The sequence below is a fragment of the Pteropus vampyrus genome, unplaced genomic scaffold (assembly GCF_000151845.1).
Source record: "Pteropus vampyrus isolate Shadow unplaced genomic scaffold, Pvam_2.0 Scaffold116, whole genome shotgun sequence".
NCBI classification, from domain to species: domain Eukaryota; kingdom Metazoa; phylum Chordata; class Mammalia; order Chiroptera; family Pteropodidae; genus Pteropus; species Pteropus vampyrus.
Window position 1 is genome coordinate 1,994,739 of NW_011888897.1, and position 137,147 is coordinate 2,131,885.

The 137,147-nt window shown below is 46.1% G+C and overlaps 9 protein-coding genes, 1 long non-coding RNA gene, 1 other non-coding gene and 5 pseudogenes across 51 annotated transcripts in view; 12 read left to right on the forward strand and 4 right to left on the reverse strand.

Annotated features, from left to right (window-relative positions):
* The first annotated feature begins 9,210 nt into the window (after nt 1-9,210).
* On the forward strand, nt 9,211-13,770 carry MLF2 (myeloid leukemia factor 2). The gene is made up of 9 exons (XM_011365831.2): nt 9,211-9,443; nt 9,962-10,040; nt 10,293-10,419; nt 10,674-10,709; nt 11,279-11,332; nt 11,735-11,863; nt 12,033-12,192; nt 12,750-12,962; nt 13,226-13,770. The coding sequence occupies exons 2-8, from the start codon at nt 9,991-9,993 to the stop codon at nt 12,935-12,937; spliced, it is 744 nt and encodes a 247-aa protein (XP_011364133.1). The 5' UTR covers nt 9,211-9,443; nt 9,962-9,990; the 3' UTR covers nt 12,938-12,962; nt 13,226-13,770.
* Nucleotides 13,771-16,191: 2,421 nt separating this feature from the next.
* On the forward strand, nt 16,192-16,310 carry LOC111743596 (annotated as a pseudogene).
* A 6,493-nt stretch (nt 16,311-22,803) lies between these two features.
* Nucleotides 22,804-22,922, reverse strand: LOC111743574 (annotated as a pseudogene).
* A 2,114-nt stretch (nt 22,923-25,036) lies between these two features.
* Nucleotides 25,037-31,220, reverse strand: COPS7A (COP9 signalosome subunit 7A). Of its 3 annotated transcripts, none has more exons than XM_011365834.2 (8): nt 31,063-31,220; nt 30,377-30,581; nt 28,669-28,744; nt 28,350-28,438; nt 27,138-27,340; nt 26,387-26,492; nt 26,079-26,230; nt 25,037-25,911 (listed from the first exon to the last, which is right to left on the reverse strand). In XM_011365834.2, exons 2-8 carry the CDS (start codon nt 30,536-30,538, stop codon nt 25,872-25,874), a joined length of 828 nt encoding a protein of 275 aa, XP_011364136.1. In that variant the 5' UTR covers nt 30,539-30,581; nt 31,063-31,220; the 3' UTR covers nt 25,037-25,871. The 3 variants fall into 3 exon arrangements, with proteins under 3 accessions (XP_011364136.1, XP_011364137.1, XP_011364138.1); XM_011365835.2 differs by lacking the exon at nt 31,063-31,220 and adding an exon at nt 30,953-31,030; XM_011365836.2 differs by lacking the exon at nt 31,063-31,220 and adding an exon at nt 30,903-31,016.
* A 5,791-nt stretch (nt 31,221-37,011) lies between these two features.
* LOC111743582 lies at nt 37,012-37,130 on the forward strand (annotated as a pseudogene).
* A 5,126-nt stretch (nt 37,131-42,256) lies between these two features.
* PIANP (PILR alpha associated neural protein) lies at nt 42,257-48,922 on the forward strand. 2 transcript variants are annotated; one of them, XM_011365838.2, is made up of 6 exons: nt 42,257-42,461; nt 44,648-44,707; nt 44,972-45,480; nt 46,224-46,305; nt 47,073-47,294; nt 47,649-48,922. In XM_011365838.2, the coding sequence occupies exons 2-6, from the start codon at nt 44,691-44,693 to the stop codon at nt 47,668-47,670; spliced, it is 852 nt and encodes a 283-aa protein (XP_011364140.1). In that variant the 5' UTR covers nt 42,257-42,461; nt 44,648-44,690; the 3' UTR covers nt 47,671-48,922. The 2 variants fall into 2 exon arrangements, with proteins under 2 accessions (XP_011364140.1, XP_023389797.1); XM_023534029.1 differs by lacking the exon at nt 42,257-42,461 and adding an exon at nt 42,605-42,941.
* A 2,616-nt stretch (nt 48,923-51,538) lies between these two features.
* On the reverse strand, nt 51,539-53,184 carry LOC111743546. The gene is made up of 2 exons (XR_002781754.1): nt 52,584-53,184; nt 51,539-51,645 (listed from the first exon to the last, which is right to left on the reverse strand). It is a non-coding gene; the product is annotated as an uncharacterized LOC111743546 (long non-coding RNA).
* A 148-nt stretch (nt 53,185-53,332) lies between these two features.
* On the forward strand, nt 53,333-72,013 carry ZNF384 (zinc finger protein 384). Of its 17 annotated transcripts, XM_011365845.2 has the most exons (13): nt 53,333-53,457; nt 53,662-53,711; nt 54,588-54,647; nt 60,157-60,227; nt 60,775-61,012; nt 61,248-61,295; nt 61,499-61,832; nt 62,663-62,755; nt 66,400-66,624; nt 67,318-67,500; nt 69,036-69,114; nt 69,886-70,044; nt 70,636-72,011. In XM_011365845.2, the coding sequence occupies exons 4-13, from the start codon at nt 60,162-60,164 to the stop codon at nt 71,041-71,043; spliced, it is 1,833 nt and encodes a 610-aa protein (XP_011364147.1). In that variant the 5' UTR covers nt 53,333-53,457; nt 53,662-53,711; nt 54,588-54,647; nt 60,157-60,161; the 3' UTR covers nt 71,044-72,011. The 17 variants fall into 17 exon arrangements, with proteins under 17 accessions (XP_011364147.1, XP_011364150.1, XP_011364149.1 ...); XM_011365848.2 differs by lacking the exon at nt 67,318-67,500; XM_011365847.2 differs by lacking the exon at nt 62,663-62,755.
* Nucleotides 72,014-74,251: 2,238 nt separating this feature from the next.
* Nucleotides 74,252-81,429, forward strand: ING4 (inhibitor of growth family member 4). 12 transcript variants are annotated; one of them, XR_002781752.1, is made up of 9 exons: nt 74,297-74,456; nt 77,115-77,186; nt 78,907-79,073; nt 79,250-79,364; nt 79,530-79,638; nt 79,893-80,040; nt 80,303-80,364; nt 80,482-81,111; nt 81,226-81,408. XR_002781752.1 is itself a non-coding variant. In XM_011365852.2 (8 exons), the coding sequence occupies exons 1-8, from the start codon at nt 74,420-74,422 to the stop codon at nt 80,519-80,521; spliced, it is 750 nt and encodes a 249-aa protein (XP_011364154.1). In that variant the 5' UTR covers nt 74,297-74,419; the 3' UTR covers nt 80,522-81,429. The 12 variants fall into 12 exon arrangements, 8 of the variants coding, with proteins under 8 accessions (XP_023389728.1, XP_023389727.1, XP_023389729.1 ...); XR_896213.2 differs by having other exon boundaries at nt 80,482-80,723; nt 81,226-81,355; XR_896214.2 differs by having other exon boundaries at nt 80,482-80,695; nt 81,226-81,340.
* A 365-nt stretch (nt 81,430-81,794) lies between these two features.
* ACRBP (acrosin binding protein) lies at nt 81,795-89,784 on the forward strand. Its single transcript, XM_011365941.1, has 10 exons — nt 81,795-81,835; nt 82,264-82,658; nt 82,837-82,931; nt 83,419-83,539; nt 84,161-84,629; nt 85,110-85,242; nt 87,182-87,361; nt 87,486-87,653; nt 88,818-88,901; nt 89,488-89,784. Exons 1-10 carry the CDS (start codon nt 81,795-81,797, stop codon nt 89,608-89,610), a joined length of 1,809 nt encoding a protein of 602 aa, XP_011364243.1. The 3' UTR covers nt 89,611-89,784.
* A 1,486-nt stretch (nt 89,785-91,270) lies between these two features.
* LPAR5 (lysophosphatidic acid receptor 5) lies at nt 91,271-100,716 on the forward strand. Its single transcript, XM_011365850.2, has 2 exons — nt 91,271-91,400; nt 98,698-100,716. Exon 2 carries the CDS (start codon nt 98,907-98,909, stop codon nt 100,023-100,025), a length of 1,119 nt encoding a protein of 372 aa, XP_011364152.1. The 5' UTR covers nt 91,271-91,400; nt 98,698-98,906; the 3' UTR covers nt 100,026-100,716.
* LOC105295962 lies at nt 96,882-97,461 on the forward strand (annotated as a pseudogene).
* A 9,328-nt stretch (nt 100,717-110,044) lies between the features above and the next one.
* CHD4 (chromodomain helicase DNA binding protein 4) lies at nt 110,045-135,697 on the forward strand. Of its 10 annotated transcripts, none has more exons than XM_011365858.2 (40): nt 110,045-110,197; nt 111,074-111,251; nt 114,755-114,876; nt 115,079-115,294; nt 115,513-115,631; nt 115,749-115,990; nt 116,245-116,372; nt 116,617-116,752; nt 116,903-117,081; nt 117,287-117,526; nt 118,160-118,363; nt 118,482-118,687; nt 119,064-119,195; nt 119,276-119,372; nt 119,885-120,076; nt 120,561-120,761; nt 120,924-121,061; nt 121,323-121,444; nt 121,566-121,739; nt 122,079-122,220; nt 122,313-122,444; nt 122,559-122,676; nt 124,013-124,137; nt 124,467-124,704; nt 124,870-125,045; nt 127,319-127,499; nt 127,584-127,670; nt 127,762-127,850; nt 127,953-128,086; nt 128,414-128,558; nt 128,671-128,836; nt 129,101-129,198; nt 129,303-129,432; nt 129,698-129,769; nt 130,087-130,224; nt 130,484-130,592; nt 130,706-130,838; nt 133,881-134,079; nt 134,801-134,964; nt 135,134-135,697. In XM_011365858.2, the coding sequence occupies exons 2-40, from the start codon at nt 111,152-111,154 to the stop codon at nt 135,149-135,151; spliced, it is 5,742 nt and encodes a 1,913-aa protein (XP_011364160.1). In that variant the 5' UTR covers nt 110,045-110,197; nt 111,074-111,151; the 3' UTR covers nt 135,152-135,697. The 10 variants fall into 10 exon arrangements, with proteins under 10 accessions (XP_011364160.1, XP_011364161.1, XP_011364162.1 ...); XM_011365859.2 differs by having other exon boundaries at nt 133,881-134,076; XM_011365860.2 differs by having other exon boundaries at nt 127,322-127,499.
* Nucleotides 122,877-122,995, reverse strand: LOC111743605 (annotated as a pseudogene).
* LOC111743568 lies at nt 128,875-129,014 on the forward strand. Its single transcript, XR_002781786.1, has one exon.
* An 887-nt stretch (nt 135,698-136,584) lies between the features above and the next one.
* Nucleotides 136,585-137,147, forward strand: part of NOP2 (NOP2 nucleolar protein) — a 9,010-nt gene continuing 8,447 nt past the window's right edge. For both annotated transcript variants that reach the window (XM_011365867.2, XM_011365868.2), the window contains exons 1-2: nt 136,585-136,751; nt 137,028-137,137. In XM_011365867.2, coding sequence (XP_011364169.1) covers nt 137,032-137,137 — 106 coding nt within the window. In that variant the 5' untranslated portion in view covers nt 136,585-136,751; nt 137,028-137,031. The remainder of the gene's footprint in view (nt 136,752-137,027; nt 137,138-137,147) is intronic.

Consider the following 137,147-nt stretch of genomic DNA (forward strand, 5'->3'; position numbering starts at 1 on the left):
TTCCTCAATTCCTCTTCAGGTCCTATTTTCCACATTTCTCCTCTCTTTCTTTTCCTCTGCTGCCATCTTCCCCAGCCTTTCAAAATTATGTTTGCCTCCTTTGCAAGGGGTCCAGGTATGGAGTTCCAGCTCTACCCTACTCCAGACATCCTCAGTTCCTGGTCCTCAGTCTCAGTATTTTTGAGTCATTTCGAGAAACTTGGGATTTCAGGTGACAGGAACTGGAGTGTGTGTTAAAGGTCAAGAATGTGGATGAGGTAGAAGGCTAGGGTTTGGAAAAAGATATTTTTGGTGTGCACTGCTATATTTGTCAATCATTACCATTATTAGTCTTTTATCATTTTCGTAATAAGACACATTGATCGAGCATCACCATTTAGTATTTGAGTGCTTAAATATACCATCTGTTGGTCCCTTGATGTACACACCTCTCAATTTCTTTTTGACTCTTGTATCAGTTTCTCAGTCTCCATCACCTCAAAAATCTTGGAGCCCCACCCAGGTTTTTCTTTGCCGAACTCTGTCCATCTTTCTCTGAGATCTTTCCTTCTCTCTCAATCTGTTTCTCTGACTCACCCACTGATGTCTTTAACGATCTCTGACCCTCTCCATCTCTGTACTCTCTGGCTTCATTTCTCTCTCTCCCCCCTCTTTTGCCCCCCCTCCCTGTCTAGCTCCCACCCCGTCAGTCTCTTTCCTCTCCCTCCCACCCTCCTTTCCTCTCCCCCCACCCCCTTAGCCACCTCCCAGCCCCGCCTGCTGTCTCAGACACCCTGCTGGGCTCTTACCCTGTTGCCCTGGTAACCGCCCCCCACTTCGGTCACCTCCACTCCCCTCCCCCCTCCAATCCCCGCCACCAACAACCTCTATCCACCTTCCTCCTATTTTTCCTAAGAGCCAATAGAAACTCTGTTGCCAGGTGGAATGCTCATTTGAATCAGCCAATCCAGGAGCCTAACTGCTTGCCCTGCCTTATATGGGGATTTGAGGAGGGCCACTCCCCCCACTCCAGCCCCAGAGGGGACCAGCCCCTCTACTCTCCTTTCTCCCCGCTCTGGAAGGATCCTGGGATCCTCTCTCTCTCTCACCCTTCTGTAAAGGCCTGGCCTTCCATTTCTCTAACTGGAACCACCGGGGTTAGTGTGGGGTGTGGGCTGGACTGTGGGTGGGGCCTCAGGCCCGGGGGTGGGAATGAGGTGTGATTAGGGAAGGGAAGGCGGAGGGAACCGGGAATTTTGCCCAGGGAGGGGTGTCTGGGAGCGGAGGCAGCTGCAGTGGAAAATTCCAGGGAGATGGAGAAGCAGAGAATGGGAATCCTGCCCCAAGGCCCAGGGGAGCGCCTTGAGAATTTGGACACTAGAGTCCACAGGGACCACAGGAAAAAGACCTAGGAAGCAGGAGGCCTGGATCTAGAGCCGTAATTGCGTGGGGGAAGCATCCCTTAGCCTTTTCCTGTGTGGCTGGACAACAGACTAGTCTTATGAAGTCTTTGGCTTCGTGGGCAAGAAGCTAGAAGTGAGAATTGGGGTGAATTTGGAGCGGGTGGGAGGCTGAAAGCCAATCCCCATAATCCTTGGGGTTAGTCTCTGGGCCTCTGGAGCCAACAGTGTTAAGCATGCCAGCCTGTGTTCGCTTCATTCCAGAGAACTAATTCTGAGGCCTTGTGGAGGCTTGCCTATCACTATGATGCAGGACAGGGCACATTTCCCCCGAGTTAGTGGAGGGAGACCAAGCCCTGCACTGAGAGGAGAACAGGGTCCTTTGGCAGAGTGTAGAAAGGAATCAACACATGCGCCAAAGTTAGAGTCAAAATGAAAGTTTATTAGAAAAGGGGTAACACTCCAGACAGTGAGGTCTCCTCTCAGAGCCAGAGAGTGAGAGGGACCCAGAGTGTTCAGGGAATTCAGTTTATCATTCTTTAGTTCCCATTTCCTTTGATATGGACATACAGTGAGGAAGGGGAAGAGTATATAGAGTGAAAGGCCAGCTGGCAGTTCCCAGCCTTTAATCCATAGGTTCCCCATGGTTTTAGCCATAGGGAATGACTCTCTTGGTTCCTTTTTCCCCTTCAGGGGTGTGGGGAATGGATTGTTAGCAATCCCAGTAGAAATCTTCCTTTGTTCTGAAGGTGTCCTCCTGGCCTGGCTGCAGGGCTGATCAGCATGTTGCAGTCTCTGAATGTAGCTTGATCAACATTTTTAATTCTCTTGCCCCCTTCCTCCCTACATTACCTAGAATTATATTACTCCACAGTCCAACTGAGAATTTCTCACACTAGTTGAATGGGGAAACTTGTGCTTCTTACACATTTTCTGGAGGTGGGAAAAAGAAGACCAGGTGAGAACAACAGAGACATGAGCCCCTTGGACACTATGATTTCTGTCTAGCCTGACATCCTAGAAATTTACCTCAGTACTGTGTGTAAGGTGTTCAATTCTATTTCCGTCTCATTCATAAGTGAATTCTTCCCCCTCTCCAGCTTTCTGGTTTGTTTGTTTTTCAGTTCGCCTATTTATGATAAATTAAATGCTAAGGTAGGGCTAGCTATTCAAAGCATTAGAGAACAGAAACCTGAGAGTTTCTGTCCAGTCTCCCTCAGTCCTCACTGTACTTTTTTATCCCCATTCTGCTCCCAGTAACCTCATTTTCTAGTTCTCATTTTTTCTTTGCTTTTTTTTTTTTTAATCTTAAAAAACTCAAGTCAGTGGAGAGTTGAGAAGAAGATGGACTCCTAGAGAGAAATCTAAGCCAGCTTAACTTTGCTCCTGTTTGTTTTAAGTATGTTGCCCCAAGAGTGTTACTTGATTAATCTTAACAACACTAAGGCACACTCATCATGAACACTACCAGTCAAGTTGTGTCTATCATTACATTCTTCTCACAGTTGAGTTAAACTAAAAAAGTTCTAAGTTTTCTTTTTGCTCTCTATATTGAGCTTGAACTTTTGCACTACAGCAAACTTTTATTGAGGTCCTACTAGGTGTAGGCACTGTGCTATGAGAAACACAAAGCTGAATGAAAAAAGACAGTCCTTGCCATCAAGAATTAGACAAAGAGACTCAAAGTACAACTTGAAAAGGGGCATGTATCCAGCATTGTCTTTCCACCCATCAGACCAGACAGCACTCTGTCCTAGCGCCATGGATGCTCTTCAGGAATGCCTCCCTGATCTCTTCTGATTTTACAAATTTTTTATCCATCGTTCCCAACTCCAAACAGCCGACCTTAGCTCCTCCACCTTTACTGATTGTCGCCTTCTCCTAGCACAATACCTAGCACAATGCTAGGCCTCAAAGAGGAAGAACTCAATGAATTGATTTCCTAGCTCTGACACACCATTTTGGACTTAATCTCAGAGCCTTCTCAACCTTCTTTCTTTGACTAGGTGGGAAAAACACACAACATTCTACTAGGATACTGGCTTGCCTCCCTCTGACTTAGGATCGTCTCATTAACTACTTATGTCCTGGTGGTCACTGTCAGTCTTTTACGGTATCAACATCACAACCAAAGTTTTTGTGGCTTTGCTACTTCCCCGTGAACTTTCTCCTCAGCAAAAAGAATTGGTTTTGCCATCAGTACCTCTCCTCCAGATGGCTCGATTGGCTTTTCTTATTCTCCATGCCTTCTTCATGACCTTCACTTTTACACCTGGAGTAGTTTACTGTTGCCCAACCTTTCACTGCCTTCCTTTCAATTTCTTCCCCATGTGTATTCCTCAAAATCTTCGCAGGCCTTCAAAGAAGTCCAGAAGAAAGGTAACATTTATAGATGCTTTCTGGTTCTGTCCCACAACATTTTCTGTGATGATGGAAATGTTCTATATCTGCACTTTCCAATACAGTGGCCACTAGCCACGTGTGGCTAAAGAGCACTTGAAATGTGGCTAATGTAACTGAGGGACTAAGTTTTTGTTATTTAACTTTAATTAAATTTAAGTAGCCGCATGTGGGTAGTAGCTGCCATATTTACCAGCACAACTTTAGGCCTTGGCCCTAAGCTGGCTTTTCTTTATCCACCTTCTTTACCTTCTCCATCCCCAGTGTTCTGTACATAGAAAGTCAAGAGCAACTCTGGCTGCTGTGTTGAAGGTCATCTGGGCCACGGTTGTCATATACTTTAGCACAGGTGCATGTTTGTTCAGGGTTTTCAGATTTTCGGATTAAAAAGACTATGGTTGACCCAGAGAAAAAAGTAAAAATGAAAAGGATAGGGAAAATAGAACCAGGCGTGACAGCTAGAGACTTATCTTGCCCAGAATGTAAACTAAGGGAGGACTTAATAATCAAAAGAAGGCAATGAAATTGTTGGCTAAACCCTCCCAGGTGACTCCAGTCTCAGAAGTCCTGTTCTCACTCTTCCCAGTATCCCTAAGTGACTCCATTATGCTCTTCCATGGTTTTAAGTCCCACTGCCAACACATACCTCAAACACTGATGACTCTCAAATCTATATCTCTAGCACTGGCTTCTCTCCTAAGTGACAGCCATGACTCCAATTCCCTTCTATTTATCTCTCCCTGGATCCTGCACGGCTCCTCAAATCCCACATATTTCAACTGAAATTCTCTCATTTTCTATTTCAGTTAAAGGTAATGTCCTCCATTCATTCATTCGTGCCAAGGGGGTCATCTGAGATTTACCCTTCTTTCTCTCTTTCACATTTTACTTTTTAAAGATTCCTTGAATGCTTTCTTCTCTCTCCAAGCCCAGTCCTACCTCTACTCCAGGGATCAACATCACTTGCTGACTTGAAGCTTAATTAATTAGGGTTTTCGATTACTTTTTAAGAATTTTTGTATCTTCAGCACTTACTTCATAGCATATTGTAAAAACTCAAAAATATTTCCTGAAATAAACTGCCTTTCTACCTAAAATACAAATAGGCTGTTGTAATTTTTCTACATAAAACCCTTTGATAGCTTCCCCAGGCCTACTGAATTAAGTCCAGAAACAAACAGGGCCCTTCAAAGTCTGGTCCCTTTAACTTCCGTAGCCTTCTCTCACACCACTGTTCTGCCTCAAAAGTTCTGGTTCAGCCATTTCTAAAATAAATTCCACGTATTTCTTCCCAAATGGGGCATACCTTTGTGCCCTTGCATTGATCACATTTTCTCCCTGGAATGCTCTCTTGGCTCCCCTACACCCAAAGTCACTTACTCCCTCTCCCGAACCACTTTTGCTCTTTCAATACACATCGGTCTATTGCAGACTTCATCACTGAATCATAATGGATTCCGTGTTGCCCACCCTCTTGGGCAGAGCCCATGTCTTGTCTTTTCATCCCCAGCACCTAGCACTATGCCTGGCACATAGTAGGAGGTCAGTAAATATTTATCGACATGAACTACCATACAGGTAGTACAAAAATCAGTCCTTAATGCCCATATTGATCACAAGACATACTGCCTCCTTCAGGATATCTTCTTGAAATGATCAAAAGATCTTAAGACTTAAAACTCCAACGCTAATGCCAACCATTAACATTAGCATATCTATACAAGATAGTCTAATATCTAACATCTTATGGTCAAACTAGGTATTGAATTCATTTATTCCTGTTGTCTACATTTCCTCCTGCTTTAAGTGGCTAGCTTCTAAAGGTAGGACTGTCCAGGTCTGTTATCCTGTATAGCCACATAGTCAGGATCTTCTAGCCAGACCCAATTTCTATGTACTGTTCTATGTACTATTCAGTATGGTGTGACAAGCCAAATGGTAATTTATTTTTCATTCAGTTGCCCAGAGCAAAACCTTGAAGTCCTTCTCTCCTTCATATTCCATCCATCCATTCATCAGCAAATTCTGTTAGCTCCATCTTCAAAATATATCTAGAATCTGACCATTTCTCATCACCTCCACTGACTCTGATTTACTCACAGCCACCATCATATCTTAACTAGATTAAGGCCAACAGCATGCTAACAGGTCTGTTTCTACTGCTGTCCCCCAGTAGTCTTTTCTCTGTAAAACAGCCAGCACGATCCTTTCGTAGGTCTTACAAACTCCCAAATTATCTGCTTCCTTCTATCTCTGTGACCTTATCTCTTACTACTGCTCTTCCCTCATTCACATCAGTCTGGGCACATTGGCTTCTTTGTTGTTCCTTGAACACACTAAACATACTTCTGCCTCAGAGCCTTTGCACTTGCTATTTCCTCTGCTCAGGAAGATCTCACCCCAGCTATTCTTCATGTTCAGATCTCTGCTTAAACGTCACCTTATCAGTGAGGGCTTCCCTAGTCACCTGAGAAGCAACCACCTCCCAGCTGCCTGCCTGGTCCTCTATCCCCCTTCTACCTTGCTTTATATTTTTCTGTATCACTATTATATCTCCAGAGCCAGGAACAGTACCTGACATGTAGTAGGCATTCAATAAATGTTTGTTGAATGGATGTGGATATATAAACAAACTAAAAAGCTGATTTTAAAAAAATACTCCTGAGTCACTTTTCAATCTCTCTCTGATCTGGTGTCCACTGTACAACTCAATCTCTCTACCTGGGGCACCTTAGTGCTAATTTTCAGGGTTTATCTCCCTCCCCTAATAGATATGCACATATACTTACACACATACACTTGGTTACACCCATTCACTTTGGGTCAGGCAGGAAATCCAATCTTCTCTAACTCCCACATCATTGCCCCATCATCACTCCGTTCCAATATCCAACTGCCCTGGGATTGCTCCAGATCTGTGACCTTGCATCTAAAAAGGCCCCTTTTCTGGCCAAGCTCTGCTCTCTCTCAAGGACTTCCTGACTTTGGATCCATCAGATAAGGAAGTAAATATAGGAACTACTTTGTTTCTCTTCCTCCCAAAAAGTCTATTCTCCTTGTGTTAAGCCTCACCCCTAGCAGGATCCACTCTCCCTCCTACATCTTATCACCTACAAGACAATCCACTGACTGGGGAATTTCTGTTCATCAGAGTTCATTGGACAGAGATGGATGGAGGGAAGGAAGGAAGGAAGGAAGGAAGGAAGGAAGGAAGGAAGGAAGGAAGGAAGGAAGGAAGGAAGGAAGGAAAGAAGAGAAATGGTGGAAGAGCAGGAGGGTGGGAAGGTGAGAGAGAAGGGAAAGGAAGGCTATGAAGTAAGAGACACAAACTCTGGTTGTGGGGCACAGAAAGGTTACCTGTAAAATTACAGTCCTTCAATTCCTGGAGTGGATAGCTACTTATACATCTCTGGGGACTTAGGAAATGACTTCTTTTATCTCCTCCTTCATCCCTATCTGTTCGAAGATTCTTTTTTTAACCTGAGACAAAGCCCAGGTTTGGAGCTTTCTCTCATATTTAGAGGCTAAGTTGTAATTTGTATATACTATTTCGTTCTGCTCTGCAGTTGGACATGCACACGTGGGAAGGGCCGACTTAAGTTAAATGTGGATTTCCACTGCTGGTGGTCGGTGTGCTTAAACACGCTTGTTCAAGGGTCAGCTGTACTAATAGGGGACATAATACATTGAAATGAATATTTAAAATCACTTAAAGGTAAAAACAACTGATCACATTCTTAAGTTTGGAAGGAAGAAGAAAAAGGGCTCTAGGCACCTAATGGCAGTAGGTAGAGTACCAGGTAATAGAAAAAAGAAAAAAGGAGGCTAGAAGCTAAGTTGTATCTTCTCTCTCATCTTGAAGGTTTGGACATGGTGGTATGAGAAGGGAGCTGAAAGGTAAAGAACCATGGTTAAGTCTGGGCTGTGGAACTCTTTCTCACTGGGATAACTGTTGATCCGTGTCAAACTTTTGTTTGGGGCAAGAGAAAAAGGGGCCCTTACATGGTGGGATGTCCAGAGACAGAGCATCTGGAATATAAATGTAAGAGATTTTGTTTCTTTTCCAGAAATATCAATGAAAAACCAATTTTGTTTTATCCTGTCTTTGGTTTTCTTTGGCTTTGCCAGTCTGTCAAGTTCTAATTGATCTGTCTCTATACTTCTCTGTCTCCACTATTATTTTTTACTCTTTGAAAATGACCAAGTCCAAAGAAATCTGAGAAGCCCTGCTCCTAATACCTTTTCCTGAGTCACCAGGGACCCCTTCCTCCTTCTCCCCTAGGGAAGTACTGGGAACAAATCTTTCTCATTGTCAGGCTCCACAAAGCACTAATATGGCCAGCAGCCAGAGTAAAGAACTGGGGAGCGCTGGAGTTTTGATAAATCTGGTTTAAAGTCCATCCTACACAGTCCAAATCCCCTGACACACGGGGGGAGGGCCCTTCTCTTCAGTTGGGCCAATTTTATGCAAGACATTTACTATGTCAAAGTATCAGTCTTTGGCCTCGGAGTCAGGTCTCCGGGGTTTGTTTCCAGCTCCGCCCCCGAGTGATCCTCGTTAATGGAGCCCTCCATCCTTTTTCTTCCTCTCCCAACCTTTAGACCCTTGACCTACCTACCTGACTAGCAGCAAGTAAGATCAGTGTATGACTGGGAGCTCTTGAAAACACGGGAGTTAGATAAAAGAAAGAGTGAGGTTGGCACTAAACTAAATGATTTCAGAACTAGAGCCTTTTCTCAGTCTGACCCCTTACAGCAGATTAACAGAGGGGTCCAGGGGCCTTGCCAACTCCAGTTCCCTAGGGGCTGTAGTTCCAGCCTGGCCGAAGAACGCCATCTGGCGGCCGAACCCATCAACCTAGATACTCTGCCCCAGCCCGAGTTCTCGAAGCTAGAGCTAGACCTGGGCAGAACTGTCACCTCCTCTACTACGTCACTCTGAGGGCGACGCCCCTGCCTGGATCGCGCTTCCTCCTGCCTGGATCGCGCTTCCTCCTGAAAGGACTGGCCCTAGTGCTTCCCCCGCAGAAATGCCTCCCTTCGTCCTTCTAGGGCTGAACGCTCCGTGGATAGAAAAACTGCTCCAGGCTCCTCCCAGGAGCCCGCCCCTCCCCCATGGGAACCTGTCCCACGTCCTCTTCCTTCCCCTGAGTGAACGTGCCGCCCTGCCCCAGCCCCGTCCCTGGCGAGGCATGGACTCTTCTGCTCCCCTTGAAACCCTTACAGGGAGCCTCTGCCTGTCCGCAGACCCAAATCAGGTTACCAATTAGCCCCACCTTCTCCTCGCCCCGAGAGAACCCCACAACCTGCCCCCGCGCCCTGCCCCCCGCAACCCCGTCGCCCCAGGAAGGGGCCCTCGACTCCACCCCACGCCCGTCAGTGGGCGGAGCTCCGCGGCTCCGGCCCCGGAGTGGGCGGTCCCACCGTGACGTCACTTCCGTCCGGGCCTGGCCGCGGTTCGGGTTCCGTGGGCCGAGGGGTGGTACGGAGGTGGCAGCTGTGGGAGGAGGCGGCGCGGGAGGCTGTGGAGCTCAGGCCCGGACCAATCCCGCGTTCCGGCCCGCAAGCCCTGATCCTGCAGCGCATCGAGAGGCGAGACCGGCCGGATGGGCCGCTGAGCCCAAATCGGGGACCCGTGAGGCTCGAGCGGAGCGGGGCTGCACGGTATGCGAGTCTGAGATGCGGGGAGGGGAGAGTCAGGCCCGCCTCATCTGCTTGCCTGGCGGGGAGGCCGAGGCTAGGGGAGCCGCTGACAGTTGCAATGGGGACAACGAGGCCCGCCAGAGGAGGCCTGGCAGCGGCTGAGTGTAAGGAGGGGGCGGGGTGGTTGGGGTCATTAATGGGCGTAGGGCCAGCACTTGGGATTCGCATCCGGAACTGTGGCGTCGGGGGAGGGGAGTATGCTTCTGGCCAGGGCTTTGGGAAGAGGATGGCTCTGAGTGGGGGAAGCAGAAAACTGAGAGGCTTGGAAATTTTCCCATGGCCCTCCTTTGAGAGAGCGATGTTTGAAGAGCTCTTCTCTCCCTAAAGGGTGGTATTGAACACCTGGAGAAGGGTCTCACTGGAGTTTTTTGGGGGTCAGCTACAGTATTTGGAAGGGACAGTGCTCTGAGAGTCCCAACACTGAGTCCGTGTGCAAAGCCTGGCTCTCTCAAAGTATCTGAGCCTCCCCATCTTTACAGTGTTGAGCCCCTCTGGAGCTAAAATCAGGATGTTCCGCTTCATGAGGGACGTGGAGCCTGAGGATCCCATGTTCCTGATGTGAGTATTCCCTCCCCCGCATGCTCTAGAGCACTCATCCCACTCCACTTCAGGTCTCAGAGTAGTTCCAACAGACATCTGGGTTCCCACTGCTGGCACTGATTGAAACTGGTTGGATACTCAGCTCCAGCTCGGACTTAGAGGGGAAATAGGCATCTGTGCCACTGTTTCCCTAGGACTGTTTTCTTTTGCGGAGAGAAGCAGTCGACTACTTGGCCCTTCTGCCATCCACACTGTATACTCACTCCACAGGGACCCCTTTGCTATTCACCGTCAGCATATGAACCGAATGTTGTCTGGTGGCTTTGGATATAGCCCCTTTCTCAGCATCACAGATGGCAACATGCCAGGGACCAGGCCCGCCAGCCGCAGGATGCAGGTAATGGTGCTGCAATATACCTGAAACCCAAAGAAAAGTTGGAGGGTGGTTAGTAAAGCCCTTGACTTTTCTTGTATTACAGCCACCTCAGCAAGTGGGATGAACTGGAAGTGGGGGAAGGGGTCTGGAAAAAGGGCTTAGTGATCTTTTGAGAGAAGGATGGGAAAGAAGTCGAAGCCATAGGTTTGGTTTGGGATTCCAATAAGATAGGTAGGATGTGGTATCTAATTTCTGTGCTTTCTGTGTTCCTGTAGGCTGGGGCTGTCTCCCCCTTTGGGATGCTGGGAATGGTGAGTCCTAATCTCCTGTGTCCTTCCATCTCAGACACACTCTATACTCTTAATACTTCCAAATGCGCCTCTCTAGAATAGCCTTATGGGTAACCCTAGAATCTTTTTATAGTGGTCACAAAGCTCTAGGCCTGCTTGCTGTGTGCTATCAGTCCTGAGCCAAAGATAAAGATGCTAATTTATTGATTCCGGTCCTTCTAGGAGCGATACTCATTAGGAAATGTAATTGTCTAGCAGTTTGTCATTTTGAGGAGGGAGGGAGGTGTGGTCGAAGGGTCAACTAGATACAGTTGTTAGATTTTTTAAGTTTCATGCCCAACCCTTTGATAGGTTAGAATCCGATGCTTTCTGAAGACAGGAGGAAATAGGGCAGTTAGAGGAAAGAAAATTGGATCAGAGCAGCCATAGAGACTGAGGAGGTGGGCGGCAGTATATACAAGAAGAAAAACATTCACAAAGAATGAGAAAGAGCAATTGCTAGATAGGAAGGAAGAGAAAGGGACTGGATAGTTGTGTAGCTAGTGGGTCATCCCTGAGTACTGACTCTGCTTTCCGTCTCCATGCTGCAGTCAGGTGGCTTCATGGACATGTTTGGGATGATGAACGATATGATTGGGAACATGGTGAGACTCTTTCCCCATCCCCTTCCCTGGCCCTGTTCTCAGTGATGGCTGGCAACACCTTGAATCCTTGGAGGCAGGAGTGGGGAAGAGTGCTAGAGAAGGGGTCAAGCAGGATAAAAAATTGAGTCCAGGGAACCCTGGGTTCTTGTGTCTGCTCTTACGCCTGAGTGCGAAGCAGCAGTGGCATGCTTGTTACTATGCAGTTAAGGCTCAGTCTCTTAAGGTCCTTCTTGTTTATTGCTGGACTCAGAGGAATTTGGGGGTAATGGTGAGTCCTGACATTTTCTCAGTTCTCACATTTTGTAGGGAAGATATGAGCAAGGACAGGCAGCTGACATGCGGGATCCCGTGTCCAGAGGGGAGCCCCTCTCCTCCAGTCCAATTATACCCTTTCCTCCTCAGGAACACATGACTGCTGGAGGCAACTGCCAGACCTTTTCATCCTCCACTGTCATCTCCTACTCCAATACGGGTGATGGTGCCCCCAAGGTCTATCAGGAGACGTCAGAGATGCGCTCAGCCCCAGGCGGGGTGAGTTGGAGGGCTTCTCCTCTCCCAGAGAAAGCCAGATTGAATGGCAGCCACAGAAACCCTAGCTGCTTTTTTCAAGATTGGGTTGTGGGTGGTTTGTCTCTCCTGGGTTGGTGTTGCCAGGCTTTAAAAGGGGCAGCTGAGTGCTTCGTTTTCTGCCTCATCTTAGATCCGGGAGACTCGGAGGACCGTACGAGACTCAGACAGTGGACTAGAGCAGATGTCCATTGGGCATCACATCCGAGACCGGGCTCACATCCTTCAGCGCTCCCGAAACCACCGCACAGGGGACCAGGAGGAGCGGCAGGACTACATCAACCTGGATGAGAGTGAGTCTTCTTGCTCACCAGCCTTCCAGCTTCTTGGCTAGTAGCCCCTCGTCCAGTTCCTGTAAACTAGGATATACCAGCTTTCTCTCTCTACCTCCATAGATATTTCTTGGGCAAGGTTATGTGTGAGACCAAGATTACTTCACTTGGAGCCTTGTTGATTTAGGAGCTGAGTCAGGTGCTGGCACTGTCCTCACCAAGGAGAGGCAAACTTTGTCACCTAAGTCAGATATTGATAGTAATCTACCATTTTCCACCTGGATCCTTTTTTTCAAATCAACAAATGTTTATTAAATACTTATCACGTGCTTGGGATTATGCTCCTTAACCTAGTAATTATATCATTCCAGATTTCTTTGTCAAGTAGTCAAGCCTGCTATTGGCTCCCAGGAACCATGTTGAACCCAAAATTGCTAAATACAGAAGTTGTCCTCCCCCACACCGCCCCATTCACCTAGTTTCAGCCTTTGCTGAGATTTTTTCTGTGTTAGAAGCCTGTGGCTCACTCTTGGGTCTGTTTCCAGAAGCCATGTCATGTCTGGTCTCTGTGTCTACAGGTGAGGCTGCAGCATTTGATGATGAGTGGCGGAGGGAGACATCTCGATTCCGGCAGCAGCGCCCTCTGGAATTTCGACGACATGAGGCTTCAGGGGGTGGAGGACGAAGGGCTGAGGGGCCTCCCCGTCTGGCCATACAGGGACCTGAGGACTCCCCCTCCCGACAGTCCCGCCGCTATGACTGGTGAGGGCCCTAGGCCCTCAGTCTCTCTTGTAAGTATTAGAGGAGTGGGGATTGTAAGGTGTCAAGCGTGGGAGGATGCCTGGGGAGCGTACCTGTGCACATTCCTCTGCCAGGAGGCAGAAGCAGTCCAGGTGTCCAGCAAATACTGCCTTTGATGGCAGTCTTACTTGATACAGAGAGAGAGACAGAGAGAGAGAGAACAATGCTCTCACTGCCATAGGGGTTAAACCTCAATTCCTGGCTTTTATATTTTGTCTTCCTTTTGATTATTGCTCATCTCTTCCCCTTCTAGGTACAGACTGAGAGGCTGAGAGATCATCCCCTGAAATAATTTCTTCCTCTCCAACTCCTACTCCCACTTTAATATTAAATTAACAGGCAAGCTGGCCCCACTTCTCCCTGGGGGTCTCAGGGAGATCCTTCCACTGTCCTCTTTACCTACTTTTTCCTTCTTTAATCTCCTTACCACGATGACTCCACTTGTCCTGTATCTGCTAACTTGATTTTTCATTTTGCTGCTCCACCTTTGAACCTCCTCACCTGCCCCATTCTACCCCTGCCATGCATTGAAGGCTTTTGTGGGGAGCTCTGGGTTTAGGAGTCTCCTCCATTCCTCAGCTACCCTAGATCTTTGCCCACCTCCTCCTCAGACTCCCCACTTCAGGGGCCATAGCTCTCGTCCAGGACTGTATGGCGAGAGAGGACTAGTTCCCCAACTTTTCTCCCTTCCCACCGTCTACACATCACAAAAATCTTTCCTATGCCCTTCTCTGCCTTTATTTTTTGACTTGTGCAACTTGTAACTAGGTGTTTATGGAATAAAGGAGAATGGAAAAAGACCAAGTAGGTTTCTGGCTTTACTTTTGATCTTTTCCCTGTTCAGTTTCAACTCTCCTGTCTCCTTCTAGTCACCTTACCTTCCCTGTGTCCATGTGTGGCCTTCATCACTTGAGTTCAGGCCCAGTACCTCAATGGGAATGACATTGGGACTGTCAGGGCACTGGCAGATGAGAAGCAGCAGTGGAATTCAGCTGGGCGAGCCTAGGAGCATTAAATGTAAGCATCTGTATTACTGGCTCTCTCCCTTGCTTTTTCTGTAACTTCATTTGTCAGGGGGACTATCTGGCATACAGGTGCCTGAGGAATTTGCTGCCCCCTTGTCCCTTGGGTATAGTCTCTCCCCTGGGCTCAGGGTGGGAACACGTGGTACAGAGCAGGAAGGAGCCCAAATAACCCTATGCAAGCCTTCAAGGGGGAGGAACTCTGGGATCAGCAATGTTCTACCAAATATTCTTCAGACCCTTCATCCCCAGTTGTGGAGAATTTGAGCCCAGGGAAAGAGACCAGAGAAGAAAACTAATCTGGAACCTGAGCAGTACTAGAAGGACATGAGGGGCTCAAATTTCTCAAGACATTCACTCTTGCTCTACGTAGCTCAGCCAAATGGGTCACACTGTTCCTCTTGGGAACTTAATAATGATGGTAAATGCTTGTGAGAGTCTGATGATGGTTTCCTCTACAGAAATCTTTAGTTCTTTTCAGTTAGTAAATCAAAGGCAAACAAAACACAAAATCCAAGTTCAAGGCTGCGGGTCTTCTCTGCTAAGGGAGGTTTTTCCCCATGTTACTGATGGACAAATAGATTCAAGAGGATTTGTCCAATTGTTCAATGAGCAGAAAGATGAAGTTGAGCTCAACAATCAGGCACTGACTTCCTAGTCCAAGGCAGGTGTTAAATCTTACTAAATAGAACTGGTAAAGATGCATGGCCAGAGTTAAGGGAACCAACCCAGTGGCTAAGAATCCATCCAGGAATCCCAGAAGTCAGATGGGTATAAATAATCCATCTCCACCTGGGTGCTGAATTGTGGACAGTGGTACTCAGTGCCTACAGCCCTCAGCTTCAAATGTAATCTGTGCTCTGTCCTGACAGACACATGTTTACTTCCTCTGGGAGTGGGAGTAGCCCACATCAGTCTCCTGAGGAGGCAGCAGGTGAAAGCACTAGAGTTGTAGAAGGAGCCCAGAGGCTGGGTCCTCAGCTCAGCTCAGCTCAGCTCTCCACCAACCTAGCCATGTGGTCTTGGGCAGGTCATTCACTTCCCCTGGACCACAGCTGTATAGGTCCCTTCTAGCTACAAAGTCTAAGGCTACAGTTCAGCTCAACTTCTCAACCTGGGTTTCAGTTCCAGTGTCCATACTCATGGGTGTAGTTCTAAGTGGAGGCTGGAGCAGGGCAAGGGGTGCCCTTATTTTCATCTAGGTGAGTCACTAGTGTTTCACAAGCTTTCCCATTTGAGTTCTGGCTTTCAGACATACACATTTTCACCTCTGCTCTCTGCTCTTGGGTGAGGACTACACTTCAACTCAGTACTTATTCCTAGGGCCTGTGACTGTAGTTCTGTCCTGTTGTGGGAAATTTGTTAGCAACAGCCTCTCAGTGAGGTGCTCAAGGACCAGCCCCCGGCACTTTCTGACCTGTCTGCCATTGTAGGTTGAGGGCCAGGCAGCAGAGACAGGATGGGAACTCCTGGCAGGAATGCTAATGTTTTATTTCTGGTCAGCTCTCCAACTGGGCCCAGTCTCATTCACAAGGGCCAGCCCCTCGGCCCTCAGCCCAACATGTCCAGAGGACATGGTCAGACTGACTCAGGTTATTTCCCCCACCCCAGAAAATTATAGGTTGGAAGAGGCTAAAACTTGGTGAGAGACTATGAATTATGTAGAGGAGTGAAATGACTACAGACTGACATGAGCAAGACCTGGCTCTACCACTTAGCTATGAGTCTGGGGAAGATTCTTAATCTCTCAACATCAGTTTCTTGCTTTGTGAAATGGGCCTTTCTAGGAACTGGTGGCAGTAGGATCATGGATTCATACCTCAGAATTGTGAGAACTGAGTACAGAGAAAGAATTTCACAGTGCATGGGCTGTAAAAGACTGAGTTCTCCCCAATTACTCTGCCCCAGTCTTGCTCCTTCAGTTCTCTCTGTGGTCCTTATTCCTGGTTCCATCCTCAGGACTCCTAAAATACCTCCAGACACAACCTGCCTCCAGACCTCCATTCTCCCATCTACCAGTATCATCTTTCACCTTTCCATGCCTCAGCTTCACAGACCAACAAGCGGAAACAAATGTTTTGGGCCATTCTGACCCAGCCTTACTTGCAGCTCTGGATTTTCCCCCAGCTCCTGGGGTAACAAAGGGCTTCTCTCAGGCCATTCCAGTTGGGCTAAGGATAAGAAAAAAGTAGGCTTTGTCTACGGCCATGCCACCCTGAACAAGCCCAATCCTGTCTGATCTCGGAAGCTAAGCAGGGTCAGGCCTGGTTAGTACTTGGATGGGAGACCACCTAGGAAGACCAAGTGCTATAGGCGTAAAAAATAAAAAATAAGGGATTGTAAGCTGACAAGGTCCTTGAAATCTGTGAGGTCAACCAAGGGTTGCCTCACCTGAAAAAGAAAAAAAAAAGGAAAAAAAGTAGGCTTTACCTCTCTCCTGCTTAGACATCGCTGAGATCTTCAGATAAGAGAGGTGGGAGTCAGGTGAGGCTGCACTAGGGAAAGAGGACGGTAGGGACAATTAGGCCTAGGAGGTGCTGAGAGGTAAGAGACATAACCAAGGAGTCTGGGGGCACTGGGAGAGAAGACTTCATATAGCTAGTTTCCTTAAGGAGCTTCCCAGCTATCTTCCATCCCTGGGAAGAACCTATGAGGGGCATGGAGCTCATGTGACTTGAAGAAAGAGCACTTGCAGGGGCTGGGATGCAGAAGACTGGTATTGCTGCTCAAGGTGAGCCTGCAGCCCCCTATGCAGAATGCTGACAGCTCTGAGCTTTCCCAGCCTCAATGTCTGGCCTTAAATAGTATCTTGGGGGACAAGGAGAAGCAGGTAAGTACTTCCCCTTTTGGACTCAAGCCTTTCCATCTCTCTGGACTGTCCCTGAGATGAGATGACCAGGGTTAGTACAGTTCCTTGCCCTTTCTCTGTCCTTTATGGTTCATTTCTTCTTCTCTGAAGACCTTATCTCTTAAATAGGAGTAGGGTTCTGCCCCTGGTTTATGCCAGAATCCATTCTATCCTCTTCATCTCTGTCACCTATCGCCTGGAGAATTTGCAGGTTATGGACAATTATCCCCAAGACGTCAGTGCTCTCCAGCCAGGAGGCCAGCCAAGTATCTGAGGAGTCTGAGACTAGGACTTTTGGACACATGAAGCTAGAGGATGGGAGAGAAGGGGGCATGGGAAAGGGCTGTAGAGATGAGACTGAAAGGAAGAGAAATACCTTGGGAAAGGTCAAGGTGACAGTGAGGTGGCAAATGGTTTGATGAAAGTAAACAAAGCTAGGTTCTTAGAGAACTACTGGTGAACTTAGATAAAGATATCCTGGATTTTGGGAGGTAAGTGGGGAATTCCAATTTACAGGGAATGTGTCAGGGAAGAATAGAAGCTGATTCCCAATACAGCTAACCCTTGATTTAAGCAAACTAAGTATATGATGTAACTTTAGGGTTGAAAGAGATCTTAGAGATCACCTTTGGACTTTCCCAAACGTGACAGCAAATCAGAATCAGTACACCAGACCTACTAAAGCAGAATCTCAAGGTTGGAGAGGATTCCAAGGCAACTTAGCAACAAATTACACATATCATCCAAACCCTGGCTCCTATTTTACTGTGGAAGAAATAGGGGTGACTTGTGGAACATCATACAGCAACCTAGCAGCATGGCAAGAACCAGGACTCAAATCTAGATTGACACAAATGATACTAATGTGCTGTACAGAATGATTTATCATGGGGGTCCTTTAAATAGAAAGTTCCTTGATGACTTAAATTTAAATTTATATTAAAATTTACCCAAGTAATAACATAGTGTTTAAAATGACAGGCTGCTAGTAGCCCAATATGTCTGTTTTTAAAATATATATTTTTTAACATACAGTAAAATTGCTGTGTATAGTTTCTGTGAATTTTAACTCTTATAGATTAGTGTAAGTACTACAGTCATGATCAGAACAGTTCCATCCCCCCCAAACCCTCTCCTGCTGTTCCTTAACACCCTTCCTGCAATCCTAACCCTTGGATTTGTTCTCCATTGCTAGTTTTTCTATTTCCAGAATGTCATATAATGAAATCATACAGTAGGTAATCTTTTGAGAGTGGCTCTTCACTTGGCTTAATACTTTTGAGATTCATTCACGTTATGTGTATTAATAGTTTGCTACTTTTTATTGTTGAGTGGCATTCTACTATGTAGTCTGTTTATTTTTCACCGGTCAAAGACCATTCTAGTTGTTTCCAGCTTTTGGCAATTATGAAAAGAGCTGCTATATTTGTGTCCATGATTTCGTGTGAACACGTTTTAGTTTCTTTAGGAATGAAATGGAATGGGATTGCTAGATCATATGGTAAATGTATATTTAACTTAATAAGAAAATGCCAAACTTTTCCAGAATGGCTGCACCATTTTGCACTCCCAACAACAATATGAGAGAGCTCTAGTTGCTTTGCATCCTTGCCAGGACTTGGTATTGTTAGTTTTTATTTTATCTAGCCCGTTCTATTAGGTTTATAGGTTTTCTCCTATTCTAACAGATATCTTATCATGACTTTAATTTGTATTTCCCTAACGACTAATGATGATGAGCATCTTTTCGTGTGCTTATCTGCCACCATTATAGCTTTTTTGATGAAGACACTTTATCAAAGAAGGCACTTCATCAAAGAAGCTATAATGGTGGCAAATAAGCACACGAAAAGATTGTATTGTAGAAATTGTATTACTGTGTTGGGGGAGTGTTTAAGTCTTTTGGCCATTTTTGAAAATTGGGTGTTTTTTTTTTTTACTGTTGGGTTTTGAGAGCTCTTCATATATTCTGGTTAGAAGTCCATTGTTAGATAGGGATTTGCAAATATTTCTTCCCATTTTGTAGCTTCTCCTCCTCTTGATGTTGTCTTTTTCAAAGTGAAAGTTCTGAATTTTGATGAAGCTCAACTTACCACTTTTTTCTTTTATGAATCATATTTTTGGTGTCATAGCTAAGAATGCTTTGCCTAACGCCTAGTAACTAAGATTTTCTCCTATGCTATCTTCTAAAAGTTTTCTAGTTCTATATTTTATATTTACATCTCTCTTCTTAAGTTGGTTTATCTCATCTAAGTTGTTGAATGTGTGTAGAATTGTTTGTCATACTCCCTTACTAACTTTTTAATGTCTGTGGGGTATACAGCGGTATCTCCTCTTTTATTCCTGATATTGGTAATTTCTCTCTCTCTCTCTCATCAGTATGGCTAGAGGTTTATTAATTTTATCGATCAATTCAAAGAATCACTTTTGGTTTCATTGACCTTTTCTGTTTTTCTGTTTTCAATTTCACTTATTTTTGTTCTTATGGCTTTCTTCTGCTTGTTTCTTTTTGCTCTCCTTTATATACCTTCTCACGGTAGAAGTACAGATTGTTAGCGTCAGACCTTCTTTTCAATATAAGCATGTGATGCTATAATTTTTCCTCTAATCACTGTTAGCTGAATCTCATATATTTTAATATTTTTTATTTTTCTTTTTGTTAAGTTCACAATATTTTCTAATTTCTCTTTGAGCCCTAGGTTATTTAGAAATGGGTTGTTTAGTTTTCAAGTGTTTGGAGACCTCCCTGTTAGCATTGTTATTGACTTCTAGTTATAATCCCATTATGGCCAGAAAAATACTTTATATGATTTCAATTCTTTTAAATTTGTTGAAGTTTGTTTTATGACCCTGGACATAATCTATTTTGGTAAACGTTCCATGTACACTTGAAAATAGAAATTGTATTACTGTGTTGGGGGAGTGTTCTATAAATTTTAATTAGATCCTGTTGGTTGATGGCATCATTCAGTTCTATATACTTCTAGATATTTGCTGATTTTGTTTACTTGTTCTGTTGATTACTGGGAGAGGAGTTTTTAAATTTCCAACTCTAATTGTGGATCTGTCCATTTTTCCTTTGATATGTTTTTGCTCCATGTATTTGGAAAACTGAACTGTTTATCAATATGTAATAGTCTTCTTTACCCCTGGAATTTTCTTTCCTCTGAAGTTAATTTGTCTGATATTACTATATCCACTTCAGCTTTCTTCTGAGTAGTGTTTGCATGGTATTATCTTTTCCCATCCTTTTACATTTAATCCACCTATGTCACACTTAAAAATAGGTTTTTTGAAGAAAGCATATAGTTGGATCTTTTTTTAAATCTATTTTGATAATTTATCTTTCAATTGTTGCATTTAGGCTATTTATACTTAATGTAATTATTACTGTTTGGATTATTTCTCTCATTTTATTATTGGTTTCTGTTTGGTCTTTTGTTTATAATTTCACTAGCTTTACTTTCCAGCCTTCTTTTAGTTTATTTGGATATTACTTAGTATTCCACTTTGATTTTTTTCCGCTAAATTTATTTTTTTCTTAGTGGTTGCTCTAGGGCAGGATTGGCAAGTTTTGTTTTTTGTTTTTGTTTTTTTTTGCAAAGGATGAGATATTAAATACGTTGGACTTTGTAGGCCCATAATGTCTGTTGCAACATTCAACTCTGATGCCATAGGATGAAAGCACCCACAGACAAAATGTATGAATGAAGTATAACTATGTTCCAATAAAACATTATTTACAAAAACAAGTAGTGGACAGGATTTGGCCTATGGAATATGGTTTACTAATCCCTGTTCTAGGGATTATAAAATATATACTTTATATACTCCACTTGGAATTTGTATTTCACCACATCAAGTCAACTGGAGAAACTTTACCACTACGTAGGTCTCTTTGCTTTGTCTCTTTTATGTTGTAGTTGTCATATGTATTACACCTACAAATACTGAAAACCCTGAGTCTTATAATTTTTATTTTCAATGGTTATAAACATTTTAAAGAACTCAAGAGAAGAATAATCTGTTTACCATTTCTGTTGCTCTTCCTTCATCCTTGATGTCCCAAGTTTCTCCAGTTACCATTTCTCTTCTGTCTGAAGAACTTCCTTTAGCATTGCTTTTAGAGCTGATATGCTGGTAAAAATTCTTATACATTTTCTTCACCTAAGAATGTCTTTATTTCAAATTAATTCCTGAGTGATATTTTCATTGGGTATAAAATTTTGAGTTGACAGTTTTCTTTCAGCACTTTAATGTTACAGTTTCTTATGGCTTCGTTTCTCATGAGAAATATGCAGCCATGAGTCATTGTTCCTTTATATGAACCATTTTTCTCTGGATGCTCTTAGGATATTTTAAGTTTCTACAATTTGATTATGATGTGTCTGGTCATGGGTTTCTTTTGAATATATCCTGTTTGCTGTTCACCAAGCTTCTTGAATCTGTATGTTTGTCTTTTGCCAAATTTGGGACTTTTTTTTGCCATTTCTCCTAATAATTTTTCCATTCCATACTTTTTCTCACCTTCTACAACTCTGTTGTCACAAATTAGACCTTTTTGTATTGTCCCACAGGTTTTTTTTTCCCACACATATTTTTTGTTTGTTTAGAGTACATAATTTATATTAATCCATCTTCAAACTCTTTCCTCTGTCATTTCCTTTTTGATGTTAAATGTATACAGTGAATATTTTATTTTGGTTATTCCTGCTTTTCAGTTCTAATATTTCCATTCGGTTCTTTATATTTTTTCTTTGCTGAAACTTTCTAAATTTCCATTTCTTTCAAGAGCATTCTCCCTTCCTTCTTCCAGTATGGTTATATTAATTGCTTTGAAGTTTTTGTTTTAAATTCCAACACCTCTGTCATCTTGGGATTGGCTGTCTTTTCCCTAGAGAGTTTCTGGTATGCTGAGTAATTTTAGACTGTATACTGGATATTCTGATTATTTTGAGACTCTGGATCTTGTCAAAATCCTAGAGAATGGTTTTCTTTTTTTTTCTTTACTTTTTAAATGAGCAACCAACCAGGTTAGGTTCAGACAGCAACCTGTCTTCTTTGAATTGTGATTCCAATGTTGGTTTAATTTTCTGTGGTGCTATTTGGATCAGTCATGCATGTGTACCACACAGTAGCCAGTCAGACCTGGACAGCAGTCCACCCTGTAGCTCAGTTCACAAAGCTTTGGTAAGCTGTCTTGGGTCAGATCTATGCTTGTGCAACTTAAGAGATGAGCCCAGGAGTTGACACACGACTCTATGGGACTCGTCTCTTGATTTCCTTCCTCTCTGCCTGACATTTTCTGGTTCTTTGGGGCTTACCTTCCTAATTCTCTGGCCAGAAAGTTGGGGCTTTCGTTTCTCTACTCTGTTGGGCATTTCTCACTATGTATCTGGGCCAAGCATCAAGAGAAGAAAGGAAAAAGCAAAGGAAATTTGCCTCACACTTGTGGGACCACACTCCTGTGGTCAGATAACGGTTTTCCTCCCTCATAATTTTAAGTGCCTGTCCAGTCACTGTTGCTGTCATTGTGTTGCTTTTATTTTGGTTAAATAAAGAGAAAGAGAAAAAAAAAACAAAAAAAAACTAGGAAACTTTCCACCATCCCTGACCCGTAGGAGTCCCTTTCCTGTTCCTCAAACCTTCAGTACAGGGCTACAAGAGTTCTTTCAGTTCACACCTGATGTACATTTCTAGGTTTTAGGCTGCCTTTGAGTCCATTCTGGGCAATACTGGAGGAAAAGGGTGAACTCGCCATTGGTTTAGTGGAACTTTGAATTCTGGTTTCTTTCTCCTTGCTACCATTTGCTTCTCTGAGATCTGAGATGGCTATCCCATGCATTCCATCCAGGAACATGGGAAACACAGGGTGGGGTGTACTTTCTCCACATACAATTTGTGTGACCCTGAGCAAGTTACATAATCGCTCTATTAATTTTTTTTTTTTTTTTTTTTTTACACCTACAGCACTTGGTCTTCCTAGGTGGTCTCCCATCCAAGTACTAACCAGGCCCGACCCTGCTTAGCTTCCGAGATCAGATGAAATCGGGCGTGTTCAGGGTGGCGTTGTCGTAGACTATACCTCTTGTCATCTTTAGAAGAGGATAATAGTTGCATCAACCTCAGAAGTTTGTCGTATAAGTTAAATGAGTTTATAGATACAAAGTACTTAGAATAGTGCTTGAACACAGTAAGCACTTAATACTAATTGCTTTTATTATTAGCAATTATCATAGAACTATTAGAATATACAGACGGGAAAAAGACAAAAATCACCCAAAACCCCAATGCCCAGAAGTGTAACATACATTATGGTTTTATATTATCTCAGATTTATCAGTCAAGATATATTTACCAACTGATTGGACAAATGAATAAGTTAAAGTATAGGACTGTATTCCCTGCCCCATCCCCCAAATTATGCATATTAGGGAATAGGCAGTAGGTCACGGGATGAAACCTTTTTGCCTCCAGCCCTTCCTACCCACTATTTCTCCCACCCCAAATGCTCATCCTTTCTCCCTTTTATCTGGTCAACTAGTACTTAGGCTTCTAGTTTCACATCCTTGGAGAAGGCTTTCCTGACCCCAAGCAAGACATAGATGCCCTGGTTAAATGCTTTCATGTCACTCTATACTTCTTAGCACTTATCACACTTTTATATAACCATATACTTATGAACCTCAAAGGACAAGTCCTCTCTTGCCCTGTACTCAAAGTTTTGCCTTTGCTCATCCTTCTCCCTCATATAATGATCCCGGGCCTCCTTACCTGTCCTGCAAGACCCTGTGGAAGTCTTTTTAGCAATAATCTGGGCAAATCTAATTATATAAATGGAGCTTCACACAGAACTGAGTTGACGAGGGCAATGAAGGCACATTTCTACTCCACATCCCAGAAATTCTAATTCAGTAAGAACTGAGGTGAGAGTAGGGTCCAAGAACATGCATTTTCAAAAGCTCCCCTGATGATTCTGATGCTAGTAGTCCACAGAAACATTCTCTGTGGTCGGAAACTTCTGACATGGCTTCCAATGATCCCTGCTTTCTGACAGTCACTAGGCTGGACCTGGTGACTGGTAAAAATGATGAGATGTCTCTTCTGTGGTTAGACTACAAAAGGTTATTTCACCTTGCTGATGTGGTCTCTTGCTCTGACAGACAGGGCTACCTGGGTGGCCTGTGACCAACAGTTAGCCAAGAAATGAGTTCCTCAGTCCAACCACCTATGAGGTAGTGAATCCTGCTGACAATCGCTGAGAGTGCTTGGAACCTAGTCTTCTCACTGGAACCTTGAGACAATATGGACTTGGCTAACACTTTGATTGTGGCTTTGTGAAAGATCTTAAGCAGAAAACTCAGCAGTTAATAAATATGTATTGTTTTAAGCCACTAAGTTTTAGGGTAATTTGTCTACAGCAATAGATAATACACTGCCTAGACTTACCTCTTTAAACCCCTTTCTATCCATCCATTTTGGAAGACGTACCTAAGTGGAGAATTTCTGATCTCTCTTTAACAGGATTACATGAAATACACACGGTATACATTGTCTCTGCTCCTCATGTGCATAAAGATGTACACCAGTCCAACTGCCATTTTTAGAGACTTTGGCATAATTTTTTAAGTGTCATCTGTTTCATGTCCATGAACTCTGAATTCTCATGAAGAGAATTCCTCCTCTACTTACCCTAAGACCATCTAAGATTGCTGCATGGCAGGGATCAGCGTGTAAGAGTGTGTGCAAGCAGTGATAAGATTCTTGGTTGGGAAGATTTTCCTGGTACCCTGGGCTTGGTTACACATGGAATCCCTAAATTCTGAACCAAATTTCATGGTCAAAAACTGAGCTCAGAAATGAGAGTTCTGTGTGGTTCTGATACAAAAACTGAAGCTGTCAACTCTTTCCCCCTTAAAATTCTATAAAGTGAAAGGAATCAGGTTGAACTCTCAAGCTCCTTGAAAGCAGGGACAGTGATCATCATTTTGTATCTCCAGTGCCTATCGCGTTGGTGCTTAGTAAGCATCCACTGCTTCTGAATGAACGCTGAGATACTGAGCAATGTGTCCAAAGTCATACAGTCCAGGACTCAGCACATAGTATCTGGTTCTCTTCTTTTCCCAGTACTTTGCTTTAGAGTGGAATGAACTTTCTTCCCATCCACAAATATCAAAAACAGAAGATAACCCAGTTCAGGGCATGTTTGTAGATAGACTTCTCATAGATTTATTTCTGTGTTATGTTATATATAGATATATGTATATATACTTTTTTTTATACAATCTGTATCCCCTTCCCTTTTCCACCAAACTCACAAAAGGAAGTATAAATCCTTCTAGGATTGCCATCGGGCTTTCCAAGATAGCCAGCGCCAAGAAAGAAGCATCTCTCAACATCTCAAGAAACAGCTGCCTTTCTTAGGCTCTGGGGTCATTGAAGCAGCAGCGTCCCCAGGACCCAAGGGAAGGCAAGAGGAAAGGAAAACAACTGTAGTGTAACAGAATTCTAGGATGAAAGTGTCCAGTGACTCCTAGAATGGCAGACTGGCTCCCAAAACTCTCAGGGTGGGAATAAAGGTGGCTCTACAGATGGTGGCCAAATAGGCTGGGGACAGGGAGTTGGAACTGGGGATTAGGCATGCAAGTGTGGGGTGGTAGGACAAGAAACACATATGGATTATACTGGAGATATAGCAGCCCCACCTGCTCAGTGACATATAGTAAACCAAGACAGATGCTGGCTCTTAAAAATATAGGGGAGAGAGCATGGCAGGGAGGTGAGTGAGACAATGGGACACATAAGAAAGCCACATAAAACAAAAACTACCAACAAAAACATGACTTGTACTTGCCTCCTCCCTAGAGAAGGTGTAATCTATGCTTGGAGGTGAGGGAAAGAAGGGAGGTGAAGGGTTATGAACCTAGGATTATCAGCTGGCCAGGGGCACAGGAAGGCTCTTTGAGGATTCCTAAGGGGCAGGCAGGCAGCTGGGACCCCATATCCCCAGGGAAGAAACGACAGTCCCTTCAGTTCGACTTGGACCAAATCTTGGCGCTCCCTCGGAGCCTGGCAAAGGGAAGAGAGAGAGAGAGGCTGCAGGGAATTCCCTAACCCCCGAAGGCTTCCCCCGTTTCCTACCCCCATGCAACTGACTAAAGGGAGTGTGGCAGTCAGGTCTCTGAAGGAAAAGCAAGACACCCTGGAAGCGAACAGTTCCTGCCACATTGGCTCACCCCTTGCCCTTTGAGGCTTTCTTGCTGGGCTGGCGCTGGTTGGTGCCAGCAGCTGGTTCCCTTAGCTCAGTCAGGTGTTGCTCAGGGTCCTGAGATGTGGCTGCGGCTGCTGCTGCTGTTGTAACTTTAATGGTTTTTTTAAGGTTGGCGACCTACCAGGATGAAAGGAATGGGAGATAACAAGCTTCCAGAACCTGACAGTCCCTGCCCACCTTGTCTGTCTGCTACAGCCACTGTTCAAACCCCTCTGTATTAAACTGGCCCAGGCTGGAAGAGTTTGGGTCTGTCTTGCTCTCCTGCCAGCTCACCTCACTCTCAATCTGCTGCTTCAGGCCCAGCTGCTGCTCCTTGTGTTGGTTGGCACGGCTCACCTGCTCCTCAATGCCTGACAGCACTACCTCGCAGCCCACACACCTGCGGGAATCAGGAGAGAGAAGTGTCAGCAGAAGAGAGCTGTGATCACTGACTCACTAAAAACAGACTCAGAAAGAACTCTAGATTCTGGTAGCCAAAACCCTGAGTTAGAAACCCTCGCCAGGGCACCTGGAAATCACCTGCAACAATATTCCTAGGAGCCAGGAGGACATTCAGGTAGGATAAGAGAGGTATAAAGAAGTGTCTGAAGTGATGTGCAAGATGAGAGTAAGAACTAAAAAAATGGGATATGAGATGCTAAAGAGAAAAAAAAGGTGTGTTAATTAACTAAAGTTAGACAAGGACACAGAGAGAAAAGCAGAAGTGGAAGAGGCCTAGGGCCTATGGACAGTGCTGGTTATAGACCAATGGGTTGAATCCAGCCTAAGACAGGTGACCAACTTCCTGGCGAAGATTCTCTCAAAAGTAACACTCCCCTTTCCCTCCTCTAATTACTACACCAAGGACACCATCTCCTTGCCTCTCAAGCCTTCCTCCACTCCCTTCTTCCCTCTGAAGCCTCTGGAGGAATGAGCTCATTTCCCTTCATCCTCTTGGATTCCACCTCTGCAGCCCAGTCCACACCCCTCCAAAGCACCACTCCCTCTGAGGTGAGAAGGAAAAGTGCCAAGACACAGGTCTCACCATTCCTGTAGGGTTCGGGCAATGGCACTGAGGTCCTGGCGCTGGATGTCCCGCCCAATGCTGTAGTCAACCTCCAGCCGCTGATTGCGCTGGTCCAGGGAGCCGCGGAGCACGTCGGCATACACGGCCTCAATGACGAGGTCTTCTAGCTGCCGCACGTTGCGCAGGGCAAGGGCCTCCAGCAACACTGCATATGGGATACACTGGGGCCCGGGGAGGTCGGGCTGGGATTTGAGGTTCTGGCGCAGAGAAAGGCTTCCAACATTCTTCCCTCCTTTCCTCAGCCTAGGCTCACCTGCCTACTCTCCCCTCCTACAAAGTCATTCCCTCTAAAAGGCTGGTTCTAAAGCAAAATAAAGTATTCCCACCTGAAAAATAAGAGCATGAGGACAATCTAAATAAAATGTAAGACTTATGCTCTCCTACTATCCTTATCTCCCACACCAGAGAGGAAGAAAGCAACATTTGCCTGGGTATCAATCCTCTGACCACAGCTCAGGGTAACACACGACTTTGGTCAAGATCAGCTTGACATAATGGGAGCATGTGATGGAAGACATCTGGAGTTACTATTTATCATTTATACTCTGCCTACTTTCAAAGAGATTTCTCACAATAGAGAGTCTGATTTAAGTAAAATGAGAACAATGGGAGAGTCTAGTGACAATTGGAAGAGGGCAGATGGGTGGGAGAGGGATATTTAATAAAAAGTCTCAACCTAACAGGAAACAAGAGATACTTCTGGGTTACATATTCCTTATTCTAGCACACAGTAGCCTAGCACCTCACCAGAGAGAGCCTTGTTCCCAGCTCTGAGCACTAAGGCTGTTTGCATGGGACTTTCTATAGTGGGGAGGAGGTTGATCGTTGAATAACACAGTGATCACTGACTCACTAAAAACAGACTCAGAAAGAAACATTCAGTGTTCAGCATCCTAGTTGTTATTTGACCCAAAACACAAAAGATGTTTTACTTAGAACTTAGGCTGATTGAAAAATAAAAACAAAACTAAGAGAACAATATTTAGCCTAAAAGGCTGCAGATAATGGAGTTCAGATACAAACTTTAGACGGACATGGCAGGGGAAGGCAGGAAGAAACCACAATGTGGTTAAAGGCTGTCTGAGTGCAAATTCTCCTCAGATGGGCCCTTGTGAAGGTACACACAAAAGGGTGCTCTTTGGCTCAGGACTGAGGGGGACTGTCACTCACCTTGACTTTGGCAGCCAGGGTAACGACTGACAGGTGTCGAAGCTTATTCTTCTGAGCCTCTGTGAGTGGGGGAAGATTCCGGGCTTCAGCTAGGAAACAAGGACAAAGTGTAGGAAATCTTGATATCCCTACTGTGGAAAGGCCTAGCCTCCTTCCATTGTTTTTTTTGTTTTGAGTCTTCTATACTAATTCAAGTCTTGATCCTGACCCTGTGTACCTAAGGATCTAAGTAGAGTATCCCAGGAATTTCTTCTAAGTCCCTCCAGAAATTGCCCTTCTCCCATTTCCACTGCTCTGGAGCTCCAGCCCCTCTGGTTACCTAAGTAGTCAGCATACGTCCCGTAAGCAAACACCGTGAGCAGTCGAAATGTGGAAGCGAAGTCACTCTCAGCCAGCTGCAAGAATATGAGGAAAGAGATGACAGGAAAACCTCTCTGTTTACCCTTCTCCCAGCCTTACCCTGTTTCAAAACCCACTTTCTAATCCTATTTCCCCGCTCCATTAGCTCTCCCAGCTCACTGAAAGGAACTTTCTGCCTCTCTGATCACTCTCTGCATTGGAAGGTCTCCCTTCTACCTCCAGGCCTTTGTTTACACTACTTCCCCAATCCACAATGTCCTCTTCCTCCATATGCCTCCAATTTCTACCCTAAATTCAGAGTTGAAAACATTCAGTGTTCAGTACCTAACATACACACACTGCAAATAGTGTTTGGTCCTTAGAGTGCGTTTAATAATTGTGAATTTGACTATCTTTAGGCAGTTTGCTATATTCCCCAATTCACCAGACTCCTGCCTCAGCCTCATTCATCTGTGACAGCTGCATGGCCTAGGCAGCCACTGGAATTTGTGGCCTCTGCTTTAGACCTGCCTCACCCAGGGAGCTGTCATCTCCCAGGGCAGCCCACCCAGATCTCTCCACCTACCAATAATCATTCATTCTGGTACTTAATCAAACAAACCCTACCTAAGGTTGTTACCTAAGCATATCGTTCTTTTCAATAAGATTACAGACCCAGTCTTTGGTATCCCACTTAGGCCTAGCAGAGCAAAGCATGTAGTTAGCTCTCTCAATAACTACTCGCTAAATAAATATTTGTACATATATATCCACTCATCTGATCTCTGTAACTGGAATGTAAGTACTGTTGTCTTACTTTTCTGGCATTCCCAGACAACTAGAGGAAGGATAAACAGGGACCCAATCCAATAAATGCTTTTTCTTCACCTTGATTGACTCTTTAGTTCCACTGCAGAGGAAAGGGAATGAAGGCAGTTTTCTCCATACCACAGTGACCTCCAAAGGCTAAATCCACTGGCTCAATCAATGGCCCTCAACAACCTAACTCATAGTTTGCCCACATACCATTGTCATAGCATTTCTTGGTACTTGGGTTGGGGTCAGAAATCTTGGTGACTCACCCACTCTGGACTTTAAAACTCTTAACTCTGCCACTTCTGTGTGAGCAGTTTTCTCTGCTGTCTTCCTAGCACCTTGCCACATGTCTTGGGAAACAGACGCTTTCTACCTGATCTAACTTAAGTGAATCAGCATTGGTGCAAAGGGGGATGACAGAGCATGCCAATTTCACATCTATTCCTTTCATTTGTACCAGACTTTACACTTTCCCATAATCTCACCTGACTTCTACAGTAATGGGGAGAGGCCATATCAGCTCCTTTTTTAAAAGAGAAAACTGAGGCCCTAAAATAAAAGTGACCTGATGAAGGTGACATGATTAAGAGCTCCTAAATTGGTGGAAACAGGCTGAACTCAGGTCTCCTATTCTGAATCACATCACCTTTTGCTTAAAAATGAAAAATATCGAGTTTTACAGATCATTCATCCTCAATGAGAAACTCAGAGGTTTACTTGTGTACTTACTCTTGCAAGATGCCAGTTAAGCATCATCCTATTCTTGTTCAGCTGAATGGTTATGGGGTTGCAAAATGAGCCCTGCCCACCCATTCTCAAATTCAAACTTTAGTCCCAAGTTTCCTTGTGGGTTATCCAGGCCAGGAACCCACCTCTCTAACATTAGGCATATCCAGCAGTTCCCCAAACACGTAGACACCGGGGGCCTCCAGCACTTGGTGGATGAGTGTGGCCAGCGCGGCCCCCTTGGCTGACTTGGCCAGAAGCAGAAATTGCTCCTGGTTCTGCCCTGTCACCTTCACCTCGGCACTCATGGCTGCACTGAGCTGGGGGTACCTGGGCTCAGGATGTCTGGAGCTGCAAGGAAAGAGGACGTGAAGCTGGAGGTTCCTCAACATTGGAAGCATGGGAAGCACGGGGCCAGGAGCTGACTGCAAGAGGCTCCGAGTCACTTCCGCAACGAGGAATCAGAGATGGAGCAGTGTAAAACTCGGATCTAGGAATCCTAAAATCAGCCACTTTGAAGGAAATCTGTCTGAGACAGGGTTGCCACGCCCACCCTCCTCCCATCCCTGGGCCTAATCGCAAACTCCACCACATGCACCCCATTGAACCCCAAATCACAAGGTGCATGGGAGAAAGGCTGTCACATGGTGTCCAGACCAACGACGACGCTACCTCAAATCTCCACTTGTGCCCCCGCAGGTGCCCCAACCACGTGACCTCACCCTCACGATCCTTCCACGTGGCTCCACCCCCTCCCTTAAAGAGGCCACCCTGGGACCGTGGGCTCCCGCGACTGCTGCGTCGTAGCCTAGAATAGACTGCGGGTGACTACCTGGAAGCTTCGTATTCCAAAGCACCGGGAGGGGCCGCCGCCGTCACCTCCGGCAGCTGTTCGGAACCTTCCTGCCACCTCCCTGCGGGGTCGCTCTGGCCACTAAACTCTATGGTTGGCTTCCGGCTATACTTCCGTTCTTACTAGGCCAGTTTGGGGCGGAAAACGCCCCGCTCCCCGCCTTCCCACGGCTGAAGCTCCTGTGAGCGACACAGGTATTCTACCCTCTGATTGGCTGTTGAGAAAAGACTGACGAGCGCCTTTTTTTTTTTCCCCCCCGTGTCAAAAAAAAACTATAGCGGTCCAAAACGCGACACGAAAAACACAGAGAAAATCTAGGCTCACACACAGACAACAGAGGGCTCTATAACAGCAAAAAGCCCCCAAAAAACAAGAGACCCGCGCGGGAGATACGCGGGGCCCCAGAGAAAAGCAAAACGCTAAAAGAAAAAAAGAAAAAAAAAAGAAAAAAAAAAAAGAGGAGGAGAGGAGAAAAGAAGAAGAACATAATAAACAATAAAAGAAGAGCAGCAGAAAACATCAGAGGAGTACAACAACCAATCATTTTGAGAAGAAAAAGAAAAAAAAAGGAAAAAAGAAAAAAAAAAAAAGAAAAAAAAGAAAAAAGAGATAAAAAGAAAAGAGAACACAACACACAAAAAAGAGAAGAAGAAAAAAAAAACACGAAAAAATACAAAGTTTGAAGAAACCAATTTTGAAATTGGTTTGAAATCTTACCAATTTAAAGATGGAAAGAAAAATGAGGAAAGAATGAGAAAAGAGCCAATTATGTCCTGTCATGTGCCAGGACTTTATTTTTTTCAACTTTTAAAAAACTTTTTTTTAAAGCAGTTTTAGGTTTACAATAAAATTGAGAGGAAGGTAGAGATTTCCCATATACCCCCTGCTCTCACACATGCATAAACCTTCCTCATTATGAACATCACTTACCAGAATGGTACTTTTTTTTTCTAACTAAGCATGAACTTATAGTGATACATCATAATCACCCTAGTCCACAGTTTACCTAAAGGTTCACTCTTGATAGTGTACAATAAGTGGGTTTGTATAATGACATATATCCATCAATATGAGTATTTTCACAGCCCTAAAAATTCTCTGTGCCCTGCCTAGTCATCTCTCCTGAGCCCTCTACCCGCCAACATTTACTAACCTTTCTGTTGTCTCCATAGTATTGCCTTTTCCAGAATGTCATAGAGTGAGAATTGTACAGTATATAGCCTTCTCACATTGGCTTCTTTTACTTTGTTTCCTCCATCTTTTCCTGGCTTGATAGCTCATTACTTTTTAGAGCCAAATAGTATTACATCGTCTTTACGTACCACAATTTGTTTATCCATTCACCTACTGAAGGACATCTTGATTGCTTCCAAGTTTTGGCAATTATGAATAAAGCTGCTATAAACATCCATGTGCAATTATTTTTGTGTGTGGACATAAAGTTTTTACTTCTTTGGGTTAAGACCAAAGAACATGATTGCTGGATCATGAATAGGTGTTTAATTTTGTAAGAAACCATCAAACTGTTTTCCAAAGTGGCTGTACCATTTCGCATTCTCCCCCAGCAATGTATAAAAATTCCTACTGCTCCACATCCTGGCCAACTTTTGGTTTTGTTAGTGTTTTATATTTTGGTCATTCTAATAGGTGTGTAGTGATATTTCATTTTAATTTGCATTTCCCCAATGACATGATGTCGAACATCTTTTCATATGCTTACTTGCCATCTGTATATCGTCTTCGGTGAAATGTCAAGGTCTTTGGCTCATTTTGTAATCGAGTGGTCTGTTTTCTTATTGGGTTTTAAGAGTTCTTGGTATATTTTGGTTAACAGTCTTTTGTCAGATTTATCTTTTGCAAATATTTTCTTCCAGTCTGTGGCTTGTCTTCTATTTTTCTTGATATTATCTATCATAGAGAAGTTTTTAATGAAGTCTAGCTTATCAATAATTTCTTTCATGTATCGTGTCTTTGGTGTTGTATCTCAAGGCCGTCTAGGTTTGTTCTTATATTATCTTCTAGGAGTTTTATAGTTTTCAATTTTGCATTTAGGTCAGTGATCCATTTTGAGTTAATTTTTGTGAAGGATGTAAAGTCTGCATCTAGATTCATTTTTATTTTTTGCATGTAAATGTCCAGTTGTTCCAGCACCATTTGTTGAAGAGACTATCTTTGATCTGTTGTATTGCCTTTGCTCCTTTGTTAAAGACTAGTTGACTATATTTATGAGGTTCTACTTCTGGGCTCTCTGTTCTGTTCCATTTATCTATTTGTTCTTTTGGCAATACCACACTCTTGATCACTACAGCTTTCTAGTAAGTCTTAAAGTCAGGTAGTGTCAGTTTTCCAGCTTTGTTCTTCTCTTTTAATATTATATTGTCATTTCTGGGTCTTTTGCCTCTCCACATAAACTTTAGCATCAATTTATTGGCATTCGTAAAATAACTTGCTGGGATTGGAATTGAATCTATAGATCAAGTTGGGAAGAACTGCTACCTTGACAATTCTGTGTCTTCTTATCCATGAACATGGATTATCTCTCCATTTAGAAGTTCTTTAATTTTGTTCATCAGAGTTTTATGGTTTTCTTCATATAGACCTTATATATTTTTTTTATTAGATTCTCGCCTAGTATTTCAGTTTTGGGGGTGCTAATGTAAATGCTATCGTGTTTTTAATTTCAAATTCCACTTTGTATCCCGAAACTTGCTATAATTGCTTATTAGTTCCAGGAGGGTTTTTTTGGTTGGTTCATTTGGATTTTCTATATAAATGATTATGTTATCTGTGAACAAAGACAGTTTTATGTCTTCCTTCCCAATTTGTATACTTTTATTTCTTTTTCTTGCTTTATTGGATTAGCAAAGATTTCTAGTATGATGTTGAAAAGGAGTGGTGAGAGGGGACATTTTTGCCTCGTATCTGATCTTAGTGAGAAAGTTTTGAGTTTCTTGCCATTAAGCATGACATTAGGTGCACAGAGTTTTTGCTGTTTGGTGTTGTTCAACGTTTTATTCACTCTTTATGACAACCCTTTGAAGTGCATATTAATATCTCAGTTAACTTGTGAAAATACCAGGGATCACAGAAGTTAAATATTTTGTTGAAGGTCACCAGTATAAATGGTGGAACTAAGATCCAAATGCAAGTATGTCAAATTCCAGCACCATGTTAAGAAAGAGAAGAAAATGGAAAAAAAGAAAGAAGTAGAAGAAATAGATAACCTGAGATCTAGTCTTGATTCAGTCTTAAATTAGCTGTGACCTTAAAGCAAATTGTGTCATCTGTGGTACCTCATCTTCCATATTTGTAAAGTAAGAGATAAACAAAACTCTCCAAGGCCAATTCTGATTCTGATGTTTTACGGTTCTGTCTGTGATAAAAAGGAGTAAGACGATAAAATGAGAGAATAATTAATAAGTGAAAAAGGAGAATTTGGAGAAAGAAGGGAGAGAGGATGGACTAAAGTATGGTTAGAAAGAGCAGAGACAAGAGGAAGAAGAGTAGATGTGAGATAGAAAAGAAAGAAATAGAAATGAGGAAAGAAAAGGGGAAAGTGGGAAGAAAAATAAAGATGATCTTCAAGGGGAGGATGGGAGCTAATTAAACTTAAATATATCCTAGGATGTAACATTCATTCATTCATTTGTTACTAAGTGACAGTTATGTACAAGGCCATGTGCCAGGTGCTGTGTTTTTAATGCTAAGGTTAGAAAACAAGATGCCCTTACATAAAGCTAGAGAAGCTGACTGACATCCAAGGAGTCAGACACATAATAAAATATTTATCAGTGATTCAAAAGGTATATATTGAGCACCTCTTATTGCCAGGCATTGTTCTAGCTACTAGAGTTATAGACAAAATACCTGCCCTCTTGGTATTTACATTCTTGTGCTGAGACTCAGGCAATAAATACATATATGCACATATACATAAATAAAGTCAGGAGGTAATAAATATTATGTAGAAAATAAAACAAGAAGAGAGGGATAAAGAATGCAGGAAACATTTGCTATTTTATATATGGTAATAACGAAAGGCCTCTCTAATAAGGTAACAAATGAAGCAGAGACTTTAGAAAAAGAAAAAGGAGCAAGTCATATGGATTTCTGTGAGGACAGTGTTGTAGACAGAGCAAACTACAAGTGCAAAGGCTCTGAGATGAGAACATACTTGATATGTTTGGGGAACAGCAAGGGGGCCTGTGTGTCTGGAGATGAGTGAGCAATGGGAGAGAAGTAGTGGACGAGATCAGAGAGAAAACAAGTTGGCCAGATCATATCAGACCTTGTGGGGCATTGTATCTTACTCTGAATGAGATGAAGGATTTCAGCAGAGGAGTAACAGGATCTAATCCATATGTTTAAAATATCATGATGGCTGCATGGACAGAAGTAACAAGTCCAATTAGTAAGCTACTGCAATTATCTAGGGGAGACATGGTGGTGGTAACAATGGAAGTGAGAAGTAGTTGGTTCTGAATTTAATTTAAAGCTAGAGTGAACAAAATTTGCAAGTGAATGAGATGTGAAGTGTGAAAGGAAGAGAAAGAGCTAAGAATCACAGTCATAGAGGCAAATTTCATCAAACCTTAAAAGTGTAGATCATTTTAATCTTATATAAACTTTTTCAGAAAATAAGAAGAGAAAGGACACTCCTCAACCCATTCTATGGAGCCAGAATTACTTTGATAACCCAACCAGTAAAGGGCAATATTAGGAAGGAAAATTACAGGCCAAAGTCAGTTATTAACAAAGAAACAGAAATCTTCACTAAAACACCAGGAAACTGAATCTAGCAATATGCAAAAAGATCATAATCTAAGACTAACTTGAATTTATGTCAGGAACTTAAGGGTAGCTTAATATTAGAAAATACATTCATTTTATTCATCATATTAATAGATTAAAGAAATAAATCACAATCATCTTAATAAATATTTTTTAAAAAGCACATGATGAAATCAACATCCATTTGTGATCAAAAAATCTTTTAGAAAACTGGAAGGGAACTTGTTAATCTGATAAAGAAATGCCTGGTATCATCAATTCTATTTAGTCTGGTAATGAGCATCCTAGCCAGAGTAGTCAGACAAGGAAAAAAAAGTTAAAGGATTACATTAAAAGAGAAACAAAGCTGTTACCATGTACAGAGAATGTGGAGATGTTATAGCATATGTAGAAAATTCAAAAGAATCTACAAATAAATTATTAGAATAAGAGTTTAATAGGGTTGCTGGACAAAAAAATATACAAAATCAAATATATATCTATACATAAACAACAAACATTTAGACGATGAATAATTTTAAAAGTTACCACTTGCAATAGTATGAAAAATATCAAATACCAACATATAAATGTAACAAAATATGTGTAAAACCTGTATGCAGCAACTTACAATTTATTGTGAGACACTGAAGGAGACCTAACATAAATGGAGATTATCATGTTCATAGATTAAAAGTTTCAGTATCATGAAGAAGTCAATTCTCCCTACAGTGATTTATAGATTTGGTGCAATCCTGATCAAAATCCCAGGAGGCTTTTTTGTGAGTACGTGGAACTGACAAACTGATTCTAAAATTTATGTGGAAATGCAAAAGGACAAGGATAGCCTCTTGAAGATGAACAAGGTGGAAAGACTGACTTTACCAGATACCAGGCCATAATTTCAAAGCCATAATAAATAAGATAGTATAGTATTGTCACAAGATAGAGAAATTGACCACTGGAACATAATATAGAGCTCCAAAACATATTCACACATATTCACACAGACAATTGATTTGCACACACATTTTAATGTTGTGACAATCAAGTATCTATATGAAAACATAAAACTGAACCCCCACCTTAAACCATATACAAATATCATTCTTCACTATAAGACAGACTAAATGTAAAAGGCAAATTAAAAACCTTTTAATCTATGGCCACGCCACCCTGAATGTGCCCGATCTCTTCTGATCTCAGAAGCTAAGCAGAGTTGGGCCTGGTTAGTACTTGGATGGGAGACCACCTAGGAATAACAGGTGCTATAGGCATTAAAAAAAATTGTTAAGGACCTTTATTTTATAATGTACACCCAAAAATTATATAATTGTATTAACCAATGTTACCCCAATAAGCTTAATAAAAAAAAATTAGAAGATGATATAGAAATACATATAATTAATTCAGGGTAAGGAAGTATTTCTTAAGACTCAAAAACACTAATCATAATGGAAAAAATAGATAAATTCGACTACTACTGCTCATCAAAAGACAAGCCACAGAAAAGAAGGCAGCATTTGTGACATATATAACAGACAAAAGATGAGTCCAGGATGTATAAAAAACTCTTACAAATGAATAAGAAAAAAAATTGACAATAAAAATTATAAACGTGAACTAAAGATCTGAACTAGCACTTTACAAGAGGAAATCCACAAGATCAACAACCATACAAAAAGGTGCTCAACCTGATTAGTAATCAGAGAAATGCATAATATTAAATCCATAATAAAATATCATTGTATGCACCAGAATAGCTAAAATTAAAGTATGAAAATATTAGGTGTTGACAAGAATATGGAGCAACAGAAATATATACAATTAATGAGAGTAAAAGTGGTTAAACCACTTTGGAAAAGAGTTTAGCATTACCTAATAAAATGGAAGATCCCCTATGATGCAGCAATACCACTCCTACATATATGACAAATATTATTATTACATATATATCTTCAAAAGTAGACAATATTTTAAAAAACAATGGAATAATAAAATAATATTGGGGAGGTAGTGATTATAAGGAGAAGGTGGGGCAATGAGAGGATGGGGGATGCAAGTTATTGGCAACTTTCTAATTCTTGAGTTGGGTGGTAGGTTCACAGATATTCATTTTACTTTCCTACTTTATAACTAACATATATATTAGTATCTTGTGCATCAAATTATGTATACATATAATTATATTTATCTATAATATAAATACATATTATATTTGTTTATGTATAGTTAAAGATAATAAAGTGAGATAAAAGAAAATACTAACCAGCTATACAGACATTTAAAAAAAAGGATGACTCCAGGGTTTTTATCCTGATCAACTAGAATAATGGCGATGCCATTTCTTAAAAGAGGAAGTACTAAGGGAGGGGCAGGTTTGCAAGTGTGAGGGAAGGGAAGGAGCCAGGCTGGAGATAAAAGTTTAGGAGTCTTTAGTAAAAAACGATATTTAAAGCCCAGAGACTGAATGAGAACCCCTGGGGTGTGACCACAGAGAAGAGAGCCAAGATATGGCAGTCAGAGAGATGAAGAACTGGTAAAGGAGAAGGAGAACCAGTGTGGGAGGACAAAAATTAGGACAGTGTCGTATCATAAGTCAAATAAGAGGGTGTTTCTAGAAGGAGACGTGATCACCTGTATCAAAGGCTGCTGATCGGCAAGTAAAATGACACTGACAATTGACCTTTGAATTCTGAAGCATGGTGGTCAGAGGTAGCCTTGACGGGAGGAATTTCAGTGTGGTAGTTTGCGCAGGAGCCCGAAGCGGTGTGTTCAAGAGAGATTGGGAGCACATCCATAAGTCAGAATACTATGAGGATGTGTGAAAGAATGACAAAGTTCCCTCTTCATTGATAGGGGATGATAGCAAAGATACATCATTAAGTCAAAAAATATATATAGAACAGTGTACATGGTATGCCAACTCTTATGTAAAATAATGGGGAAGTAAGAATGTATATTACTATTGCTTATATAGGCATAAAGAAATTCTGGAAGAATACTTAGAAATTAGTCACACTGAAGGCAGAGATGGAAATTAGAAAGATGGCGGACGGGGGGCGGTTTAGATTAAGAACTTTCATTATATGCCTTTTTTCATATTGAAAACTTTTTTTGCACATGTAAATGTATTACCCATTCAAAATAATGAGTTACAAAAATTAAATGTTTAAGTTAATAAAAGAGAAAGAGAACGGGAGAAGTGGAAGAGATGGTGAATGGAGACAACCTACTGCGACGCTTTGCTTTGTAAAGGGAAACAGAAGGGCAGATGCTGGTGGGGGTCGTGGAGCTAAAGGGTTTGTTTTAAGCTGCCAGAAATTACAGTGTGCTTACATGCCCTTGGGAATAATCAAGTAGAGAGGAGGAGTGACACTGCAGGAGAGGGAGGGAGAGTCACTGCAGTGGAGACTTTGGTGGCTGAAAAGACCTGGGATTCTCCCCAGGAGAGGTAGGGCTGGAATGTGGTAGAGGAAGTAGAGAAATTCTCTTCTGTCTGCTTCTATATTCTCAGAAAAGAAGGAAGCAAGGTCATCAGCTGAGAGTGAGAAGAGTTCAGAAGGACATAGGACATTGTAGGACGGGAAACAGACAGAAATTTACCCTGACACATATCGGGATCCATCAACAAGCCCAGGGATAAAGATAAAGAGACCAGCAAAGCTAGACATAGGAAGAGAATTTATAGACTGTGGAATGTGAAAAGGTCCTCAAATTATCTGAAGACACATTTATCACTCTGTATTTCATTGTTTCCCTCACTAGAGTCTAAGTTCCAGGAAGACAGTGGTGGCTTTGTTCTTGCTTTCTACTGTATCTCCAGCCTGTAGTAGGTGTTCAAAAAAGAGTTGTTGAAATGAATGAATGAATCAAGAATACTAGAAATAATTGATAATGTCCCAAAGTCCTCAGTGTAAAAGGCACTTACACTGGACATGAAAAATCACTTGATAAATCTGACTCACACCCAGCACATAATGAGTCCTCTTACAGAACATCCTCAGGATGCACTGGGGCTCTTCGGGGCCCAGGATATGGCATGATTTATGCACCCTGCCTCACATGGCCTGGTTTATATCCAATGTGCACTGTCTTTTCCCTGCCACTGGGAGACACTAGGAAGACAGTTCACTCACTGCTGTTCTGACCTCAGAATGAAGGGCTGTCAGGAACTGACAAGCAGGAGGACAGCTGCTGTAGATACTGGTCAGAACAGTAAGCTTCCATCCAGGAGGCGGGAGTGCTAGGCTAATGATAGTAATAGCACAGGAGATGAAGGGTGATTGTCTGGAAGGGCGTGGATGTGGGCAGAGACTCAGCTGAGAGCATTGTGCACAGATCAGACCGCAGAGATCAGAGATCAGAGAGAGCAGGCAGATAGAGAGGAAAGGCAGGTAGAGGGCAGAGGAGAGAATCAAGAGTTTCAAGTGGGCGTGGGCCCCAGGGTAAGTTCACTAAGCAATAAATATTGAGCATCTACTATATGCCAAGTGCTGAGGTAGGTTACAGGGGGAACAAAACAAATGAGATCTTTGCTTTATAGTGTATGTGGGAGGTGGGGGTAGACAATAAACAGTAAACAAATATAAGACCATTTCAGAGAGTGATGAGTTAGAAAGACAATGAAATATATTGATGAAATAAGAGTGGGTGGCTGAATGACAAGAGGGAGGCACCAGGTGAAGATGAGAGTCAGCGGGGCACAAAAGATTCCAATAAGAGGGAATCAAAAGTGCAGGGGTGCTAAGAGAATAATTTCAGTTGTTCTAGGACATTAAGAAGTCTAACCTGGCAGGAACACTGTTTGAACATTGAGAAGTACAAGTTGGAGGGCTTCTCCCTAACATGGAGTTCAGATTTTTTCCAAGTACGATGGAAAGTCACTTAAATATTTGAAGCAGGAAAGAGCATAATATGATTCAGATTTTCAAAATATTACCAGATATTGGTGAATACTAGTTTGTGATGGGCAAAGGCAGAAGCAAGGGATCAGCTAGGGAGCTATTGCACTATTCCAGATGAGAGATGATGGTTTGGACCAGGATGATAGCAACAAAGATGGAGAGAAGAGGATGGACTCAGGATATATTTTTGATGCAAAGCTCACAGGACTTGCTGGTGAATTAGACGGAGGGTGGGAATTAGTGAGAAAGGGGAAAGGGAGGAAGGATGTTTCCTATGTTTTTATCCTGAATAAGCAGGATGGGGAACAAACACTGGGAGAGAAATGGATTGGCTAGAAGAGAATTCAAGACATGTATTCTAGCTACATTAGCTTCACATAGGCTATTAGACATCCAAGTGGAGATGTCAAGTAGGCTGTTGGATAAATGAGTCTGGAGCTCTGGATATAAATTTAAGACTCATTGACATTTACATAGTATTTCAGCCCTGGGACTGGATGACATCACTGGACAGATAATGTGGAAATAGAAGAAGGGCAAGGACTAAGCCCTAGGAAACTAACATTTTGAAGCTGAGCAGAAGAAAACTGAGAAGGAAAAGCCAGTGAAGCTGGAGGGAGAACAGGAGAGTGTGGTGTCCTAGAAGCGCAATCCCAATAAAATGAGAATGCGATAGAGATGAGTGGGGTGGGGTGGGATGCGGTTGGGGGCGGGGGCAGCGGAAGCTACTTTTGATAAAGAGGTTAGGGAAAGCCTCCCAAAAGAGGTGACATTGGATCTAAGTGAAATATTAATGAAAAGAGTGAGTCGTTGTGAAAAGCCAGAGAAAAACGTTGCAGGCAGAGGGGACAGCAAGTGCAAAGGCCCTGTGGTTCCTCCAGTTCTAGGAACATAGATCAGGTCCAGTGTAGCTGGGCATAAGGAGTGTTGTTAGGAGAGGAAATCAGAGAGCTCCTAGAGGCTGGTCTTATAGGGCCTTATAAGTCATGGTAAGGAGTTTGGATATTCTGAGTGCTAGAAAAGCCGAGTAATGCGACTAAATCTACTTATTTTAAAGATCATCTGAGTTGTTTTCAAGAGAATGTATTGTAGCAGGGCCAAAATAGAATTAGGGGTTCAAGTTATTGGGATAAAACAGGATAGTGTAAGTATTTCACTGCCACCTCCACCTTGATCTCCGGGTACTCGGCACTCTCGACCAGGAGCGAAACTGTTGCGGACGTAGAGCGTTGGGTGACTCAGAATCTTAGAAACTGACTTAGGTGACCATGGGTGTCCATAGAGTTGGGGTGAAGAGAGGAGAAGCCCGCCATCAGAACCCGGGGAATCAGACGGTCGCTCATCTTGCGCTGCCCTCTCCAGCCCTCCACCTGGGACATAGCCGGGTGTGACTCTCAAGCCGCGGCAGCGGCAGGGTTAAACCGTGCGTGGCCTGCAGGCGGGAGGGGGAGAGGCGGGGACCGAGCGCTATGAGATGCCGCGCCGAACCCAGCCGAGCCGAGCCGAGTAGAGCCGAGCCGAGCATCTCCCGCCGCCGCCGCCGCCGCCCCGCGCCCCGGGCGCCCGCCCCCTACCCTCTCCAGCACCCCGCGGCCGGCCAAACCCCCGACCATGCCTGGTGCCCCACCTGCTCCAGCAACCCGTCAGCTCCGCGAAGCCCTGAGCGCCCGCAGCTGTCGCGCCGCCGCGCCAGGCATGCAGGTGAGTGATAGGGACCCCCACGCCCCCACCCAAGGGAGCCCGACCCTGCTCTTCCCGACTCTCCGCTTTTCGCCCCCGCTTCTCTCCGCTGGGTCCCTCGCCCGGGCTCCAGCCTTAAAGCCTTGAAGCGCTCCTTCCCCGCGGTGCTTTCCATCCCTCCTCCGGTTCCGGCTCCATCCTCCTCTCCTAGCGCAACATCCACTGTCCCCGCGGCTGCCTCCATTCTGCCTTTGGCTCAGGCTCTTTGCATCCTCCTGCTTCGGGTTCCTTGCCTGCTCGAGGCGCTCCCTCCCTCGGAGTCCCTTCACCGACCTCCTGGTCCTCTTCCCCCGCAAGCCCCCACTCTCGCCGCTTTCCAGCCCTGTGCCGGGAGCGCGTGCCTGTGGGAGGGCCGAGCTCCGGGCTGCGCTGGAGATGGGGCTGGGATCCCCTACCCCATGTCTCCCGCCCCACCCCCAGCTCGTCTCCTGCGCACAACAGGTCGGTGAGGCGCGAGGAGAGGGGTGGGGGTGGCGCGCCAGCCTGGGGACTGCGGGCTTCCTGGAAGGGGTGGCTAAAGGAGGTGCGGGTCCAAGGACTGGAGTTGACGTCGGTTGGGCGGGGGGTGCACAAGGCTGAGAGGCAAGTGAGTCCTGGAGTCAGCTGGCCACGGATGTTCCTGCGAGCCTTTTTCCACTTCACTGGTTCGCTCCTACACTCCTTATTCCCTCCCTCCAGCTTCGTTCTCTTCCCGGCACCCTCTCCCTTCTTCCCACCATGCCCCCATCCCTTTCTCTTCCCATAGCTTCATATCCCTTTATATCGGTAGAAGCAATTTCCAACTCCTCCATCTTTGCAGTTCCCGTCTTGGGTCCCCAACCCTTCCTCTTCTCATTTTGTTCTCAGTCTTATGCTCTCTCCTTTCCCATTTCCTTTCTCTCCAACCTTGCTCTTCTCTACCCCTTTCTCCCTTCTCTGTCCACGGTCTCCACTTCCCTTCCTACCTGGACCTTTCCTTCCTTCTCCTCCTGCCATTCCCGCTTCTTCCCCTGCTTCTGTGACCCCTTTACCCTCAGTTTCCCTCCCTGACCTTTAACTTATCCTGTTCTCCCTTCAGCATCCTCCAAGCTTCCAGTCTTCTGTACCCACCCCGCTTCCCAGGTCATTCTTTTTCAGGACTGACTCCTATCCCTCACCTGGTGCTCCATGCCTGCTTCCTCTTCACCCTTCTCCTCCCTCCTCTCTCCTAACCCATCTTCCCTTTCTGGGTCTTTCACCCCTTCACATCTCTTCCCCACTGCCCACTTCTCCATTCCTTTCCCCGGATTTTTCCATCTTATTTCCTGTTATTCTCTGAGAGTACTTAATGTACAGATTTAGACCCAGAATCCAGAGGACACAGGGTATCACATCCTCATTTACTCTGGGGAGCTTGGCCCCCCTGGATCCACTATCCTCAACCCTCAGAACGTTTTTCCTCTTTCAAAACCAACCATCCCAATTCTCCCAGAACTCCTTACCCAAGAGACCTACATTTGAGGAGGTGGCCTCTCCCCAACTCCACCTCCCTTCAGAAGGCACCATACATTTGGATGATTAAACATTGAGCAAAAATTATATTCTATAGTTTTTCTTACACCCATCTGTTTCTTTTCTTCCATCTCTTCATCTCCTATGCCCTCTCTCCTGAAGATGCAGATTCCTGGGGCCAGTCATTAAAGAAATGCCTTGGACTACAAGTGGGGTGGGCAGGCTGGGATGCTCCCCCTGTGCACATGCCACACACATTCACAGACTCGCACACTCAGATTGACTTCCTTTTCCCTCCCCCACTCTCAGACTCCTTCCCTAGCGGTAGGTGCTCAAGGAATCACAAGGTTCTTGGCTCTAAATTAAGATCCAAGAAAAGCTAGGAGCTGTGGGCAGAGGAAGTGAGAAGGAAGCCAGTCCTAGAAGTGAGAGTAGACCCTGGAGTGGGGAGGTAACAGGGACCTGGGAGTTGTAGAGAGGGGCTGGGGGCTAGACAGGGAGCCACTCTGGGACGTCTTTCCCCCAGAGGATGTTCAGCAGCAGGGGATCCTGGGTAGCAGCAGCATAGCTGGCAGCTGACAGCCTGGGAGGGGAGATGGGGGTAGAATTGGTTGATGAATGCGCTGGGGAAGTACACAGGGCGGGGTGGGGATGTGACAACCCCTTTTCTCCCCCAGTAAAGGCTGAAAATCTGGGTCACAGCTGAGGAAGATCTCGGACATGGAGTCTAGGATGTGGTAAGTTTGGCAGAGCAGAGGGACCTTGGAGTTCACTTTCCCTGAGGACTTGGCCCTTTCCCCCCTAGGCCCACCCAGGGCCTTCTGTCTTGAGGGCTGGACCCTAGGGAAACAGGAAGTGAGGCTGAGTTTTCCCAAGGCCCACCTGCTTTTGCAGAGAGGCCTGGACGGGGACAGCTGGGGATCTCTTGTATGAGTCTGTGCTCCCCGCACATAGGCCCAAGATGGGCTTCTGTCTCACCCTCTTTTTCTCCCTTCTTGCAGGCCTGCACTGCTGCTGTCCCACCTCCTCCCTCTCTGGCCACTGCTATTGCTGCCCCTCCCACCACCTGCTCAAGGCTCCTCCTCCCCTCGATCCCCACCAGCCCCAGCCCGTCCCCCCTGTGCCCGGGGAGGCCCCTCAGCCCCACGCCATGTGTGTGTGTGGGAGCGGGCACCCCCGCCAAGCCGATCCCCCCGGGTCCCAAGATCAAGGCGGCAAGTCCTGCCAGGCACTGCGCCCCCTGCCACCCCATCAGGCTTTGAGGAGGGGCCACCCTCATCCCAGTACCCCTGGGCTATTGTATGGGGCCCTACAGTGTCTCGAGAGGATGGGGGGGACCCCAACTCTGCAAATCCTGGATTTCTGCCTCTGGACTATGGTTTTGCAGCCCCCCATGGGCTGGCTACCCCACACCCCAACTCAGACTCCATGCGGGGTGATGGAGATGGGATCATCCTTAGAGAAGCGCCTGCCACCCTGCGGCCATTCTTGTTTGGGGGCCGTGGGGAAGGTGAGTGGGAATGGGAGAGGCTGGTAGGAATATGAGAGTGGGGAGGCTGGTCAAGGACTCAAAGGGCAGCAACAGAGGCCTTGTCTGTTATCTTCTACAAATGTGTCAGGCACTATGCTGGCACTGGAGGCAGAGATGAAGATATGTCTCAGTCCTTGAGGAGCTCATGTCCACTGGAGAAGACACTGGAGATGTCAATGTAATAAGTGCTGTACTAGAGGCACACACAGCATGTTTTTAAGAAAAGGGAGAGACTGCTTCTCCCTGGGGATCAGGACACCTTCCAAGAATTGACGTTTGAGCTGGACCTTGAAAACAGAGTGGGTGTATTCTGTGCAGAACACCATGGATGAAAGGATCTCCAAGGTGACATCTAGGCTCAGGGAGTGCAGAGACAGGGCCAGTGGTTTAGGGGTAAGGCCAGGGCAGAGATGGACATTTCCATCCCCTGTACAGAGAGAGGGGTTCTCTTTTACCTTGGAGCCCCCTCCTCATCACATGTATACAGAAGGTTTGGGAAAGTGGAAAAAGGATTTGGGAGGAAAAGGGCCAAAAACTCCAGGGGAAGTTGATGAATAGAATAAAGGGAGGGGGATGCTCCAGAAAGAATTGGGATTCGAATGTGAATTTAAATGGCAGCCCTCCTCAAGCTTAACGAACCTGAAGCCTAGCCCCACTCCAACCCCCTCTCCTACTACCTCAAGCCTCAAGCCTCCCTAAAACCTTCTTCCCACCCCAATCAGGTGTGGACCCCCAGCTCTATGTCACAATTACCATCTCTATCATCATTGTTCTCGTGGCCACTGGCATCATCTTCAAGTTCTGGTAAGCTGGGGGAGGAGGGTATTGGTGGATTGGGACTGAATGAACTTTTTGGCTGGAAGGAAGGAAAGAGCAAAGGCAGCAATTTTGCTGTGGTGGGATAGGAAGTGGTAGATTAAGTCAAGACCTGGGGAAAGGTCTTGGGTCAGGGAGACAGTGAGAAATCAAAGCAGATTCATTCTCCCAGGGAAATACAAATAAAATGGGAGAGATAGGGGATTATTTATGTTGGGGGAGGGGGGCTTTGGTGGGCATCCCTTGTCCCCATTTCCTCCAAGACAGAGAAAACTGACCCAGTCTGCAGAATCCCTTCTTCGGGCTGCCTGGGGAGCAGGGAGCAAATCTGGAGGGGTTTTTTGCATACATTTAATAACAGGTCACTCAGTCCTTCACACTTTACTGAGAGAATCATTAGATTAAGGTGTCCAGGTCATTAGCTGACTTTGAACTAGAACTAAACCTGCCAAGATACCTGCTGAGAGAAATGGTTCTTCTGCGTATGCATGGGGGAGGATGCAATTCTACCTATTGGTGGGGAGGAGGTACTAATTCTAGGGATCTGAACCAGGTTGGGAGGATGGGGCTGGGTAGGGGAAGCGGTTTTATGGACACATGGTCTCAGGAGATTTGGTGTAGGTAACTGTTAGAGGCCAGTTTTTCTGCTGTAGGATGTTAGGGGTTCCTGAGGGAGGCTGGGGGTGACCAGCCCTGCAGGCCCAGGATGGGGGCTTCTTAAGTGTGTAAAAGAACCTTTCTTTCTGGTGCACCAGCTGGGACCGCAGCCAGAAGCGGCGCAGGCCCTCAGGACAGCAAGGTGCCCTGAGGCAGGAGGAGAGCCAGCAGCCACTGACAGACCTGTCGCCAGCTGGGGTCACTGTGCTGGGGGCCTTTGGGGACTCGCCCACCCCCACCCCTGACCATGAGGAGCCCCGAGGGGGACCCCGGCCTGGGATGCCCCAGCCCAAGGGGGCTCCAGCCTTCCAGTTGAACCGGTGAGGGCCGGGGCAAAAGGATGGGAGGGGGGAGGGGAGGCCATTTAGGTCTTTGGAGCTGTGGTTGGGGGTACTCCCTCCTAGGTAGACGGGGAGGAGGTAGGCCTGGCCCTCCCAGAGCTCCTGGCTCTCCTTCCCAGCCTGGTCTCTGGCTCTCTCAAGGGGCCTGGACCCTCCTCCCTGGGGGAAACCTTCCTTCTCCCACTCTCTGTGGATCTATGTCCTGTTCTCATGCTGCCATTTATCTCCAGCTCTGCCCTCTTAACCTTGATTCCCTTTCTTTGCCTTGGACTTCCCTTTCAATTTCGGCTTACCCCTTGGTTCCTGACTGTGCCCTTTCCCTCTTCCTCTCAGGATTCCCCTGGTGAATCTGTGATACCCCCCAAGGTTGGGGTGCCGCCAAGCAGGAGGCCAAGGGGCCGGCATAGCCCCCATCCCACTGAGGGTGGGGCAGCTGTGGGAGCTGGGGCCGCAGGTGCTCCTGGCTCCTGCCCTTGCACACCACTCTGGAACACTCACTGGCCCCACAGGCAATCCTACCTACTCGCCCTCCTTCAAGTAGGGGACCTCACATATTTGTGGCTTCTGGTCCCCCATCCTGACCCTTGCACACTCACATGAAAGCCTTGCACACTCACCTTCACCCTCATGGGCCACTGCACACACTCATGCTCTTGTACAGCCAGTCTTCGGCACCCTCTCCCATCCACCTCTCTCCCCTCTGCTGACCCTCATATTCTCCCTTCTGTTTCACATGTTTCACTTTCTCTTCCCACATTCCATGCTCAGCTTACTCGGTGGTCAGTGGGCGACTTAACCATTTCCTCTCACATGCATTTCCGGGCCTCATGTTGTGGTGTTGTGTGTCGTGCCCACTCTCTCCCTCATGAACACCCACTGATCTAGTTTCTGTGGCTCCTGCATGCTGCCCCAGAGGTGGGTGGGAGGTGAGCTGGGGGCTCCTCGTGCCCCCATATGTCATAGCCTCATCTTATTCTATGTCATGTGTTTCACTGTCACCTCCATCTACTCCATGGGCACTCTCGTTACCCTGAGGGCTCCCCCATAGGAACAGGGGTAGTGAGGCCCCACACTTCTCTCCACCCACTGCTAAATTCTATTGTATGGGTTTTGGGGAGTCATCTGCTGCACTCCATGAGAAAGGGGCTCCCATTTGCCTTTCCCTTCCTCCAAAGCCCCTTTTGTCTTGTCTGTCCTGCCTGTCTCTGTGTGTCACTCTCTAGAATTCAGAGCCCCCCAAGCTAGTCCTCCATTTCCCAGCCTCCCTGAGGGCCTCCCTGATTCCCTGGAGGCTACCAGGGACTGGAGCTAGATGGTTCAAGGCCATTGGGAGCTCTACCTCCCAATCTACCCCTCCCCTTCCCGGGCTCCCTCACATCCCTCCTTCCCTCCTGCCTTTGTTCTTCCACTCTCCCTCCTTTTGCCTCCTCACCTCAGATTTGTCCCTACTTCTCATTGGTTTTTTTTCCACCTTCCTTCCTTCTTCCTCTCTTACCTGGCTCCTATGCTGTGATATATATTTTTGTATTATCTCTTCTTGTGGTGATAATCTTGAATTCTTGTGGGATGTAAGTTTCAAAATTTTCAAATAAAGCCTTTGCAAGATACTCGAGTCCCCTGGTTCTGCCTTATGATCCCTGTAAAGAGGACAGGAGGAGAGGCGACGGGCAGTCATGAGGAAGAGTAGGGTGGGGTCAGGGAACCTCTCCAGACCCAATGTGACCTGGCCTGCTCTGACCTGGAGTAGGGATTCTGGGGCTTTAACTTGGGACTAAATGGAAGAAAGAGAAACTAAGGGAGCAGTCCTGATCAGGAGCAGCTGGAGCAAGAGAAACTGGAAGAGTGGCTTGCTTGTTACTTGCCAGTGAAGGTCAAGAGAGACCATGTGAAAGGAGATGGAAGTAAAGGGCGAATTATATAAAAGGACGGGAACAGAGCAAGCAAGAAAAGGAAAAAGAGCTGATAAGACCAGGTGGAAGGTGAAGGGTGAAAGAAGAGAAAAATGAAGCAATGGGAAAGAGATGAAAGGGAGCTACAGGAAAAGGAGCCCTGCTTGGTTTATTTTCAGCCATGCTCCCTAACCTGCCCCCATCCACAGCTGCCCCCCCAAAAGCTACAAAGCATTAGAAGCCCTGTAGTTAACTCTCATTAGCTTTCCTCACTCTGCCCTCTCTGACAGGGTGGGAGTGGAATCAAGGGGTGTTTCTGGGGGGCGGGGAATGCAGGCTGCCCAGCTGGGATCAGTCACCTCTGAGCCCCCAATTCTAGGTTTGGCTCTTGTAACAGCCCTGCAAAAGCCTACACATCAGCCTCTCAGCTGTTGCTAGGCTCTGTTGCCATGGTAACCACCCAGGTCCCATTTCTCCCCCCACCCCCATCTGTGCCCCACTTGCTCCCTGGAAATGGGGAGCTCCAAGGAGAGGAGACCATAATGTGTGAGGAGGCAGTCTGGGCTGCCCTGGGCTGTGTGTTTATCTTTGCAGCTTGAATTATGAATGTGCATGGGTTGGTAGGTGTGTGTTTTAGGTGTTGGGGAGCTTGATCATGTACTTAGGGAAGTGTGGCTGAGTTCATGCAGCGCACAGTGGTGAGTAGGGAGGAAGGAGCCTATTTCTCAGGACCAGAGCAGTGTGTGCTTTCAGGGCATCAGATTCCCTAACCCTAAGAAAAAGACAGACTGCTACAAAGGAAGGAAGCAGAGCAGGGCCAAGAAGTGATGAACCAAATAAAAGCAGAGGTGCAACACAAACAAGCTGCTGAGGAGGGCTCTGAGGCAACCCAGCTGGGCCTGAAGAGATCCCAGCCTGCAGTTGGTGGAAGGGAGGGCTGGATAGAACCTGAGGGTGCAGGAAGAAGTGCTGATGGGAGGCTTGGGGCAGTGAGGAAGGGGTCCAAGAGGATAAGAGAGGAAGCCTCACTAACCTTTCCCTTCTTTGCCCACAGGAATCGAGTCCTTGTCAGGTGTGTGGGGATGGGGGTGGGGGAGGAGCACTGGCACAGAAAGGGAAGGTGCTCAAGTGCCTGGAGAGCACATCCAGCTCTATCACCTTCTGCAACTGTCTCTTCAGAGGGACAGTGTGACCCTGCAGCTCATCCATATGCAAAAGGCACACATGAAGGCCCCTAATGAAGAAGGAATTAATTATTCCCTGATTAGACTGCTGTTTTTCTAAATTTAAATAAATTCAAATACACCACCAAGACATTGGAAATCCTCACCTGTTCCCTCTCCCTAAATGCCCTCTTTCCCTATGGAAAGTCAGATGGGAGACAGAAGAGAAAGGAGAAATCCTAGTCTTCTGAGTTGTCCTAAAGGAATTACCCCAAAGTAAATCACATTGTTACACTAACCAGAAAGAGTCCTGAGGCCACAGGGAACAGATCCTAACCTTTCTCTCCAATAGAGTTGAAACTGAAAATATGGGGCCTTAGGAAGTCCTTAGAAAACTGCAGAGAGCAGAGAGTCACTGCATAGTGACATACCGAGAACATAAACAATGGCCATCCTACTCTTTCGGTTCTTGGAGGCTGCACATCATAGGCACTACTGGGACCAGTGTTTCTCATCACTGTGCTTTCTTCCGCTTCCTGATCTGTGCATCAAATGACTCAGCCAGGCTTCTCTTAAGCATTTTTTCTGGAATGCTTACCATTGTAGCTCAGACCAAACCAGGGAATGGGGAAGCCCCCAGGAGGAGGGATCTCCCAGGCAGAGAGCTCAGGGCGTGGAAGTGATTCAAGATGGTAACAGTGCGCCAGCTGGAAAACCCCAGGCTAAAATTAACAGCCCTCCTCCCCCTACGCCCCACATTTATCTCTCTAAAGCTTTTCTTTAAGGAGTTCATGGAACTTAAACCTTGCTTCTTATAACCAGGGCAGGAGCAGGGCTGACAGTTGGAGACACTGAGGCCCGGGGGTTGCCACTTAATGCAAACCAGAATAGAATAAGAGGAGTACCAGGACTTATAATGATTACTACTATTTTGCTCCCACTTTTCTTTCTCAGCTCCCAAAGTCAAGGTTTCTTGAATCATCGATCTCTAACTCATGCAGCAACTAGGTCTGGTCACATCTGAGTCCTTAAGATCCTTATCCTGCCAACTGTTGCTACTGGGTTAACACAGACTGCGTGCAGAGCCCAAAAATGTGATAAAAAGAGTACTTTATAAAACATATGAACAAAAAAGTTAAAAAAATACAATTATAAGCCAAAGATCCATATCTTCTATTTAAGTAATTAAATTAAGCATTTATTTTTAGGTGTTCTTTGCTACTTTCTTGCTGCGTCTTTGGGAAAAATCACTTAGATCTTCAGTCTTATTTTCATTATCTGTAAAACGGGCATCACAGTTATTTCTATTAGGGTTATTTCACTCTCTAAGCAAGCGGTTGTTACTGTTAATAGGAGGCACTTTGATCCTGTGTCTGTCAAAACAGCTGAGTCCAAAGGGATTTGGGCCAGATCAGAGTGCAGGCCAGTGGCAGCATTCATTTACTCAAATAACATACAGTAAATACTCTCCCTTACCCACAAGGGATATGTTCTAAGACTCCCCAGTGGTTGTCTGAAACCTCAGGTAGTACTGAACCCTACATATACTATGTTTTTTTTTCCTGTACATACATACTTTTTTGCTTAAAGGAAGCACTTTCCAGCTTTTGAATTGCCAGCATCACTATTCTTGTGCTTTGACACCATTGTTAAGTATAGTAAGGGTTACTTGAACACAAGCACTGTGATACCTCAACAATTAATCTCATAACTGAGATGGCTACTAAGTAACCAATCAATGTTTAGGGAGTGTATACATCTTAGAGATGGGGGACGAAGGGAGGAGTCACATCCCAGGCAGCGTGAAATGGCTCTAAATTTCAGAACGCTATGCAGAATGGAATATAATTTAAAACTTATGAATTGTTTATGTCTGGAATTTTCCATTTAATATTTACGGGCCACGTTTGACCAGGGGTAACATAAACCACAGAAAGTGATAAGGGGGTATTACTGTATAGTTATTTAGCATCTACTATGTGCTCAGCAAAGCGGTGAGAAGGATACTGTGTATGAGATAGCTTCTTCCCTAAGAAGCTGATGATCTCATTGAGGAGTCAAATATATGAAACAGTTAAAACAGCAAGAAAAGGTACAGCAAAATGCGGTGAGAATTCCAAGAAAAGGGCCATTAAGGGTTGGAGCAATCAGGGAAGGCTTCCTGAAAGAGTTCATATTGTGTAAATTTATGCAACAAACATCTACCAACCACTTACTAAGTCCAGGCTCTGAGGATACAGCAGCAAACAAAGTCCTTGCCCTCATGGAGCCAATATTCTAATGGGAAGAGGTGGACGGCAAACAACATATCAGGTAGGGATGAGTGCCATGTTTAAATGTGAAGCAGGATGAGACAGTGATAGCTATAAAAACAGCAACCAAAGCAAAAAGAATAAGGGGTGTGATCAGGAACGGATCAGATTTTGATGGCTAGAAGTTAATAGTTACTCTTCAGGCTTAAGCAGGGATCTCAGAACACTTCTGATACATCCAGCACTTTCCCGCACATTCAAAGCATTGAGACATTCTTAAGAGTACAGTATAATAAAAAAGAACGGTAACTGCCTATTTCCCCTGAGGGAAGGGAAATGGGACCGTAGACTTTAAGAATCCATACCTCCGCTCATACCTTGATACATAATTCATGAACCTGTCGCGTTGCCACCCTCCCACTTCCCCAGAAGTCCCTTCCGGAAGCCCGCGGCCGCACTTCCGAAGGTTCAGCTTTGCCCTTAGCAGAACCCGCCTTCACTTCCGTTGTGGCGTCACATCCACAAAGTGTTGAACCTCGTCCAAGGGCAGAAGCCACTTCCGCCCCTCCTTGGCGTAACTTCTGCCCTGACTAACCTGGAGCCCTAGCGGCGCCGGATGCGCGCTACCACTCCCGGAAGTGACTCGACCTTTGCATTCCCCCCTCTTCCCCATTGCCGCTCCCCCTACATTACTATTTCCCTCCCTCCCCCCCTTTTCGTTTCCGGCGCTCCCGCCTTCTCTCCGCGGCGGCTTAACTCGGAGCTAGTGGGGGGAGGGAGGGAGGGGGCGTGGAGGAATTGGGGTTCTCGGGAGCACGAGCGGCAGCACCACTTCCGGGTGAGTGTTAGGGGAGGGCGGGCAGGAGGGGGCCACCCACTGCCTGGCGCCCCCGCCCCGCGGGTGTCTCGCGCGCACTCCGTGCGTATGAGTGTGTGGGTCTGTCTCGCGCCTAAAGTGCGTGCCCGCGCGGTCCGCCGCGCGCTCCCCCTCCCCTCGCCCCGTCTCGGTCCTCCCACCCCACTCGGCTCCCTCCTCTCTCAGCCAACGCCGCCCCTCCCGCGCTCTGGCGCCGCCGCAGCCGTCGCCGCCGGGTGAGTCTCGCACGGCTGCAGCCGGCGCGCTCTAAGCTCGCCGCTCCTCCCCCCTCCCCTTTTCTCGGGGGGGCGAGAAAGGGGGGGTCCTCGATGTGACTGTATGTGTGTCCGTCCCGGAACCGGAAGTGGTTGTGGAGGAGCGGGCGATGGGGAGGAATGGGGGGGCTTAGGGGGCGGGTGTCTATCTGGTGGGTGGCAGAGTTCAGCTCCCTGGAGAAGGAGGAGGGACGTCCCAAAGGGTCTTTGAGGAAGGGGTGGGGGGTGTCGACATCAGGAGAAGGCTCCCAGGAGCTGTCTCAGGGAAGCGAGGGTTTTGGGGGGACAGCTGGGGTCTCCAATAGATAGATCACTGTGCAGGCTGAGGGAGATACTTCTTGGCGTAAGGCCTTGGATAGGCAAGGGCGAAGTCCTCACAGAAGTGTGTGTGGGGGGAACCAGAGGAAGTGGCTGGGTCTGAACTGGCACTGTGCCTGACACAAGGGCTTGTGCATCCCCTCAGTCCTGAGCTTTGCCTTTTAAGCCAATCATCAGGGCGCAGGGACCCTTCTCTTCTTACAACTCTTCTGTTCTCTGACCCCTGATTACCTGTGGCCCTGGGGAACGAAAAACCAGTGTCTGAGCCCAGGAGTGGGACCCAAACACTGATGATACAATTCATCTTAGTTCTTAGGAATTGGCTTTATTTCCCTTGTATCCATATAGGGGGTGACACTGCACTCCTGTTAGTATTTCCTTTCACCTTTGGATTGTTGGTTGGGGTTCTGCCTGTATCTCCCACTAACTACTGACAGTCAAAGAATTCCTGAGGTCCTCCACAGTTCTCTGGTGGCTGCACCCTCACTGGCCCCTGTAACCAAGATAATTTGTTTACAGAAAGTTCAGGAGCCCTGGAAAGGAGAAAGAATAAAACAACAGGAGGAAGAGAGAGAGAGGGTAAGACAATTTTGGGTTAATGGTTTTTCTGTTTTGGGGGGAGAAGGGGTCATAATAAAATGGGCTTTTGGTGGGGACAATATGATAGAAATTTTCAAGTAGTAGCAATTATAATACTGATGTTTGCTATGGGAGAAAAGTTAGCCTCTTCTTAGTGTCTCTTGGGGGTACCCAGAAGGTTTTGTGGAAAAAGTTGACTCTGTACCCCATCACTTTCCATTCCCACCAATACTCACCAGAAATGAATTGTGAAATGCTCGAGCGAAATCACCTAAGTAGCGTTGCATTGTGTCCAGAGGAGAAATTTATTCTAATTTGGGGACAAATGGGCCCTAGTCGCCAGTATAGGCCCTATGGCACAGCTTATAGAATTGCTTTTCTGTATTTGGAACAAGGAGAATTTAGTCTGGGGATTGTATTATAAATATTACAGTGAAATGTTTGAAGTGTATCTGATGAGTGATTAGAATCTCAGGGTTATTTGAATTTGATGTGACAAGGTAAAGTTTTCAGGAAAAAACTAGTTTTTAGGTAGTTTGAAGTAAAGTTAATAAAACTATGGAGTGGACTCCAGAAGTATGTCTGGAAGAATTCAAAATATGACGCTCAATGATGATAGAGTTTCAGATAGCCTGAAAAAGACAGTGTATGATCCAAAACGGTCTGAGTTCAGAGCTTATAAACCTAGAGGTGTTGGGTGTTCTAAGACCCAATTCCAGGCTGGTTTATAAAATGCATTGCCCATAGGTTTCTGAGCCAAGTTGATTAAATATTAGGTGCATATCTTTCCTCCAGCCCCCCCCCCCGCCCTTTATTTTTCTCTGCCTCACATTGCCTGGACACATCATTTATAGTGGAATGGGCAGGGCAAGAGAAACTAGTGTCTTCTTCCCACAGAGTACAGGGTATGATGGTCCAGTGGTGCCCAGGGTCGAAGGTGCTGGCCCACATTGCCAGCTGTGTAGCGTTAGTGGTCCTGTTGGTCTGTTGGAGCATGGTCTTTCCCTATAGAATTGGGATAAACCTTTTCTGAGTTATTTTTGTACTTGAGAGCGTTTACAGATAGTAGAAAGGCCTCAAATTCTATTGAAATGGCCCTACTTGAATGTCCTTCTTGGAACTCAGGACCTGAGAAAAAGATTTTGTTTCCCTATTGAGAAAAAAAAACAGGTTCTCTGTGTTCCTTCACATTCAAGTCCTTAACTAATACTGCAGCCTTTCTGCAGTTGCGCATTTTGGAACAGTTTTGCTCAATAGACTGTCCGAGATCCATGGGTCAAGCTCTTTCTGTAGTTGAATTTGAGTTGATTGTTCTTTGCATCTCTATTTCTTGTAAGTGCTTCTAAGCTGGAAGCTATAGAACTGATACTTTGGGGGTAGTTCCTTTGTAATTATGTGGTCTTTATGTAATTTTCACTAATTGTCACTAATAGTCCTCATCACATGGAAGTATTTCTGTTCTTTTCAGGAGCACTTTGAGCATTTTATTCTTTTTTGTGTTGCCTTCATCCCATCACCATATGCCTTATAAATTTGTTTCGAGAGGTTTATTCTTCTCCCTTCCTTACTCAAACAGAAAGTTTAGTAGTTATTCAGTTATCCACTTATATAGGACCTAGAATGAGATTCCAGAAGTCATGATTCCTAGGTCCATTACCCAGCCACTGAACTTGGTTGGTGCAAGTATTTTGAGAGTTTGTAAAGGGTCATTGTGTTAAGAGAGTGTTATCTTCCCGAGAAAAGAAAATCATGGTTTATTTGAAAAGCAATTAAAAAATTAAGGTAATTACTGGGAAAGAGGTCGTGGTCTTCCCCATGTCTGCCAAAACGATATGCTAGAGGTAGTGACGTCTTTATTCCTGGATGGCTGATAGCACTGTGAAAGGATGAGCAGGTGGGCAAAGCTCTGGTGTAAGAGTTCAAGTTCTACTGTGTGTTTCATAGATATTATTTAATGTTGTCTTTTTTTTCTTCACTTCCTTAGGGCTTCCAAGATTTCTTTTGAGTTTGAAAAAGAAATATATGTAATTCCTTGAACCTCTTTAAAAAATCTCATGGCCAGCTCCATTATAGCAAACCTCCCTTCTTAACAGAACAGTTGAGCACTGTGCAGTAGTAAAGTTGACATTAGAATCTAGACTTTCAATCTGCTAATATTCTTCTTTCTACTTACTGTGTTTTTTCTTCTTTTACTGTTCTTTAGGCTATAATAGAACCCTTTCACTTCATTCCCAGTCTAGGGTACACCAGTTCTTTTTTTTTTTTTCTTTTTAATACATTGGCATAGTCATCAAAACTTGCACTCTGTGTAGAGATGAGGTTTCCCTGTAATATCAGTGAGCTTCTTCGGATTTAAGAATGTTGATATGTGTCTGCTTGGATGTCGGGATGGTTTGGTGAGAGTTCCTCCTTGAATGAGAGTTAAGAGTATAAGTGGTAAAATAGACAGTAAACAGATATTCAAGTGATCTGTTACACAACTCCAAGGGGTGCCATTTGCATGTATTCTGGCAAGACTCTTACCTTCTTTGCTCTCCATTTGATCTCATTTTAGGGATACAGAGATTTACGTCAGACTTATCAGAATAGCAGTATAGCATTTCTCAGGTGTCGTTTTGCAGACAAATATTGCTTCTAGTTCACCAAGCAGTACTTTCCATGTCCCCCAATTTGGGGTTGACATTTACTAGAAGCTCACAAAGCATATTTATCATTTTATCCTAGAACCAGCTATGATTCTGATCTTCAGTTTTGTTCTCTTTAAGAACCAAAGCAGAGTGAGAGATTGAGTATCTGTGGAAGTGGCCTTTCACCCGCTCTGGACAGTCTGGCCTTTTTACTCAGATTCCATCATTCTAAGATCAGTTATCTTGTGGCCAGGAGAGATTTCACAGGATGTGGACAGAGAATATCATCTTTAACTGCATTTTGCTGTCATCAGAATTTCATTTTTGAAAACATTAGTGAGAGTTACCTGAAAAATGTATAGTCTGTTCCTGGAAATATTCTAAATTTTAATTCTTGAATCAAGACACAATGTCAGAAAGTGTGTACTTCAGTTATATGGTTTTGATCTCTTGTAGAATCCCTTTCTCTAACTTGCTGTGCTATTTACTGTTTGCCTCCAATTTCCTCATTCGAAAAATGGAGATTACAATACTTTACTTCATAGAATTGTTGTGGGTATTAAATGATGTGATAGGTGTAAAGTGCTTAGAACAGCACCTTGAACACTATAACCACTTAATAGACATTAATGGTGATGGTGGTGGTGATATTGTCCACCACATCACTTTGTATGCCCCTTTTATAGGAACCTACAGGTAATATTTCCCTCAGACACTTCTTCACCTGAACCATTTGTGGGACGATATGGATAGATACAATCTTTTTTTGTGAGGGAGGGGCCCTTTCACAGGAATCCTATCTGAGGACATTCTTATTTTCAGGCTCTCAGTTCCTCCTAAATTTTCACATCCGTAATGTGTTTACTTCCTTGACTCTTTGGGAGGAAATTATGTATTAGACTCTCCTTTCTTTTACTCTCTAGCCTGATGCTCTACTTCATTTCTGCCATATATTACCACTCTTGTCTGTTTCATTTCTCTCAGCTAGAAGGTTAGACAAACGGGTCATGGGTCAAGGTTTGAACCCCTGGCAATGTTTTCAAAATCTGTGTGTGGAGTCCACTGTCATTCATTCATTAAATATGGAGTTGCTGCGTTTGAGACTAGAGAGAGTCAAGATGTGATCCCTGCCTCCTGAAAAGCTTGGCAAGATTGGATTCTTTTAAACTGTGATCTAATTGTTTCTTGATTTCTTTTGCCTGAGAAGGACCTTAAGCCCCTTTACGAAGCTAATGCTGGAAGGAAAAGGTTAGCACCTGTTTCAGGGACTGTCTGGTTTTCCTGTATTTTATGATTTGGAGAGCAGGATTTCCCTGTGGTCGATCCTCAGTCATATTGAGCCTCATTTGTGTGAAGTTGTTGTAGTCACAGATTTGGTGCATTCCTCTCCTCTCCTTTGCCACTTGTTAGGAAAAAGTAGGCTGACATTCAGTTCTGGTTCCCTTTCTAGGTTTTAATACTGTTTAATAGAGCAAAAACATGTGATGAGATTTTTGGAGAAGGATAAGGAACAGGGTTATGTTCAGAGGGATATCCCTTCTGCTTAAACTTCTTTGTTGAAGATTTTTCCTAGTTCCCTTAGTCTCTGTTTGAAACTCAGTTTCTGTTCCCAGTCTACCATCTTAGTATCTCAGATACCTCTTAGTATCTCTGGTATCTGCCGCCAGCATATTCTCAGTGGGACCTGTGGCTGTAAGTCACAGGTCCTTCTTCCCCACTTGAATCTTGGTTGCACTTAGCTCAGAGTAGTAGAATGGTGATAATGTTTAGTTCTTGCTGCCCCACCAGTCGCATACTCCCTCTTTACCTACTTTCTGCTGGGCTGGATCTTTCCTAGTCCAGGATTTTAGGAAGCTACTCTTGACCAACGTGCAGCCAATTAAGTCTTTCTAGAAGTGATCAAAATGTGAAAATGAGTGAGTGGTGGGGTACCTGGATTCTGTACCCATCTGTGACTTGCAGTGTGATTCTGAGGGATTTGCTTTTCTTGCTTTTTTTTTCACTCCCAAAGTTTTAAGCTTAATTATCATCTACATACAGAGAAGAACTTGAACTCTTAGAAGCCTAGTGTTGGAAAAACTTCAGAGCAGGAGTCTAGTAATGTGTATACGTCTGGTCCACTGTTCCCACTATTCTGAGTCCCTTTACGTGAAAATCTGGGATGCTGCTGCTACTGCTGGTGCTAGAACCCTTTTTTAAACTGGTAACTCCTAGGTTCTCACTACTCAGCCCAGAGTGTGTGGTACCCAGTGCAGCACCATGGATGTTCTTAGACTTTGGTGGGATCAGTGGGGCGTGGTCCCCAGATATCATCTGGTACTCAAAGAATACCTTGATTTTGATTCCTGCCAATTTCATTGTTTAATTCCCTTGGATATTTTGTGTTCTGGCTTAGATAGAACTATAGTTGTCTCAAGTAGAACTTTAATTTTTTTTATTTCAAAGAAGGTAGATTTGAGGGATAAAGAAAAAGAGGAACAGTGACAGGTACCCTGCTGTTGGAAGCCAGTCAGTAGTTTCTTTCGTTGGACTTTGGACACATCACTTCCTCTCTCATGACTTCAATTTCTCTTTTTGTCCACAAAGGAAAGTAATACTCATTCTGTTTCTTTGGTGTATGAGAAACATTCTGTGGGTAAATGAGACATGTATGAGTTCTTTAACCAGTATCTTAATTAGGATAGCTTCTGCTGGATGGCAGGATAGTGCTGAGTGATTCTGACCAATGAGACTAATACACTAGATCCTAAGGTTGTGACTGCTAATTCCCAGCCATGTGATTAGAGGCCGAAGAAGAGACCAGGAACTCCTCAACTCCCCTTCTCCATTGCTGAGCTTCTTCAGATATATTCCTGAGTATGATGTGGTCTTTCTTTCTTCAGGTAGAATGGAAGAATCTCACTTCAATTCTAACCCGTACTTCTGGCCTTCTATCCCCACAGTCTCAGGACAGGTAGGTGTGATTTGCTTTTTTGCTCCTCCCCCATCATGTGCTTTTTCAACTCTTGAGTAGTAAGTTCTGGTATGTTGAGACTGAAGCAAGAAAAACCATATGCGTTTTTACTGGGTCCCCATCACTGAGAAATATGGTGTTTCTATCTTGGCTTCTCTGGAAGCACAAAGATATTAACTGTTCCTTGATCTCAGAGGAGGGAGACAGAATGCAAAGTGCTTAATGAGCAGACAAAATCAGCCTCTTCCCAAAGAAGCCACTCCCCTCCACCTTCCTTTTCTTGTATTTATTTATTAAATTATAGTTGACATACAATGTTATATTAGTTTCAGATATATCTGGTAGTGATTAGACAGTTATATACCTTACAAAGTGGTCATTTCGATGAGTCACATACCCATCTGGCATCATATATAGTTACTAAGATAGTATTGACTATAACTGGCAGTTTGTACTTCTTAGTCCTCTTCACCTTTTTTGCCCATCCCTCCAACCCCTCCCATCTGGTGACCATCAGTTTGTTCTCTGCCCCTTCCCTTTCTTTTAGATTGAGAACACGATGTTCATCAATAAGATGAAGGATCAGCTATTGCCAGAGAAGGGCTGTGGGCTGCCTCCACCCCACTACCCCACCTTGCTGACAGTGCCTGCCTCAGTGTCCCTGCCCTCGGGCATCAATATGGACACAGAGTCCAAGTCAGACCAGCTGACCCCACATAGCCAGGCGTCCGTTACCCAGAATATCACGGTGGTCCCTGTGCCGTCTACAGGACTGATGACTGCTGGTGAGCAACTCTGCTCTTCTCCAATCTGAGGTGTTGATCTTCCATGATCAGTACCCCAGGCTGGAGGGCTCCAAGGACATGGGGAGTGGGAAATGTGTTTGATTACTCAATCAGATTTTTATTAAGTGCCTACTGTGTGCCTAGCAATGCGCTAGGCATTGTGGGGGATACAAAGAAGTAGAAGATGCGGTCCCTGCCTTTGAGGAGGTGACATTCTTTCCTTCTCTGAATCAAGGAGTCTCCTGTTCTCAGAGGTGGAGAAGAGAAGGGAGTCAATCAAGGGGTAAATCTCACTGTTACCGGGGGTGGGGTGGGCAACAGGGGTTAGGAGACCATTATTTTTCTATAGGGTTTGGGGTTTCCTATATACTCTGGGCTGGGGGGCGGTGGTGAGGGGTTAATTAGACACTGATTTGGGGGAAATTAAATAGGATTAGAATCAGCAGTGGACAACATGACACCATCTCCTTTTTCTCCTAATCCTAGGTCCTGGTTTGGTAATCACGTCCCCCTCAGGCTCCCTTGTGACCACAGCCTCATCAGCTCAGACCTTCCCCATTTCGGCTCCCATGATTGTCTCAGCTCTTCCCCCTGGCTCACAAGCCCTGCAGGTGGTCCCTGACCTCTCCAAGAAGGTATCATCAGCCCTAACGGAGGAAGGAGGTGGAGGTGGTGGTGGAGGTGGCAGTGTGGCTCCTAAGCCCCCCCGGGGCCGAAAGAAGAAGCGGATGCTAGAATCAGGGCTGCCTGAGATGAATGACCCTTATGTCCTCTCTCCTGAGGATGATGATGACCATCAGAAAGACGGCAAAACCTATAGGTATGAGTCAGAGCTGGGGCAGAATGGGCTGAGGATCCTTGTCTCAACTTCCCTATTCCCTGTGTCCTGCCCCTAATCAGGCTGTATGCCCTGCCAGCTTTCCACCTCATCCACGTGCATGTCAGGTGTTCTGGTGTGAGGCAGGAAGATTGAGCTTATAGCACTTCTCTGGTGCCTCTTCCCCCAGGATGCAGACCCATTTCACTCCTTCCTTTTTGGGGTCATCAGCACTGACATAATAAGAGTTTCTTGTAATGAGGCTTTAGACTGGGTTTGAGACTCCATCTCCAGCTACTTTTTGCTTTCTATATTTTCCATTTCTATTTTTCCAAGAAACCTTTCTGGTAAGCCCCTCACCAGTGTTTCATCCACTGATTCTTGGACTGTATTTGAACGTTGAGCTTGCCTGACCCTGCATGGTTGGGAAGATGGGAGGGGTGTATATAAAAAGGTGGGAGAAATAGGATATCTCCCTCCCCACTCTTAGAATATATGCTTATAAAATGACTGTTTGTTCACTTTCTAATTCATAGAAGTCATTTTGATTCTTCACTGCCTTTAAGTGTCCATTGTCAAAAAGCATTATATTTGCATGTGGTACTGTACAAAACTAATTACATAGTAAACTTCCCTGCCCTTTGAAAGTTGGAAATCTTCTAATCCCCTTGAGAGTTATCAAGGGCCCTTGTGGGTTTGGGGAGTTTGGTCCCAGTATACAGAGTGGGATAACCACTGTTACAGCTTTGATGCAGACAGGGGCAGGTGTGCATGGCTGGGAGACTGGGTCTGTCCTTAGTGTACCGAGATGGGCAATGTTGTTCCCATTTTAGGAGCGAAGGGAACTGCGGCACAGGAAATGGACAGAGCCTTGGGCTCATGGATTCAGTTCCCGGCTCCACCACGAACTTGCTGTGTGACCCTGGGCAAGTCCTTTCCCCCCTCTCTGGGCCTCAGTTTCCTCATCTGTAAAATGGGGAGAATTCTGTTTCTTCCTCCCATTTGTTGGGAGTATATATCAGATAAGATTTGAAATGTTGGGAACGTCAAAAGAGATAAAGAATAGTCATCATTTAGCATTTATTATTATTTGTGTTGTACACTTCTGCTGTTGAGAGTAGCTATGACTGTAGAGCATTTAAATCCCTCTTTGTAAGTGAAAATGAGGGGAGTGTTGCTATGCAGAAAGTATTAGCACTGCAAAATTCCAGTCTCTAATCCCAAAGTTCATTGCAGCTTTATTATTACAGGTGTACCCCACTTTATACAATAAAAGTGTTCCTGGAAAATGTTTACATCATATCATATTATAAAGGTACCTGACAAGTTTGATTCATTAAAGGCATTTTTTAATATATCATTTCATAAAATGAAAATCCTTCTTAAATATATTTTGTAGAAATCTGGATTGTATGTATTTGCTTAAAGCGAGGTCATTGTACATGGAAAAACACTCATACAAAATGTGCTGCGGCACGAGTAGTGGGAGGGTTCTCCGACACCCTGTGGAGCCCTTCACACGGGTCAGTGTCCTGACTCTGCCAAGCATTTTTGGTTGGTTGGTTGTTTTGGATCCACATTTGGACTTCCCAAACTGTGTATACGGATAGAAATGTGAATATACAATTGGAAGGATACCCCGATGACTTTTCTACACCCTCAGCATTTTTGGAGTTCTTGACAGCCCCCATGCCAAGTGACTAAAGAGGACTCTGAAATTTAAGGGCAACTAATTATATTCTAGGTGAATGGAATTTCTTCAGAAACTCAGAACTCTGAAGTTCCAAAGGAATCTTTTTTAGTCACAAAGAATCTCTCTTTCGATGCATGTGTAGGTCAGCCACATCCATTCCTGTGGCCAGTGGCTTTTGATGGTGTATTGGGTAATTGGGTTCTGTGTCACTCTGGGCAAATCAACTTATTTCTAGGTCTTTGTTTACATCTGTAAAATGGGAAGATCAATTGTGGCCCTCATTTATCTTGTGGAAATGTTTTGAGGGATAATCAGAGTATTTGAAATTGTTTTTGAGTATCTAAGGAAAAAAAGGGATAATTCAAAGTGGTCACTGTAAGCGAAGCCATTGCATCGCATGCCTCCAAAGGGGCACTGTTCTCATGTTGAATGTGAATGGTGTCCCTTAGAGTTGTGCACCCAGTGATATGGGGTGCTGGCTTTTCTGCCCCCCGCTAACTGCACACTGCCACAACTCTCCTACATCGGATTTCTTTCCGACCACTCAACACATTGCATTAAAGGACTTGTACCTTCGTGTTTGGCTTCATAGGATTTCAGAGTTGGCACTACTTGAATGGTCACCTAAGCCAGTCCCTTCTCTATATTTTAGTCTTCTAAACGTTCCTGGCAGATGGTTGTCCAGCCTCTCCTTGAATACCTCTGGTGTGAGGAATCTTAAATTAGACTAGAATCATGGCTTTGTCATGAATAACTATTTGCCCTTTGGCAAATTACTTAACTTTTCTGAGCCTTGGTGCTCCTTTCTATAAAACTGGGATAATACTTGCCAGGTTATTGTGAGAGGTGGAAACAATGTGTTTAATATGCCCAACCCCTTGCCTAGCAGTATCGGGCACAACAAATGGCAACTATTATTATTATCATTATACCTAATACCTTTTGTGAGTGCTCATTTCGTTGCCAGTCCATTATCAATGAATTTAAGCTTTGCAGATTCTTCTCTAGTTGAAAACTGATGAAGAGTGTTATTTTCTCTTATACTTAATTTCATATTGAGGGTACAGTTGTATATTCAGCACACACACACACTAAATGAGATACTGAGTTAAAGTGAATATTGTTTTACCTATCTGAAAAATTTTAGCAACCAAGGGAAATTATTTTGTAACTTTAGTACAGTTTCCCTCCAAGTGACAATATGTCAAGTTTCTAACCTCAGTCGTAGGTAGTGAAACATACAGTAGCATGAGCTCATCCATCAGCACTGCTGCTATTAACACTAATGCAATTTTATTATTAGAGGACACTTGCTTTACCTTTGTCCTGGGTGTTTGCTGGCCCTTCTGGGGGCATATATTTATCTCTCCATTTTACAGACCAGAGAATTGAGGTCTAGATTGATGATCAAGCCTGTTACTGAACTTTAAGTAGAGCCCAGGTGTCTAAACTTCCATTGGCTATTTTCTGTTGGCTATGTCCTTTGGACTGCGCTACCTATAAATAAAACCTCCCCACTGCTCATACAATGGTTGGACATCCCAGACAATGGTCGGGGATTGGTAAACTGATAATTATGTTATAGAAATTGGCCTTAATGATTGGAATTTTAATAGAAACAGTTCTATATGGGCCATCTCCCCAGTTAACAGTGGTATCTTTTTCTCTGAAGAGTCCTTTGTAGTCTTGATCTCAGTTATTCTTTAGAAATTCTCCTGGAATCATAAAAAAGCAGGAATTATACTCTGTACCATGCCAGACCCTCTTCCAAGGATAAGTTGGGAGGACTCAAGGAAGAGAGACTTGCCCTGGTTACCTGGCTTCCAGGCTATTGCCCTTTCTATCAGCCCACATTGTGCCCTGGTAACTTGTTTAGGAGTGCTAGGGTTCTAGCTCATAGATAGTTTTTACCCAGTAAAAAAGTCCGAATAGTTGTGGCTTGACCTGCTCAAAGGCCTCCTTATTTGATATTCTTGGGCAATGCTAGAGCAGTAAGAATTACCAAATCAGGTGATGAGTGAAAGTGTATGCACATGCCGTTGATATCACCCCAAAGTGCTGACACTGGCTCCATGTGTGAGGAAAGAGGAAAGGTTTAGCATGGAAGCTCAGAGCTTCCCAAATCTTCTCCTAAATATTTGAAAGATAGAACCCACTTCCAACAGTTACCTTGGCTCATTGCAAAAGTGGTTCTCACTTGATTACCAAGGGGCTGGGACTTAGGGGCAGCTGGTGGAACATCAGATACAGGGTGGAGGCCAGACGTACATGGTTTGGAAAAGCCCCTACAAATACTGTAATTCTGATAATTCTCCTTCCATCCCTCCCTCCCCCCATTTATTTAGGAATCCCTGGCAAAAAGGAAGTAGAAAATCTGAGAGAAGGCAGTTGTCTGAGGAAACAGGAGAAGTCCTGGGTAATCTAGCCAGTTTGTCCTCGTTATCATCTTGAGAGCTTGAGAAATAACTGAGGGATGTACTTTATACATGGGAAATTAGAGAAAGGAGCTCTTTAAAAGTTTGAAATTAAGATATAGGCAGAAGAAAAACAAGTTAAATGATAATCCTGGCCCGGTGAAATTCACATCAGCCCAGAGCCCATAATAAGATTTTCCTGTTTTACGTGGTTGAATTCTTGTTTTTGTACACACTTAGGGAGTTCAGTCATTCAGCAAACATGTATTGAGTATTTATATTGTGCTGGGCTGTTAGAAGCTTTGGCTATAAAGATAAAATAGAGCTTCTCCTCTCACTGGCCTTAAGTGTTATTGGAGTAGGAGAGTGATCAGAGAAATTGGCTTCTTTAGAAGTGGAGGGGAGGGTTTAGCCGTGCCCTCTTGGTAGGAAGGGTTCTAACCACTGCCCTCACTTGGCCCAGGTGCCGGATGTGCTCACTGACATTCTACTCAAAGTCGGAGATGCAGATCCACTCCAAGTCACACACCGAGACCAAGCCCCACAAGTGCCCACATTGTTCCAAGACCTTCGCCAACAGCTCCTACCTGGCCCAGCACATCCGTATCCACTCAGGGGCCAAGCCCTACAGTTGTAACTTCTGTGAGAAATCCTTCCGCCAGCTCTCTCACCTTCAGCAGCACACCCGGTAAGGCTGCTCTTGGTTTTACCCCACTACCTGGCCGTGAACCCCTCACCCCAAAAACACATCTGCGCCTACTCTTCTCTCCACGTCTTCTTTTTTCCTTTTCGACTTTGCCCTTCGGGAGCCTCAACTCTCCCATTACTGTCTGTGAAAAATAAACTCTATGTCCTAGCGCTTTGCGGGAGGCGGCCTGGAAAATTGTGGTCTCCAATCCCAAAGTCTAGAACGATTTTTGTGGTTTCTCTCTGTGTCTGTGTTTGGAAATCTGCAGAGCAGGCCCTGCTTTTACTATATGCTTCAGTTCAGAGCCAAGGTGTGCATTCAGCTTCAGGTCCATGGGGAACAGGCGGTATTGGTCTTTGTTCAGATTACTGTTTGGAAGCAGGGTATCTGTGGTGAGTGTGTAACCTTAGAAACAAGCGGAGGGTTGACAAGACTGAAATCTTTAAGGTTACCAGGAACCAGGGGTTGCAGCTCTTCATCATCTCACTGCCATTCTAGCCACCGACTTAAGATCAGCAACAACCTAGATCTGGGTGTCCTCCTCATTAGCCTATCCAGGCCGGAGTATGTTTGGGAGGAGGGAGGAGGGGGTGCTCTCATCCGTCAAGCAACATCATTTCACCCAGCAGAGAGCTGAGCCCGTGGTGTCGAACTGCTTCCTCCTCCCCCCTTCCCTCCTCTCCTCTCCGGCAGGATCCACTCCAAGATGCACACGGAGACCATCAAGCCCCACAAGTGCCCGCACTGCTCCAAGACCTTCGCCAACACCTCCTACCTGGCCCAGCACCTCCGTATCCACTCGGGGGCCAAGCCCTACAACTGTTCCTACTGCCAGAAGGCCTTCCGCCAGCTCTCCCACCTCCAGCAGCACACACGGTAAGGGAGAGTGGCGGGCTACTGCCCCCGCCCCGCTGGCATGCCCTCCCCACCCCCGCCCCGGACACACACAACAACCCGCATGCGGGGGGCGGGGGAGAGACCTGGCTGGAGGAGAGACCTGGCTGGAGGAGAACATGACTGGCATCCGGGAGAGAAAGAACAAACGATAACTCTGGAGAAACAAGTGGACGTTCAGAGAGTGTCTGGGGCAAAAGCTACATTGGGGAGCTGCGATGACTGTGATATTCCCAGATGCGTGGGAGGAAGAGACTCATCTGGAGCAGAGACCATTTTTTTTCCCCTCATTTCCTTCCCTGAAAACACCCGTGCACACATCTTGCAAGATTTTCTCCTTGATGCCAAAGCAGGGCATTGGATTGAAGAAGATGTTACCTCTAGCCCGTAGAGCACCACTTATGAACTGGAGATATAATCAGACTTTAGCTGGATTTCATCGGCCTGGTGACACCTACGGCAACAAGGAGATCTCCAAGGGATACCAGGGGTAGAGAACAAAACCAAACACATCCTAAATCTTCACAGAGAACTGGCAAACAAAATGAAAAGGCTCATATTTCTTAAGGATGCCCACTGTTTGTCCCATGAATCTGGAGCGACTAGGAGGAAGTGAACCTGCCAACCAAAAGAATTGATGTCCTTCATTGGTATCTCAAGTTGAACTGGAGTTCAGACTCTTATTGGCCATAGATAGGCCTCACACTGCTGTATCTGGATGTGGTGATCCCCCTTAAAGTGGTCAGACATGCTTTGTGAAGAGGAAGAGTCGGGCTTTCCTCATAAGGAGACACGTCCTGTGCTGTTTTCAAGGTTTTATAACAGATCTAGAAAAGCGTCTGGTCACAAAGATAGTTCTGAAGTCCCTGATGAGGAGCAGGTGTCTGCACACTTTCAAGTCCTTGGCTCATCTCAGTGGAGGGCCCTGTAGTGTTTGGGAAAGAGGTCAAATTGGTACTAAACGAGGCATTTTCTACCATTAGGTGGCTGGACTGGGGAAAAATCCCAGGAGTTTCCATGGGTATTTGTATCACTGCTACTTTCACAGTTACCATAACTCTGTGTTTTTCTTTGACACCAGACTTTCTCTGGGAGTGGTGTTCAAGGCTGAGGAGATAGTTTCTGGCTGTATGGTGGAGGCCAAGGAAGAGGTGTTATGTGTATCTTTTTCTTTATCGTTGTGTTGACCTTATGTTTCTGAGCATTCTTCAGGGACAGTTGCTATAGGAGCTGACGTGTATACCAAATTGTAGTCTGCCTGTCTCTTGGCTGCCAAGCCACCAGTTCTTCTTCCCCCAGCAGAGAGGAGCCCAGCTTGAGCTGAGTGACACAGGCAATGAGCAAAAATCAGGTGATACAGCGTGATCTGTGTAAAAGGAGCCGAGGCCTCCTGGAGACCCATCTCACACTCCCACTCCTGTGGGAGGGCAGGAGTGACCTTGAGGAGGCTTGTTGAGCCAATCTCCAAGTGGCCTTGCTGACATCTCTCCCTTTTCTTCTTTTCTTATCCCATGCAGAATCCACACCGGTGATAGACCATACAAATGTGCACATCCTGGCTGTGAGAAAGCCTTCACACAGCTCTCCAATCTGCAGGTAAATGCTCCTCTGTCCACAGGAGGCCTTGACTCTTAAGACTTGGGGGTCGAAGTGCCATTTAACTAGTAGAGCAGTTCTCAAAACTTTTTCAGGACCCCTCACAATAATTATTGGGGAACTTAAAAAAGCTTTTATTGATGTAACTATCGGTCTACCTAGATAGTGTGAAACTGAAAAACTGAAAAAGATATTTAGTAGTTTGTTTAAAAATAACAAACCAATTGCATGTTAACACAAATAACATTTCCAAACACAAACCCAAAAAATTTTAGTAAGAAGAATGGCCTTGTTTTACATTTTTGCATGTTTTTTTAGTGTATGGCTTATCAGAAGATGGCTAGATTCTCATGTCTGCTGTATTCAGTCTGTGGCAATATTATACATCATGTAATCTCCATATAGTCATGAAAGAGAGTGAAAAGGAAGACATTGTCTTATTATTTTAACAATAGTTTTGACCTTGTAGGCCCCCTGAAAAGGTCTTGGTGTTCCCTAGCGTTCCCCATGCCTCATTTTGAGAACCACCGAACTAGTGGGACCAGGCATAGCCATCATTCTAACTTTCAGGAACTTGGTATGTGCTGCATGATGTATGCTTTTTCCTTTAGCCTATGGCTCCTGAAGTTTTATTTGAAGCAATTTCTACTGGCTTTAGATGGAAAGAGAACCTGAGAGGCCTGACACTCAACTCAGATCTTTCCATTAAGGTCAAGGAGGCAGGAGAGACGAGTCCAGTGCACTCATCTTGATATCTCCCAATCTTCTTAGTCCCACAGGCGGCAGCACAACAAAGATAAACCCTTCAAGTGCCACAACTGTCATCGGGCGTACACAGACGCAGCCTCACTAGAGGTGCACCTATCTACGCATACGGTGAAGCATGCCAAGGTGTACACCTGCACTATCTGTAGTCGGGCATATACGTCGGTGAGTGCACATTGCCTTCTCTTTCCTTCCCTGTAGGCCTGTAGGACTACAATCCACTTGACACATCTTTCTGGATAAAAATCTGTTGCAGTGAATCTGCTGCCTCCCTAGCTCCAACTTAGAATCAGAAAGGAGAACAGAAACTAAATAGATCCATAACTGCAGAATTTAGGGGATGCCTGATCCCTTAAGCCTGTGGAGATTTCTAAGCAATGATTCTTCGTTTTATTTGAACATAAGGCAAAATAAAGCAACTTGAAAGTTTGAGAGGAAAAAGATCTCAGATGTTTTCCATTAGACTCCAGAAATTGGTTGTAAAGTTGTTCTAGTCAAAGATCTGTGAGAAAATGACAACTTTCCCTGTGCCAATTGAATGCCAATTGACTGCCAGTGGTGAATCTAAAGATCACCCTCTCTTTTCTACCCAATAGTGAGCCCCGAAAGTGGCACATGGGGAGAACTTGCCCCTGGCTCCAGAATACCTTTGTACAAATAACGCTCTATTAAAGCAACGTAAGAGTCCAGGATGCTGGTTACAAGTAACTTTTCTTTCTCTTTCCTCTCTCAATTCCTTTTTACCGTCTCCTTCAGGAAACGTACCTTATGAAACATATGCGCAAACACAACCCTCCTGATCTCCAGCAACAAGTACAGGCAGCAGCAGCGGCAGCAGCAGTGGCCCAGGCCCAGGCCCAGGCCCAGGCCCAGGCCCAAGCTCAAGCTCAAGCTCAAGCTCAAGCTCAGGCTCAAGCCCAGGCTCAAGCCCAAGCTCAGGCTTCCCAGGCATCGCAGCAGCAGCAGCAGCAACAGCCACAGCCACCACACTTCCAGTCCCCTGGGGCAGCCCCCCAGGGTGGGGGTGGTGGGGACAGCAACCCCAATCCTCCACCCCAGTGTTCCTTTGACCTGACCCCTTATAAGACGGCGGAGCATCATAAGGACATCTGCCTCACAGTCACCACCAGCACCATCCAGGTGGAGCATCTGGCTAGCTCGTAGAGACCTGTGCTGCCACCCACTGGGAAGAGGGGAAAGAAGTTCTAGTCCCTTCTTTCTCCAACTCCTCTTGGTGGGAAAAGTCCTCTTCTTCCTTGACAGGCCTTGGCTCCATCTCCTTGGGCCTCAGGCACCGCCTTCCTTCATAGGATACCATATTTTCAACTCCTCTTCAAAAGGAACATCAGCCCTCCTGACTGGCAAAGGATTACTGAGCTGGTAGTGTAATCCAGCAGCCTCCCCTCCCAAGCATAGCTTTTTAAAATTGGGGGGTTGGTGCTCAAGGGAGGGATTTGTTATGACCTCATAGAAACTTTTCCAATATGGGCACTTACTCTCTCCTTACCCTCATAATCCTCAAAGTTCAGGCTGATAGAAGACTAGAGGCTGGCCCTCCCAGATGCCAGAGAGAAGGGAGCCCTAAATGCAGCCAGCCTCCTGTTCTAATCTTGCCTGCAAAAGAACAGGTTTCTCACGTGCCCCAATCCCTGGGAGCTGTTTTTTTTCCCCTCATGGTCTCACTTCGATTCCTACCTAATGCTGGAGGGGGGAGATCTGTGTGGGGGTCAGACCCCCTTTATTTGTAAAGGGGTATGGGCTGAGATGTGGTCCCCAAGGGGCCGGCAATCCCCCAAATGGTTGAGGGTTGCTTAGAAGTGTGGGTTATGGTTTTCCTTGGAGCCTCTCTTCTCTGCCAGCCATGGCCCTGTACTCTGTCTCCCCATCCCCAAATCTAAGGAGCTGTGGGAGCTTTGTGTTCTTATGAAATCCCACAACAAGGGGAGTTGCAGAGAAGGGAGAGTTCGGGGCAAACACAAGGACTGGACTTAGCTCCCTAGGTGCCACGGTCAGTTACCGGACACGGATTTATATATAAATATATATATATAAATATATATATACCCACTCATCACGGCCATCTTTGTTGTAACCATTTCTGTGTTTATAAATGCATTATCTCTGAGAATTTTCATATTTGATGTTTTTATTTTTGTCCTTTTTTTTTCCCACCCTGTCTTCTGGCCAATGACATTTTTATTTCCTTTCGTATTTTTTTTTTAATCATGACAGATTTGAGAAAAAATGAAAAAAATCAGGAATCCAGTTGTTATAAAGCAACTTAAAATGAAGGAAAAACTTATGTACAAACCAAGGGGTGTTTTTAGAACCTTGTATAGAAATAAATTCGTGTAAAAGGATCAGAGGCAGTGGAGCTACTGATGTGAGTGAGCATGGGAATAAGCTATTTGGGGAAAGATTTAAGGCCAAGACTAAGGATTTACACTAGTGTATATGTGAAGAACGAATGTTGTGTGATGAGACTGTGTATCCCCAGCCATAGAAGGTGGTGTAGCTTTGATATTTATGAAGTGAAATCTTGGTTGATCAGGGTTTCTAATACAAATCTTGTCAGAGGGACTAGTTTGCTTAAATGCATGAGAGCAAGTTTTCAATCCTGTGTTAAAACTGCTAAGCTTTGTCAAAGAAATGCAAGCACGGCCTCTTGAAAGGACCTACAGTTCCTGCTTGAGCATCAGTGGGCTCAGGGCTAATTCCAGTTAGTGTGTGTGTACATACACATATTCATTATCCTGTGGCACCTTAAACCAGAGGTTTCCAGTGGTGGAAACCATAACCAGGATTGACTAACGACACATGGTCAAAGAACCTGGACATCAGCCCTGGCTCTACTATCTACCAGTGTTAGCCGAGATGCTTCAACTGTAACATGAAGAGATTGGATAGATCACCTCCAAGATTCCTTTTTGAGAATTAAAAAACCTCTAAGTAGTGAGAAGATTGTGACAAAGCTCCCATGTCTCATAACATGGCTATCGTCTGTGGGACTGCTGGTCAATGGTGCTCATTACCAGAGTGTAGATAGCCAAAGAAATAATGTCCATTTAATTTTGGGCTCATTCTCTTGTGTGGGCATCCAAGATAGTCTCCACCTGTGGCGTGACACTAATGAATGTAACACACAAATATGCCAATGTTAGCTTCCTCAATATTTGCTTTTTTCGCTTGCTCTCACCAACTATTGAAAGGACCCTGACAGCCCTACCTTCATCACAGGTAGTAGAACCAGAATCTACTTTTTTAAAGAATATGCTCACTCATAGCAACAATCCTATGAAGTAGGTACTGTTATTCTCATACAGAGGAGGAATAGACTCACAGCTTAAATTGTTTACCTAGGGGCATGACACATAGAGTGAAGTCTTCTATTGCTCTATCTTACCACCTGCTCAGTAGTAGAACCTGGGGTTTTGCCTTACCCTTCACATATTTGGTCTAAATTATGTGGCTGAAAATTGGTTTCATTAAAAGCCTACCATGTGATACTGATTATTATCAAGAACGTGAGAGGCAACGATCTCCAAAACACTTGTCTTACACCACTACTCATTATGGACTTTGAGTTGTTTCCCTAGTGTGGTGGCAGCATGTTATGCACTTGATTGCTCTCCATCCTGATGAAAAGCAGTTTCCATTGTACTGTAGCTGACTATGGTGATCGCTAGCATCTAACTGGCCCAGCTGTGACAGAATTTCATGCCCCAATCCTTTCAGAATCATGGTGCTAGTTAATATCAAATATACATTCAAATAAAAAGGAAGACAAAAAACAAGAGAGCAAGGCAGGAATACTATGTCATTTTGTATGTGAGAATGGAGTGTAAAAGGACAGGAATCCTGACAAAATGTGTGGAGAATTATAACTTTATTGTGTGAGTAATTCTTTGTACAAGCAGAATTTATAAATAATGAACTTTTTCCATGTTAAAAAACCTGGGGAGTTGATATTCGTGTGAGTGAACAGAAATGCGGAGGGTTTAAACCTCACAACATGCGATTTGCCTCCCCAACTTCATTAGAAACTGCTACCTTGGAGAAAGCCTTGATTCAGCTGGGACCTGCCCTAGTCACCAGATTTATATTTAGCAAAAGGGAAAGATTCTCCAGTTACTGAAAAGGGATATTTATGGACAACAATCCTAAAGAGACAAGTTTGGGAGGTTTTTTTACTTCATTACCGCACATTCCCGTTTTGGAGGGAAAAAAAGTTTGATAGAGGATGCAAAATGGCGACCTCCAATGACGTCATGCCTGCCACGGTCAGTCTCGTATGGGGGCTCAGTAAGGGCGGAAGCGAACTCAAGCTGCTTCAAGGTGCCTCATTACGGGCGGCCTCGGCTACTTACGCAAAAGGACAAGAGTCAATATCGGGCGGATGTGTCCCAGTGGATAATTTACTAAGGGCGGAACTTCTCCTTTTAAGGGCGGAAAGGCCTTAACCCAAGAATAATAGCTTCAGCGCCTGTCGCATTTCAGCCACTTCCGGGGCGGATCGGAAGTTGCTTTGTTTTGCTTCAAGATGGCTGCGGGGATGTATTTGGAACATTATCTGGACAGTAAGAGCAGGCTGGAGGAGGGGGTCAGGGGTCACAGAGTGGTGGTGGGGGGAGGGAATCGGGCTGAGGAGATCTATGTCCCCGAAGTCCCGTCCCTGTGGTTACAAGGTCACAATTGTGAAGGGGTTCCGGGAGAAAAAATATTGGAGGGTATGAAGAAAGAGGGGGCGGGGCAGCAGGATCTAGGCCTGGCTTTTGGATGTAGATGAGGGAGGGGCTGCACAATGGGGCTAAGGGATGTCTCTTGAAGGGCTAGTAGGTATAGCCGGGAAGGTATTTGCTGCCCCCATCTTCAGGGTCTCCAGCCTCAAGGTATATTTTTTCTCCAAATCGTTTAGAATCGGTCGTTTTAGTATATCACCCACTGCTATTTGGAGCAGTGACAGAGACCTCGCAGCTTCCCCGCTTAATTCTTTCTCAGAAATGGCTTCTCTTGGGGATGGGGGGTTGTGACCACTGTCAGATGATGAATGGAACGCTTCTCGGAGTAAAGATCAAATTCCTATCAAATGCAAATCTTGTGTTATGTTTATGCCACTTATGTAACCTACCCCTTCACAAAGCTTGTAACCCTATGCACTTACATTTATCTTAGTGTTGGGAGTCCTTCATTCATTCATTTATTTATTGAGGGCCTGCAATGGGTTAGACGTAATGGCAAGTACTGGGGATATACAAAAATCAATAAGACCCAGCACCTGCCCTCAAGTGTTCATAGTCTAGTAAGAAACAGATTCTGTTAATAAATATAAACAATGTGATAAGTGAAATACTAGAAATACATTCAAAGAACACTTGGTAACACTGAAGAGGTTAATTACCTAAGGATGTAGGTAAAGCTTTACGGAGAATGTGATGTTCGAATAGTCTTGAAGATGAAGTGTTTATTTGCCAGGGTGGAAAGAGGGATTTGCAGGTTGGGGATAGCATTAACAAAAGTATTATGATGGGTTTGTGGCAAGGTCAGGGAAAAGTGAGGTCAGAGTGTTTGATATGTAAGACTCTAAGGTGGAAGATTGAGAAGTGAGACTTGAGAAAGAGGCTTGGACTAGATTGTGCAAGATTTTTTAAAGCCAAGCTAAGAAACTTGCACGTTAGTGAGGAACCAACAGACTTTTTAAATAGAGATTTTTGTAAAAAAAAAAAAAACATGATAAATTGGAGCATGATAACATTAGCAATAGGGAGCTCAATTAGTGATAGCAGTCTAGGTCAGAGATGTGGGCCTGATCTCAGAGAATGAGAAGTGTTTAGGAGTTAAATATAACAAGACTGACTGAATGACTGAATAGTGAGAGAAGGAAGGATCTAAGGTGACTGACTTTCCTGCTTAGTACGTGAGGTAGACAGTATATCATCAACAAGATAGAAAATTCAAGGCAAGGAGTAACAGCAATATATTTAATTCAATTTAAACTTAAGCATTTGAATGGTATTGTATCCAAGAGAATGAGTGAGATCAAGCTCATTCAGGGGAAAAAGTGAGCAAATGAGAGGATTAAAGTGTAATCTCAAGAAAACATTAACATTTAAGGGACAGGCTATAGAAACATCACTGCTGGAATTACCAATAAGTATATCATGAGATTTGGAATCCCAAGAGGAAAAAAATTACACCAGCTGCTACAGATATGTATTTTAGCATAGGACTAATCACAGATCATGTGCTTTGATAAGTCATAGGTGATGTAATCTCAGTAATGGTGGTGGACCTGAGGCAGTGGAGGCATGCAAAGAGATTTTTCTTTTATGGAAGAGACTTAATTATTCATGCTTTTATTCAAGTATTTATTGTGGACCCTTTACATGCAAGTCATAGTTCTAAACACTAGGGAAATAGAAGACAGGCATGCCCAGCCCTTCTGGAGGGAGACAGATACCGAAACTGTATAACTAATTACACAATTGATTATTTAATTATCGCTAGATAAGTGCCAAGAAGGAGATATATGTATATATAATAACAACAGCATAATCCAGGGTACTCGTTGAGCTGAACTTTGAAGAATGAACAGAAATTTAGTAGGCCAAGAGGTATGGTGGAGGTGGGATGAGGAAGACCGAGCGGCCAGAGAGAGCAGGATGTGGAAAGCCAAGTGGTAGGAAGAATGCTGGCAAGTTCCAATATTCTCAGAGAAGGCCAATATGATCAGAGCACAAAGGGGGACTGACATGAGTTAAGACTGGTGTGAGGTAAGCAAGAGTCGGAAAGTGCAGAATAAGACTAGGAATAGTGCGATAGTAAGGAACGAGGTTACTAAGCAGGAGAGTGACTTGATCAGATTTGCGTTTTTTAGAAGAACGTTCTAGCTACTGTATGGAGAACAGATGGAAGTATGTGTATGATGAGTGATGGAGGCTACCAGGAAGGGATTTGTAACTTGAGGGCAAGAAGTTGGAGGCAGAGATTGAAAATAAAGGAAGGGCTCATTTGTAGAGTGAGGTCACTAGAAGGAGAAGGGGTGGGAAAGCTGTACAGAGATGGGGAGGTTGGTTGTAGAGAGGCAGACACAGCCTCTTCTGAGAAAGGAATGATGAATGCTTTCCCAGATACATCCAATGGTTCAAAGAAGGGAAAACAGTCTGGTTTCGAACCTGTACTTTAAAAGCAGCCATAAGGCCTATGAAGTCCAGTGATTCTATTTCTCTTCTTTCTAGGTATTGAAAACCTCCCCTTTGAACTGCAGAGAAACTTTCAGCTCATGAGGGACCTGGACCAAAGAACAGAGGGTACGTACAGAGTCAGGAGTCCATGTGTATATACTGAGTGTGTGATCATTTCTTTTTTGGTTTGGTGGTCCCATATCATCTGGTCTGATCAGGAGAACTGTAGCTTTCCTCTCTTTTTTTACTCCCTTGCATTTCTTAAAAGGAGAGTAATGAAGATCTGCATTTCTATACCAACTTTTCTATAACAAATGGAGTATTGCAACAATGCCTCAAGAATTCAGAGATGCTATGTTCTTTATATCTTTCTCAAGAAGAATTCAACAAACCACAGTCAACTCTAGAATCATTTTTGTTCTCTATATTCAATATATTTATAGGAATGTTAGAATCCTTCTACTCCACTAGATTGTTAATGTTACTGTCAAAAAATTCATTGTGACTTTGGACTGCAACTCATGTTGGTAAATAGGAGCTTTGTTGTATGAGAAGTTCTTAAAGAGAAAAAAAAAAAAGAGGAAAATCAGCCATTAAATTCAGGATCTCTACACTGTATTCTTCAAACCTACAGAAGCACCGGATACCATCTGTGGCCTTCGTTGGATGTTGAGCAAGTTTAGCTTCATTGAGGCATTCACTTGGAGCCTGAGGTTACACTGGAATGTTGGTCTCTTCAAGGTCAAAGATATCTGTTGGAGCTATCCCCGTATATACCCGCTGAAGGATATATAGATCTCATCTTCCATCCTTATGTAGCCATGCTCAGGGATGTAACGAGCTGTTGTTAGAATACCTAAAACTCTGATTTAAGTTACTCTGGATAAGCTTACTCATGAAAAGGTGAACCATCATCTGAAATCCTGGATGTAGGCCCCTGAGAACTGCCTGCCAGATTCCGAGAACCAGCTTGCTTGCTTTACAATACAGTTCCAACTCTTAAGTTGATGCGCAGAAAGATCAGTTGGAGATTATCAAACTGCTTGCTTTTTCAGCATCCTCCAAGGGCCTCATACAGGTAGGACATAAACATCATGTGTGCATAGTTCTCCCTGTTATCTGTCACTGCACTCTGTTACAGTCATGCTTCTGTCTCTTTCCATCGATATTTTTTGTGAGCCCTACCAAATATTAGGAGGCAGACATCTGCAGTCAGTGTCTTTGGACATCACCAGCCTTCCGATATTGAAGTGTTTAGAGCAATATCTAAGAAAACGAAAAAAATATGAGGAGAAATATAAACAAGTTGCAAATGATGAGTAAAATAGGATGGAAAGTAAGTAGAAGAACTGTTACATAAATGAACTAGGGCCTCATTTTAAATGAAGAGATACAGGTGCACAGACCTGGAAGCCAGCAGCATCAGATGACCCAGCCTGGTTTACAGCACTTGGAGTTGTTGTGGGATATTTTTGAGATAAGAAACCAGCTGGCTTTTGAGACAAAATTCATGGTTCACGAAGCAGCAGCAAGCCTTGCAAAGAAACATCTTCAGGTATCAACGAAAGTATACTTCATATTAGTGCTGTATATAAAGGATCCCTCATTATGTTTCAATAATTTAAGTTCCAACTCTGGTAGCAATGTTTTCAGCACCCGAAGTCATCTTTAAACAAATATTGTCAATATGTTGTATTACTTGAACACATGGCACAGTACCTGTGAACGTTCAGTACATTTTAGTTCGAAGGTTATGGTCAATGGAAAAGGTCCAAGAACAAGAGGAAGAAGTGTGTTTCACCTAGCCACTCAGGGGCCATGGTGACCAGGCCTCTCTCTGTTGTAGACCTAAAGGCTGAAATTGACAAGTTGGCCACTGAGTATATGAGTAGCGCCCGCAACCTGAGCTCCGAGGAAAAATTGGCCCTTCTCAAACAGATCCAGGAAGCCTATGGCAAGTGCAAGGAATTTGGTGACGACAAGGTGCAGCTTGCCATGCAGACCTATGAGATGGTATGGCCCTGTTCATGGCTCCCCACCTACCTCCTGTCTATTCCTTGGGGTCTTAGACCCCTCCTTCAGCTGTGTTGGGATCTGTTTTGGGTCTGGGTGATCCATAGAATCTGCATTAGACTATTTTCTTTCATTGGAACCAGACTTTTACCTTTTCCTTCTTCCTTCCCACCCAGGTGGATAAACACATTCGGCGACTAGACACAGACCTGGCCCGATTTGAGGCTGATTTGAAGGAGAAGCAGATTGAGTCAAGTGACTATGACAGCTCTTCCAGCAAAGGCAAAAAGAGTGAGGAGGGGGGCGGGCTCTGAGAGGCGGGGCGAAGATTCAGAGGGAGAAGAAGCCAGCTCTTCAGCTATGAGGGAAGGGCACCAGGTTAGAAAGAGAGGGAAGAAGGAGGACTTAACCCATCTTTCTGTCTCTTTGCCTTCTGGCTTTCCCCTTCTTTCCCAGAAGGCCGGACTCAAAAGGAGAAGAAAGCCGCCCGTGCTCGTTCCAAAGGGAAAAACTCAGATGAAGAAGCCCCCAAGGCTGCTCAGAAGAAGTTAAAACTTGTGCGCACGTGAGTGTATCGGGAGCACTTTGTCAGATGAGACACTCTTCTCTCCCACCATCCACTCCCACTCCACACAGCCCACCCCTTGCCACTTTCTGTCTTCTGTGCCGGTAACTCTTCTTATCATTTTGGCATCTGCTGGACAGAGGAGAAGCCCCAAATCACTTGCCCCACCAGGATCTCCTTGGATCACCTCTGAGAGCCTCAAGTTATAGCTTCCCTTCCTGAAGATGACACTTTCTCTTCCTCTTGGCATGCAGAAGTCCTGAGTATGGAATGCCCTCAGTGACCTTTGGCAGTGTCCACCCCTCTGATGTGTTGGATATGCCTGTGGATCCCAACGAACCCACCTATTGCCTTTGTCACCAGGTCTCCTATGGAGAGATGATTGGCTGTGACAACCCTGACGTGAGATCCGTTTTGCCTCAGGATGTGGGGTTCTGGGGGACTTAAAGGGAGAGTGAGAACAAAAGGGGGGAAATGGTTAAATAGTGGGACTTTAGGATAGGAGGAAGGCAGTTGGAGTTGTTTGGCCTTGGGACCTCTAAGAATTCTCCATAGGGACCGGATAGGGAATACTCCTAAGGAATCTAGAGGGCAGAGGCTTCTTTTCTTTCTTCTGCCTCACCCTGGCCCGACTTCTGCTTCTGCCATCTTCTTCCTTTTCTAGTGTTCCATAGAGTGGTTCCACTTTGCCTGTGTGGGGTTGACCACCAAGCCTCGGGGGAAATGGTGAGTGAGAGTTGTGGTAGGAGCTGGACTGTCCCTAAGCTGTACAGCAGAGAGCATTCCCCCTTTCACTCACTTTCCTTCTCCCCTTCTCTATCAGTTCTATTCATTCCTTTGTAGGTTTTGCCCGCGCTGCTCCCAAGAACGGAAGAAGAAATAGATAAGGGCCTTGGATTCCAACACAGTTTCTTCTACATCCCCTGACCTGGGCTAGTGGGGAGAGGAATGCCTGTGCTGGGGCCTGGGGGTTCAGGGAGAAGTGGATGGTGCAGTGTTGTCATCCCTTCTCCTCCCCTCTCCCCACTCCTGGTGCTGAGGCTGCATCCAAATCCTGGTAGGGAGGGGTGCCGCAGCCACTAAGGGTATGTGCTCTCATTCAGCCCACCCCCTTCAGAGGGAAGTGGTCTTGCCCGCTGTCTTTTTGCCTCTATGCTGAGGTTGGTGCTGTATTTCTGAGGGATGATCCTCTTTACTCCCCTTGCTTTGTATTTAAGGACTGGGGCAGTAGCAGGAGGGCACTACCCCAGCCCTCCTAATTCCCCTTTCCCCGTGTGTGGGGAGCTACGGTGTAATAAACTTTCATCATTCTCTTCCTGCTTTTTCCATGGTGGGGGCTCCCTCAGCTTATCTGGGCTGTGGCCCTAGTTGAAGGGGCACCCCTTCCCCTGTGCCAAGAGGATTCATCCTGGCCTTGTGAATGGGAGAGGGGGCAAGGTGGAATGCAGATAAGTCACATGTAAAGGAACTTGGGTAGGTGAATAAAAGCTGTACCTGTTGGCCTGCTGTGTTTTTTGTAGAGACACCATTTTAGTATATGTGCTAAGCTTTTTTTTTTTTTTTTTTGCATCCTCTGGGTTGGATAAGAGGCGGGAGGATGACATGCCAGAAGTAGGACAAGACATGGAACCAGAAGTGCACCAGAATCCACAACTTCTCAACTTAGGAAGGACAAAGCTGGCTGAGGGATGTGCCTCAGACCAGGGGTTTCCAAAACTTTTAAAAATTGTGCATCTTTTCTCCATAAAACATCTTTCACTTAATTTCCAATAAATGTGTCTTTGTGTTTTATACATGTACTATTATACTAAATATTAGCTTGATTTCTTATTTTAAATACAAAACATAAAAACATGTTTTTTTCCCTTATGCCTGTGGATTGTCTTGTTCACCTCCCACTGGGAAAATACTTGAGTAGACTTAGCCCTTCTTACCTGAGCTCCCCCTCACCCAAACGTTGCTCTTGTTACCCCTTTTGGCTAATTTCTTACCTGGAGGCTTCCCCTCTGGTTCCTACCCAGGTAGGCTCTGACTTTGTTTTGCACATTCCATGTCAGCAGCCCCAGAAACATACCTATGCTCACATCTAGGCTTCACTGCCTATTGAGCAAATTGTCTCTGGAAGTCCCGGTTTCGTCATCTATAAAATGGGCATAATGGTATCCACTCTACGGGATTACCTTAGAAATGAAATAAGGTGATGCACACATAGAACTATTCCATCAAAGGTACTGCGTCAGTGTTAACCTTTGCCATCATCTATCCAGCTGGAATATGACAGGGAGGATCCATAAGCTCCCCGCGTCAGTTTTTGAGGCCCCGCCCCCAGCCCTTTGTGACGTCGGGGCCGCCTATTCTACTCCCCATCTGCTAGCCCGCGCCGCTGGCTCTCTCTGGCTAGGCCCGTTAGAGGCCGCTTTGGTCCAGGAAACGCAAGCGGATAGTCTGGGGCCATGAGGAAGCTCACCGCTGGCTTCCTTCTCTCACTCCTGAAGGGTGAGAGAGTCCACTCAGTCTCTTATTCCCCGGACTTGGTCCTTTACCTCCGGAGAATCCTTCCTTTAATGTTTCTGAAACGTTTCTCACGGAGGTCGCATTGGATGTGCTCCCTAGCTTCTGACTGAGCTCCTCCCCTGTCTGCTATGGGCTCGCTTCAATCTCTGCCCCTGTCATCCCCACCGCCCCCGCTCCCTCCCCGGTTTCTAATTTGCAAGGGGCTCCACTGCCCAGTCTGGGTCTGTCCCGGGCCAGAGAAGGTTTTGGAGTTCGGTCCATCCATTCATTTATTCCCCGCCCTGCAGTGTTGTTCCTGCCTCCGTCAACTACCCCAGCCCAGGATTCAATTTCGACCTTCACTCCAGGCAGCCCTCTCTCTCCCACCGAATATGAACGCTTCTTTGCACTGCTGACCCCTACCTGGAAGGCAGAGACGACTTGCCGTCTCCGTGCTACCCACGGCTGCCGGAACCCCACCCTCGTCCAGTTGGACCAATATGAGAATCACGGCTTGGTGCCCGACGGTGAGGGCTCGACTGATTAGTGGGCAGCCCCGTGCTCACTGGAAACAAGGGAAGGATATGGCTGGCCTCTAACCCTGCGCCCACATTCTCCACTCTCCAGACCCAGGGTGCCCACTGCCCTCTCCAGAAGAGAGCTCTCCCTTGTGTGTTCACCTTCTCCACCCCTGACCCTTCTCAGGCGCTGTTTGCTCCGACCTTCCTTATGCCTCCTGGTTTGAATCCTTCTGCCAGTTTACTCAGTACCGTTGCTCCAACCATGTCTACTATGCCAAGGTAAGGCCCAGGACAAAGGTGGATCCGATGTCACAGGACCGAGTGAGGAGCTGAGGAAGAGTTCCAGGAGGGCCATCCTTAGATCTTCCCTCCTGGCCACTTTGCCAATTATTTACCCAGATTATGTATGAATAGAGTCTCACTTTTGGTATTCAGACTGTCATAACAATACTGTTAGTGCAAGAAAAGGAGGGAAGAGGGACGGGAAGAGGCAAAGAGATAAACCCTTTCATTTCTTCTCATGGTCAGTGATTTCATTCAAGTCAAACACAAAAGACTGATGGCAAGGGTGTGGCCCAGACAGGGAGTTTTATCTTGCGGGAGAACCCTTTCTCAGGTCTAGAGGGTTCCACCAGAGACCATGTCCCTTCATCCCTGTCCAGGAACTGTGAAAGAGAAGGCATGCTGGAAAAGGGACTGAGGAATAAGCTGGAGTAGAAGTCCACCCTTTGAGAAAGGCATTCCCACATTCCTTCTCTTCTTGCAGAGAGTCCGATGCTCCCAGCCAGTCTCAATTCTCTCACCTAACACTCTCAAGGAGATAGACTCTTCTTCTGCTGAAGTTCCACTCACCACAATGACCTCCCCCATGTCAGCCCATATCACAGGTGAGACCCCCCTCCCCAGCACCTGAGAGTAACTCCTTCCACAAATTCCAGAACCCAGGATTTAAGGCATCAGTGGTAGAGAAATGGGAAGAATGTAGAGCGAGGGTGGGAGATGGGGGCAGGCATCCCTTTACATAAGGGAGAGCCTGCTTTTATGAATACAAGTTAGAGCTTTCCTGTCCCAGAATATCTTCTGACATTACTTAACAAGTCTGCAATGAATCCATGTTTCCTAACTCTCCAAAACATTCCGGTGTTCGGAAGCCCTCTAGGACTTTCGTAAGCTAGAAAGGATTTGTTATTCAGAGTATGTGGTGTTTCCTAAGTGAGAGGGACAATAGGTGGTATTTGAGGTCGGAGATAAGGAACAGGAGCACTTGTAAGGGAGGTGGAAAGGTGACATACCACCAATATCACAATCACCATGGTAATACTATTTTGATATCCGTAGTCTTTTCTGTGTCTTTTATACTTGACTGTGTGAATAAGTGTGATTTAGGCTGCTTTCTTCTGCCTTGGTGTTTATTTATGTGTGTCTCTATGAATAAAGACACTTGAGGGACCAGAAAGCTAACCATCCCTTTCCTTTTCTTTCTTGGCCCCTCCCAAACCCTGCTGCAGCCACAGAACGGCAGGCCTTCCAGCCTTGGCCTGAGCGGCTCAACAACAATGTGGAGGAGCTGCTGCAGTCCTCCTTGTCCCTGGGAGGCCAGGAGAAAGGGCCAGAACATAAGCAGAATACAGGGCAGGAGCACAAACAGGAGCAAGGACAAGAACATAAGCAGGATGAAGGGCAGGAGCAAGAGGAGCAGGAGGAGGAACAGGAGGAGGAGGGGAAGCAGGAGGAAGGACAGGGGACAGAGGAGGGACTGGAGGCCATGTCTGAGCTGCAGACTGACTCACAGTCCAAGTTCCAGGCTGAATTTTTATCTTCTAAGCCTTTCTCTTACCCTCCTCGGGTACGGGAAGTGGAGTCTACGCCTATGACGTTGGAGAACATCCAGGAGCTCATTCGATCTGCCCAGGAAATGGATGAAATGAATGATATATATGATGAGGACTCCATCTGGAAAAGCCCAAACTCTGGCGGGTACAGGAAGTTCTGACTCCCCCACCAGTCTTACCCTTCCTGTTGCCTTATTTGGCAACGAAAAGCCCACCTTCCCACCTTTGACCTCCAGATCCACTCAGACCTGGTTGGGCTTCAGGCACACCTAACAATTGCCTGCCTTATTTGTTCTGTGGCCATCACTGGTTTAAGCACTGTCCTAGACACCCATTTTCTACATGGCATATTGGAATGAGCCCTGTACTTGGAGCTACCAGTCTTGGATTCGGGTCTTGGTCTTGTCTCTGGCCTTGATTAACGTTGTAATTTTTAGGAAGTTACTTCTCCTTTCTGGTCCTCAGTTCCTCATATTTAAAAGGAGGCAGTTGCTCCAGAGGACTCTAAGGCTCCATCCAGCATGCTGAACGTGTGTGACCAAGAATAGAGGCTGAGGGAAGGGGAAGGGATTTCCTGCCCCAGCCCTCTGGCCCATCCCCACAAGTCAGTGCTGTCTCATTGCAGCCTCCTGCAGCTGCCCCACGTGGAGGCCTTGCTGGTGATGTGCTATTCCATTATGGAGAACACCTGTACCATGACCCCCACAGCCAGGGCCTGGAAGCACTTGGAGGATGAGGTTCTTGGTTTCGGGAAGACGGTATGCCCACCATGCTGTTTAATGGATACATTCTCACTGGGTATCCTCTGAGCCAGGCACTACTAGGCCTTTGGAGTGAGGGGATGAGCAGGGATACCGAAAACATGAGGCATCCTGGAGAGATTCTCTTCAAGTGGGAATCTTTTCTTTGGAAGGACATCTCCAGCTCACCCTAAAGGAAGAAAGCCCAAGACCTAGTCTGGAATCCATTCCAATCCAGAATCCATTCTTCGGCTCTCTGAGTTTTTAGGCTTGAGTCATCTCCTCATGCAAGTCACCATCTTCAATACTTGGCTTTGCAGCTCTCCTTTCCACAGGAGTCATAGAACCTGTTCCAGGGATCTGTAGAGAGATTCTAGTCTCAGTGTCTCCTCAGCACCCAGCAAGTCCTCTTACCAGGAAAATGTCCTTTAGGTATTCAAATAGCACAAGTTAGCAAACATTTGTCGAGAGCTGGCGTGCCATCTATTTGTTCAACAAATATCGGGCACCAACTCTGTACTAGCTATTGGAGATGTTAGCAATGAGTACAATAGATCCAATCGTCTGGGAGCTCTTGGAGGAAACAGACAGAACAGCATGACAGGATAAACACTGATGGATAAGTACGAAGTGCAGAGAGGGTGGAAGGGAGGGAGCACAACTGTGTTTGGGAGGATCAGAAAATGCTTCTTAGAGGAACTGATGTTTAAACTGAAACCTGAAGAAAAAAGAAGTTAACCAAGTGAAAGAAGGGGCTTAGTCGAAGGTTCCTGTTAGAGGGGATAGTACGTACAAAGGCTCTGAGACAAGAAAGAAAAGAGGTTTCTTGAGGGATGGAGAATGAGCATATTGCTCCTGTACTTAAAGGGCCTGGAGCCCACAAGGGATTCAGCAGCATTACAAAAGGGGTGTGGTAAGTGTTGGAGAGAGCTTTTTAAGTGTAGGAAGTTCAGGAGCCCACTGGATTTTAGGGCTTGGTTAAGGGAACAACGAGGAGTCCATTTTGCCAAAGCAGTAGGGGATAGAGTCTAGGAGATTGTAAAGGTCTTAATGTGAAAAATCTCAAATGGCAGTCTGAAGCATTTGTGTTTAATTGGGTAGGAAATAGGAATTTAGTAACCATTTTTGGCCACGGACATGACTATGCCTTCCTTTATGGGCTGTTGTGTGAAGCAAACAAGGTGATGTAGGAGATTTTGGGCACTGTGGCTGTACCCATGGGGTGGAGAAGGCGGAAGGGGGGATTGACTAGAGATCCTCCTGAGAAGACTGAGAGCTCAGACAGGGTGGAGAGCCCAGCGAGGAGACGGGTAGCTCCACTCTATAACGTCTTCCAAGAACTCGGAGGTTTGAACCTATGTGCTTAGAGTACAGGTTTTGAGGTTAGAAGGACTGGATCTTGTCTCAGCTTTACCATCTATATATAAGATGTGGTTTTGAGCAAGTTAGCCTCACTAAGCCTGTTTCTTCATCGGTCAAATGGAGAGATTATTAGTACGTATGCTAGTGTAGGGTTCTTGTGAGTACTGAGATGATAGCGTTTATAGCCATGGTGCCTAGCCCTGTGTCAACTCTTTGTAAATATTAGCATTATTATTAGCACAGAGAGAAAGAGGAGATGGTGGTTGGGAGTCCTATTCAGATAGTCTAAGTTAGGGTAGTTGTAGGTCACCCGATGGTAGATAATCTATCAGGCACTTGGCAGTTGAGGATTTGGAGCATAATAAAGATCTGGATGTCTCTTGCAGAGAGATGAAGAATATCTGGAAGGAGATAAATCATCCAGAAGAGGGTGAAGGAATAGATAGCTGAGGCAAAGTCCTTGAGGAACACTTGAGGTGGGTGGGGGAGGGATAAAAGCCAGAGAAGCTTTCGCAAGAGCCTGAATGCAAAGACATTTTGTGGAGATGGCTCTGAGAGTTTCAGCCTCAGCCTCTTAACCACACTCTTGCCCCAGGTCTGTGACAGCCTTGGGCGGCGCCACACAGCTACCTGTCCCCTCTGTGACTTCTGCTCCCTGAAGCTGGAGCAGTGCCACTCAGAGGCCAACCTGCAGCGGCAGCAGTGTGACAGCTCCCACAAAACACCCTTCATGAGCCCCTTGCTTGCATCTCAGAGCTTGTCCATCGGCATCCAGGTACCTAGCTAGCTGGGCAGCCTATAGTGGGGGAGGCCTCAGGCTCCAGGCAGATATGGGCAGTGGGAGGGAGGCCAGCAGGGGAGCAGGGGTGTGCACCTCTCCCCTGTCCCCTGTGCCACAGGTGGGAAACAAACGATCAGGCCACTTTTATGGGCTGGAATTTTACGGCGGGCTCCGCATGGACTTCTGGTGTGCTCGGCTAGCCTCAAAGGGCTGTGAAGATAATCGAGTTGCTGGCTGGCTCCAGACTGAATTCCTTAGCTTCCAGGATGGGGATTTCCCTACCAAGGTCAGAGCCTTTCCCCGAAGCTCAGCCCCGCCCGACTCACCCCACTTCCTTTGGGTTAGTTTCTTTAGGCAGCCCTAGGATGTAGAAGGGGGCTTGGGCTCCTGGCTTCTGAGAACCAGTCCTCACTGCTGAGCCTCCCGTCTCTCTCCGATAGACCTCACTCCACCTTCCCCCCACACACATACACAACAGAGCAGGATTGTATTTGGCAAAGAAGTAGGAAATGAGAGGGTTGGGAGAGCACAGGACTAGGGGGCAGGAGACAGAGGTTCTGGTCCTAGCTCTGCCGGTTACCTGCCTGGAAGAGAGGGTTTGGTCAGGTTACTTCTCACTCTGAGCCACAGTTGTACTCATCTCTCCAACACATGACTAGCTGATGCCTGAGGGGCACCAACTCTGTGATCCGAAGCTTCACTGCCTCAGTCTGACAGTCTTCTTCCCGGCTCTTCCAGTGCTTTTTCTGCTCAATGGAATCAGCTTTGCTCCCTCTCTCTCCAAAGTTACCTCCCCTGTGGAGCTACCTGTTGTACCTGAGAGCCAGGCCCCCCTTTCTGGTTTAGCAGGGAAAATCAAGGCGAGGAAAAGTAAGGGCAGCTTCAGAAATGGTTGGTCTCTGAGCTGAGAGGCCCCTGCTTAGATCTTATTCCTGGGCCCCTAGATCTGGAAGGAGTCTCAGAGATTATCTCTGCTCCCTGGATTTATAGGCGGGGAGGCGAGGTCCACAAAGGAAATTGACTCACCCAAGGTCACATGTTAGAGAGTGTTCACCCTCCCCCTCACTTACCTATCACTAGGAGGCTCCATGAGACTGGGCCACCAATTGGGCCCCCTTCCCAGGTTCTGTACCCTTAGGGCCCCACTGCCCCATCGCCATTCCTCAGCCGCTTTCCAAGCAAGCTGACCAGCAGAGCAGCCACTTCCCACCTCTGGCTCCTGGCTTCTCCCTAGTAACCTAGTAACTGAACTACGACTGAGAGAGGGATGGGAAAGGCGGAGGGGACAAAGGCCTAGTCCTCAGAGAGGGGAGCACCCCAGGTATGAAAGGTCTGGTTCTCAAGGGTCACGCCTCTTCCCCCAGTTCTGCCAGTGTGGGCAGTCTCTGGAGAGCTGGTGTCTTGTAAGGCTTCTGATATCTTACCTCCCCATCCCTGGCTCCTGGCTTAGATTTGTGACACTGACTTTGTGCAGTACCCGAACTACTGTGCCTTCAAAAGCCAACAGTGTTTGATGAGAAACCGGGATAGGAAGGTGAGCCCCTCACCCTGCCCCCTCCTTCTCCCATAAGCCCCTCAATCACTCAGTTACCTTGGCTGGGTCTGTTCTGAGCCACCGCCCCCCCCACCCCTCCCAGCAGCAGGGATGTGGAGAGCAGTTCCCTACTTGTCTCTCAGGACAGAGGCCTCCACCAGAGTGCTCCCTCTCCTCTACTCCTCCAGCCTTGGAGTAAGCAAGGTTCCCCCAGGCTGGAGGGTTCCGGGAGGGATGCTGCAGATGAGAAGTGAGAGCCCTAAAGACACCACAGGAAGAACCCCATCTGGGTTGGGAATTAGATATTGAGGTCTCACTCTTGCCTCCTGCTATTACTCACCCAATGGTCCAAGATAAGTTACTTCCTTCCCTAGCCTCAGCCTCCTCATTTCTGAAAGGAGGGGGCTGGGCTACTTGGTGTCTTGCAGCTTGAAAAACCCGCATCTGAGTTTCCTCCTTCCCTCTCCTGCTCTGTGCCCATGCCCGCCCGCCTCTGGTTCTTATGGGATTTCCGATACCTTCCCACCTCCACACCTCTGGCTCCTGGCTCTGTGACACAGACTGTGTGTACCCGATCCCCATGTAGGTGTCCCGTATGAGATGTCTGCAGAACGAGACTTACACTGTCTTGTCCCCAGCCAAAAGCGAGGACCTTGTACTTCGATGGAGCCAGGAGTTTAGCACCTTGACTCTAAGCCAAGCCGGATGAGCTGGGGTTCGTCCTGTCCCCACCCCACCCCAACCTTTCCACATTCTCCATTGCTTTTAGACTCCATTTGTCAATTTGCTTCCAGGCTGCCCCTTTTGGGTCTCTTACCTGACCCCTACTCACATTTTCCTTGGGTTGGGACAGCAGTCCTGGAGAGGTTCATGATGGGAACTCCACTGCCTTAAAGAACGTCTTTGCATAAAGTATTTATTTTCAACCTGTGTGGCCTATTTTGGTTATGATCCCATCCTCAGCACTGCCACAGTGCCCCATGGGAATCCACCCTCCACCCCCCTGGGGCTTACAAATCCATCCGCAGGTAAGAGACCCTCATGGGAATGGCACTTAGGAAAGCAGCCAGCTGCCAGGAGAAGAAGCCCTAAAAAAATCAGAGTTGGGTTGAAGAAGGCCATAGCTGGTGCAGAGGGATTTTGTGGGCTGTGAGGGCAGACATGTCTTCTTCATCTCTGAAGCCCTAGGCCCCAGGAACTCAGCTGTGAATGTAGAATTGTCCCTCTGGAGGATGAAGGCCAGAGCCTGACTGAGATCATGTCCAGAAGGACCAACCCCGGGGAAAGAGGGCAAGACTTGCACTTTATCAGAAAGGTAGAAACAGCTGGGGACTGGAGCTCAGGAAACTCTAGGTTTGACATCCAATAATGGGCCAGATGGTCTGAATGTTGAGGTGGTTGCATCTTGACCGCATGCATTGAGATGCGACTCCAGCACTGGCCTTAATGACTTGGGATCTCCCAGAGTGTGTTCTGGGGACATATATTTTTGGGGAACTGTACAGTTTCTCTCTCTCCTATAGATTCATAGTGACTAACAACATAAAAAAAAATGGAAAAATTCAAACATTCACAAAAGTAGAAGAGTATAATGCACTCCCATGCACGATCTTCACCCAACTTCGATTATCAACACATGATCAATCTTTTAATGGCATGTTAAAGGCTCTGAGGAGCCCTGTGATAGAGAACCCTGTTTAATCCAATGTTGCCCAAACTCATTTGACCACAATGTCTTTTTTTATGTACCACTCAAAAACTTGAACTTGCTTTTCTGTATTAAGCATGGACAACATGTCCAGCCCTGTTGATACAGAAGACAAGGGGCTTGGCCTGAGGGTGCAGTGAAGAGGGGCTACATCTAAGCTCTTTGCCCAGCTCCCCAACCCCTGTATCCAGCTCACAACCTTGATAAGAGGCAGAAGTAAGGTGGAAACACCCAACCTGGTAACTGCTGCATTGGAGGGGCCACGTGTACTTTGCAATGTGAGGGAGCCCAGCAGCCCCAGCTGACTGACACGCAGAGAGGCCCTGGGCAGAGTGAGGTCTAAGCCATGAGTGGTAAGAGCAAAACCACCTGCAGGGATCTAAAAGAGAGAGACACCCAGGGGGAACTGGTGAGAACAGCCAGAGCCCGGCAGGTTAGTCACCACATCAGTGGCTGGCGCGCCAGTTAGACTTCCCAGAAACGGTGGGGAGAGTGTGAGCAACGGGCAGGGGGAGTCATTGCTTAGCCAGAGTTGGGGCTGGATTAAGTGCCATTATCTGCTGAGCTTTCTTCTCTGGCGTGTCTGTGGAGAGGCTGAGGGCACTGCTTCCTCCTCTCTCTCCCTGCGCATGTGGGGTTGGGTGAGTGAGAAGAGCTTGAATCTGCTGAGATCTGCCCAGGCGGGTGTGTCCCCACCCTCCCCAGAAGCAGGTCCTTCCAGCCCAGCCCAGCCCAGAGAAGGCAGCGGAAGCCAGCTTGGGGCAGCGGCAGAGCTCAACGCAGAGCCACAGGTACGGGGGTTTCACAGGTGTGCCTGAACCTCATAGGGCACAAGGGGTAGCACCCCTCCTTCAGAAATGGGGGACCTGGGTGGGGAGAGAGGTGAGGGTGGGCCCTAGACCCTGGAAGATCTTTTATTTGTTTGTTTTTTCTTTTTTGTTTTTGTTATTGTGTTTTGTTTTTTGAAAACCTTTTTGAATAGAGTAAAAAGCTAAAAGGTGCTGCCTCAGACTTAAAGACCTTGTCAGACAGAGGACACACCCTGGAGTGCCCCTCTGAAGCTTAAAGCCCCACTCTGGGGCATATTGGGGAGGCTGTGTTCTCCCTTCACCCTTTAGGCCCCTCTGTCATGCTGAACCCCGGGCATCCCAAGGCCACTGAGGTGAGCCCTCTGGGGACGGTCTTTCAATTTTTTCCCACTCTCAGTTAATATTTAACCCCCCACACCCACTCACCTCTCAGGGCCAGGCCCTCTGCTAGATGACAATGAATTTATCCAATTGAGCTCCATGAACATGTTTCCAGACTCAAATGTTCTTTTGGTTATCCTTCCCAGCTAACCAAAGGATATTATTCTAATAGGGTGTTTGAGAAAACACTGTCTTAACCCAATGCGTTCATCTACAGAATAGGATTAGACAAGATGGTCTCTAATGTTCCTATGCTCTGATAGGATGTGGTGACACTCTCGTGAGTGACATGAAGAGGATGAAATTTCACATATTAAGCACAGGTAGGGGAAATATTTGAGGGTAGGCAAGGCCTTATGATACATTCGTATCACATCTATTACCTATATTAATGGGGGCCTCCCTGACAAGAAGGGAATCTCCCACCAGATTGTATCTCCAGCTCCTTTTAGGGTGAGCTGAAGTTATATCCCTACGGAGAAAGGGAGACAAGGATCGAGTGGGAAACAAACTTGTAAGCCTCACCTCCTGGCCACCCAGAGACTCTAGAGCCCAGCTCTGTCTGCCATCTGCCTCTGATGCCATCAGCTCTCCCCCACCCTGCTGCCTTCAGCATATACCCCAACACACAAACCTTGTGTGTCCAGGCCCACAGGGAAGGAGACGGCAGAAAGGGTGAAGGCAGAAGCCAGTGGTGTACACACAGTGCTGTCAGAGTTCAGGACGAGGACAAAGAGGTCAAAGGCTGCAGGAGTCTTGGAGGTGGGACATAGCCAAGCTCCCAAGAAGAGTAAGATGCATGCAGACCACTCAGGGCACAGGGCTAGAATGGCTGACTTCTCTTTTTTTTTTTTTTTTTTTTTTTTGAGTGACTTCTCTTGATTGAGACTTTATTTCCTGTTTTTATTTTCCAGCTCTTGAAAGCAGGGTGGAGGGAGATGTGCCGGTGAGGAGGTGACATCCCCACATTGGGGAAACTAATTATAGAGCTGTAGGTCACCTTTGCTTTCTGCCTTTACCCAGAAAAAGGGAGAGAGATGAGATCAGTATACCCGGGGCGGGAGAAGACACAGCTGAGGATGATATTAGAAAGGTAGGAGGAGACAGGTTCAAGTAGGTGTGGGGAGGCTGGAGCAGGAATTTTGGCTGGGGAAAGCAGAGCAGGCCTGGACTAGGGAGAAGGAAGGATATGGAGAAAGAACATGATGACCCCCTGGGGCCTGTGCCAGACGGGCACCTCTCCTTGGGAAGAACATGGTCCCTGGGGCAGGAGGAGGCCGATCACTCACCCTGGTGACCTCTTACACTCTCCACGCCACAGAGCTCTCAGACCCAGGACAAGCTGATGAGCAGAACTCATCTGAGTCCCCAAAGCAGCTCTGGGACAGAGCTTTTTACAAAGCCTTTAGACCACATTAAGGTTTTGCTGGAGGCTTAGCACAGTTTGGATCCGTTTGGGGAGTCTGAATATACAAATATTGAGAGGTCTTTATTTTTTTTAGTCTTTAAAAAAAATTTTTTTTTTTAATTACAGTTGACATTCAATATTATTTTATACTAGTTTCAGGTTCAAGAGGTCTTTATAAATAAGCTCGTCTGTGTGTAGAGGGTGCGTCCTCCCAATCGCTGCCTGAGCACAGCAGCAGAGGAAATGGGCTTAGCTCACAAGGCAGATTAGAGGGCACCCAGTGTATGGGTGGGACACACTGAACTGGCCACGATCCAGAATTTAAAATGAGATTGGGGCTATTCTAGAGCTGATCGTCTGGGGCAAGGGGAGTGGGGAGATCTGTGATTCCTTCTTTTCAAACTTCTAAAGAATGTGAATTACTAAAAAGAGGAGTCAGAGAGAAAACAAAGCATTTGGTGAATATGTGGAAGGGACAAGGGGGGAAGTGCCCGGAGAGGGTGGCAGACAGAAAAGTTGGACAAAGAAGAGGTATTTCTCTCCCCTCTCTGCCCCCAACATTGTCCCAAATTGCCTATTCCTTTGCCTTCAGCTCCTGTCTGCACTGTTGGTCAGATGCCAGAAGTGTGGATACCGCGGGTAGGTTGTATGGAAGGGTGAGAGGGAATGATCATGATCGAGCCTCCTCCCCACTTTTATTCTCTCATTCTCACTTCCTGCCTATGGCAGAAAATAGCTCTGTCCCTCTAGCTTATCTCAGCAAAGAGTGGTGCCCAGCCCAGCTCAGAGGGCAATGAGACAGGTCTGAGAGGCCCTTAAGACAAAAGGAAGCTGGGCCCGAATGTGCACGTGAGAGGCTGAAGGACAGAGACGCAGGCAGGAGCAAAGTGGCCGCACATGCTCTGGTGTGTCAGTGGTGTGGTGGGCGGATGATGTGGGATGGCGCAGTCCCCAGGGCCGCCTCATGTTTGCCCCTCAGTGCCTTGGGGCTGGGATCTGTTTGTGCACATCAGCATGAATATGGGCTCTTGAAGCTGTCTGGCCATGCCTGTCTGTGTAAGACCATGGTCCCCTAAGGCAGAGGCTATGTCTGACCTTCCTCCAGGGGCTGATTGTCCGTGCCTCCATGCATACACATACTTGTGTGTTACAGAGTATGTAGAGACATTCATGGCTAGGGATCTGCTAGGGATATTACTAGAGATCTTGTGTGTAAATCTCAGTGCACTTATACTGCTCTGTGTCCTGGCACAGGTACATGTGTGTGGCAGTATGCTTATGTTACCACATCCACATGTGTTGAGGTGACTGAGCCTATGTGGGCCTCCATATCATGTTTCTTCTTCTCCTTGGTGAAATGAAACCCTAGTGGCTGTCCTTTTCTGGGGTAGCTGCTGTTTCCTCACTTCTTATATTTCCCCCATAACCTGACCTCTTCCTCCAGGCAGGATTGGAGAAAGGGGGCAGGGCTGCCCCTTCCTCACATCTAGAACCCTCCTTCCATTTCCTGTTTGCCTCCTTTTTGGCAGTTTTCTCATCTTTGCCATCTGGCCTGGCACTGCGCCCGTCCAGCTCCACTGACGGAAGCTCCAGGGAAGCAGGCGGATGGGGTGGGGACCAGGGCAGGGGCTTGTCAGCTCTCAACTCTCAGCTCGGGCCATTCTATGTGAGTCTGTCAGAAAAGGGTGATTTTTTTTTTTTTAAATATATAAATAGGTTCCACTATAGAGAAACCCAAGGACTTTTTCTTTTGGAATGAGAATAGCATTGCCATCTGCTTTACTAAAGGATTCTTAACTTTAAGTAGCAGCTTACCTAATACATTTTTGTCTGTTTAACATTGTAACTGTTGACAGAAAGACTTGGAATTCTTGGAAAATAATTATTTATTCACTAATTCAGTGTCTAGTATGTGCCTCCCAGTTATAAGGAGCTATTGATTTTCCGAGCAATGGTTAAGAATGATAAAGTTTTACTGTAAGTATGGTGTAAACTGTTATTGAAATTTTAATATAAGCTGTTTCCAAACACACCTTTTAAGGGACATGGTCTTTTACTCAGTGAGTTATACAGGTGGATAAGATAGTCAGGAGTGGGTAATTAGTGGTTAGTTGCCTGGATTGATACAAGAGATACTGTAACGAATTATAGTATGGGCAAACATGGGGGGAGGGGCCAATATCCTGCCAGGCAGCCAATGACTACCACAAGGGCCTGCTAAGTAGAGAGACTGAAATGTGAGCAAGCTTCGGAAGAAAAGTCCTAGGTCCCAACCCAGGACTTTATCATCTAGTTGGAGGAAATGAACAGACATAAAACAACCCGAGGAATTCAAAGTAGCAAGCTAAGTGCTTAAGCAGGTAAGGGAAAATAGTAAAGAGGGGCATATTTGTATGTGTAGAAGAGATGAGCCTGTGTTATCGGTGTTTGCTGTGGGAGAAAGAAGGAAGTGGGATATAAAGTATATATCAATTGGACAAATGAGGAAGTAAAACAATTTATCTGTGGGCACAGGTTTCATACAGGCAGATCTAAAAGACCAGGTGCTCTGTATACCATGCATCCTCAACTCCAACCATCCACTCTTGATGGAAGCAGCACTGGACGACTTGGACTTTGGAGCTGGGCAGTCCTGGGTGTAAATCATGACTTCGCTCCTCACCAACTGAGCTCTTGAGCTTCTGTTTGCTTTCCTGTGAAAATGAGAATAAACACTGACCTCAAGGGGATGTTGGATTAGCGATTATGCATGTAAAATACCCTGGGATATGGTGAATGATCAGTAAATGACAGCTATTTCACTCAACATTTATTGACAAAGGTGCTGGGGATGCAAAGATGAAGAAGTCACAGTCCACAGCCTCTTCCTCAAGGAGCTCACAGTTCAGTGGGAGATACAGACTAAGAACAGCTAATTACAGTACAGTTGGGAACAGCTATGATAACTCTTCTGCTATATCTCTTACAAGTCTTAAACTGCTGGTAGCTGTGGTTAGAGGGAAAACAAACGAACAAAAACCCCAAAAGAAAACTTCTTATACTCAAGTTTACAACTTGATCCCATGTAAGAATTTAAGCAGTTCCTTTCGAAAGAAATAACTACAGAATCTTAGGATAACTGCTCCAGGTCTCTGGACAGTTTCTCTCCCTAAAGATGGCACATGGACGCTCATCTCCCTAAAGATGGCACATGGACGCTCATGCTATTGTAAACAGCATTATTTACAATAGCCAAAAGGTGGAAAAACTCATGTAACCATTGACAGATAAATGTATAATCAAAATGTGGTAAATACACACACACACACACACACACACACACACACACACACACACAATGGAATATATTATTCAGCTATAAAAAAAATGCAATTCTGATACATATACATGGATGGACCTCAAACACCTTATTGTAAGTAAAATAAACCAGACAGGAAAGGACAGTTATTATATGACTCCACTCATATGAGGTATCTGGAATAGGCAAAGACATAGAGACAGAAAGTAGAATAGAGGTTACTGGCAGCTGGAGGGCAGGGGTGGTGGTGGAGGTGGAATGCGCAGTTATTGTTTAATGAGTACAGAGTTGTTTGGGATAGTGAAAAAGTTCTGGAAGTAGTGGCGATAGTTACATAACATTGTACTTAATGTGAATGTACTTAATGCCACTGAATTGTACACTTAAAGATGGTTAAAATGGGCCTGACGCTTCAGGAGCCGTGGGCTTCGGTGCAGACATGGCCAAGTCCAAGAACCAGACCACGCACAACCAGTCCTGAAAATGGCACAAAAATGGCATCAAGAAACCCAAATCACAAAGATATGAATCTCTCAAGGGCATGGACCCCAAGTTCCCGAGGAACATGTGCTTTGCCAAGAAGCATAACAAGAAAGGGCTGAAGAAGATGAAAGCCAGCAACGCCAATGCCATGAGTGCACGTGTGGAGGCTATCGAGGCTCTCAGAAAGCCCAAAGAGGTCAAGTCCAAGATCCCAAAGGGCGGCAGCCACAAGCTCAGTCGACTTGCCTACATCATTCACCCCAAGCTTGGGAAATGTGCTCGCGCCCATATTGCCAAGTGTCTCAGGCTCTGCTGGCCGAAGTCCAAGGCCAAGGCTCAAACCGAGGTCCAAGCAGCTCCGCCTCCAGCTCAGGCTCAGGCTCTGGCTCCCAAAGGTGCCCAGCCCCCCACGAAGGCTCCAGAGTAGAAGCCTCTGTCTGCTGATGTGAGGATGGAAGGACTGGTGTGACCCCTGGGCTGCTGTCTGCTTTGGGCTGGTGTCCTATGCTATTTGTACAAATAAATCTGAGGCAGAATAAAAAAAAAAGATGGTTAAATGGTAAATATTAAGTTATGTATATTTTACCACACACACAATAGATGGCATCTGGGTAGCTTCTGTGGCCTTGCGAGATTAAGGAAAGCGGGATCCTCTGGCTTCTCTACCACTTAGCCTTGGTCTGCCAGCTGTTGCCTGAGGACTGCAGCTGCTGTGGTCTGTTCTCTCCACCAGACTCATCAGCACCTGTGGTACTACCTCACCTCACTGCCCTGCTCCTTGGGCTTAGGGTCCCTTTTAAGCCCTCACTATCAAACCACCATCTCTCCCCTATCATAGAACCCCATCTGGGAAGCTCTCTAGTCAGCCCCTCCAGGAAAGCCCCTGGAAAAGCTCAACTCACAAGGCCTTACTCTGCCTAGCAGGACTGCGGTTGTGTGCAAACAGCCTATGAGAGCCCTGTTATATTATTATCCCCATGTTACAGATGAAGAAACAGAAAGAGAGGTCAAATAAGCAAGCTAACCAGGGTGCTCTGAGCACAAACTCAGCCTACACAGGAGCAACAGTGGATGTAATGAGGCTGGGATTTTGTACTGTACTTGGGATCTTGAACTTTATTCTTTAAATAATGGAGAGCCAGCACAGCACCTGTTCCGGGGAGGTGCTCCATAGTACTGGTCACTACCTGACATAATACCTGTTTGATTGCACTTTATTACCTGTTTCCCTCCAAAGGAATGAAAGTAGGTGAGGGCAAGGCCTTTGTTTTGTTCACTACTGTGAAAATGCCTGGAACATTCTAAAGGCTCAGTGAGTATTTGTAGAAGAAAGGGAGAGAAATTATTAGATAACAATAGCATAAACACTTTATGTATATCATCTCACTTAATCTAACAGCCTCATAAATTAAGGAATCTTCCCTCCTCGCCCCCCGCCCCCCGCCCCAGGTAAGAAAAATGAGGTCAGAGAGATTAAGTCACTTTTCTGAGGACAAAAACTAGGCAAATTGGCAAAGCCACGATTTAAATCCAGGCAGTCTGACACTATGCTACACAGCCCTGCTGCAGAAAGCTACTCTGGCTGGCTGGAAGATAAGGAAAAGACTTGAGGCTGAAGAAGTAGGCAGGCCAGTTTAGCTAGATAAACATTTGTTTCTTCAACCCTGTCTTTGTATAATCTTGACTTTTGGTTTGTCTTTCTATTCCAGATCTCCAGATGATGAAGCTGTCACCAAAGGCATCCATCTCCTTGCAGCCAACTGCTCAGCAACCATAGCCCACATTCCCATGCCCTGCCTCTACTTGCTTTGAGATTATCTCTGTGTAGCCTCCAGGCCCTTCCCCGGAGATGAACGCAATGCCAGGGCCCTGGTGTGCCCCATGATGCCCCGAGCCTAGCTCCTTGGTACGCTTTGGCATGATGTTGATCAACTCCTCGGCAAACGCTTCTATCATCAGCTCTGATTTTCCGTGTCCTGACTACCAGACCACCCACCGCCTGCACATGGTGGTGTATAGCATAGTGCTGGCTGCAGGGCTCCCACTCAATGCACTGGCCCTCTGGGTCTTCCTGCGCGCACTGCGCGTGCACTCAGTAGTCAGCGTGTACATGTGCAACCTGGCAGCCAGCGACCTGCTATTCACCCTCTCGTTACCTGTGCGCCTCACCTACTACGCGCTGCACTACTGGCCCTTTCCGGACCTCCTGTGCCAGACGGCGGGCGCTATCTTCCAGATGAACCTGTATGGCAGCTGCATTTTCCTGACCCTCATCAACGTGGACCGCTACGCCGCGGTCGTGCATCCCTTGCGGCTGCGCCATCTGCGGCGGCCCCGCGTAGCGCGGCTGCTCTGCTTGGCCGTGTGGGCGCTTATCTTGGTGTTCACCGTGCCCACCATGCTCGTGCACAGGCCCTCGCCCTGCAGCTACCGCGGCATCCAGGTGCGCCTGTGCTTCGAGAGCTTCAGCGACGAGCTGTGGAAGGGCGGCCTGCTGCCGCTCGTGCTGCTGGCCGAGGGACTGGGCTTCTTGCTGCCCCTGGTAGCGGTGGTCTACTCGTCGGGCCGGGTCTTCTGGACCCTGGCGCGGCCCGACGCCACTCAAAGCCGGCGGCGGCGGAAGACGGTGCGGCTCCTGCTAGTCAACCTGGTCATCTTCCTGCTGTGCTTCGTGCCGTACAACACCACGCTGGCCGTCTACGGACTGCTGCGGAGCAACTTGGTGGTGGCGAGTCACGCGGCCCGCAATCAGGTGCGCGGGGTGCTGATGGTGATGGTGCTGCTGGCCGGCGCCAACTGTGTGCTGGACCCACTGGCGTACTACTTCAGCGCCGAGGGTTTTCGCAACACGCTGCGCGGCCTGGGCTCTCCGCTCCGGCCCAGGGCCTTGGCCACCAACGGGGATGGGGCGGCGCTCACCCAGACGCCCGCGGAGACCACTCACACCACTAGTCTGGCTGCCGCTAGCCAGGAACTGCTCAGGCACTCCACGCCCGGGACGCCCTTCACCCAGTGCCCCGGGGATTCTGCCCTCTAAACGCACATCGAGCCCTAGCTCGATCACCCCCACCCCCACCCCATCGCGCCTCTCACACTCACTGACTTTGAGGGTATCCGCATGAGAGAAGTGGATCGGACACTTGGACTTCTGAGTGGCAACTGCATTAATGCAGACAAGAACAAAGTTTGGGAGCAAGGGGCACAGGGAAGGAAGAGTGCTGGTGGAAATGTCTCTAAATTGGTGATGGTCAGCATAGGGAGGACCCCTTAGTCCGTCGGAAGTGATGCTATGAGCCTGTCAATGCAGAGGCAGAGGATTACTGAAATGCCCTTGACACGGAGGGGGTGTGTGTGGGAGGCGGAGTCTTGAAACACTGCCGACATAGATGGAGCAGAAAATGGGTGTCCTGGATTTAGACAGACCACAGCAGTCTTAGAGACATAGATGCCACCCACTTTCATTTCCACCTGGTCTTCCCCTGCCCAGCACTGAGGCATAATACAAGAGTTTATTGGATACGGACAAAATCGGGATTCCTTCTTGTTTAGAGACTCGTAACAATTTAGACCTGACACCCAGCATGGGGTGGTTGGGGGCAGGGAAATCGGTGAGTTCAGTTTTTTCCCCAAAAACTTTTGGTCCCTGTTCCCCTTTTGAGGTCTTTTCAACCCCCTTTCAAGACCTCCTCCAGTCTAGGTCCTAAATTCTCCCCCCATCCACTTCTACATCTAGAATAAGGAAAAAATTCTTTGTACTAAAGTAGCAGTTCTCAAAACTTTTGGGTCTCAGACCCCTTTACACTGAAAAATTGAGGATTCTAAAGACCTTTTGCTTATGCTTTATTCTTTTGATAACATATTAGAAATTAAAACTAAGTTTTAGAAAGAGAAATACACAAGCACACATTCCATTAGCTGTGAGAGCAATGATATCACATTTCATGAAGCCTCTGGAAAACTCCACTGTATACCTGTGAGACAATAAGAGTGAAAAAGACAATGACATCCCAATAGTGTTATGAAAACAGTTTTGACCTCGTGGACTCCTCAAACAGTGGGTCCCCAGAATGCACTTTGAGAACCATACCTATCCCAAAGTATTAGAGTTCCTGTGTAACTTCCCAGGGCATTATATACATTGTATTTTTTATTGCTATGGGAGAGAGCAATGCTCAATAAATCACTTGTTATAGTCCTTAAGGCTTGGGGTTGGGGGGGCGGACAGTAGGAGCTTGCACACCAAATGGAACTCTGCCTTGGGCTTCCTCGAGCAGCAGCCCTAAAGTGGGGGTGGAACAAGTCACACAGTCAGGAGGAGAGGGTGGGGCTTCTCCAGAGACGGAAAAGGAACTGTGCCACAGCCAGAAGAAGAATTTACAGGGAAGTTAGAGTGCTAGGGGAGGACAGGAATAGGCTGACTGTTCTTGGCAAGCTGGAGGCAAGGGAAATGAAAGACTGGTTTATGGGCCACCTACTGTTTCTTTCCCTCTTTACTGGAGTCGGGGGCTGGGAGGGATTGCAGAGTTTGCACTATGACATCTTGAGACACTGGCATTAGTGAAGGAGTTGTTGCCATGGGTGTGTCCTATATGCATTTCTGTCCCTGTTTCTCTCAATGCTGTATGTTTCTGTGTGTGTGTGTGTGTGTGTGTGTGTGTGTGTGTGTGTGTGTGTGTGTGTGTGTGTGTGTGTGTGTGTGTAACAGAATTTTCCTCTCTGTTTCTCCGTTTTTTAGTTTGGAGTCAGCCTTTTGTGTGCGTCTTTATGTGATGGTCCAGACCGTGATTTACAGGGGAAAAATGACCCCTGGTGGCCAAACCAGAGAACTGACCCAAATTCCTCAGCGATAGCCTTGAAGTCGGGGTCTTCCACCATCTGGCCAGAGGTTAGAGCCCTGGAATAGGTCCCTACCTCCTGCTGCTCTGGAAGAGGCCTGGTGGTTAGCACTTGTTCCATTTTGTTTCATCCTTAGGGTTCAGGACCCATGCCCTTCCAGTCTTGGAAGCACCAAACATTGTCCTAGTGTAAAGTCTCAGCACTTTGCCATATCCAAACTGAACACGATTTAAAAAAATTACTTGAGTATTTTTATATGCAGATATGTGAATGAATTCCAAAGTAATTAAAACTCACATAGCAAGTATCTTCTACATACTATATAATTTACTTATTTATTTATTATAATTTTTATAGTTTATTGTCTGTCTCCCCATCTCCCCAGGTAGAATGTAAGCTCCCTCCCTGGGGGCAGGGATTTTTGGTTGGTTCTCTGATGTATCCCCAGCAACGAGCATGGTGCTTGGCACAAAAGAAGTGCTCAATAAATATTTGTTGAATGATGAACAGTTGGATCTTGCTGTGAAGTAGTTTACTATCTAGTGGAGACCAAAGAGCAAGTCAACAATAATCATCCTTCAAGACAGAAGATGCAAGAATGCAAGGTAAGGTGTTGGTAGTTAATTTAGTGTGAACAATGGGAGCCCCCTGAAGGTTCTTGAGTGAGGTTTTGCCCACCCTGACATACTGTGCGGGATAAACTGCTGGAAATAAGGCGGGGAGAGTCTAAGGGGAAAGAAAGACTGGTCAAGAATCTATTAAAATAGTCCAGGAGAAGTGCGGCGGTGGAGGTGGATGGAAATAGGTTGTCTTCAGTGTGAAATCTCTGGTGTTTAAGCTCTGGTGGACTGTTTCCCCACATCAGTATATCCCAAGAGTTTCCATCATGAGAACAGAGAGGCAAGAATAGATTAAGGAGATGTGGCAGACAGAGGAGGAATGAATAGAACCTGACATAACTGGCTGGGGAAATTTAATAAAACCTGTAGCCACCGCCATTTTCATAGGATTCCCCAATTATTGGGTGGGTAGTATGATGGATGAAGGTTGTGGGAATCACAGAGCCCCAACCCATGCCCTGGAGTTAACCGAGTTGAGGTTTAGGAAAATCCAAAAGAGGAAAATGAGAAAATCTTATATGGAGGGAGAAGAGCATTAACAAGTTTTTAAAATAATCTCTGTATGCCAAGATCTCAATTTAGTGCTTAAAATATGTTATTTTATTTATTACAATAATCCTCTGAGTTAGGGATGATGATTATTCCCATTTTACAGGTGAAATACCCTGCTGAGGTCTTAAGGTCTCACAACCAATTAGTGGCACAGTATCTCTTTGGCTCCCAAACTCCTGATATTTGCAATACATCCTACCATATCTCTTCTCCCTGGTTCTTCCCATCTTCTCATCCTTGCTTTCCTTTCTTCTCCTTCCCTCTTCATGTACATCACCTCTCTTGACTGCCCCTCTCACCTTGGAGCTGCTGTACCATCTCTGTCCCCTTCCCCAGTTCTTCCTCTGTACACTAACCCACTCACCCTATAGCACACCTGCCCTTCCGTCTCCACTTTGCCTCAGGCCCCTGTGCGGAACACAGTGTGGCTGTGGTACACACAGGCAGGATGGCTCAGGCTTTGTGCAGTTGGCCAAAGCTCCCCTCCCTAAGCAGGGGTATACCCAACATTTCCTAGGCAGCACTCTTGATTGTTCAGCAACTGAACTGAAAAGGAGACCTCTCCTGAGTTCTCCTCAAAGTCTGTCTCCTCTGTAGGATGGTCCTGCCACATGGCGAGAATAGTTGGAGGAAGAGTAACAATTGCTGGTCTTGAAATAAAATTCAGGAGAATCAGATCAGAGGTAAGGGATCCCAAAGGGGCAGAAATGCTTCTCTCTCAGCCCTGAATGGTCTGGAGGGAAATCTTAGCAGGTTGCTACCCAGAGTCCTGTGGAAGAAATGAGGAGGGGAAGTTAATCTCATCTTGGGCCTTGTTCTCCATCCTTTCAGAAGACCCTGGAGACAAGGGAGGCTGGGTAACTCTCAGCGTGCTAATCTTTCCAGAGGACCACTGAAAGCACCAAGAAGTGAAGTTCTTCACACAGGTCTCAGTGATCCCAAAGGTTCTTTGAACTTGGGAATCAGACAAACCCAGGTACTCATTTCATCTCTGAAACTTCTTGGCAATGTGACTTTAGCAAGTTACTTAACCTCTCTGAGCCTGTTTCCTCCTTTGTGAAGTGGGGATCATAATACCTACTTACTGGGTTATTGTGAAGGTCAATGAGCTCACTTCTGAAAGGCACCTGAGAGGCATCCCTTAGGGGGAGCTCTCTTTCCGACGAGAGTGTGGGGGAGGAGGTGCCATTGGTAAAGTCTGTGATGCCCAAGGCGAGGGTTTCTGGAAGACAGCAAGGGCTCCAGGTGAATCCTCACCCAGACAGAGCTCTGCCATCAATCAGAACTAGGGTCAGGGGATGGGTGAGCAAGGCAGGCTGAGTAAGTTTCCACAGTGCTGGGTCAAGCCCAGTTTTCCGGGGCAGTGACTGGTCTGTTGCCCTCTGGGGGCACTCTCTCCCCACTGGACCAGCGGTCCACCCACAGGAGTGAGTGGAAAGTGCCTGAAAGGGAGAGGAGAAAGGGGCAAGGGATGAAGAACCAAGCAAAGGAGAAAGGGCAGGAGAGGAGGCTGGAGGGGAAGTCAGGGCCCAGGCAGGCACAGGGTGGGGCCAGGAGAGGGGCCCAGGGCAGGAGGGCGGGAGAGAGCCTGCAAGGGAGAGCGCCGAGGAGGGCGGAGGGAGGGACGGGGAGGGAGACCGGCGGCGCTGACACAGCCTCGATGTGTGGAACGGGCTGGTGTTTGGCCCACAGGTCAGGCGTCTGGCAGTATTATGGGATGGAGAGGCCTTAGGAGACAGGGAGAGTATTATGGGCTGGAACAGCCTTAGGAGACTGGGGACTATTATGGGCTGGTGAGGCCCGGCTCCAACTGGAGGCGGGAGGAAGGGGTGCGGGGCGGGAAGGGGGGGGTGGTGGTGGAAGGGAATATTATGGGCTGGAGGCCTCCTGCGACCAGAGGCAAGAGTATTATGGGCTGGCAAGGCCTTCGGTGGCCAGAGGGGGGAGCAGCGGGGGATGGCACCGGCTGCATGTGACTGAGGGGGGGCCAAGTTGGGGGGGGTGGCGAGTGGGGGTGGGGAGCATATTATGGGATAGCTCTTTGTACCTACTGCGGGGACTGCTTCTCCAGAAGATATTATGGGATGTCGTGTGTGGGAGGGGGAGGGGGGCTGGGGGGATTATTATGGGATGGTGGTGCAGAGTGGGGAGGGCCGGAGAAGCTCTTCTCAACCCCCCCCCCTTAACTCTCTTGCCATCTTAAGGTCTGCCTTCACTCAAGCAGCCCAAGGGAACACCTGACATCCACCCCTCCCAACACACACACACACACACACACACACATACACTTTGAACACCTCAACCCATCCTAGGCATCTCCCCTAACTAGAAGCCACCTCCGGGGCGCTGAGGGGGAAAGGCAGTCCCTAGGGATGGGGAGAAAGCACCAAAGCAGACTTGTGGTAGCCAGTGGACCACATCTCCCACCTGCGCGGGATCTCATGGCTCCCTATTACCTTGGGCCACTCTCCTTCCCCTTCTCCCTCTTTTCTCCAAAGTGGGGGGCCTGGGTCTTCCTTCCCTTCCCCCTCCCCTCTATTTCCTCTCCAGCTCCCTCCACAGCGGTAACCAGTAAAACAGGCGGCCAGCTATTATGGGATGGCTGCTCCCGGCAGCTCTGCAGGGAGGGGGCGGTCACCGCGGAATGTCTCTTGTGGGTGGCTATTATGGGATGGCCGCCTCTCTTTTTTGGGGGGGTGGGGGCTAGCAAGGAGAAGGATTATTATGGGCTGTGCCCTGTACAGCTGGGTGGGGCTGTCCTGGGTAGGTGAAGCTCTGAGGAGTGGGGGCAGGGGGAAGGAAAGGAAGGAAGAGGGAGGGAAGGAGCTGGGGAGGGTGGGTGAGCCCTGGAGCCAGACCTGAGGCCTGGCAAGAGTAACTGGCTGGAGAGGTTCTTCCGTCACAGCTGTTTGAAGGGGCCCTGGGGCAGACTAGAGCTAGCCAACTCTGAACCCTGGACACCTGGGTCCTTGTAGCTGATGGCTTGTGAGCTGTAGGGTTGCTGAGTCCAGGACCTGCAGTGCTAGGCTGGCAATGAGAACATCTGGGTTTCAGCTGTGTGGCACACCAAAGGGAGCAGTTCTCCTAGATGAGCAGAGTATCCAAGTACTCCCCTTTCTCTTTACCTTCCCAGATTTGACCCTTGGGACCGTAGCTCAGGTGGGGCGGCAAGGGAGCTTTGCCACCTTGCAGTTACAATCAAGGAATAGAGGTTAGGTTGGCTCCTGAAAAACACATGCCTGGCCCATTACCCTGCAAACCCTGTACCACCTGCATCCCGTCTGGCCATCAAAGCGTACTGTCATTGTGGCTTTTCTTCTTTATGTTGTCTTCCCAAACCTTTTCTGACAGAGCAGAACACTGATCCCTTAGACCTCTTATAAGCAGAGTTTCTAGGGCTCACACAAAACAAGTGTACAGAGGAATTAGAGAGCATGGGCTGAAAACTCCAAGGACAGCAACCCTGAGTGTTATTCTAAGTTCTTCTGTATCATGGGTTGGAAACAGAACTCTAAGGTAACTGGCTAGAGATGCTGTCCCACGGGGTGCATTAATCTGGAGATTATGCCACCTTTAGTCTCTGTGGACCAATCATGTTAGTGGTTTATTTATAATTTATCCAGGAGGGTAGCATGGGGCCAGGGTAGGGAGGGGAAGCATAGAAACATAAAGACCACAAAAGCAACACAAACACACATCCTAGCTCTCTCTAGAACTCAATCTTCCTCGTGGTATTAGGGAGAGGTGGGAAGTAAGAGAAGCAAGGGGGTACGTGGGTAGAACCTGTAGGGATGAGGCCATGGAGCACAAAAGGTACCAGTGTTTGTCATCACAGGCAAGAGGCTGTGACTACCCAATTATAAAACTCTTCCTAGTTTATATTATGAATCACTGTAGTAATGTAGTATGTACATGAGAAGAAAAGGGGCAGATAGAGATATTACAGAAGGGAATTTGAGGCCCAGAGGCAGGCTAGATCCCCTAGAGAAATGAAGAGAAAGGAAGGCATAATAGGTGTCTCACAGCTCTATATAGAAGGAGAAACTTCTTGAAATGAGGTATGCCCACATTATAGTATCTTAAAAGAGCTGCCTTCTCTCCCCAAGGTGAGAAGCACAAGGCTCATTCTTAGTACTGAGAATAAGCATGGGGGAGGGTTTACACAAATGAATGGGGTCTGGTTTTGAAGTCAAGAGAATTTAATGAGGAAGCCTATGGCAGCTTTGCAGAATGGGAGAAATGGCTTGCATGCCACAATAGATGTGGCAAAAGGCTGGACCAGGGAGTTAAGTCGGGCAGGAGCCGATAGAATCAGCATCACTGGTACTCTGCTTGGAAGCAAAAGGGTAGTGATTTCCCGAAGTTAGCTTTGCTTCTCCTGAACTGATTTCTCCTTGCCAGTTCTCCAGCCCTGTGGCTCCCAGAGGAGGAGAGAATCATCTGGCTAGGCCCTTTCTCTAGGGAAGTGAGATCAGAAGGGCAATGCAGAGATGGTATGAGGTTTGTCCCACTCACTTCTGGTCAGGAAGAGCCCCTCCTAGGAGGAAGTTCCGGTTTCTCTTCAACCTGTCCCACTGCCATAGGTTTTGGACTTGTGTGAAAAAGGCACATGAGAGCAGAGGAAGACGTTATCTCTGACTTGTGGTTTGGGGGGCAGTGGTGCTGAGATACTGGTTTTCACTCAGGTTCGGGAAAGTGACAGGCCTATAGGCTCAGGTTCTCTGAGGGCCAAAGGGTTTCAAGATTTGGTTCTCTAGCTTTCTCAGGTTGGGCCCCCAGGTGGCTGCACAATAAGCACAGTTAGGGAAGGGGGTGGATATGTTGGGAGGCTACCTTGTGGCATAATTGAATGAAAAAGGCATCTTGGGATGTCGACTTGCACACAGGGGAAGATGGTGAATATTACATAACAGAGAATTTTTTGCAGGGTGGAGAATGTGGCCTCAACGAGATGAGAATGAGGGCAGTTGGAAGTATTATGAGACTTCAAGATATAAAATGAGAAAGTGGCTGAAAAATATGGGACGTTGAGGGTAAGCAGAACTTGGTGTTCAGGAATGAGACTATCAATTCTGGCATGTTGACGAGTCAAGAAGGAAGCACCTGATAATATTACAGAATTTCAGTATTAAGAATGCTGGATGATGAACATCACTTTCCAATCAAAATATGTAGGGAACAGATACATTATCTTGACCAGCCATCCCTTTTGGAACACCTTTTATCCTCTAGAAGGACCACCAAGAAACTCTACTGGGATGTGAATTCTCTGAGACCAGTTGGAATGTTTTATTCTTTGTAAAAGGAAATTGGGAACTAGTACTCAGTTCTCCCTTGACACCAGACATTCTATCCGGCCTCATAATTTTGTTGCTCATGCTTCCCTATGGTGCCCAGCTCTGTGCCTTGCTAGATACTCTGTCAACATCTGTTGAATGCATGTGACTAGTAGTGAGTAGAGGGAGATCAGGTCTTGGCTCTTGGTGTGTATGTAGCAGCATCCTCAGTTCACATCATGATGGGATGGATTTTCATCCATAGTAGTGGCCTAGGGACATTGATAAATGGAGCACCTGACCTGGAGAGGTGGGGTAGGGAGGGGAGAGGACTGCTGGAATGTTGAGAAATGGTTTTTAGATGGGTGTTTGTAATTATTATGGGATGCTCTAGGGTGAATTAAACTTTATGTAAATGGCTCATCTGGCCAGCATGGTATTTGATTGGTCTTACTCAAAACTTAAGAGCTGGAGGGAAGCGTCTGGAGGTAATCTGAATTTTGGTGGGCTTACGTGGGTCCCTAGGTTGACTCTCAGTTTCTGAGTGTCTCTAAATGATGGGATGAAGGAAGGTAGGGTCTGCCCTAGTCGTCAAGAGGCTTTATTCCAGGATACTGCTTTGGCCCAGAACGGGATGAAGGTGTGTACAAGTCAGGGTGAGGACAGAGCAAAGTGGGTAGCCTGCTTCACCCTGGCTGCTCTAAGTGTTAGAATACACTGACAGCATCTGGAAATGGGAGAGGTATGAATATGACTATTATGGGATGCCTGGCTGGAAAGGTATGGGGTGGTGGAGTGGACATGAAGCATTATGGGATGCAATGCTGGGTTGTGCTAGTAGTATTATGGTATGTTTGATTGACCACTGGCTCCTTGCATTATTAGGGGATGTCAGAGTTTGGGTGGGGGAGTAAATATTATGGGATATCTTTCCAGCCTTAGAGGAAAGGAGATCAGATGTCCATCTTGTAGGGTGACAGTAGGGCTACTGATCATTATGGGATATCTCTTTGATAAGAGAGGAGTGGTTATTATGGGCTGTGGAGCCTGAATGAATGTGTAAAGGCTGAGGGTGGTGGTATGAAGATCTAGACCCTAGCCTGCAGGGGTTGAGGGCAGCTCCAGGGGGTTGGTTATTATGGGATGTCAGTATAGAAAGTGGGAGACCGATTAAGAGATGTGTGTGTGTGGGAAGAGGCCTAAGTGTCCGTTGTTGTTAGTGTGTGTGTGTGGGGGGGTGAGTTTCTGACTATTATGGGATATCAAACTGGGGGTGGATGAAGAGTGATTATTATGGGATGTCTGTGGGGGATGGGGATGAGTATTATGGGATGTGAGGCTGAAGTGCTGGGCGGGGTGCTTATTATGGGATGGCCATGGGGAGGGAGAGGTGACGAATTATTATGGGATGTTAGCATTAGGGCCAAGAGTGAAGAAGTTGGCAAAGGATGGCTATTATGGGATGTCTGGGGGGAAGGGTTAGTTGCAAAAGGTCTGCAATATTATGAGATGTCAACTATCCTGGCATATATGTGTATGGAGTATGTGTGTGTGTTTGTATATGGGGGGGGGTGTCCATGTGTATTATGGGATGGCCAGGAGGTGGGTGGTTGCCTGGGTGACACGCGCGCGCTCGAAGGGGGCGTGGCCAAAGGTTGCCTGAGCGACGAGGGGGCGGGGGTTGCCCGGGAGACCTAGGGAGGAGGGTGGCGGTAGTGGAGGGGGGGGTTGGAGTTGGTTGAGGTTATTATGGGCTGTCCGTGGGGGGCGGGGCCTGTGCGGTGGGATTTCCCGGCCGGTGTTTCGGGCCCTTTAAGAGGCGAAGCCGGAGCCGGAGCCATTTTCCCCCCTTCGGCCGTGGCGAGGAGGAGCCGGAGCGGGAGTGACACCAGGCCGGACCCAGCGCGACCTGCGGCGGCTCTGGGGTGAGGAGAGCGCGGGGTTCTCAAAGAGACGCCCTTCTCAGCTTGGCCAGCCCCGAGGGTCATCCCTCCACTTGCCTCTTCCTCAGGCGTCCCTGGACCTGCGGACCGCCCCCTGCTCACAGGAGCGGACCCTTCCTCTCTTTTCCCTGCAGGGCGCCTAGCTCCCCCTCCCCCCGCCCCAGCCCAGCCCAGCCCAGCCAGAGTCTGGTTCCCCGCGACTCCCATCTCGGGCTTGGTCTCCCACAATGCCCGGCGCCCGCCCCCACGCCCTCTGCTCACTTGCCCCCCGGGACACGTGGCCCGACCCCCTGCCAGGTGGGAGCCCTCTCACCCCCAAGTCTTTCCCTGCAGCCCCCCGAGCACCCGAGCCTCCACGCCCCCTCGTCCCCGCGGCTCCTTGGGAGAACCTGAGTTGTCCCAGAGGAGAGCCTTTGGAGAGCTGCCCTGTCTGGGCACTGGCCCCTCCCCAGGCGCAGGGAGGCGCCCCCCCACCCCCAAGTGACCTTGTGTCCCCGAGCGCCTCGCCGCCGGCCGCCTCCCCCGGCCCCCCCGCGCCGCGGCCACTCAGACCCTCCTCCCCCAGTCACACCCCGTTCGGTCCAGCCTGGCTTTACCCCCTCCCCACGCCTCCACCAGCCTGTTCTCGGGGGCGTCGCTGCCTCTCATCTGGGGGGCTTCAGTGGGGGAACCGACTTCCGGGCGGCCCCCGAGGAGTGTGGAACTAAGTTCAGCCTGAGTGATTCGGGTGCCCCGCTAGGGTGGTTGGGGTGGGGGGGGCCGGTCGGTGGTGGTGGTGGGCGGAAAGAGCGGGTGGGGTGGGGGAGGGGGACTGCGCGTCACTGACTGTTCTCTCTCTTTCCCCCCTCCCCCGCACAGTGACTCGGGCCAGTGTAGAGGGCCCCAGGCCGCAGGCAGGAGCAGCTGGGCCAATTCCCTGGCCGGGAGCGGAAGGGGATGGCGTCGGGCCTGGGCTCCCCGTCCCCCTGCTCGGCAGGCAGCGAGGAGGAGGATATGGATGCACTTTTGAACAACAGCTTGCCCCCACCCCGCCCAGGTAACATCTTCCCCTAAGGCCCCGGGCAGGAAGGAGGCATTTGTGCCCTCCCTAGTGACTCCGGTGAGGCAGGAGTGAGTTCTTCTCTCTCTGTGCAGAGCCTGAGGTGGAGGGCATCCGAAGGGAGTGGTTCCCTTCTACGGAGCTTTTGTAGGAGCGGGGCGGAAGCCATGTGCCTCCTGGGCTCCACGGACCGAGATGCAAGCTTGCTGCACTGTTTGTCTTAAGGAATGCTGTGCAGTTCCCAGTTGAGGGAGCTCTTTGGGCTGGCAGGCACATTACCTTGTGTGGGTCCTTGGAGGAATGCAGGTAGCTGGGACCCCTGGAGGTTGTGTGGTGGTGGGCGGGGAAGAGGGTTGAGGATTGCTATTTGATGAGACCAGCCTGGCATCTGTGTTAGTTAAGATCCTGTGGTTGCTGCTGGGGAAAGGAAAGCGGGAGTGCTGGTTACTCTCTATCTGATTATTTTTAGCTTCTGATCAGTTACCTGTTTTCTGTGCTCTTTCAACTATGTGAAGTTTGAATTGCGCTGGGTAGCTAGGATCTATAGCGCTTTTAACAAGGCAGATTGCTGTAACGTTTGGAGCCAGGGAAATGATGGGAGCTAGAGGTAAGATGTAATAGCCTGAAGGATATACCAGGAGGGGTAAAAGAAGGGAGATGACACCCTGGATACACCCCCTCCACTCGCAAGTGGACATAATCCTGGCTTTTTTTCCCAGAGGCTTCTCTGCCTCTGTACAGGTAGCCTGGGGTTTGGGCTGGTGGTATGACGTGTTTGTGTAGGTGTGTTGGGGGTTGTGCTATCTGTTTTGGGGTGGCTCCCTGAACTGGCCAAACCCGTATGGTTGTAATCACTCTACCTGATTGGAGTAGCCCTTGTTTACCCTCAAATGATGATTGATGTCATGCTTTTTAAGTAGATGTCTCACCTTTCCTTCTTCAGAGCCCCCAGCCAAGTCACCTACTTATTTGACCATTTTTACTAGCTCGTTTTTTTTCTACGTGCTATTTCTTCATTCTCTCCACTTACAGTTTTCTTTTCATTCTGGAGCCTGCTGGTCCTCTTTTTGTTTTCCATGGGACACCTTTTATATTTGACTTCTAAGCTCTAGCGGCAAGTTGAGGTGGTCTGGGAAAGAGATGCTTCCACATAAGTTGCAAATTTTCACTTCAACTTGAGGCCACTTGGGAGAGGGTTCAGTTTTATTACTGTGTCTTCAGCTGTTGGGTTAAGAACACTTAGGCTTGAGTCTCCTGTGTGGGGCAGGGTGACAGGTTTCTGTGCTGTTGCCTAGGGTGGTGGTGATCCTATCCTTTCTGAGGGACATGAGAAGTAGTAGTGCTCTCCAGTGTTGGTTGCATATCTTGGCTTCCCACTGGCCCCTTGGTCTGGGGCTGCCCCTGTGTAGACTGGGTGCCCATGCGGCCTCCCTAGATGAACTCTGCCCCATGCTGTAGCATGACCCAGTTTTTCCACTTGCCACACCCCATTCCTGCCCCTTTCCCAAATCCTCCACTATATCTTAGCCAGTTTGCTGCTTGCCATGTCAGTACTTTATCTGCCTGAGAAGTTTGGGAGTCTTTTGTGGGTGGGAGAGAATACCCTCTGCCTCCCTGGATTTGTCCTTAACTATATACTTCTAGCATTTAAGGAGGTGGTGAAGAGGAAGAACCTAGAGGTGTAGCTGATTGAGGAAGGGGAGAACAACACAAGGATTGCTGGGGAGAATCTCTTAACGAAAATGATTCTGGTGAGATCCAGGCTGGTGTTCCATTCCCAAGGGAATGGGAGGGGCTTTCTTGTGCCTGGCCTGATCCTGGGCTGAGTGGGGGGAGGCCGATAGTGCTTTGTCCAGCCTAATGTCTCATGTTCCTTAGTATCTGCCTTGCTCAGGAAAGGCGGAGCCAGAGGCATTTTAGGTCTAGTTCTGTTGGTCAGAAGCTGAGAGCATGTGTAGGACTGAAGAAAGCAGATTGTTGTACACCACTTCTTTTTCTTGGTGTGACCATGACTCCCATATGTTGGATAGGTGGCAAGAGGTGGTTTAGGATGTGTGGCCTGGACTGTGGGTGGGGATGATGAGGAAACTGAGTTTCAGAGACTTATTATGGGCTCCCATTCCTCAAGTTAAATCAATTAGGTATCAGAATTGAGGAGAAAGTTGTATGCTCTTACCATAGCTCCACTGAGCCTTTGTTAAATCTTAGCTCTGATGATTGGAAAAATAATTATGATTGAGAGAGTAACCTAGTCTCTCTCATAGTATTTCCTTCATGTTTATCTTGGATTTTCTTGCCTTGGATGTTAGCATGGCCCTTTGAGAACTGTGTCATCCCAGAGGAAGTGTTAGGAGAGGTGGCATTTGGACCTGGGGCCAGGTAATAATTTGGGAAGTCTTCTGTGAGGGTAGTCTTTCCCCAGCTACCTCTCTCAACCCCACCCCTTCCCCCGCCACTTCCTGTCTGTCCTATGTTGGCAGCTGGGTGCCCTGGGCTGGCTTCTGCGGTCAGGAGCCATTTTCCCTCTCCTCAGTGGGTGAGGCACTCCTCCTTCTCACCACTCCCTTCTCTACTCCCCCCTTCCTTGGGCGGGGGTGGCTTGGGAAGAAGGAGAGAGTGGAAGGAGGAGGGAGCTGGTGTGCTGGTGTGAATGTCTGTTACAAAGGAACCTGCCTCCTGGCCTTCTCCTCCCCCTCTGTGCCCCTTCCCACCTATCCCTGCCCAGGAGCTCTCAGTATTACCCCAGGCTTTGTGTGTGCTTCCAGCCAGGGGAGGAGGTGGAGCCAGATGGGAGGAGGATGGGGGGGTTGCGGAGGAGATGGTGACAGCTGGGCTGATTTGGGCCCCTGGGGAGAAGAGGCTACTGACCCAGGAGAAGCTGGAGAGGAACAGGAGAGCTGGAAATGGGAAAAGGAAATTATGTTTCGGAGTGGGTATGAGATTGAACTGGCAACTGAACCTGGGGTTTGGAGGTTCTGGTTGTTTTGAGCTGGAATGACTCAAAGGAGTAGGTGAAAGGTGTGGTTTCTGGGACCCCTGAACTAATATCGTTTTGGGAATGAGGTGACGTGTATGCTATAGTTTTTGTCATCTGGGTAGGACTTTTCATTCTTATTCCCTGATTTATAGACCACTTGGTGGCCAGTTATGGGAGGACTGGACCTATTTCTATTATTTGGTTAATTCTTAGCAGCTTGATTTAGCTGCACTGGAGATGAGCGTATAGAAGACTCCTGTTAGGGATGAGGGAGAGGAGGCAGGAGTCTGGACAGCTGCCCGCGGTGGGCCTGGTCTGGCCTGGCAGGCCTATTTTGGGTCTATACAGCTCTCTCTTTGTTTTTGTCCTGAGTCTCAGCTTCCTTCTGTGGAGAGTATAGCAGTCTCTTCAGTGGAATCTGGGACAAGAGGTGGGGGAATAACGTCTAAAGCCTCTGGATTAGGCTCTAACCTTTTGCTATTGATCTTTTCCCGGCCTACCTTTCTTTGCTAAATATATGTAGAAAACGAAGAGGACCCAGAAGAGGATTTGTCAGAAGCAGAGACTCCAAAGCTCAAGAAGAAGAAAAAGCCTAAGAAACCTCGGGACCCTAAAATCCCTAAGAGCAAGCGCCAAAAAAAGGAGGTGAGTGAGTGACTGGGTGTTATGGGGAGTTAAAAGGAAGAAGGGAGGGGCGCTGAGAAGGGTTGAAGGGCTGCAGGGGGGTCTGTTTCTTCCTCTGGAGTGGCGGGCCAGGTCCTGGGGGCAAGCCTCAAGACTGTCCTGAGGTCAGCATGTGTGTAGCATGTGTGTGTCTGTCTCCCTCTCCCCCCCTTTCCTGCTCCAGCGTATGCTCTTATGCCGGCAGCTGGGGGACAGCTCTGGGGAGGGGCCGGAGTTTGTGGAGGAGGAAGAAGAGGTGGCTCTGCGCTCAGACAGTGAGGGCAGCGACTATACTCCTGGCAAGAAAAAGAAAAAGAAGCTTGGACCTAAGAAAGAAAAGAAGAGCAAATCCAAGCGGAAGGAAGAGGAGGAGGAGGATGACGATGATGATGATTCAAAGGTACCTGGACCTCCATCCTTTTCTCTGTACTGTTTGTTAATCTCTGTCCTTTGTTTCCCAGACACTCTTCTGTCCCTTAGAACATTTTCTCCCCACCTGTTTTTACTAATTTCCTCTCAACTCTCTTCTCTTGGTCTTGCAAACCTTACTTTCAACTCAAATTCCCTTAGCAAGTGTGGATACTAGGAGTCAGGTCTTTGACCTTGCTGTATCTGCAGGAGCCTAAATCATCTGCTCAGCTCCTGGAAGACTGGGGCATGGAAGACATTGACCATGTCTTCTCAGAGGAGGATTATCGCACCCTCACCAACTACAAGGCCTTCAGCCAGTTTGTCCGGTAAACAGGAGGGTCTTGGGGGCAGGCGGGGGAGAGTCCTTCTATAACCTCTTCTTATTTGTCTTTCTCATATTCTTAAACTTTTTCTTTTTTTTTAATTCTCCATTTCTCCACCAGACCCCTTATTGCTGCCAAAAACCCCAAGATTGCTGTCTCCAAGATGATGATGGTTTTGGGTGCAAAGTGGAGGGAGTTCAGCACCAACAACCCCTTCAAAGGAAGTTCTGGGGCTTCAGTGGCAGCAGCAGCAGCAGCAGCCGTGGCCGTGGTGGAGAGCATGGTGACAGCCACTGAAGTTGCACCACCTCCTCCCCCTGTGGAGGTGCCTATCCGAAAGGCCAAGACCAAGGAGGGCAAAGGTGAAGTAGGACTTGATGGGAGGGGAGACTAGTATGGGCTTAGGGTGGCGAAGATAGAGAAAGCATGGAAATGCTGTCATCAGCCCAAAGATGGAAGACAAGAGGGAGGAATGAACCTTTGATTTAGGAGGGAAATTTGGGAAGCTGAACATGAGGAAGCCAAGTTAGGTGGAGAAAATTTTATTATGTCCCCTGTCTTTTGCCCTGTGACGTGTATTTGGATTGTATGATCTCACTTGCTCTCTCAATTTTAGGTCCCAATGCTCGGAGGAAGCCCAAGGGCAGCCCTCGTGTACCTGATGCCAAGAAGCCTAAACCCAAGAAAGTGGCTCCCCTGAAAATCAAGTTGGGAGGTTTTGGTTCTAAGCGCAAGAGATCCTCGGTAAGAGCCCAACCCATCCCTTTGGTGAGGGTGCCATATCTAGTAGAGAGGATGTTACCTTATGTCAGGATCTAGCCTTCACAGTAGGTGCATAAGATGTGGGGAGTTGGCCACAGAACAAGGCAACTAGGCTCCATATACAACAGTCCTTGCTGGGATTCTGGTACCCTTGTAAGAGGGAGTTCCTTCTCTATCACTCGTCTTGGCTTGAACCTCTATCCTTATTTTTTTTTTATTCTTCCAGAGTGAGGATGATGACTTAGATGTGGAATCTGACTTTGATGATGCCAGTATCAATAGCTATTCTGTTTCCGATGGTTCCACCAGCCGTAGTAGCCGCAGCCGCAAGAAACTCCGAACCACTAAAAAGAAAAAGAAAGGTGTGTTTCTTTTTTGTATTTATATGTGATTGGTTGGGGTGGGAATGACTGGGGAAGAATCTCCCTAAACAGATCGGGGGTGAGGTTTTTTTGCGGGGAGGGGGAGGTAGTTTTTTTCTAATAACTGGGCTTTCCCTCTTCCTTGCCCAGGCGAGGAGGAGGTGACTGCTGTGGATGGTTATGAGACAGACCACCAGGACTATTGCGAGGTGTGCCAGCAAGGTGGCGAGATCATCCTGTGTGATACCTGTCCCCGAGCTTACCACATGGTCTGCCTGGATCCAGATATGGAGAAGGCTCCTGAGGGCAAGTGGAGCTGCCCACACTGTGTGAGTACCTGGCCACTGTGGCCCTTTGGGACCCTTGAGAGGAAGGGCGGGGTGATAAAGCTTTTTGGGGGGCCTGGATGGGAGTAGAAATGGTGATATTGCTGGTGTGGGCTTTGGGAAACCTTCAAAGAAACGAGCATTGTTTAGACTTGGGTGGGTGGGTGGGGGGGTGGTAATAATCTGACTCTTTGGTCCTTTACTGCAGGAGAAGGAAGGCATCCAATGGGAGGCTAAAGAGGACAATTCAGAGGGTGAGGAGATCCTGGAAGAGGTTGGGGGAGACCCTGAAGAGGAGGATGACCACCATATGGAATTCTGTCGGGTCTGCAAGGATGGCGGGGAGCTACTCTGCTGTGACACCTGTCCTTCTTCCTACCACATCCACTGCCTAAACCCCCCACTTCCAGAGATTCCCAACGGCGAGTGGCTCTGTCCTCGTTGTACAGTGAGTGACTGATTCCAACTGGGGTGGGGGATGCGAGAAGGGTTTACCCTTTTTATATGTAGGCATCATGAGGCTGAGGTGCAGGAGAGGTCATTGGAGAACTGTAGACCTTCTAGCCCTGAGACAGGCACTTTCCTTCCTCATGTTGTCTTGAGATACCTTTGTCCTGGGAAAATATAGGACTAACTTCGAACAGAGGAGTTGATGCTTCACTAGTTCTCTTAAGAGGAATGGAGCAATATTCTAGCCCAGAACATTCATCTTTGTCTTGACATCCAGCCCAGGTGTCTTGGTGGTTTAGAATGATTTTAAAGGGCCACTTGCTGCTTTCAGATTGCTTAAGAGAAGCATTCTGGGCTCCACGTCTGCGGGTTTTCTATGCTTCCTTGTTCTGGGTCATTGTGAAGTCTAGCTACTGGCTCTGTTAAGCAGATAGGAGTGATCGTGTCACACAAATCCTGGAGGAAGTCCAGAAATGGAGAGGGAATTCTTTTACTCTTTCCCTAGAAGGGTCCTGGGATTAGTTTTATTTGCAATGAGATTTTAATAATCCTTGGATAAGATTGAGGCTGTGGGCTGTACCATTTCCTCTCAATGGTAACGATTTGGTGTTGGATCATGTTTTTCTCTTAGTGTCCAGCTCTTAAAGGCAAAGTCCAGAAGATTCTAATCTGGAAGTGGGGTCAGCCACCATCTCCCACACCAGTGCCTCGGCCTCCAGATGCTGATCCCAATACTCCCTCCCCCAAGCCCTTGGAAGGGCGGCCAGAGCGGCAGTTCTTTGTGAAATGGCAAGGCATGTCTTATTGGCACTGCTCCTGGGTGTCTGAACTGCAGGTAAACATGGACAGGCTAGAGATATGGGGGCTACAACAAAGAGGGTAATGAGAACACAGTCTTTTGGGTGGAAGGAGTGACTGTAGCTCCTTGGTGACATTTCTCTTTCTGCTTGCAGTTGGAGCTGCACTGTCAAGTGATGTTCCGAAATTATCAGCGGAAGAATGATATGGATGAGCCACCTTCTGGGGACTTTGGTGGTGATGAAGAGAAGAGTCGAAAGCGAAAGAACAAGGACCCTAAATTTGCAGAGATGGAGGAACGCTTTTATCGCTATGGGATAAAACCTGAGTGGATGATGATCCACCGGATTCTCAACCACAGGTACTAGTGGAGCTGGGCCAGAGTGTGGTTGTCTTGGGCATTCTAGAAGTAGGCAGCATATCTACGGGGAGATTCCTGCCAAAGGGATTACAAAAATGGATGTCATCAATTACTTATGCTTGGAAGAGACACACACTCAATATGTTGTTATTAACTGACTGAACCCTGGGATTTGAGCCATAGGAACCTATACATTAGAGATCGTTTTTGGTCCAAAGACCGATGTAGTAGAGGCTGTGATTACATGTGGTGTGTGGCATAGGTAGGGGTCTGGTTTAGGACGTACGTTATTGGCAGTTTTCGCGAGCAAGGCTGACTTAGAAGGAGAGGAAGGAATGTGGCCTTCTGGCTCTGAAGGTTTTCTCCCTCCTCGTAGTGTGGATAAGAAGGGCCATGTCCACTACTTAATCAAGTGGCGAGACTTGCCCTATGATCAGGCATCCTGGGAGAGCGAAGATGTGGAGATACAGGACTATGATCTGTTTAAGCAGAGCTATTGGAATCACAGGTGAGTGACGTTGGTGCGGAGTGAAATCACTTCTCACTGAGAAGTACCCTAGACAGTGGTGTGACATCTCTCTTCTTTAGGGAGTTAATGAGGGGTGAGGAAGGCCGACCAGGCAAGAAACTCAAGAAGGTGAAGCTGAGGAAGTTGGAGAGGCCTCCTGAAACTCCAACAGTTGATGTGAGTTGGGGCGGAAGAGGGAGGACACTGGTCATTGGATAGTGTTCCAGTCTAATGATGGTGCTAGTAACAACTCGATAGCTGAGAATGCTTTATGAAGTCTGCTTGCCGACTTGTTCACATTTCTGTAAATCAGAGAAAACACTAGAATTACTTTTAATCGGGAAAATAAAAATATGGGTGGTGGTGTTTTATATGATTGGGGACATGTAATCTAGGGAGGGGAAGATCATAGAACCAAACCAAGCTTTTATGAAACTTAGGTTGGAACTGGGTCTTCCTACCCTTAATTCATGGCTCAATTCCTGTTTTGTGTGTGTGTGTGTGTGTGTGTGTGTAATATGAGGATGGTTAAGGTTAAAAAGATGAATCTTGGGGGTGGGAAATATATAATTATTTTTCTGGTGGATCCTGACTGGCAAAATTAATATGTTGCTTGGGGAGGCTATGATGTGTCTTTCCTCAGAGGTCAATTCCTTGCCAGCTTTTGACTTCTTTATTCCATCTTTCAGCCAACAGTGAAGTATGAGCGACAGCCAGAGTACCTGGATGCCACAGGTGGAACCCTGCACCCCTATCAAATGGAGGGCTTGAATTGGTTGCGCTTCTCCTGGGCTCAGGGCACGGACACCATCTTGGCTGATGAAATGGGCCTTGGGAAGACTGTCCAGACAGCTGTCTTCCTCTATTCTCTCTATAAGGAGGTAGGAAAGCTGGGGCTGTTAGATTTTTATGTGGGTATTTTGTGTTTGTGGTCTCCTCTTACACTCTGAGGAGAGAGTAAAAGGAAGAAACAATTTATAGCTGACCTTAAATGGAAGTAAGATAGATAGACACACATACACAGAGAAAGATTTGAGGGAATTGATCCATGGGTAGAATTAGTGATGGGTGCATAGAGCCTCAGTACTGGGGGATGGATGGATGTCGAGATCAGCAGAACTGTGGGTGGAATTAGTATAGAAAGACTTAACAGAAGAGGTAAGGTTTTGAGCTGTCTATGATGGCGGGCATGGCTTTTTGGAAAGGTGTGGGTAGGGTGTTTTCATACGTAGAGAAAGGTAAGGGTAGGAGCAGCAGTCCACATGCCAGTCCTGGGCTAGCTTTTGGGGCAGGGGTAGAGGTGGGCGCTGGGGTTGCAGTGGGATGGGCCCTTAGTCCTTGTTCTGCTTCTCTTCTTCCTCAAAGGGTCATTCCAAAGGCCCCTTCCTAGTGAGTGCTCCTCTTTCTACCATCATCAACTGGGAGCGGGAGTTTGAAATGTGGGCTCCAGATATGTATGTGGTGACTTATGTGGGTGACAAAGACAGCCGGGCCATCATCCGAGAGAATGAGTTCTCCTTCGAAGACAATGCCATTCGAGGTGGCAAGAAGGCCTCTCGCATGAAGGTATCTCAGTGAGAGGGGAACCAACCTCAGGGGGGCGTTGTTAAGGGCTTAGTTTGCCTCCTCGTGACTTGGTCCCTGGAGTGAAGCAAAAGGATGACAGCTAGGAGGAGGGATGACACTGGAGGAGTTAAACATTAGTGACCAGGTTGCCATCTTGTGCAGAAAGAGGCATCTGTGAAGTTCCATGTGCTGCTGACATCCTATGAGTTGATCACCATTGACATGGCTATCTTGGGCTCTATTGACTGGGCCTGCCTTATCGTGGATGAAGCCCATCGGCTCAAGAACAATCAGTCTAAGGTGAGGGGGTAGAAAGGGAGATTATAGCCTCTAGTGTTAGTTTTTAGTACCACCTACTCATTAAGGGGAAACAGGAGAGAGGAAAGGGAAAATTGGTTTCTGCCTTTCTTCCTTAGCGATACCCCATGGTGGCCAGACCTTAAAAGATAGAGTTGTGGGGTGGGGGACTTAACTATGGGCAGTGAAACAGCTTGGAGTTCTGCAGAGATACACTGGAGCCCTCTTTTTATTGAATTCCACTATCTCCATCTGTTTCACCAGTTCTTTCGGGTCTTAAATGGTTACTCACTCCAGCACAAGCTGTTGCTGACTGGGACTCCATTACAAAACAATCTAGAAGAACTGTTTCATCTGCTCAACTTTCTCACCCCTGAGAGGTTCCAGTAAGTGTGTGTTTATGCATAAAAGGCTCATAATTCTCCTGATCTTCCTGTTGCCCATTTTCTATATCACTGTCCTTTCTTCCTTTGTTCCTCTCCAACGTTTTCCTTTCTTTTTCTGAAGCAATTTGGAAGGCTTCTTGGAGGAGTTTGCTGACATTGCCAAGGAAGACCAGATTAAAAAACTGCATGACATGCTGGGGCCTCACATGCTGCGGCGACTCAAAGCTGATGTGTTCAAGAATATGCCCTCCAAGACAGAGCTGATTGTGCGTGTGGAGCTAAGCCCTATGCAGAAGTGAGTCAGAGGGACAGACTATTGACTTCATTTTGTAAATACTGTTAGAAAAATCTGCCAGTCTGCAAAGTATTTCTTATTCCTCCCCACACTCTGCTTCAAGGCATCTGGTGACAGGAACAAGCAAGGCCTAAAGACACCTGTTGCCAGGAGCGGGAGCCCTTGGTTCTTATGTAGTTAGTTATGCCTTATTTTAAATACCTTATTTAAATGATGGTGCTTGTTAGGTGTCTGTAGTCCCAAAGTGAGGTATGTTGGAAAGAAGATCTCAGATTTGGGGACTGCATTATGAGTCATGTGAAGACTCTTGAATCTGACATATCTTTCTCGTCCATGCAGGAAGTACTACAAGTATATCCTCACTCGAAATTTTGAAGCTCTCAATGCTCGGGGTGGTGGCAACCAGGTCTCTCTGCTGAATGTGGTGATGGATCTTAAGAAGTGCTGCAACCACCCATATCTCTTCCCTGTGGCTGCAATGGTATATTGTGCCATCTGTTGTTCCTCCCTGGGTTGGAACTGCTCTGTTGGGCTTTCTTTCAATGTTTTTTTCTTCTTTCTTTCTTTCCTCAGGAAGCCCCTAAGATGCCTAATGGCATGTATGATGGGAGTGCCCTAATCAGAGCATCTGGGAAATTATTGCTGCTACAGAAGATGCTCAAGAACCTTAAGGAGGGTGGGCACCGTGTACTCATCTTCTCCCAGGTATTATGTGGACTGAGCTGGGAGCTTTATGGGATAGCAGTAGATAGCTTTCAGTGACATGAGGGAAGGGATTATCATTTGATTCTCCTATAATTAAACTTGCTTTTTTTCCAGATGACCAAGATGCTGGACCTGCTAGAGGATTTCTTGGAACATGAAGGTTATAAATATGAACGTATTGATGGTGGAATTACTGGGAACATGCGTCAAGAGGCCATTGACCGCTTCAATGGTATGAGAGAAGGGGAGTGGCTTTGATCCGGGCATCCTTATTCACTGTGTCTTTGGACCAGTCACTTGTTCTTATGCATTTGCTTTTCTATGTAATTCTTTTGGGTCTGTTGGTTGACATGGAAGAGTAAATCTTTTGAATGTCTTTTTATCTACCTAGATATCTACCCACCCACTCACCCTATCTATTTATTTATTTTCTGCCTACAGCACCTGGTATTCCTAGGTGGTCTCCCATCCAAGTTCTAACAAATCCCAACCCTGCTTAACTTCCAAGATCAGATGAGATCGGGCACGTTCAGAGTAGCATTGCTGTAGACTCTTTTGAATGTTTTGATTGAAAGAATGTATTAGACTATTCCTAGGAGATTTTTTTTCCTTTAGAATCTTTGTCCTTTCACTAGATAGAAGGGTTTTATTTACCCTTTTCTCGTCGTATCTTGAGGTTCAAGAGGGACCAGGACTTATCCAAGCTTTAATTGCATGTTAGTGGCAGACTTTGTCACAGTAGCCACTACATCATCTTTAAAAAATAATTTTGGACTTAAAAATTGAAAAATAGTACAGAGTTCATCTATACCCTTCACTCAGCTTCTCTTGATAATAACTTGTATAACCACAGTATAATTAATAAAACCAGGAAGTTAACACTGGTGTGATACTGTGAAGTAAACTATAGACCTTAACTGAATGTCACCAGTTTTCCCCCTAATGTCCTTTCCCTGTTTCAGGATCCAGTCCCAGATCCCACAGAGCATTAAGTTGTTAAGTAACTTTCCCTATCTTTGACAGTTCATGCTTTCCTTTTTTTTTTGGTCCCCTCACCCTCTTTCGTTTTCTTTCATGACATTGATACTATGACAGTTACCAGTTAGTTGGTAGAATGTCTCTTAAGTTTAGGTTTGTCTATTTTCTCATGATTACCTTGAGGTTAGACATTTTGGACAAGAATACAATAGAAGTGATGCTTTGTCCTTTTCATTGTGTCATATTAGGGAAGAGAGGGGGACACGATGTGAATGTCCCATTGTTGGTGATGTTAACCTTGAACACTTGTTCAGGTGGTATCTGCTCAGTTTCTCCACTGTAGTTACTCTTTTTTCCCATTGCGATTAGTAAATATTTTGAGAGAGGTATTTGAGACTCTGGTAATATCCTGTTTGTCTTTAAACTTCCACACTGATTTCCTGGACCTTGTATCCATTGATGGACCTTGCTTACAGTGATTATTACCATGCATTTGCCTGATGAAGTTTTATATTTCTGATATTTCTTTCACATTTATTAAGTGGAATTCAGAAGACACTTTTAATGGTGTTTTTTGGTTCCTTTCTTAGCACCAGGTGCTCAGCAGTTCTGTTTCTTGCTTTCTACTCGTGCTGGGGGCCTTGGAATCAATCTGGCCACTGCTGACACAGTTATTATCTATGACTCTGACTGGAACCCCCATAATGACATCCAGGTGAGTAGAGGTAGCAGCCCTGGTACAGTAACTTACTGGAATTGAGGGTTCCACCATCTGGTATTAGTTGTTTCAGGGGAAAATAATAGCTTCTTTTTATGTTTTGTAGTATATTTTAAGCCAGAGAGTTTCGGCTAGTTAGGATTTTGTTTTGGATATCATGATAGAGGGTGATGTCTGGGGCAGGGGTGCAAAAGGATGTTTTATATGAAGGCAAGCTGCAGCTCCTGCCTTGTGCTGGATTTAGCTTATGTGGAAGTCAAGGCAAGAATCGAAGCAGAAAAATGTGGTTATCTCACTTTCTGCCTTCATTTTGTACCTAACTCCAGGCTTTTAGCAGAGCTCACCGTATTGGGCAGAATAAGAAAGTGATGATCTATCGGTTTGTGACCCGTGCATCAGTGGAGGAGCGTATTACACAGGTGGCAAAGAAGAAGATGATGTTGACACATCTAGTGGTTCGGCCTGGGCTGGGCTCCAAGACTGGATCTATGTCCAAACAGGAGCTTGATGACATCCTCAAGTTTGGCACTGAGGAACTATTCAAAGATGAAGCCACAGATGGAGGTGAGCAAGTCAAGAACTTGTTTTGATGTGGGGCTTGACCTTTCTAAAGGGTATCTTTGATACCTGGGGTCCTGGGACTTGGACCTGGGGTCCTGTGGAACTTGCTTTTTCCAATGTCAGCTGCTGAAGCTGACATTGTGGGTATGGACCCCTGATTCTTTATAGGAGGAGATAACAAAGAGGGAGAGGATAGCAGTGTTATCCACTATGATGATAAGGCCATTGAACGACTGTTGGACCGTAACCAGGATGAGACTGAAGACACAGAATTGCAGGGCATGAATGAATATTTGAGCTCTTTCAAAGTGGCCCAGTATGTGGTACGGGAAGAGGAGATGGGGGTGAGTATGAATCCAAGGAAATGCTGTGCTTTTGATTGGTCCAAAAATTGGAACTGAGACCAAGATGGTATTTGAGACTGGAAGAAAACATCTATAGGTAAATTAGTACATTGATGAATTGATATATATCTCTTTCCCTTGAAAATAAATACTGTAATATATGACCAATTATATTCTCATCTTTGCCATGGCTGTCTGGAAACTCATAGCCAAATTTCACATGAAAACCAATTATGTTAGTTCTTTATCAGAATCTCATTTTCTTTTATAGATTTTATTAACCCTACAAATAAACTTTTGTTTGTTATCGCAAGTCTCTTTGGAGAAAAGGCAGAAATAAGACACATAACTAGACAGCCCATTTCCCTGTGCTTTTTAAAACAGAATTGTTGTTTTCCCTTTTTTTCCTTCCTTTTTGGTCTTTTTTAGTAAAAAAATACTAAAACAGTGATAAAATCCGTGGCTTCCATGTAATAGTTTTTTCCTCAAATGATAAAATGAAAAAAAAATTTGGTTTTTCCTCTGGTCCTCTTTAAAACACTTAGCTTAGGGTTCTTTGAATTGATATAGATAGGTTTCTGGTGGTTTTAACCTTATCTTTTCCCATCTAATCTAGAAGTATCCATTTTGCTCTGTTTTTCTTATAGGACCTATTATCTTTGTTCTTGAAGGAGCTGCTACTAACTTGGTTATGTATAAGTGGCTGAAAAGTTTGATGTAGGTCTATAGAACGGATTCTATCAAAATTGCTCTCCTAAAGATGCTCCATGTTCCTGCCAAGGCAGTAACTGCATATATAAAAGTGATCAACTGGGGCAGCACTTGCTAAGTAGTTGGGAAGGGAGAGGTGATACTTTGCCTCTCATTGATAACCTCTACTAAAGATTACACAGGTATACAGATGGCCTTTTTATTAGTGGGTATAGCTGCTGTTTACTTTAAATATTTAAAAATTCACATGGTTCAAAATTCAAAAGATAAAAAGATAATTTTTTTTCTACCTGGCTACTCAGTTCTCTCCATAGGGATAACTGATGTTTTAAGTTTCTCGTATTTCTTTCTTAAAATATTTTATATACATGCAAGTTACACATATATCCATCTATACATAACATAAATAAACACCTTTTTTCTTTCCTTTTTAAACATAAAAGTTTCTTACACACAATGTTCTCTACCTGGCTTTTGTCTACTTAATAAATGTAGAAGATAATAGTCTAAATCAGCACATAAAGAGCTCCCCCACCTTGTTTTTGTTTTTGTTTTTTTTTTATTGCATAGTATGTCCTTGTTTGGAAGTACCATTATTTATTTTTGGAAATTGAGATAATTGACATAATGTTAGTTTCAGGTAGACAATGTCATAGTTTGTTATTCGTGTGTATATTGTGAAAGGGATCACAAGTCTAGTTAACATGTCACCATACAATTAGTAATTTTTTTCCTTGTGTTGAGAACTTTTAAGATCTACTCTCTTTGCAGTTTTCAGTATGCGGTACCGTATCATTAACTGTAGTTACCGTACTGTATATTACATGACCATGATTTATTTATTTTACGTTGTGCCTTTTTGACCCCCTTCACCCATTTTGCCCACCCCAAACTCCAACATTTACTTAGTTAGTTCCACGATGATATTTAGGTTGTTTCTAATATTATGCTATTGGCAGCAATTTAATTCTAACGTAAGGGATATGGCAATCAGTTAATGGTCCTGAAATGTCTGAAAAAATATGACTTGCAGAGAAGCATAAACATTACAGAGACATAAGATGATATATACAGATATATATGTGTATATGTGTGTATATATATAAATTACTTTTTCGTACATAGTTGGTAAACTCTTATGAAGTTTAGAAGAACAGAAGGGCTTATGGCCTTTCTATTTTATCTCATTAAAATCTCAGGATTTCAGAAGCATCTCTATTTTGTCTTGCTAAGGCTCTCACCTCTCTTTTCTACATTTTTCTATCTCCCAACTATGTATATGTTAGTAAAAAGGGTTGGAAGAAAGCACACTATCTCTTCATTCTTCTCTTGTGATAATGGCTCTATCCACGTTTTTCTTCATGTTAACTGATCTATACATAATTATGAGGAGCCATGTCCTGTCAATTTAATTTCTTTTAAGTTCTTAGGTCCAAGCAGGCAAACCAAGTGTTTCAGAGTCCATGAAAAGGAGCTAGCAGAATGGGAACTGTGAGAGGACCAGGGGTAGCTGATGGTGCTGACTTCAGCAACCCTGAGTCCTGGCCCTCCCTCTGTCCCAGGAGGAAGAGGAGGTAGAACGGGAAATCATAAAACAGGAAGAAAGTGTGGATCCTGACTACTGGGAGAAATTGCTGCGGCACCATTATGAGCAGCAGCAAGAAGATCTGGCCCGAAATCTGGGCAAAGGAAAAAGAATCCGTAAACAGGTCAACTACAATGATGGCTCCCAGGAGGACCGAGGTGTGTGTGGCCGGCCCCGCCCCCCACCCATGGGCCGTTCCACTAGAGCAGTGGGCCCCGCTCATCTGCCCTCTCTCCCTCCAGATTGGCAGGACGACCAGTCCGACAACCAGTCCGATTATTCAGTGGCCTCAGAGGAAGGTGATGAAGACTTTGATGAACGATCTGAAGGTGAGGGCTATGACTTTCTGCTGGTCGTTTAAATATTATTTTGTCTAATACCCCTACCAGTGTCACTCATGCTTCCTTTTTTTTCTTGCAGCTCCCCGTAGGCCCAGTCGCAAGGGCCTGCGGAATGATAAAGATAAGCCATTGCCTCCTCTGTTGGCCCGTGTTGGTGGGAATATTGAAGTAAGTGCTGTATGATTCTAAGGAGGGGTGGATGAGTGCTGATTCTGGGTCTTTGGTGGAGTAAGACCTGCTCCCTCTCATATAGGTTCCTTCTCTCTCTAGGTACTTGGTTTTAATGCTCGGCAGCGAAAAGCCTTTCTTAATGCAATCATGCGATATGGGATGCCACCTCAGGATGCTTTTACCACTCAGTGGCTTGTTAGAGATCTGCGAGGCAAATCAGAGAAAGAGTTCAAGTAAGTTGAGAGTTAGAATGACTAATACAGAGCAAAGGCTTCTAATCTCTGGTCATTCTATAGCCTTAGCCCAGCCTGTCAGAGAAATGGCTATTTTGGCAGGCAAAGCTCTTAGTAATAAATAGGGTTCTTTGTGTTTCTAGCTTCTCTAGAAGAGAACCTGAGGCATGGCATGGGCTCTGGAGCCTTCAGGGCAATGGTGGGCTTTACTTTGGGATGGAGCCATAGTTCTTGTCTGGGATAACGCCTAACTTGGGATGGGAAAGGATCTGATCTAGGAGTTGGCATGATTGCTGTTTAACTCATTTCTCTCCTCGTTCACTATAGGGCTTACGTCTCTCTTTTCATGCGGCATTTATGTGAGCCAGGAGCAGATGGGGCTGAGACCTTTGCTGATGGTGTTCCCCGAGAAGGCCTGTCTCGCCAGCATGTCCTTACTAGGATTGGCGTCATGTCCTTAATTCGCAAAAAGGTGAGCCCTGAATCTCTCTCTATTGTTCGGGGTTTCTAGGGGAGACTGGAGGGCAATAGGAAAGGAGCCTAGAGCTGGAATTAGGTCTTCAACTTACGTCCCTTTGCTATAGGTTCAGGAGTTTGAACATGTTAACGGGCGCTGGAGTATGCCTGAACTTGCTGAAGTAGAGGAAAACAAGAAAATGTCCCAGCCAGGGTCACCTTCCCCAAAGACTCCTACCCCCTCCACTCCAGGGGACACACAACCCAATACTCCTGCACCTGCCCCACCTACTGGTAAGTCTGCCTGTACTGTCATTTCTGTCCCTTTTTTTTTGTCCTGGCCTGTGCTTTCTCTGCTCCCCTGTGCTCAGTTCTAATAGGGGAGTCTGGCAGGACACACAGCGATTCCCCTCTCAGTTTAGGAGAGCCGTCCTGAGTATAGGGCTGGCTCTTAAAGGCACGAGAGGACAATTTAAGATAACACAGACTGAGAAGGCATGACCTCTCTGATCCCTATAGGACCTTTTCCCCGTATTTATTGTTTTCTATTGGTTGCAGAGGATGGAATAAAAATAGAAGAAAATAATCTCAAAGAAGAAGAGAGTGCAGAAGGAGAAAAAGAGGTTAAGTCTGCAGCCCCTGAGGCTACTGTTGAGGTAAGAGGTTGGGATAACTGGGTGCCATACCAAAGGCAACTGGATAAACCCAGTCTTACTTTTTGTTGGCCTGTCTGCTTCAACTTGTCTTTTTCCTTTTGAAGTGTGCACAACCCCCTGCTCCTGCCTCAGAGGATGAAAAGGTCCTTGTTGAACCTCCCGAGGGAGAGGAGAAAGTGGAAAAGGCAGAGGTGAAGGAGAGAACAGAAGAACCTATGGAGACAGAACCCAAAGGTATCCACATGTTCAAGAACTACAGATCCCTATGTGAACCACAGTCACTTGGACTTCTATCCAAGCTCTAGAGGTGTTAGGAAGAAGTAACACACTGAAGAATCCTGCACCCTTGATTTTAAATTGTGGATTCCCCCAACTCTTAAGATATCTTTTAAGATTTTAATCATAAAGATTTCAGTTTAGGACTGTTCCAGTTGGATGTAGTGTGGAACAAAGGAGGACGTTCTTTAGATGCACTTTCAATGCCATCTGTTTTCTCCAGGTGTTGCTGATGCGGAGAAGGTGGAGGAAAAGTCAGCAATAGATCTGACCCCCATTGTGGTAGAGGACAAAGGTAGGTATTTGGAGAAGGTAATTGTAGTTTTAGAAGGATTCTGAAAATAGAAGCAAGGACTTTATCTCAGAGACACCCTCCCCTTCCAACCCCCAACATCCCCGTCTACACCCATGTAGCTATTTTATCCCAAGTTAAAACTCCATTTGTCCCCATATCTAGTTGTCATTGGGCTGGTGGTACCTTTTTCTGATTTTGAGAAACAACTGTGTGAGAAATAACTGGGTGGAGGTGGATGATACTTTGTAGCATATATAGTGCTATGGGTAAGGGCCACTGTGTCTGAAGCTAAAATTTTTCTTCTGCATATCCTGTAGAAGAGAAGAAAGAAGAAGAAGAGAAAAAAGAGGTGATGCTTCAGAATGGAGAGACCCCCAAGGACCTAAATGACGAGAAGCAGAAGAAAAATATTAAACAGCGTTTCATGTTCAACATTGCAGATGGTGGTTTTACTGGTAATGAAAATGAGGGGCCTACTGGGGTTAGAAGGATCTGAGGTGAAATTAGGGTTGTCAGAAACCAAGATGTACAGAGACTTCACTTCTACTAGATGAGGGAATGCCAGGCTGATTGCATACTCCTTGGGTTCCGTACTAGAAAGCCTCAGGCATACTATTAAGATGGTATCTGGGGGGCAGGAATAAATAGCTTTTTGAATTCTCACAGATATTTGCCTTTCTTTTTCTCCCTAATCTCCCCTAAATTCCTCTTTAGAGTTGCACTCCCTTTGGCAGAATGAGGAGCGGGCAGCCACAGTCACCAAGAAGACTTACGAGATCTGGCATCGAAGGCATGACTACTGGCTGCTGGCTGGCATCATAAAGTATCCTTTGCCTGAGTCTAGGCTGAGAGGTTCTCGGTGAAGATTTTTCAAAGTCTCACAGTTTGAGGTTCTTACTTTCCTTGTTTCATTTTTCCTGAGCAATTTTCCAATAGCCACGGCTATGCCCGGTGGCAGGACATCCAGAATGACCCACGCTATGCCATCCTCAATGAGCCTTTCAAGGGTGAAATGAACCGTGGCAATTTCTTAGAGATCAAGAATAAGTTTCTAGCCCGAAGGTTCAAGGTGAGCAGGATGGGGAACGAATACTGTGTTGAAATGACAGCCCTTAAAGTGCAGAAGGGACTGCAAAGTGGAGGGAGTCTGTTCATTCATCCATACTATTTATTGTGTTCTGTGTACTACTTGTATTCCATGAAAGGCTTTGCCTCCAGGTATTTTAAATATTAGAGATCAAGATATACAGACTAGAAAATTAACCAGCTGTTCAGGGGCTAAAGATGACTGTCTAATGAATGACACAGACTAGTGCAGTGGGTGTGTTGAGGAGAACACCGTAGGTTGGAGCGTTCAGGAAAGATACAGAGGTGGACTGAATTGGATCTCTGAAGAGGTAGGGTTTTCCGTGGGCTGGTGGTACTTTTTTTCTGAGTCTGAATACCTGTGTGGGTAAGGGGTGAGGTAGATGCGAAAAGTAGATATAAAGGAAGAATACCATTTTCAGAATCAATAGGGCTAATAAGCCCAAGAACAAAGGAAGTCTTACTTAGGCATTTAGCAAATTGTATTAGGGGCACCTGTATGCAGACTATCAAAACGAGATACTATGAAGACAAGACATGTGGCTTGTAAGTGGAGTTTAACTGGGGGAGTAAGAAACATACATTAATCTTTAAACATGTGCCAAGCAATGAGTGGCACAGGGATACAGAAATAAGATGTGGTGCTTGTTCTCAAAGAGTTTTCAGTTTAAATGAATGCCATTCTGGGTATTGGGAGGGAGATTGCTGAATCCATAAGAAAGTTCTCCAGAGGGGACTGGTGGGGTACAGAGAGTTCACGAATGGCTTTATGGAGAAGGTGCTATTGGAACTAAGTTTTGATGAATGTAATAGAGATTGTTGGATAGAAACAGAAGGCTATTGGAACTAAAAGGGATTAGGTTGGGCAGAGACACAGGAAACAGAAATTAGCCCAGTTGAGTTGTAGAAAACACTTGGGTTCGGTGATGGTGGGAGGTAGGAGAAAGATGTAAGGGCTAGAGGTCAATAGGTGGGTTTTGGGCACCAGATAAGAGAGTTTGGACTTTATCCTACAGTTAATGAGTAGCCATTGAAGGTCTGTGAAAGTTTTGATATGACTAAAGGAAATGGAAACAGGACATTCACGAAATTACAAAACTATCGTAAAGTCATGAGGTAGTAAGGGCTGGGCTGCAATACTGGTTGTGGAAAGTGAAAAGGATAAGATAAAGGATTTATCAAAAGAATTATATAGAATTTACTGACTTATTGGTCAGCAGACCTTTTCTAGGGCCAGATAGTAACTATTTCAGGCTTTGTGGGGATATATGATCTCTGTTGCAAATACAACTCTGTCATAGTGTAAAAAGCAGCCGTAGGTGATGAATGAGTATGAATGTGTTCCAGTAAAACTTTATCGACACTCAAACTTGAACTTCATATAATTTTTATGAAGTGTCACAAACTATTATTTTGACTTTTCTTCAACCATTTAAAAAATGTAAAAAACCAGTCAGCAGGCCAGATTTGGCCCCCAGTCTTAATTTGCTGACTCCTGACTAACTGGATTTGAGATAAAAAGGAATGAACTCCAAATATAACTTAAGTTTTGAGTCTTAAGTCACTGAGAAAGTTAAATTATTATTGGCAGATCAGGGAAGTGTAGAGAGAGAACACTTTGTAGAAAAGAATAAGTTCAATTTTAGATGAGTCATTTGGTGTTTCTCACAAGTAAATAATCCTCCCACTACCCCTTCTACCATAAACAAGTGGGATCAAAGAGTGGTCATTCATACACCAGTGGTATCAGAACAATCAGTGCTTGAGCTACAAGGTTGAAAAGCATCAAGTCATTTGCATAGAGACGCTGGCTAATGCTAGGAGAGGAAAAATCTCTTGGGAGAGTGCTTTAAAAGAACAGCAAGCCAAGGACTGATACTGGAGAAAGCTCATAGGGGCTGGAGGAAGGAGTTGGTTAAGGAGACAGTATATAGATTGAAGGTAGATGCTTGGTCTGTTTGGGGATAAATTAGTAGGCCCTGATGGAGCCAGGTCTTGTGGAAGAAACAACAACCCATTATTCTTATACTGTCCTTTTTCCTGACCCCTAATGGATTCATTCTTTTTAAGAACCAGTGGATACTTGAGCAAATTAAGTCTCATAACTTCTGAATCAACATTCTGTCTCTTGGACTATATTTCAAAGAACGTTTTACACAGCTCCATCAGGCGACAGGTACAAGAGTTTGTTGCAGCGTGATTTTTGGCGGTGGGGCCTGGAGGCAACCATTGTTTGACATTGGGAGTATGGATGGGTAAAATGTGGATTCACATTATGGAGCACTAAGCAGAAGCAACAAAATGCATGTGATATAACAACATAAATGGACCTTTAAAAAAATATGTTGTGGGAAAAGGAAGAAAAAGCATTTTAGATGTACAGAAGATGTTCTGTAAATTAGAATTGTGCACATGGAACGAAACAATACTCAGTCTTCAAGAACATCCACACAAAGACAGTAAGCATATTAGAAGGGTTACCTATTGGTGAAGGAAATAAAGGAGTGAGATGGAGACAAAAGAAACAACAAAAATAAGTTTAAAGAGTAAAACAATTGAAGTAATATGGTAGGTATATCTGTGAGATGGACTACCATGCAACCATTAAGAATCATCTTTTAAAGTACAGTTAATAGTAAAGGAAGGTACTTAGTAACTTTGAGTGAAAACATAGGTGTATATATATATATATATATAATCTCAATTATGCAAAAGATATATATGTAAAGAAAAACCTCAGAATGTTCATAGTATCTAGGTGGTGGGAATTATTTGATTTTAATTCTTTGTGCATTCTGTATTTTCTGAATTGAGTTTTTATCATTTTTGTGAATGACTCAATAAAGGGTAAAGAGTTTTAAAAATGTGATCCTCTAATAGGGATTAAAAAAAAAAAAGCAGTGTAATGCTGAACTGCTTGAGTGTGTGTGAGCCGTCCCTAAGGGTCTTTATAGGATCTGAGAGGCCCATCAGAAATAAGCAAAGTGTCAGTCCAACTCCCATCTCCTCTTTATCCCTTGTCCAGCTCCTAGAACAAGCCCTGGTGATTGAGGAACAGTTGCGCCGGGCAGCTTACCTGAATATGTCAGAGGACCCCTCTCACCCTTCCATGGCCCTAAACACCCGCTTTGCTGAGGTGGAGTGTTTGGCGGAAAGTCATCAGCACCTGTCCAAGGAGTCAATGGCAGGAAACAAGCCTGCCAATGCGGTCCTGCACAAAGGTAGCCAGTGGCTCCCCTGCCTCCTGTTGACTCAGTGTCTTTCCTCCTCTGCCCCTCCCTAACACACATTTACTTCTTGTTTCCAAAACCTTTTTTAGAGCCCCTGGGAGCTTAGGATGTGCTGGAGATCTGCTTTCCTCCTTGGGAAGCTATTATCTTAGAGACAGTCAAGGACAGTAATTTGTTGCCTCTTTTAACTCACCATATTCAAGTTGTTGAAAGTGGAAAGCAAAGCAGAATAGCAGAATAATATAGTGTCATCTGGGATATTTTAGAAGTAACTTCGGGTGATTTAAGATCCCATCAAATTCTAGACCCCTTTCAGCATTTTGTTTCTAATTAAAGTTAACACATTGTAAGGAGGTGGAAGGGTGAAATGGGGAAAGGAGGCCATTGTGAAAGAGGGAGATAGCTCCAAAAGATGAGGAAAGTGAGAAAAGGAGACAAGAATAAGCTCTCAAGAAATGGAAGAAATAGAGACAATAGGGAGCAAAGGACAGTGAGGGTTAGGTGGCTTTAAAAAGCATAGAATACAATTATAGACAGTTGGAACTGGTGTATGAGGAATAGGAACTTGAGCATGGTGGAGGCTAGGTCAAGTGACTCTGGTAACCAAGGACAATACTGAAACACTCCAGCACATGGGGGCAGGTCCACTAGGGTAAGGAGGTTTTCAGTCTTGACCACCACAGCTCACCACCTCCTTTTTTTCCCCCCTCTGCAGTTCTGAAACAGCTAGAAGAACTGCTGAGTGACATGAAAGCTGATGTGACTCGACTCCCAGCTACTATTGCCCGAATTCCCCCAGTTGCTGTGAGGCTACAGATGTCAGAGCGTAATATTCTCAGCCGCCTGGCAAACCGAGCACCTGAACCTACTCCACAGCAGGTAGGACCTTTTTCTTCTAGCCCGCTGTTCGAGCAGAGCCATTCTGGAACTTGTAACTTTCACTTTGTCCCTAACTGGGCAGGTGGGACAGTCTTACCCAGTGAGTTCCCTTGGGATCAAGTGGATTCATGTGGTCTTGAATTCTTACTGTGGCTCTCTTTTCATATAGGTAGCCCAGCAGCAGTGAACATCCAGATGATGATAACCACCTCCACCGCTGAGCAGTGACTTTCTTCACTTTCCTTTGCCCAGCTTCTCCCCTGGGGGCCTGAGAGACCCTCTCCTTCCTTCTGCCCATCTTCCATGTTGTAAAGGGACAGTCCCCAGTGTACTGGGGGAGGGGAGGGAGTGAGGGGCAGTGGTGCCCTTCCTGCTGGAGAGACATGCCGCAGTAGCGCCGGCGCCATCTGCAGGGAGCTGGCGGGCTGGCCTTCTGGGCCCTGGCTTTCCCCACTGTAACGTCTGTTACACACAAACTGTTGTGGGTTCCTGCCAGGCTTGAAGAAAACGATCTGAATTTCTTCCTTTTGGTTTTATTTTGTTGGTTTATTTTGTGTTCTCCTTTTCTGGGGTATTCAGAGTGGGCCGGGCCCCTGGGCGAGACACAGCTACCTCTGTTGGCATCTTTTTAATACCAGGAACCCAGCGGCTCCAGCCACGGCTAGAATGAAATAAAGTGGGAAAAGAAAAAAGAAAAAAAAAAAAAAAGGAAAAGAACCAAAAGCATAAAAAACCACAGCAAATTTCTTGATGAAAATTGAAAATAAAAGTTTCCTTGTATTTTAGTGCTCTGGTTCAGTGTGGGTGTAGGTGCAGGTGAATGAATGTGTATGACTGGAGCCCTGGGAAATGAAATGTGTAATTGAAAACTAAAGTTTTCCTTGTGTCCTGATAGTCCACAAAAGAGCTGTCACGTCTGTGTGCATGTGCCCCCATGTGCTCTGGACCAAGGAAGATGGCCCGTGGAAAATGAGAGGCTCCAGAACTACCTAGGTTCATACCCTGTACTACCATTTAAAGGCTGTGTGACCTTGAAGTTAACTTCTGGGCTGTAGATTTCTCTTGTACAAAAATAAAGATATCTTAATAGAGTTGGGAAGATAAAACTAGTAAAATGCTTGGAACAGTTTTTAACAGGTACTAAGCACTACCTTAGTATTTATTTTAAGGCTTTAGGTGGTTTTGTTGTTGTTGTTGTTGTTGTATTAAATTAGAATGGAAGATGTCCTCCCAACCTAGGCAGAGAGGAACCTTACCTGACAGGCTGAACAGGGGTCTGGGGGGTCAAGGGAGAGGGTTTCCTAATCAAAGGGTTGGTAGTAGGTAAATACCCCGGAATTCCTTGACTTGGAGACAAGAGGTACGGCGGCGGGTCCCAGGGAGAGGGCCCCATTATGTGACGTCTTGGTTTGAGGGGAGTGGGCGCCTTTTAGGCACTAGTTTTTCCTACTGAAATCAGTCAAAAAGCCATGGACAGAAAAGAAGGGGAAACGGAAAACGATTCCGCCCCATCTCCTTCGCCCGAGTATGAGCAGAGCTGTCCGGCCCCAAATTTCACCCGGCCGCAGCTCGGTCAAACCTGCGCGCGTTCCCAAAGCGCCCGTACGTTCCGAATTCTGCGGCAGACAGGAAGCGACCGGAAGAGGCGGGGCCCCGAGGCGAGCGCGCTCTTTGCGCCTGCGTGAAACGTTTTCTAGGAGAGTGGTGTCGGAACGCTAACTTCGAACTGCACGTGGAGTGCTGCACCTGGTACCGAGAGGGCGTCTCGGGCCTGGATCCACTTTCAGGTGTGTCTAGGCGTCTGGGGGCTCTGGAAGAAGTCGAGGAAGGGAACACTGATCTGGGCTGGGGCATGAAGTAGGAGACGCAGTACAAACGGCGTGGAGTCTGGATGTCATCGTGGAATGGAGATTTGGTCAGGCCTCGAGGGGCTCTTGGGGGGTGCCGAGTCGAGGTTCTGTTCAAAGAGCTGCCCCTTTTCACTCTAAAACGCTAAGTCTGCGGTCTGCCTTTCCCTTTTCAACACGCGCGACTCCTCCTTTTCTCATTTTTCTTTTCCCCAGTACCATGGGGCGCAAGTTGGACCCTACGAAGAAGGAGAAGCGCGGGCCGGGCCGAAAGGCCCGGAAACAGAAAGGTGCCGAGACCGAACTCGCCAGATTCTTGCCTGCAGGTAAGGGTCA

Excerpts from the sequence above, each read along its gene's own strand:
- ACRBP (XM_011365941.1), top strand. The coding sequence starts at position 81,795 with ATGGTATCCACTCTACGGGATTACCTTAGAAATGAAATAAG. Across the intron at positions 82,932-83,418 it reads ACCATGTCTACTATGCCAAG|AGAGTCCGATGCTCCCAGCC; the intron begins GTAAGGCCCAGG and ends CTCTTCTTGCAG. Across the intron at positions 83,540-84,160 it reads CATGTCAGCCCATATCACAG|CCACAGAACGGCAGGCCTTC; the intron begins GTGAGACCCCCC and ends ACCCTGCTGCAG.
- MLF2 (XM_011365831.2), top strand. The coding sequence starts at position 9,991 with ATGTTCCGCTTCATGAGGGACGTGGAGCCTGAGGATCCCATGTTCCTG. Across the intron at positions 10,420-10,673 it reads CCGCCAGCCGCAGGATGCAG|GCTGGGGCTGTCTCCCCCTT; the intron begins GTAATGGTGCTG and ends GTGTTCCTGTAG. Across the intron at positions 11,333-11,734 it reads ACGATATGATTGGGAACATG|GAACACATGACTGCTGGAGG; the intron begins GTGAGACTCTTT and ends TTTCCTCCTCAG.
- ING4 (XM_023533959.1), top strand. The coding sequence starts at position 74,420 with ATGGCTGCGGGGATGTATTTGGAACATTATCTGGACA. Across the intron at positions 74,457-77,114 it reads TTTGGAACATTATCTGGACA|GTATTGAAAACCTCCCCTTT; the intron begins GTAAGAGCAGGC and ends TCTTCTTTCTAG. Across the intron at positions 77,187-78,906 it reads CCTGGACCAAAGAACAGAGG|ACCTAAAGGCTGAAATTGAC; the intron begins GTACGTACAGAG and ends TCTCTGTTGTAG.
- ZNF384 (XM_011365845.2), top strand. The coding sequence starts at position 60,162 with ATGGAAGAATCTCACTTCAATTCTAACCCGTACTTCTGGCCTTCTATC. Across the intron at positions 66,625-67,317 it reads CACCTTCAGCAGCACACCCG|GATCCACTCCAAGATGCACA; the intron begins GTAAGGCTGCTC and ends CCTCTCCGGCAG. Across the intron at positions 67,501-69,035 it reads CACCTCCAGCAGCACACACG|AATCCACACCGGTGATAGAC; the intron begins GTAAGGGAGAGT and ends TATCCCATGCAG.
- LPAR5 (XM_011365850.2), top strand. The coding sequence starts at position 98,907 with ATGATGTTGATCAACTCCTCGGCAAACGCTTCTATCATCAGCTCTGAT.
- CHD4 (XM_011365856.2), top strand. The coding sequence starts at position 111,152 with ATGGCGTCGGGCCTGGGCTCCCCGTCCCCCTGCTCGGCAGGCAGCGAG. Across the intron at positions 116,373-116,616 it reads CTAAGCGCAAGAGATCCTCG|AGTGAGGATGATGACTTAGA; the intron begins GTAAGAGCCCAA and ends TTATTCTTCCAG. Across the intron at positions 134,077-134,800 it reads CAATGCGGTCCTGCACAAAG|TTCTGAAACAGCTAGAAGAA; the intron begins GTAGCCAGTGGC and ends CCCCCTCTGCAG.
- COPS7A (XM_011365834.2), bottom strand. The coding sequence starts at position 30,538 with ATGAGTGCCGAGGTGAAGGTGACAGGGCAGAACCAGGAGCAATTTCTG. Across the intron at positions 28,745-30,376 it reads ATATGCCTAATGTTAGAGAG|CTGGCTGAGAGTGACTTCGC; the intron begins GTGGGTTCCTGG and ends ATATTCTTGCAG. Across the intron at positions 25,912-26,078 it reads AAAGCCTCAAAGGGCAAGGG|GCTCCGAGGGAGCGCCAAGA; the intron begins GTGAGCCAATGT and ends TCCCTTTGCCAG.
- PIANP (XM_011365838.2), top strand. Across the intron at positions 45,481-46,223 it reads GTTTGGGGGCCGTGGGGAAG|GTGTGGACCCCCAGCTCTAT; the intron begins GTGAGTGGGAAT and ends CACCCCAATCAG. Across the intron at positions 46,306-47,072 it reads GGCATCATCTTCAAGTTCTG|CTGGGACCGCAGCCAGAAGC; the intron begins GTAAGCTGGGGG and ends CTGGTGCACCAG.